At 38.9% G+C, this 144179-nt stretch overlaps 2 protein-coding genes across 2 annotated transcripts in view; one reads left to right on the top strand and one right to left on the bottom strand.

Moving 5' to 3' along the window:
- Nucleotides 1-1490, bottom strand: part of snx18a (sorting nexin 18a) — a 10826-nt gene extending 9336 nt beyond the window's left edge. Inside the window, exon 1 of the mRNA XM_041041799.1 lies at nucleotides 1-1490. This exon is cut by the window's left edge and continues 364 nt beyond it. Within this exon, the coding sequence (XP_040897733.1) occupies nucleotides 1-1170 (1170 nt within the window). The 5' untranslated portion in view covers nucleotides 1171-1490.
- A 4617-nt stretch (nucleotides 1491-6107) lies between these two features.
- LOC121184243 (ADP-ribosylation factor-like protein 15) lies at nucleotides 6108-104202 on the top strand. The gene is made up of 5 exons (XM_041041800.1): nucleotides 6108-6458; nucleotides 43936-44080; nucleotides 45552-45611; nucleotides 55553-55761; nucleotides 102160-104202. Exons 1-5 carry the CDS (start codon nucleotides 6447-6449, stop codon nucleotides 102310-102312), a joined length of 579 nt encoding a protein of 192 aa, XP_040897734.1. The 5' UTR covers nucleotides 6108-6446; the 3' UTR covers nucleotides 102313-104202.
- The last annotated feature ends 39977 nt before the right edge of the window (nucleotides 104203-144179 follow it).

A 144179-nucleotide genomic window follows, 5' to 3' on the forward strand; every position in this document is an offset into this window, starting at 1 on the left:
GAGCGGAGCCGCTGGAGTGCTGATAGTGAGGAAGAAGTTGGCTCCAACCATTTCGTCCTTCTCAGCCTTCCTCTTACCCTGCTTCCATGCCTTCTCATCTGTGCTGTTGCAAGTGAGGAAGTGCTGGAAAACATCACACCTGGCCAGGACAGGGTGACTGGTCATGTGGTTCATCCACCATATGAGGCCTTTCCTCCTCTTAGAGATGAAGTCCTCCTCAAAGCGACCTGTGGCCTGCTTCTCCGGGATGTGTGGCACTGAGATAACAGGAAATTTCTCCACCAGACGAGCATAGAGCCAGTCAAAGTGCTTATACCTCCTGTTCACCGGGTTTTGCGTGTGGGTGGGTGTGAGCTTGTAGGAGATGTAGCTTTTCATGCCCTTGAACTTGGTCTGTTTAGTGGGGTCATCAATTGCACAAGTGAATGGGTACGGGTTCTCCTGCCACTCGGGACCATACTGACCGATCACCACACAGATCTTATCCCCATCCTTCACAAAGCCTGATGCTTCCCCGAGCACAAACGCCTCTCCTCCTGACTTCACAAAGGTTGAAAACCTGTTCAGGTTTCTACTGACCGTGGCAGAGCTCTTTGCTTGCTGTGCATTGCCTCTCGCCATCGAGGATGTTGATACTCTGTAAGTGGATGGCCCGTTGCCTTCAAAGTCGTGATACCGCCCTCCTACAGTGCCTGGCTCATCTGCAACAGTAGAGCTGTCATCCCAATCATCGTCCCAGTCATCATCGCTCACTTGGCCGGTCGTCTGATAAGTATGCTGCTGCTGCTGCTGTGGATGCTGTCGTTGTAGTGGAGGGGCTGGGAACGCGGTCAAACCGGGAGCAGAGGGTTTAGAAAAGTTCTCTGTTTTATTCTGAGGCGTGTAAGAGCCGTCAAAACCTCCGGATGGGATGTTGGCATATCTGGAGTCCGGGTAAGTGTCCCCAGATGTGCTGCAGTTGTTGTTGTTGAACGTGGAGGCGGCGTCGTTCCTCAGGATCTCCACGTAGGACGCGGGGAACAGTCCCCTTTCTCCTTTGCTGTTCGTCCCTTCAAACCAGCCCTCAATGTCCTGTTCGCTGTACAAAGTTAGGATTTCATTCTCCTTCACCGACACCTCCCCGGGATTTTCAGAGTTGAAGTCGTACAGCGCTCTGGCTCTGAGCGCCATGATTCACCACAGCTGGAAGAAGAGCAGGACAGCGGACTAACTTATGGCAGGCTGGCCGGGGCAGGAGGGAAGCGCAGCGGGCTGCCAGGCTAGCTCAGTCAGCCCAGCCGAAACTGCTCCTGAAACTCCGCGTCCAAACTTCTCACAGTCTGAGCAAACCCTTTCTTCTGTCCCTTTCTGCGCGACCCTAACTCTCGATCACACCTGAGAGGAAACTGCGGTGCAGAGGCTGCAGTGTACGAAACTGGAGCGGAGGTATTTTCCGCCACAACAACACTAACCCGAGCTCCTCCAGCCTCGCTCCGATCCGAGCTGGACGCTTCTGCCTTCACGCGCTGCGCAGCAACCGCACGTCGACCAGGCTGGATAATCGAGGGCGGAGCTACAAGATGCTGCAATCCACCCAGGCAACACAAATCAACCGCCAGTGAGTGAGTGCGACAAGAAAGCTGGCCATGACTTGTTGAGTGCCTCATACCAAACACATACCCCAGACCAGCTTTTCCAGCCTGTGTCCCACAAGCAAAGAAATTATTAAAAAAAAGGACCAGCATTAAAACAGCATTGATGCAGAAATATACTGTACTAGGGCTGCAGCTGGTGATTATTTTCATTGTCGAATAATCTGATGACACTGATTAATTATTTGGTCAATTAAACATCAGAAAAAGTGGAAAATGCCCATCACAATTTCCCAGAGTTAAAGGTGACTTGGTCACTTGTTTTGTCCAAACAACAGTCCAAATCCAGATACCGTTTACGGTTACATAAAACAAAAAGCAGTTAATCATTTCAGAAGCTGGAATCAGCTAACAATTTGGATTTCTGCTGAAAATCAACTGTCGAAGTACATTTTCAGATCTTTCACCACTCAGTCTATTTTAGTAGTCATATGAGGCATCAGGTCATGGATCCAAGTCCCCTGAATGGAGTTTTCATATTTTATTTAAATTGGTTTCCTGAAAATGCCTGCTAGGCTGCTAAAAATCTGAGTATCTCAGTGTCTTGTGACTAATCTGTGCCTGCTTGGTGCAAATTTGAAGTCTGTAAAGTGCAGTATGGTAACCGAATTTTAGGCTTTGATGTTCTTATTTAACTGGGTGTTATACAATATGTACATCATGAATTGAAAAAACATCTCCTGGCAAATAAATAAATAAATGTGAGCTTTAAATCAAGAACTGTGGAATTTTCACAGTTTTAGGCATCACTTGAGCCCAACATGCTATTCAAAGTCATGAAGCCAGAAGCCACATCTGTCCTGTCAATTTAAGATGAGAATCCAACTGATGTTGATTAGATGTCAGGTTAATCTGGGATGTTGCCAACTTTTTATCGTCTTCCATCATCTGAAAGGAATGTCCTCTAAAAAACCCTGACATCATGCTGACTGGTTCACATACTCAACGCTCATATCATTCTTAGTTCAGGACTGAGTGGCAGAGTCCCTTACTGTATGTCTGTTTTTAAATCAGGTGTAATTTAATCAATGATTAATAATTCACTAATCTAAGAATACATGAATACATCAGTTGATCTAAACAGGCAGATATTTTGTCCTAGACATAAATGGCTAAATGTCTTCACCCTGCAATAATCCTCGATTGTGTGTGTGGTGGATGTGAGTTTGTTATACCTGGCAAATAATTACTTTTCAAAAGAATACGGTTCAGTTCAGATCTTGATTGTCCCCACAGGAGGAAATTCTTGGCACAGCAAGTCAGCATTTAAACATAAAACATGAGCACAATAAAAACACAATAAAACAGGAGAAGTGGCCTCGTCATCTGTTCTGGCTGGAATTGTCTATTGATGAGATACACTGAAGGTGCTGTTCAAATGTATAGCTTCAAAGAACATGAACTAGTGATTACAGAATGAAGGTGACTGTAACTTTGCCCAAGATCCTCTTACTGATAACATTTTATTTTATCACTCATATGGGACAGTTTAGACCTTAATTTTAATGATCTAATTGTGCAGTAAGGATGCAGCTTACTTCAACAGCTCCATGGCTTATAGTCTATAAAAACTGCAATGAAACCTACCTTATGGAGCTGCTAACTGACTCATAACTATTGCTTTAAATGAATAGTTTCAGCGTCTCACAGTCAATATGCTATTTCATGGGCTTTTACACCCTGTGCTTCTCAAAAATTTCCCAAGAAAGCTCTAAAACTGTTCTAATTTTTTTTTTTTTACTTTTAGTTGGTAATATTAAAATATATAGACTATCTGCATAAATTGTTGGCTTCCAATTACCTTAACTCTCTAGTGTCAAACTTGTTGTAATTCAAGAAACAAGAGTAACACTAACACTAATGCTAGACTGGATGTTTTATTTTTTTATTTTGATGTAGACTAAAAAAACCCAAATGTTACATTAACTGATTTTGTGCTTGTATATTATGATTTGAGGCCGTCGTTCTTTTTGTCTACACAGTGATAAATATGCACAACCTAACACTCACTGTGTGCTTTGTTGCCATTCTGTTACATAAGCAAACCATTTCCTTTTGTAAAGATGAATACTGGACACAACAAGGTCAACGCTGATTATGTGCCCTTTACTTTGGTAGATACTGCCCCCTTGTGGCTGTTTTTTTTTACTTTTTTCAGAGAGGTATGTGAATTCTTCACATTGGGTAAAAATAATGTTAATGATAAGAATAAAAGAACAGAGAAGAAGAGTTTACTTCAGATCGTCAGTGATAAAGCTAATCTAGTGTTTCTTAAAATAATCATATCTTTAAAAGTATGCATCTGATACTCTTATTGTTGTCAATTTTTTTACCCAAATTAAGCAATGACTTTTCACTCAGTGTGAAATGTGACCTCTAATATGCTAGTGTATTTCCTGATAATTATGCAAATCATTGAGGAGGTTTGAAGCTCAGGTGGTAGAACAGGTCAGGCATCAACAGTAGGGTTGGTGGTCTCAGGCTCCCCTTGTCCATATGTTGAAGTGTCCTTGAGCAGGACACTGAATCTTGTATTGCTCTAGATATGTGTAGGGGGGAAAAAACGTCAGCTGCTTTGGACAAAAGCCTCAACCAAATGAATGTAATATGTTGTGGCAACTCAAATACCATATTCTTACAGGCCACCAGAGGTCTCCCCTCTCATGTTTGATTGGGTTAGATCTTCTGACAAAGACAACAATTCTATATAATTAATTGTCACGTTTAAAATATTTTGCTTTTTAAATCAAATGCAGTTATGTATTTTTGAGTCTTCTCAACAGTCTCCACACCTGCCACCTGAGCAGAGGACATCCAGTTCACCTTCCACTTAACTATGTTCAGGGAGATTTTCTTTATAGCACAGCACATGAAATATTGAACAGGAGTGTGGTCTCCAGGGAACAGGAATTACTTCAGTATGCACCTTGCATCACATTAGCAGACTTGTGATTTATACTGTTACTCTAATCAGGTTGATATCACATAATTGCTTTGTCTCGGCTCAGTGTTTGCTCTCAATGAGATCATTTTTTCTCATTTTTGTTGCGTTAATTTGGTCCTGTCTGATATAACGGCTTTCCATTCCTAAATAGAGTTTTCTGTTCAGACTGTTTGGGAAGCTAACAGGAGAAATGAAAGTCAGATTGGCATTGTCATGAAGTCCTGCCATAGTTTTTAGCCATGCTGCAATATTTAAGTCTTTATTTAAGTCAGATTTCTTTTGCTTGGTTTTTCATGGTGAGCTTTCATGAATTTCCTGTAGATTTCTAAAAAAGCCTAAAAGACTGTATAACATGTACTGGATGTAAAATGTTACCAAACCTTGGATAACACAAATGCTGCTCTGATACGTGACACAGACTACCAAATCACAAGGTTTTCTATTCATCTGACACATGCACATCCTTTCCTTTATCCACCCTCTGTAACATCTGCGGTTAGGCCTACGTGCTTCGGAGGAACCAGTCTTTGAATTTGAACTGTTTGTACTTACTGTGTCATCCTCTTTCATTCATTATATATTGTGTAATGTATTACATCAGAGGCTGTTGCATTTTGAGCTGCTTCAAGCTTGATAATACTGCGGAAAACTGCAACTATATGAATGTATAGTCACAAGGTCAGATTCTTCAGTTTGGTGTTAGCTATTCAAAATGGAAAACAGAAGCAATTGTGACTCAAAACAGAGCCGCCTAGTGGTGCAATACATTATGGGATAACTAGATAACCCAGTTTTGGAAATCTAATGATTTTCTTGCTAATATCATAGTTTTTTTTTTCTTTTGGTAATATATAACTTGCAACTTTCTTCATATTGCTTCATATTTATTTTTCTTATTATTCCACTCTGTTGTATTGCATTTCAATGTTTATGCTTGCCACCCGTTAATTTGTTTTATACAATTTGATGAAAAGCAGTCACTGTATGCATGAGAGGTGCTGTAAGTTAAGTGCTGTGTCATATATTATACATGGGGACGTACATGTAAACAGTAAAGCGCTTAAGTTATTAATGAGAATAAATGTATATATTCTTAAATATATGAAAGTGTACCAGAAGGTCTGTGTTCTTCCCTTGAAAATCCCACTGCTACAGGTGAGACAGGCTTTTACGTTTTAACCCTATACATCTGTGCATTAGTGTTACATCATGGATAAGGGGACGTGCCAAAGTCCTCTGCTCCACAGGGCAATGTGAGAGGGACTATGTATTATTATTACATAAATAATAATAATAATAATAACTGTAGTGAAAACATCAGACCCACAAATTATCTCTGACATCCATATGTATACGTCAGCTGTCCGGGAATTCCGACTTAAAATGGAGAAAAGTTTATTTCAGCAGAAGACACCGTTTCAGCACCGATTCCACCTCAGAATGAAAATAGCCTCCATGTGTTTGGTCATGTGACCACGCTACGTCCGCAAAACGACGTGCGTGACGTAGCGTTGTAGGCTTCGCTAGTTTCCTCAACCAAACACTCAACTGATATTGTGTGATAAAAACTGGAAGTCAGCCGGTGGACGAGGTGCTGTTTATTCAGAAAAAAGCCCACGAACCGAGCGGCCCTCGTCGTTTTAAACAAACTCGGTCGCTGCTGTACCGAAACTTGTCCCACTAGCGAAGAAGACGGCGAAAATTCCTGCTAGTAAACCCTCCAAAGGCTGGTTTTTATTTTGCTGTGGCTGTCGAAAGGCGGGGAATACGAAGCGACGTGTGGTCAAATCTTACATTTTTGGACTCGCTGAAGCCAAAACGGGATTACTACAAAGACAGTTCGTGCTGCTGTGACTGGTCAGCGATAGTACATGGATTATCTGGTAAGTAAATGCATCGAAATTCAGTGGTGCTGCTTGTTGTACTCAAAAGACTGGTATCTTGCCAGTTGATCTCCTGATCAGATAGTGATGCCACACAGATGTGTGAGTGTCAACAGTGAAGTGTAGTACCCGTTGTTGTTATATACCTGTGTCAGCGTTAGCCTCTAACTTTTGCCTAGCTGTTCTGCGTGAGCTAGGTCTAACCGGTTAACCCAAACCCCGATCTGTTTACACGTGAAACAGATCGAATGTCTGATAACTAGCTAACTAGCTACACCCTTGAAGTCCTGCTAGCCGTGTAGTGTGACATGGAGCTGTTATTTTTTTCAGAAAACACACCGTTGTTGCTGAGGGTAAAGCTGCGATGTGAGTTTTGGTGAGGCTACTTGAAGTCATGATGTCACTGGACGTGAGACAGTCTGTGACAGCACTGGTTTGAAATATCAGTCCCTTGCATATTATTAATACCTGTAACCAGAAGAATGATTATAGTTCAGACCACTGCACCAGCTTTAGCCTGGGAGATTATGGTTTTTGGGCCTCTGCCCACATTGTAGGGATGGGATGGGTGCTGCTGAAACAGTTCAACAATAGCGGGGAGGAAGCTGTAACTGAAGGCTTTCCCTGGGAATTTATAAAGCCAGAGGAAAAAAGAGGACACAGACATTGTGCTGTCATCTCACAGGGGGGCAGAGTGACAGTGTGAAATGCGGAGGAACTTGCCCACCCAGTGTTATCAGCTTGTTTATAATGGGCCTCCCAAGATGTGGGACCTAAAAGGAACTTTGAACTTCTGCATCACTGTGACATTTCTTGAGTCAAGATTTCAAAGTCCTATCCGGCCACTGGCACCAGAACAATTATGCTAAAGTTAATACAAACTGATTAATGTCTAGCTTATCTGTGGCTTCTGGCCTTGGTGTGACACATCTTGTGGGAAACAAAAGTGGGACCAAAGTGGCACATTCATAGTTTACATGAGTTATTATGTAAACTTGGTTAGATCAGTGGAAAGTTGTTGGTACCAAAGGTAAACACAAGGGCTATTGTTGTCAAAAAAAAGAAAAACACCCTCGTGACATGAAATGAATGAAATTAGTTTCACCCTAAGCTCTCTTCTCTCTCTTCTTGATATGCTGCAAGAACAGGACAGCCTTTATTCACTTAAATACACGTCACATAATTTGAGACCAATTGTGGCAAAGTGCTATCAGCCACAGCCTCCAGCATGTTTTAGTCAGATTTGAAATATTAACATACCTAAAGCATACCTAAGCTCACCGAGCATACTGGGAGAAAAAAAAAATCTAGCTTACATGCTTGAATTTAACATTTTCTGTGACAAACAGTTTTCTGTGGAAGGCACAGCTGTAACACTGTGGACTGTTGGAGCAGAGTGCTTGGCTGTCCTCAGAGGTCAGGCACTCAATAGGCGCAGGGCCTCCTTTCCTGCTGTGCAACACTGGAGACCTGGCACAAAACCCAGGCCAAAACTATGTCGCGTTCTCTTTCCTATAAATCAATAGGACCTTGTTGCTAAAGCTTTGAGGAATGATGCTAGTCTTATTTCCTGCTCATGCTTTTGCAATAGGGTTTAGAGAAGAACTGGTCTATAAGGGTAGTGTGGATGAACATGAATGGAAGCACGTAATTATTGCACATTGCTGGGTAATAACTGTGGTTTGAGTCATGACTGTAGTACATGAGAAATCTGACCTGTGTTGGGTTCTGTTTCAACAGGGAGCTTGAGCATGTTGAAGGGCTGTACTCCTGCCTGGTCAGCGTAGTGTTAAAAAAGAACAAACAAAACGGCAGCACCGGCTGAGGAATTTGGTGCTAGCTGTTGCCATGAGACAGCCTTACCAAATTACAAGTGCACTGTGTGGCCAACTCTTGGACCCTAAGTTGTTGTAGACTTCAGCAGACAGAGCACATTTAACATGTTGCGAGTGACATCAAATAGAGAAGACCAAAGCATTGCTGTGTTTTTAATATTTTTTTCTTGTCACACTGTTATGAGTTCATGATCTTTCATGATCTTATGTATACTCACTTCATTGCATTATTTGTGCTCAGTTATAGCTGTTGGCAATCGCAGCATGTACGTTTTTTTAAGCACTCTTGCTTAGCATTTGCATTTCGGAGGAGCTAAATGGTCAAACGTCAGCAAGAAAGTACTGTGTAGGACAGACTGATCATTTATATAATTGTATAATTGTCCCTTTACTTCAATTCAACAGTTGCATTGAATATTTCATGCATTTCTGCTGACATGTTTTTGATTTGTGATTATGTAAAACTTAGATACATAATGCTTTGACTGCAATTTTTAATAGCACTTTGGAAAAAGCAGACTTGCTGCGCACATGACCAGCAGGCTAATAAAAGATGCTGAAACCTATACATACTCTTTCCATATTTCTGAAAAGAGAAAACATTTTAGACAGCAAGTGTACAGTAAGCATCTAGTGAGAACACAGTCATTCAGCTGTCAATATTATTAGTAGTTTTGTCACACCAAAATGACTGGCCAAACACCTGTTTTCAGTTCACCCATGCTGTCTGCCACCTGTTTACTCTGTCTCCTCTTTGTCTGTTTCCTTTTTGTGTAGTTGTATGTAGATTGACATATCATACAAACTTTATCATGGCCTGATTTCTCTGATTGGATGTTGAAAGTGTCTGGGCTGCATTTTTATACCGTAAAGCTCTTTTTTAAAAATACAATCTGAGCAAATATGATGCTTGTTAATAAACAGGTTTCATTTACCAATCTCCATCCACCAATCAACTCTGACGAGGTTCCTTGGAGAACCATAATTTTAAATGTGAGATCTTCTCTGATGATTGCTGTTATTATGCTGAAGCACTTTAGCACTAGTTTACAGGAGACATTTTTGTTGTTCCGCAGATTTTTTAAAGAAACGTATTAGAATACAACATACAATATGCAGCATTTTGGAATAAAACATTTAAAACTAATGCCTTTGTTTGTCCACGCTAGGATCACACCTTTATGAAAATAAATTGTTTTTGTGGAAGCCTGCGTGTGTTTTTGGCAGACCAGCTGTATTTCAGAGCAGATCTCCTGTCCAAGGGCACATAGCAGGCTATAGCAGATTGACATCTCACCACTGTAACACAGGAAATAGAGCTGATGGGAAGTTCTTGGCAGCATATGAATACAGCTTGTTAGACTATGGGATACGAGCCTGGTGTTACTTTTCCTCTCAATTTTGTCCCCTGTCTGACCGTGTTACACACCTCGCTGATCTGAGTAGAGGTCTCCGCCAAACTCTCTTCAGAGGCAAACAAAAATGACCCATTGTGTGAAGATAAGAGCACCAACACCACCACAATCTCACAAAATATTTCTACAAATATTAGGCTAATCATTTACTGGCTTCACTTTGAATGGATGTGAGTTGCTATTCACCTAAAGCTTGGTCAGTCAGTTCCTTAAACCTACTCTTTTATTTAAAGTGCATAGCCTCCAGTTGTTAAGTGAAATACCTTTCTGAGCACAACAGCATTCCTGAACTTCTGTTCCTGATTTTAACCTGCCAGCAGCATGTCAGCCAGGTTTTTGTCTGCTGGTTAGCTCATTGCAGTGATTCCCTTGTGTCTGTGGAGAGTGCTAGTGAGTTAGCATCTTGGGATGGAGCAACATCCATGTTGCTGCTGAAGATAAGGGAATATTTATGGGGTTTCATAATGCTATAATCATGATCAGGCACAGGCACTTTAAGTTCCTTTTATATTGCCATCCACATAAGTTGATGGACCGTTGCTCTAAAGAGGCATTAGTGAGCTGTTTTCATATTTTTATTGCATTTCATTTCCTTTACTTTCTCTCAGGCCATAACCACTCTCTGTGTTGGGCGTTACAAAGCTTTTCCTCACTAGAAAAACAAATATAAAGGACATGGATAGGTGGAGGGATTTGTTGTCCGTGGTTTATTATTGTGCTCTAAGAGTTGTGCGATGGGACCATAAAAGTCATAAACACATGCAGTTTGATCATCGGAGCTTTATCAGTAAGTCAAGCCTTTAAGAAAAGCATACCTTGCTGACCTGCAGGCAGACCTAATGAGATACTATGGAACTATTACTATAACTAACTATATACTTCCTTGTTACACGAGCCGTTGCCTCACAAAAGAATATATCTACAGTTTGTTGACATGCAAACAGTCATGCTGCAGTGTGTGGAATGTCTTCATGTTATTTAATGGAGGAAACTGAGATAGATCTATGTGAATAGACATGGGTGTAATAAAGACGCAGTGTAAAAAATACAAAGTGTAATAAACTAGTGGTTTTACTGCAACAATTTTTAATTTATTGATCTGTGATATGACCATATCAGAACCTATTCTTTAGCTGATGTTTTCCATCAGCTGTTGAATTTGGAGTTGTAAAAATCATATTTGGTGCTATCTGCACCAAAGACAGTATCATTGTTATAAGCTGTGCTTTTCTCATTTTTTAATTTCAAAGAATTACTACAATAGTACATTAAATGGAATCTGAATGTGAATCAGTTTCCTTTTAGACAAAGTTAAAATTTAACGTGTTGCAGGCAGTAGTTTGCAATTTGTTGTCACGTAGCCTGATTGCATAAAAGTTGAGCTTTGTATATTATAACTGCATTTTATCAGCAGGTGGTGGCAGCAACTATTACTAGACAACTGAGCTGACCAAAACAAGCTATTTAAACATGACTCACAGTTCTCTCTGAACAGACAGGCTCCTGACAAAGCGTCCCACAACAGTTATTGAAATCCCCATGACCGCTGTAAGCTCAAGTGGTCGATCCCTTCATCCTCCTCCATGCATAGAAAGCAGTGGTTTTCGTACTTCATGAAGCTTTGCGTACAGTATGGGAATAGTGTGTGGGTGTGTAATGGTGACTAATCCAATTTGCAGTCTTATTCTGTAGCCCTCGTTGTCACTGAGCCCTTAATCTCTGTGGAGAGAGAGATTCTCACAAACTAATCTCAAGCTTGTGTCTGTCCACTGATCCTCGTGGCAATAGTTTTATCTTTCTGTGAATGGATGCGGGGAGTAAACACAAGACAACCTTCAGTCCTGATCATCTACACCATTACAAACCCCCTTCTGTTGAGCTCAGACTTGAAACAAAATGGCTTGTGGATACGGGCTACAGACAGTGAGACGGTAAAGGGCTGGACTCATGTTGTTGACCTGACACCGTTGAGCTCAGCTACTCCTGATCCTCCTCCATCCATTCACTTACTCCAGAGGCTTGGCTTGTTTGTTGCCGGGGGTTACGCTTGTTGCTGAGCACAATGTCGGAGCACATGCAGCTGTCCCTTGCCTTGTGCAGGATTGGGCTTTACACGGTAAGAAAATGAATACATGTTGCTATCTGTTTGTTAGAGAACGGCAGGGATGTGCTGTGCTGTGTGCGTGTGTGTGTGTGTGTGCTGGACCGAATGCGGTTGGTTTCACCATGGTTTAATCTTTCCTTGTTATGTTTTGAAACAGATACTGGCCAAGCAACAGTGGCTGCTGTTTCACTGTTGCTTGGCCACTGAATGGAGAGTGCACTCCTTTGCATTCGAGTGGGTGTCAACATAATATTAAGGTGGAACAGGTGGATGTCAGTACTGTGATGTAAATTAAACCTACAGAGAATTAGCCGTCTTTGAGTAGAGGCTGTTTCTATGAGAATAGAAACAAAGATAGGTTATTGTGCTTTTTTGTCTGCAGCTCCATGTAACTGGCTTGGTCAGTGGGTGTAGTTCAGACAGTCTTAAGTGCAGTGCACTTATGAATTGATCCATGAATTTAATGCAAACATGGAGGATATATAGTTTATGTTGAATTTTTCTTGAAATTATAATTTGTGAGAGTTTAAATATCAATGTTAATTAACACTGTTGCATTTACCTGTTTATAATTATCTGAAATGTACGCTCACATTGATCAGTTTGCGTGTCAGCCACTGTAATAATTTTGAACAGGGAAAATGTATCTTTAAGGCAAATCATTGTCAGCGTGAGTTTCTGTAAAATGTTTTGAGCAGTTGTACTTTAACCATGGCTGATGACTCACGTTGCATATTGTCAGGTCCCCTGTTATTCCCTGACTAGCTGGTGAAGTATTTTTCATTGAAAATCAAAAGAAAGGGTTATTTTGAACGAGGAGTGTTCAACATTAAGCTTTTGCCTAATATGCACGATGCACATTTAACACTGTATCTCATCCATGACTCATCTTCTCAGCCACACATGTATCACATGAGTGGGAATACAGCAGATGGCTATTAGGTTTATTGGAACTGTAGGTAACAGAGGCTGGTCCCTCTATTTAAGTCTTCCGTGGTCTTTTTGTGGATCGTGTAGGCAGATGTATTAGACACTTTCCACAAGTGTATGTACACAGTTTCTGCACGTGGTGAGCGTAGCCTGACTTGTATTGAATAAGTTGAAAAAAAAAAGATAGATTGAATCTTTGTAGAATGACAATTCTCAAGATATTGAAGATTTTAAGGCTGATAATAATAACAAAAATTGTTGATAAGAACTGTTTCCAGTGGAAGTTTGACTAATCATTGTGGACCTGTTGTACTAATAGGACAGCTACCTACTGCACAGGTTGTACTATGGACTTTCTCACACAAGGCTCAAGTGAGGTTTTCTTCTGTGCTCAGCTATAATTACGTGCAGGCTCATCAACCAGGAGGCTGGTCTTCATTTTCATTTAATCTTGATTAATCATGTTTTAACCAATGTGAAACTTTGAAACCAGTGATTCACATGCATATGATAAAAAGACCAAAACCCACCTTTTTAGTTAGGTTTTCAGACCCTCACTAGCATATACTGTGGGATTACTGAGTGCTTAAAATGGGGATCAATACAAGTGTACAGCTACCATGGAGAAGTTCAAAGTCTTTATTGGCCTGTGGGCATTGAGATTCAAGCCCCTGCTGAGTCACCACAATATTCTATACAGCGCTGTGCGAAACCAAACCTCAACATGTGTGATGCTGTGAGAGAGGAATGCTGCAATGCACTCCCAGTGCTGTTACATGTGTGCAATACAAATTTATAACTTTGTTGTGATTAAATAAAAACTTCTGAGTCTAAGACTTTGACATTAAGTGATAGATGTTCGATCTGGTCAGTGGTAGTGATGCTGAAAGAGCTAAGCCACTAGGAAAATCAAGATTGTCCTCTATAAAGTCACCCACTCATACTGTGTACACCAAAAATAGCAGAAGAGACAGCACGTTAAAGTTTAGCCAATATTATACACTTCTTTTTTATCAGTCTCTGTAATTGCAGTGTCAGGAACGCCCATCAAAGTGTAGCAGAGGGCTGTGCAGCATTGTCAGTGCCAAGAACCTACAGAACATGCTGTATAGTATAGTCACTGTCCCATCACATAGCTGAAAACCTTAAAATTATATTCACAGGGGCCTGCTGGTGGCTCATCTGGTTAGGTGCATAACATTAACACGCTGTTCTTACAGCAGCAGCCCAGGTTCAAATCCATCCCAGGCCCTTTGTTGCATGTCATGCCCTCTCCGCTCCTTTCCTGTCTCTCTCCACTGACTGTCAAATAAAGTCTAAAATGCCATAAAAATAATAAAAAAAATAGAATTTCATTCACAACTTTAATTACTTAATTAATTGAAGGTTTTCCAGTGGTTTTGTATCATTTGGAACAATCCCAAAAAAATGCAGCTGACTTGCAGCAGTTGCAGTCTTTCTTACAAACATTTTTTTTTGCTCTTGTCATCTTTTTATTGCATTTCTATAACCTCAGAAGCAGAAGTGATGTGATTTTAATGATATTCCAATATACTGGCCCAACTCCTGTGCATCCCATAGGGTTTTAAAGTGGAGGCGACCCGCTTTGCCAGATGTAAAGAGCTTGTCTTCCAAGATCAGAAGAAGAAAATCAGTGAGGCAGCTTGTTTAAACTGTCATTTGCTAACTACGTTCATAATGAAATGAGATGTGTTCGGATCTGTCTGATTCAGTAGGTGTTTGATTGATCCATCGATCAGATCAGAGTAGCTCATTGTCATGTCGAGAAAGCTGGGAAAAGCAGAGACAAAAGCTGTATTTATACTTCTGCTGTATCTACAACAGCTAGGTTTGTAGGCCCTCTAAGCTATGCTGTAGGCAATACCCTAGCTGACATGTGTCTTCTCAAACTGTGACTAGCTGCTTGGGCTGCTTCAGTTTTCTGTAGAGATTGTTGTATAGTCATTAATCAAACACGGTGGACCCAGTGTTGTCTGTATCACAAAATAAATCAAACAGTCTAAACAAAGCTATTGTGGCTAATGCAATGGTGATTATGTACAATACACCCATTTAATGTTTTGGTGATGCTGCCAGTGTGTGAAATCCAACGCTGAGCTGTAAATCAAAATCCATGCAGTAGGTATCTATGTGGTACTGCTGTTCGCTCCTCACGTCAAGCTGAATGAATCCAGCTAAATAGTCCAGTCAGCCCCCAACCCTGACCAGAGTTAGTGCTGCATCTTCTTCATCTGTGTTTGTGGCCATATACTTTTTCACTTGAAGGCTGCACTTTGATTTGGTTTTAGTTTTTGGTAACAGCAGGTGCCATGGAACATTAGCATAACTTACCGTGTGCTGTGGGTACCATAGCTACTGCTCTTTGGACCCTGTCTTTGCAGGGTGCCTTAACCATTAAGGGTCTAAGTGAACGTATTAGGCACTCCGTGGTCACCTCATTATGTTATTAATGGAGTGGAAAATGGCTGCTCCACCGATTTGCTGGGTCCGACCCCCAGGCCCAGGCCCCATCATTCCGAACAAGAGTCTCAAGACTGGTTCATGCTTAATTTGAAAAGAAACCTGACAGAGTGTGCATGTTGAGAATGACCTAATTGAAGTTAAAATGCTCACTGGAGCCCTACATAACTGAATTAACATGTATGCTTCAGCAGCAGGACTGGTTAAACAAAGAGGAACTAGACTGACCTGTCAGTTCCAAAGAAATTCTTTTTATTGGACTAAGGAGAGCTGATCAAAGTGCTATAGTTTTTTGACAAATGCTATCTTTCTAAAAAGCATTAAATCGGTTTCATGATTTTGGATTTGATTAGACACGCAACTTGATTAGGCAACATAAACTAAGTTGCTTGTTTATTAGGTAAAAATTAAATTGAATAACTCTTTTTATGGACCGGATTATGGGTTTATAGGTCATAAAAACTGAAAAATAAACAACAGTGTATTCTGAAGTTTTGTGTTCTGTGCATCTTCCACCACAGTGGTAACACCTGCATCCTGTTTAACAGATGAAGATAAAATGTATTATAGTAGTGTGCCAATATTGCATAGTTATGTGTGATTCAGTTAATTTTTTTGGATTACATAACTGGAGCACATGTATTAACTAATTAACAATATGGACAAGTAATTGCACCAGCCCAAACATTTAAACATCACTGCAAGAAGACCATTGTTGTACAGTGCACTGCAACGCACTTGATCATTACAGTCCAAAGAAGAAGAGTCTGCTGTGCACATTATTTCTTTCAGATAGGGCAGAATACCATTGTCTCTATATCATTTTACTTGATCCATTTATCAGTCTCTGGCTGAAGGCTGTGTTTGACACCTGAGTAGTCAGAGAGTTGCGAGGGTGTTTTGTTCCGTCTTGTGGATGCTTTGTCTCCTGGGTTTCTGTGCTGTGTCACTGCTCTCTTTTCCTGTTACCATGGGCCTGATACATGTTTGTCTTCACTTACCAGTGAGTAGCCTCCTCCTCATGTCACCTTTTCACCCATATGATATTCGCTGAGAGTTGTGATTGTTATCATTCCCAGTCTCCTCCCCCGTTTTTTCTCTCTTTTAAGTCGGCCTTTAGGGTTGAGACAGGCCCACTGTGGTGTAACACAATCCTTTACTGTTCTCAGACAGTCAGTATGTCTTCCATGGTTCTGATCAGTATTTTTCTAATGGATCTGCCGCATGGTAGCAACAGTTGGCATTGCTTGTATTTTATTCCCTCTGTGTTAAAATAAATGTCTGTCAGTGATTCATGCAGAAGCGTGACGGCAAGGTTGAGTTGCTTTATAAATGTTTACATTAGAAGAATTAACAGCTGTTACACTTATTCTCAGCACATTTGTTTTTAAATCACATTAATCTACTTGACCTGGAGCTTTGACCTTTTCATCTTTGTTCAGAGTTATAACAGAATTGTACGACTCATCTCGCAACCTAATGACACAAGAGCTTTTTTAGCTGTGTTTTTATGTCTGCATGGTTTAGAATAGATAACTGCTTGACGTTGCCAAATGGCTTCAAAGTTCAAAAAGACCCCTCAGTGAGTGTACAACACAAAAAAACACAAATGATTGACCGTGGTGCTCTCTCAGCTGTGACGCTAAATTTCCGATGTGAACAGTGTCACTTGCAGCGCAACATCCATGCAAACTTTCAAAAACAAGGTTCACACTTCACTTTCTGTTTGAAATGGCAAATGAGTATTTGCATAGCAGTTTACTGTTTTGTACACTGTACTACCTCCTTTCAAATAGGTAGCGTGTCACCTTCGCTTGCCAAGGAAACCTCTGTAAATTCTAATAACTTGTAGAAATGTAATTTAAATAATTCCTTAAATGGAAATTGCCAAATAATATAATAATATCACTTACCTAATGCCCAGTTAATATGTCCACATGCTGAAGTGTCCTTGAGCAAGACAACAAATCCTAAGTGTATCCTAAATTGCTCCTGATGGACAGGCCAATGCTTTGCATGGCAGCTTTTTTGTGCGAGTGTGTGAGTTGTATTTTTTATGATCTAATAATCAGTGCTATGTGCAACGTTACTACATTCATACATTAACATATGTCACATTTACAGCTTATTTTATAGAAGGCCGTTTTTATTATAGTTTGACAAGTTGTTCCACTGCCTGACAGCTATTTCATTATCACTTTGTGGTGAAAAGGCAGGATTGCAGGTTGGCATATTGATTAGGGAGATAGCACCTCTTCTGGGAGGATCTTCATTGATGCCCCTGTCACTACGATATCCAACCTGCCAGAGAGGAAGACACTGTGTAACAGCAAGGACTCTGCTGTGTGATTAACCTGAACTTTGCCCACGCTGAAGAGAAGTGGAAGAAAGTGGAAAGGCAAATTTTTGATTTGTGGGAACAATAAGAGCGTCACAAAAATGGTTTGTGTATATTTTAGAGACAGTTTGCAGTCGTGCAGGGCTTTAGTTTGTTTTTAAACTGCAGAAGCTCTAAATGCACATTTTGTCATTTTCAGAGTTAGTTTGAAAAATAATACTTTAGATCACTTTTAAGAAGAAATTCCAATAGCAGTTTTTAGAGGGAATCCCGACACCTACCACTGAAACTATGTTTGTTGTTAGACACAAAGGCGTCCTGTTTTCAGGAAGAGGTATTTTTAGTCCTCTTATCTTGAGATACCTCAGGCGTTGGATGTAATCCATTCATCTTGTTAACACTTTATCTCACTGATTGTAACATAAACCTATAAAACCTGGAACTGTAAATGTTCTGTATGATTTCTTGTCTGTTCCATGTATGTTATTCATTGCATACAGTGTACAGTACAACAACAGTTCTTCTGAAATATTAAAATGGAGTTGTTGTTTTTTTTTTTCATTTTATTTCTTTGAAATTGTGTCCTAAAGCTTCTTTGAGCTCAGATAGACCTTTAGAGTTAAGTGCAATAATGAGCTTAAGTTATTTTTCAAGCTCATGGGACTCATAAATCTCAAAGAGTTATTGTTTTTGTCATGCCTGTTATGTCATAGAAAGGTTTTTGCACAGTAAATATACCTTTTTTCTCACAGCGTGTAAGCAGCGTACATTTCTGGCCTGCTTCCGTCCTTTTGAAAGGCAGGATGGGAGCAGCCATTGCCCCATCCTGGGCCATGAATATCCCACACTTCAAAATAACCACAGGACCTGGTGGGATGATGATTGAGAGATCACCAAGGGTCACCCCCCACCCACTATCGAGTAGTGTTTCCTTAAAACCTGGCTGCCAGTCTCTACCGGTATGTTTTGTTGCGTCAAGGACATTTTGTGAAGGAATTTGGCTCTGGTTGTTTGGGAGACAACAAAGAATAACTTCCTGTTGGAGATGTATTGGCTGACAGAGCAGGGCGACGCCACGTTTGGCCTTTGTGTACCATGTATACCAGGAACTTGGAGCAGATTTGTTTCAGGACCATATCCTTTCTAGTTGCATGTATTATGCAGTAAGTCATGCCCATCAAGTTGCAGTACATTTTGAGGACTTTATGAATAACTGTTTTCAGAGATGTCCTTGCAGCAGCAGCCACATATTAGCAGTCAGAATAAGGGTTGGATTGTCCATAGGACATGACCAAAGCAGTGAAACAGTAAGTACTGTAGCAGAGCAGGTTCAGGGTTAAACAAATGTTGGGATGTTAAATTGAGAAATTAAAACTGAGTTCTATAGGGAAAACTGTTAAAACTCCAACAAAGGAGGAAGCCAGCGAAAACAAAGTACAGTTACACGAGTGTGGTGGTGGAGCAGCAAGTTTAACAGTGCCAGCTAGTCACGGAAACAGGATAGAAACATGGAGAGCAACTAAGGTGTGTCTAAAAAAAAAGCATTTTTATAGTCCTAAAGTAAATATGTGGAGCGTTTTTTTCCTCAGTTCTGTCTGTTTGGGCATATGGAAAGGATGGCATGTAAACTGGGGCGTACCAAACAAATGCTTCAGTGATGGAAGCGGTGGACCTGTTAGTTGGGTGTGAAAACTTAATATTGTCAACCACAGGAAATAACACACAACAAAGCTTGTGGCTGTAGGATGTGGTTTATTGGGTTAGGTGGCAGAAGTGGCCAAGATCAGATTTGAAATTGGATTTGTTTAGATTCACCCAGGCTCAATGGCAGCTAAAATCTAATCTAAATTCCTAGTTCCTCTAATCTTGCTTTTAAGTTCAGTTTACTTTCTATAAGTTATCATGTGTTAGTAATTCGACAGTGAACATGAACAAAACATTAACAGTGCATATACAGTTTTCATACTTTTGTGTCAAGTGCTGCAGCTTGGAGCATGGCACCGTGGTTACCACAACACTGTGATAATTTGAAAAGACCAGTACCCTTTGGGATCAACATAATATCCTGAATATCATACGTGATGATTTTATGCCAGTGAAACTCTTTGTTTTGGTCTATTAAACCAGGCAGAAAGAGAAACAGGAAAAATCAATTACCTTCGTATCACTGCTTCAGAGAAGCAGATTAGCTATAGCTTAGACATCCTCCCCAGACATCTTTTATGACAGATAAAAATGCTCTGCTTTGAATAATAATTTGTGTCTGATATGGTGTTTCCATAAATTAGCTAAGTTACCTGATTAAAGGTTTTAAAAATACATCTGCTCCTTTTCCCCCATTGACAAATCCAGAATCTATAAATATGTTAATGTTTTTCAGTTCAAAACTTTAATTGCCAGACACACACTGAAAACTTCATTCTCAGCGTATGATCACTGGTGGTTTTAAGTTTCCAGATTAGTAACACTTGTCTAATTTGCATTTTGGACCGCAAGTGGTCAGACTAGTTGTGATGCCACAAAATCATCTTAAGCTCAGATTTAAGGTGAACACAGAGATACGTCTCTCCTTGAGCAGGTAAATATGAAAACAGCCTTCAACTGTCAAACACAGCACATACATACATCCCTCCTCACAGTGAAGGTTGAACAACCAAATGAATAAATCAAACACATTTTTCAGCGGAGGGAGGCTTCAAAAATATATTCAGTTACAATTTAAATGCAGCTCCAATACAAAATTTGAATTTGTTACACCTTTATGGCACATAATCATTTATCCGTTTATACATGCACAAATCTGTTCTGTTGGCCTATATTTTGAGAGGCCTCCCTTACAATGCCCTTGAATCTGAAATCTCTCTCTGCAGGCTTTTGTTGTGAGGCGCCTTAAAGCGTCTTTCTGTTCTACAATTTCTTTGTCCCCATGACATGACAAGGACCCATCCTCACACTAAGCTAGGGCCTGAAACACATATTGTAATATGCTTATCCACAAGACATTGTAATACATGAGTGGGCTGTAAATTCCTTTAGTAATCCAAGCTGGAGGGACTCTTTCTTTTTTACTAACTGTCTTTTTGGCTACCAGTAATTGTTAGTCCCCAAACAGGAACTGGTCTTTATATCCTGTTCCTGTCACAAATTTTTCCAGATTTCATTCATTCAACGATTAGGTTGAACCACAGGTTATGATCCGTTTTGTGTGCTGGTAACAGTGATCTATTACACTAGTGCTGGTTGATAATAATTAATAACATAATATTGCTATTGTGATGGATGATACTAAATATGGTCTGGGAGGGGAGTTTGGTTATTGTAATAAGAACTGAAACAATAAATTGTGTAACTGATTTGTCAACTAACAAATAAAGTTTTAATAAAAATGGCAAACATTGGTTGCAGCTTTTCAGTTGTGTGAATTTGCTGGTTTTCTGTGTCTTTTAAATATTCACTGGACAAAACAAAATATCTGAAAACATCCTGGTGCTACAGAGCTGTGGACTGGCATCAGAAAAATAGTGAAAATAATCAAGAAAAATTGTAATACTGTATTCTAATTGTAATACTGTATTCTAATTGTAATACTGTATTCTACGAGTGTAAATGTGTGTTTAATGGTCTTAAAGTGCGCATTTATGGATAAAAGACACAAATCTCTGAGCTTATTCGACAGTTTTGTCTGGAAGAAAATCACTGCTAATGCTGTTTGGTCATCAAATCCACATTCTGATTTTTATTTTCAGAGCCTATTTGTCTACAAATATTTCCTGAAATCACAGTCATCAAGGAGCTTTCAAGAGTAATATGATTGACAGCTCTAACCTTCACAGTCATTACACAACCATCACATTATGTCTGACTGTCATTGTGTCTTTCCACTGTTTCCGTTTCTTTTTTGGTAAAGATCTTGACCTGGTTAGAGTTCAACAGCAATTTAATGTTACTGCATGTTGGTTCACTGTCACACAGTATGTTGGCGTGACATGAAGTTATCCTTCTTATATATCTGTGCGCTCAGTGTTGTCAGTGGCAGTTTGCAGCAAATGACACATCTAAAAATTTTTTTCTTATCCCTCTGAAAACAGCTTGACTTGTCATTTGAAATAATCATAAAAGAAAAAGCACTGTGAGTGAATATCCCTACCGTGAACCTGCCTAATTTCTGTTAATGTTTCTCAGCCATGAAAATCATTTGTAGCCTTGACAAGTCTTCCATACTTGACATCTTTAAACTCCCAGACAGGGACAGTAAAAGAATCATAGTTCTTTTCCGCTTCATAACTTTTGGCATCCACGTTTGTCTTTGTCAGTCTTCAAGTTAGCAGCAGGTTTCAGTTGTATGTGATTAAATGTTGGAAAAGACATCTTTATCTGTTTGTGTTCGATTGTCATTTTATCTAACAACTTGCAGCTGGCTCATGTGAGCCATATTTACTGTTGTCATAGCTTTTTTCCAAAGGGGTATTTGATTTACTGCACATTTTTATCTTGGAACTGTTCCACAGAAATGGATATTGATTCAAAGTGAGATTTTTTTTTTCCCCCCAGTGCTTGGGGTCTGTTTTCCAGGGACTGTCACTGCAGGTTGAATACTTGTCATTTGTGTCTGTAGCTGCAGTTGTTAGTATTTCTTTTTGTGACATGAAGCACATTTGAGCTAACCGTAAAATGTAATTTAGAAAACTTGTCTGGTTTCTTCCTCTATGTTGTGAGCGTGTAAAAAAGTGTCTAACTTATTTTTGAAATGTTTCTTGATGTTTGTCTGGCATTTCTATCTCTCTTAGGTTAAATATTTGAAATGATAGTGACTTTTCCAGCCGTTATGCTGAATATTTCATGCTTAGCGTCTCAGAGTCTCCGGGTCCATAATGCATCATGTTATGCCTGTCACTAAGGATCCATGAGACCAAAGGGTGACAGTTTCTCACTGCAGTTTATTGCAGGTCTTGCATTTACTGTGTTTTATTCTTTCAGTTCTGTTGTTCACATTCTGTCCATCATACCAGAGAGTGTGTGTGTGAAATAAGAGGGAAGAGGATGTTGGTTCATAGCAGTTTTGTCAAGCCCATTTCACACTGATTTGTGATCCAGACAACATTCACTACACTGAGGGTGTATTCTGAATAAAATCATGTAAAAGATTTGATTAAATTGTTCTGTTCAGACAGAAATTCCATTCCTTCTTTTAAATCAGCCAAAGGACAGAAAATGTCATGTACAGTAAATGTTCTTTCTGATTACTTTCTATTTTTGGAATATCTGAAAGCCTCTGCATATGCTCACCCACACACAGTTAAATCTCAGATCCCTTTGAAAGACACTATATGTTTCTTTTATTTTGGAGATTTAGGAGGTGTATATTGATCCACTGGCAGGGGTGATGCATGGTGTAGGAAACATCTTGGGTATTGGAATGAAACGACAAATCTCTGAGCAACAAAACCTGATATCTGACAAAGCTCCATACAGCACATTGACACTCATTTGTAATCAGTTGAAAAACATAGATCTGTGGCTTTAGGATAGGGTAACATCTCCTGGAGGAAGATCTGGGAAGATTGGTCCTGCTTAGTGCAACACGTAGAATAAATATAAATTCACCTGTGATGACAGCAAAAATGGAGAGCACATGTTCTTTAGTTGGCTCAAGAAACTTGGACACTCAAAGGAGTTACAGCATGACAAAGCTACATGAAGTGGTTTGTTTGGGGAAAAGGATATCTACAAATGCTCGGTGTGCTCAGTAGCAGTCATTCTAATAGAGACTTAAGGTGGATATTTCCAGGCACGGTTCTCCACCTACTGTTTCACAGTGCCTATCAGCAGCACAGTCTGTGCAATCTCTGAGGGACTCTTAATTATGACAGGGGAGCTGGTGCAAATCATACTCCAATTACTATTTCTGACAGCTCTATTTTATAGCTGCATAAAATAGGCATCCCTCCTTGTTCAACACAAGTAATTAAATAAGTCACTGCTATGCCACAAGATGAAAATCAGGGCATATGAACTTTTTAAACAGTACTTTTTGTAGGTTTGTGAACCCCACAAGTGTAGCGCATGTGCTTCTAAATCTGTTAACTGTCTGTCCAGTTAGACGAAGATAATAGGCAATGTTAGGTTTCCACACTAATGCTGTGCCTGTTCCATCCCCAGATGTTATCCTCTTTGATTTGAATGATTAGAGAGAGACCGAATTCCATATAGAGGGGTTTCCTCTTCCAGTTAGAGATATTTTTGTCCTCATGTGGAGGAAGTGTGACAGAAATTGATGTGGGCTTCGTCATAGATATCTGCGTGGACATGCCCAGAGACATACACCCACATTTAATCATTTACTTTTTTATTTTTCTTGTAGTGAGTAGTGCCTCTTTCAGACATTTAAGAAAACAAATAAAGGAGCATGATGGATTAATAACATGCAAAATTCAGTACACTGTGAGGTTTGTAGATAATAGCAGGACATAATGCTTTCAATTGGATTTTTTGTGTGTAATTCTCATTTTAGCTATGTGGAAACATTAAAGCAACTTTGCTGGAAGTCAAAGGAAATAAATGTGCAGGGAAGGTGTCTAAGCCTTAAGACATGGAGTTGTGGGTCTCCAGCTTCCATAGAGGTACCACTCCTTTATTACTGGAGAAGCCCATTGACTGTGGTGGAGCCATATGAGAGTGTCACAACAGGTTAGCTGAGCTCAGATCGTGACTCTTATACATACCTTTTATGGATATGTGCTTGTGAGATAACGCAGCGGATCCAGGATCAGTTTTCAGGTCACAAACCCTCCAAACTGGTTCCATCCAAGATCAGCACAGATTCACAGGATCAGCATTGATTTCCTAACATACTTGAGATATTGAGCAGTGTTGAGGATTTGAGGAACAGGCTGTGTCTGGACATGCTTGGTATGTTTGAGTGAGCAGCTGATTTGAGGAAAGGGTGATGGCGCCCTCTGTTGTTGCTGAACAGCAACAGACACGGAGACAATCAAGGCAACTGCTGAACTTGCTGAGCTTTTACTCATCTGCGTCATGTATTTTTTACTTCATATGCCTCCAGACTGGTGAATGCCAGGACTGGTTTAACTAAAAGTTCAGCTCCAGCTGCCTGTACCTTTAAACTCAACACAGGAATTTAGTGGTGTTTGTTTGATACTCCATACTTCTAGGCACAGGCAAATACTGGCACCACCACATGACAAAGGACTTAATTTTAATTACTTTATTGAACCCTCCTAGGGAAATTACTCTCTGCATTTTACCCACACCAAGTGAACGAAACACACACACAAGCATGCACATGCACTAGAGACTCTGGGGCAGGGGGCTGCCCAGTGAGGCGCCCGGGGAGCTGGGGTGGATTGGTGCCTTGTTCAGGGGCACCACAGCCATGGTCGCAGAGCCAGGGGAGGCGCGTCTCCTTCACCACCACCGTATCCGTTTTTTGCGCTTGGTCGAGGGATCTTTGTTGTAACTAGTCCACAGTTACAAAGCAATAACACAGACAAGTCATAATTAATACCTTAGAACATTGTTTTTCAGTGTTAAGACATCTGACAGTCATCGCTTTTATGTGTGAGTTTTCATAGGACCACAAGGCGTTTAAGATTTAAAAGACATAAAATGATTTAAACCTAAATCACTTCATTTTTAGAGACAAACAGTCCAAAGTTGTTTGTCATTGCTAGGTGGTTTACAAAGTTAACACAGCATTTTACAGTGATATAATGAAACAGCACACAAAACTGTTGAAGACCAACTACAAGAACACAACATTAAAACACCAGAAACAGTTACTTAAAAACAAGCCTATAAAGTGTATCTTGAAGTGATTAAAATTGAAGCTGTGCTGTTTTCTGTTAGAAAACACAAAGCAAACTTGTCTTTCCACAGAAGAAGAGTGGTTGCAACTCACCTCACTGGAATTCAAGACTTGTTCAGATGCACATTGAAAAGGATGGTTGCTAAACACTGAATAATATGTTATTATCAGAAAGTTACCACAAAAGTTTATTAACTGTGACATAAAGCTAACAAAAGAGCTTAAAGCCAGTAGAGCACTTGTTGTCTGCAACATTTGTCTTGCACGCCTTCAAAAATCACTGTATCTACTGTTCACATAGCTTTTATGGGATTTAGTTTAGCACAGATTGTACATTTGGTTTCTGAATCCCCCTCATCTGTCAAAAAGCTTGAAATCTTTCTTCTTGAAGAACAGTTTTAATATCTCAGGAGACACAGCTAAGAAGATGAATGACGGTATCCCAGTGCAGACTGAAGAACTAGTCTTCAGCTCATTGCATCACAGCTTGTGGTCCTTCTTCTAACAGTTGTTTTTCAGGTATATAAAAACTGGCCGCTGAAACGCTGGGTTTTTAAGCAAGTATCATTTCCATCACAAACTGATACAGACAATAAAAAAACAAGGTGTGTATGTTTGCTGTGGCACAACTTTCTGTCCTTAAAATTCACTCGTGCGTCCTCTGGGTGGAGCCATGCAGTCACTGATCGGCTCATCAGCTCAGCTGAAAATTTACTATACGAGTTTGTTACACAAGTTTCCCCTGAAACAAGCAGTATCTTCTGTGAGTAGTGTGTCATATACGTGACATTAAATACACTGCAGTCTACCTTTGTAACTAACATCACATGCATGATTTAAGCTCTGTGAGAATGGACTTTCGAAAGTCTCATTGGTATTAGATGAACTTAGACCACTGAATACAAGACTTAATATGTACCATGCAAAGCTGATCATAAGCCATTGAATTCAAGGCGGCAGTTGAGGTTACTTAACCCGGTAAAGGAAATTCCTTTAGTGTTTTGATAAATATTTTATATCATACGCTTAACTGTGGTTTGTTTTAAGAGGCATTAACAGTCGTGGTCAGAAGAGGATGTATGGAAAACCTCCGGGTGGTCAAGGGCAAAATGAAAGTGTCGATTTTTTTGTGGTAGTTGAGGCAATAAGTAATAGCATGCAAAAGCCACATCAAAGAAGTGCACAATTTAAAGGGTTTTGTGTGAAGGTCTTTTGTTCTAGCTTGTTTATTGTTTGCAATCATTTTTACTCTTTTATAACTAAAGTGAAAGGAGCCAAAAACATATGAAATGTTTCAAAAACCCTCTGCGTCATCGATGATTGCATGCTGGAAGTATTTGTCCCGACTCCATTTAAACCATTAACCTTTAGGTATTTTACTGTGCCCTTTCTTCTTCTGTTCTTGATACCTCTCATAAAATCAATTTCCTTAGCCAGATTAACTTTACATGGGGATTTCACAAAGCAGAGTACTTCAAGAGAGACCAGACCTTAATAATAAGCTTTTTTCCTCCAAATAACATCTTCAAGGCTCAGCTCCAGTTAAAGATTACTTAGGCTCTGCAGCCTGAAATTCCAGCATTTTTCCAAATTAGAAACACCTTGAATCTACCCCATCTTTTCATGGCAGGTTAACATCAGGTGCTTTCTTTCAAGTCAGTTTCCCTAGATCTCTGTAGTACTTTCTGAAATGCGGATATTTTCCCAGTCCTCTATCGTACACAGTCATCCACAATAGGTAGGCTAGATGTTCTCCCTCTGGAGAGGCAGGCCTCAGGAAGGGCTTAGACTACCTCTGAGTCAGGTTGCACTGTACTGTGTCTTAGGTAGGCCTGTGATGGATCATGGCACAGTTGGCCTCTGTCTGTTCTTTCCTGTCTTTGACTAAGTAAACGTTTCCCTCTGTGCTCAGTCGTTTATGAAAGCTCCTTTGCGCAATACTGCCATACGCACAACATCTGTCCATCAGCCTTGGCTCTTACTCTCTCTGTGTGTGTGCGTGCGTGTGCCTTTCTCCTATTTGTCTGGTGTCCATCTCTTCTTCCAGTAAAGTATGATTTTGTTAGTAATGTGGAATCCTCGTTTCATGTTCTTTCTGGAACACAGTAGGCTTTTGCACAGTCTCACATGGCGTTAATCTTCTCTCTCTTTTATGTAATTATTTATTTAGTAATTTACAAGGGGCAGTTCCATAATAATTGTTTGCATGATCATGTTATAATGAGCACCATTCATCCATCAACTACGGCAGCCCTTGCATATTGTTTATTTGTGACTCTGTCGACTGTATGTTACTAGAATCTCAATTTAGGGCAGTGTGGTCAGCAGATCGACAGAGTAGCTGTGATTGACACTCTGCAATGTGGTTTTTCTCGATATTGCTTTGATAATTATTTCAGTGAGACACCAAAAATGTTTGGCCATCCAGCAGGTGTCAGGATAATGCAGTGCAAACATGCACTGAAGATGGACTTAGTGGAGAAATGATTACATACAGAAGACCCTGAATGATACTGAGTTAACTCCTGGTCTTTTCACATGCTTTTGATACCCTACAGTTTACACTTCAAGTTTATCTCTGTACTTTATTGTAGAAAATGTAGCTGTAGCTGTTGTGTGAGTCAGTTAAATAGTTAGTTGAGTTAAAGTAGTATCATATATTGACTTCTATGCCTGTCCCTGTAAATAAAGAGGATGGGTTTTGTATGATGTGATACGTTTTTTGTCCTCTTTGAAGTAGGAAAGACATGTGGAGTTCATTGGCTTTAGTCAAACGCTCCCTGTGTGGGATTTAGTCGTACAGTTTGTATAGTGGTAGCCTACACACACGTTTTCCTGATTCACTCCGTGGCCTTTTCTATCTTCACCATCTTTCACACACATGTACGCTGCAGTCGGAAAGTATTAGGACAGTGACACATGTTCTGTGGTGTTGGCTTTGTACTCAAGCACAGTGGATTTGAAATAAAACAATGGCTATGAGGTTAAAGTGCTGATTTTCAGCTTTAGGTTTGTGTTGAAAGACACATTAGTGTATGAATCATACCCCTTTTCATACATACCATCCCAATTCTAGGGGACATAAAATAAGGACAAGTTTACAGAAGCATTAAGTTTTCAATATTTATTCAGTTGTCAATATTCATTTAATATTTGGTTACAGATCTTGTGTAGACACTTATCTTCTCTGGTGATGATCTGCCAGGCCTGTTTTGCAAACCTCTTCACTTTGGTCTTGTTGTCAGATCTTTTTACTGTGTGATCAGTTTCTTCAGCAAGTCAGTAAGTGGAAAGGCAACTGACTGTCCGATCACTTTGGACGCCTTGTTTGATGTTTGGGATCAGTGTCTTGGCGCATTGTCCTAAATTTTTTTTGGACTATGTAATAAAAAATGGCCACAAGTTTTACACTACAGCACTCCGTATGTTCATAGTTGCTGTTTAATTTGAAATCCAGTGTGCTGGAGTATCCAGCCAGAAATGATGACAAACATGTCATTGTCCTAAAACCTTCTGACTGGACTGCATACAAACATACAGGTCAGTTAGGTGCAGCTGAACCACACTGACCCTTTCTCTTGGCCAAAGCTCAGTTCTCTCCGCATGCCGGTTGCATATGCATATGCCGTATATAACACCTGGATATTTGACCAAGCACATATTTAGCATTTATTTTGGAATCGGCTGTGTAAGCATGTCACTGGATGATCCAAATGAAAAAGCAGGCATCATCACTTACAGAATCTGCCATACCATGATTCAGGAATAGACCGCTGCGGGGAGATGGATTCGCTGCAAGAGGTTCTTGCCTGTATCAAAAGAAAATATGACACCTGTGTCACATGGTGAAGGAATAGAGCCCTGCTTCCAGAGTTTCACTTGGGTGGGTTTGCACCCATGGAGGCCACAATCTGGTTCTGATTTACTATTGCATAAGAGCTTTGAGACTGTTGTTTTTGAGAAGTTTGCTTTGTAGGGGAAAAAACTAAGGAAAATAAAATAACAAACAAGGGAGCGGTTCAAAAGCAAATGCGGTATGTAAACTGTTCTCGGGGTGGTGTTTGATTGGTTTTCACTCGCAACGGTGGCCATTTTATCTTGCCACCACTCAAACCCCCATCAACCCTGGCTCTCCACAATTAGCGAGAGGTGAATGGGTTTATATGGAAAGTTGAGGGGGAACTGGGTAAAAGTGACGCCCATAACAGACTCCCTACAATGGAGAAGACCCCTTTATATGGTGGCTAAGCAGTGTACCTGAACCAAATTGCAGGCCATGATAGAGGTATTTGCCATGGAATTGGACACTAACTAGCAACGATAGGGTGAGAAAGGGTAGGTGAAAGTGGATTTGAGGTTTTTGAGGCTGGCCCTACAAAGAATCCGCCAGTCACAACTGAGGGGCCCAAAGCGTGTGATTATTAATTACCGATGGCTTCCCAGCCTTTGAAAATCAGGGGGCCGCAGACATCAGATGTGTGGAAGAGGCAGAGGAGCGAAAGGCCTGTCATTACCATCACAGAAACAATGCTCGAATTTGGCTGTCATGCATTTTTGCCTAATTGACTGTTATGATGCAGGTTTTTTTTCCTCTATTTTGTTTTTGAGGGGGCACCGATGCCCCCCACTCCCCGGTCTTGATGAGGAGAACTTGGTGGGCTTTCAGCTTCACCCAGCAAGAACCTTCCGGAGGTTCTTTGATGGCAAGAAAAGCCACTGGAGACCTCAGGGGCCTCATTGGCCTCCATTTATGTATCGGCACCGTAACACTCCATTTTTGATTCCTGACAAGAAATGAGTGAGGAGGAAAAGTAATGTATGAAAGGCATACAGTCTGTGTAAGTGAATGTATGTGCTATATGGAGTGTGTGTGTGTCTGTAGGGTGGTACTTTTTTGTGTGTGTGAGGCTGCAATGAAAGGGGGAGGCCAGGGACCCACAAACCACATGAGGGGTCTCCTAATTTGCATAATTAACTGTTGACACTAACTGTGCTTAATGAAGGCCTATTGAAGTCATTGACCCTTTTACACAGCCAGCCCCTGGGAATGAGACAGAGGCTCCTCCGGCAAAGGTTAAAACAATGTGTCTGGTTAACTTCCGACAAACGCGCCGAAACGCCCCAAAGTCTCTAAGATTCATGCTCAATGGAAGAGGTTATGGCACAGAACGACCTGTGATTTCCCAGAGCTGAAATACCACCAGATGTTTGGCTTTGGTGTCTCATCCCTCATTATGAGTTTGTGTTCTACAGAATTTGCCCAGTCACTGGCTTTTCTCTGTGATACTAAGTCTGAAATGTGATAGTAAATCTGATAATAGAGTTGTGTGTGTGTGTGTGCACACAGTGTTTTCTATTTTGTGTTTATGAAATAGATTCTTAGAAATGGCGATTTCTGTCACAGACCATAATCTGTTTTCCGAAAAACATCACTCATGCAGAAAGTTTCAGTAAGAATGTTTTTGACCTCCCATTGATGTTGCCTAATTATCTCCTTGTTTCCTTTGTGTGTGTTTTTAAGACTAAAAGCACACAGCATGGGATAGCAGTATTTAATGTATTATTATGTACCAATGTACAACATTACTAGTGTCATATTCTACTGTGAGTGTTTTCTTTATACAGCATTTATTTCCTTATACAGCATTTATTTCTTTATACAGCATTTATTTCCTTATACAGCATTTATTTCTTTATACAGCATTTATAAAGTACATGTGGGTCAAGTACCCTCCACCATGTTGTAAATTTAGACCTATAGCATTTAGTGTAAAACCAAATAAAACAGGGCATAGATAGTTTTGTCTGTGGGGAGCAAGTTGTATTTGGGTAACATGTAAGTCTAGTATTAGAGGTGGGTGGCAGCAGCCACTTTTTGGCCATTGAAACACCAGAAATGAAGGGAACGCCATCACTGTGTAAACTGGAGGTGTGTGGCTGGTGATTCTGTTGTGAAAAACACACTTACACACTAACAGACCACTTAGCATGTGGCTGTGATCCCTTTATACAGGCTTGTAAATAGGTTCATTCGCTGCTTAGTGGTAAAAAATGTTGTAAAATCTACAGGAACTCCAGTTTTCTTTTACATTTCAAGAATGTCAAGGATGATTAATTGAAATAGTCTTTTTGTTTTTGAGATAAAATAAATCTATTTTATAAATTTCAGGAATAAAATTAGCAACTTTATTGAAAACCAAATAGCAATAGTCCTCATTGTAAATATTATGTATTCCATTTTTCTACTTAGGTCCTGTTGATACACCAGGGAGAGTTAAAATTGTTCAGTTTTTATTAACATTTACCCACAAATATTCAATAATACAAGGTATACTATCACTATATTACTCTGACCTCACACCAGATTTTCTGCGGTGGTCAGCGAAGAATGTAATTGCACAGTATAGTGTAAATACACAAATGTTTCTGACTACACTGATGAACATCCTAGTCAAATGTTTGGGAGTATAACTCATCAAGACCTCCCAAACCTAATCAGATTCAAAGGAGATGTGCTGGCAGATAGCTAAAGCCAGGGCATGTTACCAAAAGTCTTTCCAGCTGCATATTGCCGTATGCAGAAGCGTTTTGCTGTTTAGTAACGGTCACCGTTGTTTGCCATAGATAAAAGGCAATCTGCTTACAAGTGGTCACTCTGATGCATTTTAGACGCATTCTGGTGCCAGGTGTGAAGTGGAATCTGTCTCAGTTGGACACAGAGACACAGTCCATCTGGATACAAGTTTTCCTGACCTGGAAGGACATGCTGTAGCAGTTGCAGACGTGTTGCGTTTCACCTTATGGAAAAATTAAAAAAGAGTAGCCAATATGTTGTAACAGTTGCTTGGGGCAAGATTTTAAGACACCAGCAGACTTTGGGTTGCAATGAGGAGACAAAAGCCATCTGTTATAAGAAGTTGTCAAACATCACAGCACTGTAATTGTCAGCTCCAGTCGTCTTTAATGTGTTATGACTAATTTCTTTTTATGCTGCTGAAACCACTTGGTGCTCCCTTAATGTCTGTCAATACTCAAGGGTCATGACACTTCTCTTCCTGAAAATGTCCCTCTGTTCTCCCCTTGGCGTCACTGTTAGTAGTTCACTCCTATTAATGGTTTTTCCATTTTGTTGGTCTTAAAAGCCTCCAGAGACCTATCTACCATCCCTGTTCAGGGCTTGTAGAACTGAGGGATTCTCTCTCCATGTCTATAGTTTGTCATAGACCTCCAAAGAAAGCTTTTCTCGTCTCCTCCCTCTCATTCCACACACTTTGACATTCAGACAGGTCATTGGGGATGTTATGAATGATTATTGTGGCCCAGCCTTGTTTGTATGATGTGATGTGAAGAATAGTTCACACTATTAAAGAATCACATTTCCCATATCCTGTGAGAAGTTGTTTGCATTGAAAAGGCTTTTCCAGTCCCGCCTCCCACCCCACCAACTCATCAACCTAATTCTCGGCTACTGCACAATGTATAAAAACAGATTTATTGTTCGGTTGGTCCCCATCAGGTTTTTTTTGTGTCTCAAAGGGGCCTGGAAATAGTTGATGGGAAGGGGTCTTTCACATTTAATGACAATGTCCTTAAGCTTGAAACTTTCCCACACTTGTTTCAGGAAGAGTGGGGGCCCTAAGATTTGTTTTTATCAAAAATTGAGTTTGTCGTCGATAGATAGATGCTGTATGAATATGTGCTATAACTGATGTAAGTGGGACAAGTACCCTCCCCATCCACCCACCCACCCTTTTTATGTCTATGAGATGGGGCGCCCCCCACCCCCCTTGGTTCTTGCACACTGGTTTCAGGGCCTTCAAAAGGGGGCCCCTCAAGCTTTGATCCTCTATATGGGTGCGGAAAAACATCTTTTTGCCCTACACTGTGCCCAGGAAACCAAAGTTTTCGCCGCCGCCGTATGCTAATGCAGCCAAGCTAATCACCCTTCCCAATTACAAGATTTATATACCGTAATGGCATCCAGTGGAACCCCTTCAACCCCTCAGTTCTGTGGCCCCCCTATCTACCCTCCGGATGTCCCATGGAGCAAAGGTGTCTTCTGTCTGTGAATGCAGCTGCCTTGCCACCACCTCAGCCTCTTGCTTTCTTTTACAAAAAGAGGGTAACATGAAAACAGTCCTGTGGGTGGGCCCCTTAATGCTGTCCCTCTCATTCTCTACCTAATGTACTTTTCCAGTAAATGTCGTGCAACACACAGAAGCTCCAAGGTAGGCTCCAGACAGATAAATGTGTCGGCCGGGTAAAAAGCTGCGGCCCCTTAGTCCCCTCAGCATGTCTAGTGGACCTGCTGCTTGGATTATCAATACCGTACCCATCAAATCTATTTCATCCTCTACCTATCATCTTAATGACCTCCCTCAGCGCGACTGATTTCATACTTTGAAAACACATCCTTATTTATCCTTCCTTCTTTTGCTTACTTTATTGCCTTTTGGGCTGTTAAAATTTCAGTTTTAATAGTTTGTGTGTGTTGATGGAAGAGCCGCAAAGATTCTGAACTTTTTTGAAGAGGGGACATTTGTACATTTGTAAGAAACAAAGTGTACGTGATAAGCGATAGGGAAACACTGTTCAACCCCAGTCTGCACTGTGGCCCACTCCTGGCCCCTCTGAATGGGACAAGCATGGAACCCGTGAAGTTCTGGCTGAACCCGCCAGAGCTCTTGGATCTGTCCCAGGTTCTCCTCAGGTGAACTCTTGTGCTGCTTTTTGAGAGGGGGAATGTGTTCTTTCCAATAAACGGGAAGTAAATCAAAAGAAAATCTATTTTTGTTCTATTAAACATGAGGTGTGTGCCTTAACTGTTTTTACTTTTAGAAAATTAATGTGAAAAATTAAGACAAACACTGTCTCGGGTATCAGACTAAAAAATCGTCTGCATACTTAAATCTGGGAAACAGAAATTTTGGATTTGAACAGACATTATTCTTAATATAAGCTTCAGAGAGAGAGAGTGAGTTATGGATAATTCAAAACATTCAAAAGGGCAAGTTCAGGTGGTGCACTTTTGTTTGGGGATATAATTGCTTTTCTTACAAATTACAGTCTTTGTGAGAAGCTGGCCTTTTACGCATTAGTCTGTCCCTGCGGTAATTGGCATGACTCACTACATGTCCTCTCAGGCACAGTTTCAAGAGTATAGATTCTGTAGGTTTGCTTTGATCTGAGAAATGGCATTGTTTTTACAAAATTGACAGACATCATGCCTTACAATAAGTTAAAGCTAATAAAACTAAGAAATGTTAAAAAAAAAATGTGGCAGTGGAAACCTTTATTCCCCTGTTTGAATCAAGGTGTATCAGTAATTTGTCTGGTCTAAATTTTAAAAACAGTCTCTGTGCTCACCTATGAACTTGATACAGGAGACAGAGAAGGCTCACTTACATATGCATGGCAGAGATGTCAGTGAATTGTCAATCAAGCCTTGTAAATTGCATTTGCAATAGTAAAACCACTGAAAATGTTTAATGGCCTTAGGACGCCATGAAGTACTTTTTAACCCTTTGGCATCCTCAATCTGTGCACTAATGATTTCAGAAACTATTGTTTTGTTCGACTTCTACATTCTACTGTGCTATTCAAATATAATCTGCTGCACATTGTATTATAGAGCCTGACCAGTTTATCGGTAGTCCGATTTTATACTGGCTTATCACAGATACAGTGCATTGGCATGTATGTAGACCGATATGCGCTGATATGAAAACTTTTATTTATTATTTATTTTGTAATTTAGAAATTGTGTCACAGTTTATCCAACAGTGTGCACTCTGGCTCTGGTGTGACTGTCAGCACTGTCTGCAACACGTCGAGCGGTGTCGTCATGATAAGTTGCTAATTAGCTTATCAAATACATTTCTTGAAAGTTTTCCCTGAGCTTATATAGCAGATCCACTGTTCACTCTTCCCGCTCACTGGCATCAAACCATGAGAGACCGTTTGTGACATTTATACATATTAACAGCCCATACATACATACATATGTAGAATATTGTTAAACAGGACTTTTGAGGCGTTGGACCCAAAAATCCAGTTTAACAGTTTCATGTTACCTCTGCGTTGTTTCTAGGTTTTCATTGTAGAGGAATTTTGATCATAGCACTTTGAGATTTCATAGGTAACCTGTTGTTCTAGGATTTGCTTGGAGTGATTCAGAAATATACTGCCACTCCTTTGAAATAAAAATTCATGTTATTGTTCAGACAATGCAAAGGTCAAGGCCTTTGCGATGGTACTTTGTATACTTTGTATTTGTGTGCTTGTACGTGTGTGTATGAGAACCATAGCAGCGGGCACTTACTGCCACATCCAGATGGTGTTGGAAACAAACAGAGCTACGCTGTAGGACCCCTCAATAGGACCGTCTAGACTGGTCCCTGACCAGACAGATACAGCCTCCCATCAAATTAGCGTTTGTCAGATTTATGGTAATGGTCCGCAACAGTCTTCCTGTCAGTGACATCAAGATTTACAGCACTGACACCCACCCACCAGCCCCCCTGCCACACACATACACATATATACCATCCTCATCCTGAGCACTCCCTTTATCCCACTCACTCATACAAATGCACCCTCCCCTGCCGCAGCCTCTTTCTCTCTCCATCCTTCTTTTCGTAGACCCTGCTCATTGCTACTGAACAACTGTTGCCCGCCACCAGGCCCTGTCTATGCAACTGGGAGGAGAAGTTGTGGAAGTGATTGTGTGTGTACGTCAGGGAGGTTAGTATGAAGGCTGAGGCCATCAAGTTCCCCGGTCTCCTTCTCTAAAAGCATCACAACCCCAGCGGCAAAACCACCCAAGCCCCCTCTGCCCCCTTAACAATGGGTTGTGTCAGGGTTTCCTGTTAATCCTCTGTGACGAAGCTTGAGTGTTTTTGGGGTGAAGGGTTTGGGAGGAGGGTGGGGTGGTGGTGCAAAGAAGCTTGCGGGGTGTAGTTTGGGGGTGACACAGAGATACTGAGTGCTCAAGAGTTTAGAGGGTGAGGAGCTGAGGGGAAGAAGGGATACATTATTGGTAGTGGTGGTGGAGTGCGAGTGAAGGACAGACAGAGAGCCCCATGTATGCGGATTAGCGTCGCCCCCTCTTTCATGTCGGCGTTTTTGGGTGGTAACCCGATCCCTGGGCCCTAGCACTAGTGAGCCCAGTGGGAAAGGCTTCCTGACAGATATCCCGTCCATTCTCAGCCCAAATGTTTTTCCAAGGCTGCTCCTCTGCCTTTGATCTGGCCTCCTCCTCAACCACGCAGGGTCACAAGCTACCATGTCAGGCCAGATAGAAGAAGCCCAGCACTGGAGCTGCTTACTGAAAAGGGGAAGAGAAGGGGTGAGGAGGAAGCAGAGGGGGTCGCTCTCGTCTGTTGTTCAGAAATCTTGCCCCACAATCTAGACCCGTCTTGGTTGTCTTTAAAAGTGGACTTTACGTTCCAGACAGTCACTTGGTCACATCTTCGCATTCAGTCAGATGAAACTCCACCTTGCACCTCTGCTCCTGAATAGCAGGCGGTACTCATCTCTTTTCCTGTTTGTTTTCGGAACACTGTGTTCACTATGACGAAACTGATTCCTGTGGGAACTTTCTGGTATTTTAGGCAGACTAGATGTGTTCCTTCCTCAGTCCTGTGTTTCATTTATTAATTATCACTCAAGAAAAACACAGGACTGACATACAGGAAATGTAATGTTACTGTTTTAGCGCTGTTTGACTTGCTGTATTTTATCTCTATCTTTTTTTTTTTTTTTAACTTGGATATTAGAATTAAGCCTATTCAGTCACCATAATGAGTTACAGTAATGCATTGCTTCTCTCCTTGCAGTGCAATAGATGCAGTGTGTTCCAGAAGAAAGCTGGGGGGCGCTCTAACTTCACACTATGGATTTCTGTGTCTATGTGTGTGTGTGTGTGTGTTCCAGCTTGTCTCCTTGTCCAGACACCTTAGCGTCAGGGCAATAGTGTTCGAGCTCTGAAACGAGGGCCAGACAGACAGAAGTGGGATGAATGAATTGGGTAGCGGGGGTGATAGGGGAGAGAGAGGGAGAGAGAGAGACAGAGGGAGAGTGGATGTTGCTTCAGAATAGGCGGATGATGTGCCTGCAAAACAGTGACAAGCAAATCAGCTTTAAAACAGGGCCTCCCCTACACACACACACACACAAGCATAATGGGTTGTGGGTTGTTTTGTCGACTTAAGTAAGACACGGTCTACTTCACCAGACGGGATGTTTAGCTGGTGCAGACAGGGTCATCTTATTATTGCTGTATGTCTGTCATTTCAGTCCAGGACGTCTCTTTGATATTGTGTTTTAAGCTGTTGAAGTCAACAGTAAACATATTCATCATTCACTGCATCAAAAACATTCCACACAACTGGATGTGCATTGTCGAGACATGGAATGGGAGCGACGCGTATCCCCCAAATGTTCTAGTGTACTGTTCAGTGTGTGTGTCTGTCTGTGTCTGTGTGTGTTTATATGTGTGTGTGTGTGTGTGTGTGTGTGTAGGTGTCTGTGTTTGTACAGGGATCTATTTCTGATGCGGGGGGTAATGAATGGCACCTGTTTAGTGTCCTTAGTTGGCCATCATTTTTGAAGTGCAGTAAATCTTGTATTTCATCACCCGCGGCTACAGTTGAAAGCATGTCACATTTCTCACTGCCAAATCCACGTTTTGTTTGTTTTATCTTGCAATTAAGGTTTTAAGAAACCAGTCAATCATGCCTGTAGTGACAAGCATCGTGCCTCTGGTATCATCTTGCCTGCACCCTCAGGGAAGAAAATGTGCTGCCATGAGACGCGAGTGGTGGCAACGGTGGTAGTTAGAGGGCTGGTTGAGGTGGTGTTCTCAAAACATCAGGAGGATTTGAGTAACCAAACATCTTGATCTGAAATATGTGTTATGTTATGAGGCAGAATAAAGGATGGTGGGTGGTTTGGTGAGGTGTGGCAGGGGATCCAGCCCTGAAGCTGTCTGTGGTTGGCGCGGAAACAGCTAAGCATGGGAAGGGTCCTGTGAGCAGCCTTGTGTGTCTAGCATGTCTCTCTCACCCCTTAACGAGAATGGCATGCAGTGCGCCCCACACACCCCCTTCCCTCACTGTACTGAACCACACTGTGTCCCACCGTGCACCCCCCATACAGCTTCAAAGCGGCAAATAACAACAACAACTGAAGGGGGGGAGAAGATGAATGAGGATGAATGAATGTGCCCCTTCCATCCCCCCTTTGCCCACACACCCCTCCGCCTCCCCTGCTCCCCTCTATCCCTGACTGACTGCCTTCCTGCATGCCCTTCTCTGCTCACGCCCTCCGCTTACCCCTGATTTTGCAGGCCTGTGTTATGACTGTGGCCGGTGTGTATTACACACATATCTGTTAGCGCCGCTCCTCCGTCGGGACGCCCATATAAAGGACTGTCATTTCCAAAGGTCAGGCGTGAGCTCTGCACACAAGTGTTGTCCCGACACTTGGTCTGGAAAAATAAAAACGGCTTGCTTGCCCGTCCGTGTCCTGTGTCCGTCTACAGTGGCTGTGACTCCCAGAGAGCAGCGTCTCGGATGTCCTTTCCCTTTTCTCCTCCCTCCTCTTCTTTCCTTTGCTAACTCCACTGTTGTCGGGAAATCGAGATACCCAGCCTATGTAAATTGGCAGCCAAGGAGGAAGTCATTGCTGGCTTTATGGTGTGCCTATCTATTGGAAATGCCTGGAGATAAATGTGATACCGCAGTTTTTAATAGGTATTATTACACTCATTAGCACCATCACTGGGCCAAATTGTTCATGCATATCAGTTGATGTGTAACCTACCTTTCAAGAGGAAGTGTGCTGCACCACAGGCGTGATGAGCAAGGACATGACCCACTGCTTTGGTTTTTATTCTAAGTGCACATGGCCTGTGTGCCTGAGGCTCATGCTAGACAAAGTGTACTTATGAATGAGGCTGCGAGTGGATTGCCAGCATATCTACATCTACACTCTGGCCATTCATTGTCATAGTTTCCACAGTACAAAAAGTGGGAAAGATATGAGCCCTGTTCAGGTGACTCAGTCAACAGGCACTTACTCCCACTAAACCAGAGCACTCTCTTTTTTTTTTTTTTCATGCCGCCTTTCAGGAATTTTTGGTGAACTCCCAGAGTGGGTTGTTTTCAACAAGATGATGATCTGATGCATGATTTCCACCCACTGAACACTCTGCAACTTATGTGTATGCCTTATGTGCCAGTCTGTTTTCCAATTGGTAATAATGATGCCAGTGAGAGAGGTCAGTCATTGACTATCACTGATAAACAATGTTCTCAATATTTCAATATTTTTTTTCTTTAAAGTACCTTTGCAGGTCAACATTTTTCCCACACTTTGTGACATACAACACATTCAGCATGCTTCCTCCAGCACTTCAGACTATTTCATAGTGTTTTGTATGGCTGCACCATTAGTTCAAATGGAAAAATTCTGCCTTCATCAGCATTGTTAATAGGTTTCTCTATGCTTCAGCCTGACATATTTGGTATTTTTGGAAACAAATTTGCAATAACTCACCCGCTGAAGTGTCCATGGAGTCAATTGTAAGCACCTTCTTACTGGATTTCTGCGTAATGTTATTGTTGTATCTAAACTCATGTACCAAAGATGTTGTGTATGATAAGTGTGGAATTTGTTACATTTGGATAATGTTGGCCAAACATCTGGATAAACACAATACTATGTAATGATCCTGAAAGACTGCTAACCTTTTCTGGGCAAGGCAGCGGATTAATTATGTGGTTGTCCTGTGTGTTCCAGTAACAGCATTATTTGATGCTGCACACCTGTTCAGATGTTAGCACTGTGAAGAAACAGTACTGGTGTTCTGTTACTATTAGCATTTAGGTATGTTCCTAAGCAGAAAATCAGAACTCAGCTACACGTAGCATGTTGTTCTTGCAGATTAGGCAGAGAATATCAAAGCTTTTGTTTGCCATACTCTGCATGTGTCCTTTGATGACCCCAGTGTTTAGTCCTTATTTCAGAACTGGAACAAGGAGAAAACCAGTCCAAGGAAACTGGAAGCTTGTTGGGGTGCCTCAATTTGGAACGTGCTGTCATGTCACTGCCCGTTTTCCTGTCCTGTGGTCTCTTGACAGTAGCCAGAGAGTACGAGAGTGAAACATGAACTTGTCTGCTGCAGTGGTAGCGGCTCCCTCTAACCCACATTTATTACCTCTAAAAATACAAAGTGGTTTTCTAAAAAGAGCCTGGCTCCTGTTCTGTCCAACTACGTCAGGTGAATTTGCAACACCATGGGTTATGACTCACTGACAAAACAGTTTTCCTCTGAATATTTCAACTCCAACTGAACCCCTCAGTTTGTAGTGGCTGAACCCTGTGCCTTCATCTCTTTCCATATATGTACTGGCCAAACATCCATGGATCTGTGATGTGTTAGCAGTATGCAAATCAAATGGCGGTCACTTGAGGTCAGCAGGCTCCTTGGTGGTGTTGGTTAGGCTGCATGCAATAGCATGTGGCATGACTTTGACCACTGGTCTGAAAAAAAGGAACTGCGGTCATTATTTTCTTTTCATGCCACTGATGTCTTTGAATGTTGCCCCCTGCATAATTTACACAAGGTTAAATGCTATTAAGTTCAGCATCTGTAGAGTTGCTGAAGAGGAGCTGCCCTTACCTATCCTTACACAACCACTGGTAAGACCAACAGTGGTGTTTCAGCTTCTGTTTTGTTGTGTGCTTGAGTTCTGGTCTGCTGCCATGAAGCCCAGTTATGTCACCCATTAAATGTCTTGACATCTTTTTCATATTGGAGGCTGGGGGGCTGTTTTTTCCTTCTTTCTGTCATGTATCTTTTAAGGAGACGTTTAATCTGAAAAAATGCAGCCTGGCTATGTCTTTAGTGATATTTATATTCAGCAGTGTTTCTCATTTACATAAAGCCTAGCTAATCAGCTTTCACAACAACAGTGAGGTAATGTCTCGGCAGGTCTTTCAGTGAAGCACAATTAAAACATGTCCAATCCTATAAGAGGCAACCAATCGATAAAGTCTAGGAATGGCAGAACTTTTATGGAGAGTGTTTTGGCAAGGACTGGCAACTTTTTATTTGTTTTTTTTTAAAGATTGCCCTTTTTAAATGCACAGCTGGCCTCATAGTAGTAGTTTAATGGTAACCTTAATAATGGAGGAAGTGAAGCTGATAAGCCTCCACAGGCACATGTTTCTCTGTGCGGCAGTACATGTGAGAATACTTTTATAGCTCAGTCACTTCCATGTTGTGTGAACGTACTGTAAATCACTCAAACCACATTTTGGGAACTGTTGACTGTGTATGTTCAATTCAATTTCCAGTTTTAATCTCAGCTGTTCGTCTGGATGCCTTGGAGATTTATGGAGGTAGTCATCGTAGGACAGTCTCATTTGAGCCCTTAGTCTCAGTGACACAGCACACTAACTCTCAGATCATCGAGTGTGTGGTTGACAGGGGAGGGGCATGTCTCGAGGTAAGCAAAGGCCCTTGGACGTATTTATTTTTCTCCTGTGAGCCTTTTGACCAAACTCTTCTCGTCAATCTTGTGCTGTCAAAGAGGGCCAGAGGTGGGAGCTTCCATCTCTCTCTCTCACAGGGGCCACTGTGTGCATGGGGACCCCAGGGTCAGGCCCTGGATGCTCCTTTGGTTAGTGTTGTGAAATCTCCACTGTACATGGAGGGAGAGGTGGTGGGAGTTGTCATGTCTGTCTACTCCCACAATGCCAAAGAGACAGCAGTCTTCTTTATTGCCTTCTTAGTCATGTACACCTGGTCTTGTAATAATTTTATAAGGGGGTGAATAAATAACGATCATCCAACTCATAGCAGCTTCATCGGTACTCCAGTTCTTCCACCTTTCACTGAAAGATCAGTTGACAGCATGGAGGATTGACAGCTGAAGGGCAGATTTCACCTTCTACAAAAATCTTTACATGTAGCTTCAGGGAAGGTGGGTGTGGGGTGGAGGCAGCAAGAGATGAAGAGAGCAAGAGAGAGAATAGAATGACCTCATCAAACCAGGTTTTTACATGTGTTCCCCCATCTGACACGCGTGTGTTTCTGATCTTACCGTTTTTCTGGGAGAGGAGAATGTTTCCTGTTTGAGCAGACTGGCGGGTTCACCAAGGAGTCGGGGGGGTCGGGTTGCTCAGCCAACGTCTGGTTCTGTTGAAGCAGATTCCCCACATCTCCATCAAACAGCAGCTCTGTTTTGGCACGGCTCTGAAAATTGACCCTGGTGGTCACTTATGTCTGGGGGTGTGCGGAAGAATTGAGGCCGAAACGCTCTCTGCTGCTCTCTTGTTCGCCTTCAGTTTGAAAAAAAGAAAAAAGGTAATGGTTGTATCTCAGAGCAATCAGCGCTAGTCTGAGGTAAATGCTTGTTCATTTTGCTTCAGATAAAATCAAATTTTCAATAGGGATATTTGTAGCGTTGAATGAAGCCAAAATATTGGACTTTTGCCAGATCATCTTCAGTGTTAATATATGTTTATTCTCTCATTTGTTTGTATCTGCTTCTCCCCACTGAGGTATACTTTTTAATGGCATGCCCAAGCACACCTGGAGAATGTATGCACAGATGTGCAACAGTTCATGTACACTCGTGCGTGTGTTTTCTTTCCTGTCAGAGTCTTTGATTGAACAGAGTAGCAGTATGTTGAACAGGGTCATCCCCTGACATGAGCAGTAAGCAATCTTGTGTTGATGTTCTTCCACCTGAAATGTGATATAGTAGATGGGAGAAAGTGAGTGTGTCTGTGTGTCTGCCCTGCCTTGTCCAGACTGGTTCCTGTCTTGCTAATAAAAGAGATCTCTTTTTAGTTTTGGATACTGATCTCTCCACACAAGTTTAAAGATCTCATTCACGGTTCACACTGCATTTGCCCCTTAATGTCTCACAGCAGGCCCTCAGTCCCAGGCTGTGATTCATGGAGTGACAGGTCTGCCTCTGGCCGCCATAAGGGCCCAATCAGACAGGGTCCACACACACACAGACGCTGCAGACAAAAACATGTTACACCGGTGCTTAGATACATACATCTCACACTCCTGTTTTCCTCCACATCTTTTTCTTCAAGTAGACATGAAAGCTCCATATGACATGATTACATTAAATCACACAAATCCAGCGTCCTGTGGTCTCAATTCTTTGTCGATGCCCATTCCTTTTTTACTTTTTGGTGGAACGTGGTTAAACATTTTGTTCCTCTCATATCAACTGACAATCTGGAAGTGTTTCATAAACCAGACCTGTTTGTGACATGTAGTGGGGTTTAATGCTTCATCAAATGAAGACAGCTGTAATGCCCATGAGACTTTTCCTGCAGAGTTAGAAAGACACAAGCGTTTATTCCAAGAGTATTCATTTTAAGGTTGGCAGAACGTGCTGTGATTCCAAATGCAGAATCGTAATCCTCGCCCCATCTTCCCCATCCGCATTAGTTTTTTTTTTTTTTTTTTTTTTTTTTTTTTTAAATTGATTAATTGTATTGTTTGTTTTGCTTTAGTGTTTCCGGGCACTGTGCTGTAAAGGACCCCCACCGCCAAGACCGGAGTATGATGTGGTGTGCATTGGCCTGACAGGTGCTGGAAAGACCAGCCTGCTCTCACGCCTCTGTAGTGAGGGCAGTGACGGCATCGTTCCTACAACAGGTACGTGCACAAAACATATGGATCAAAAGAGAAAGAGGGTATTTTTTTAGACTAAAAATAAGTGTCCTTAAGTAGAAGCACGTACCCTCCACAGATATACACATCTCTCTTCCCTCTCATTTGTTCTTCCAAGTGTTCCAAGCTTCTGAAATGCTTTCATGTTTCAAGAACAAGTTGTCCTCCAGATTAGAATAGATTATAGATAATATTATCCAGGTATTACTGCTCACCAATAGGGGGAAGCATGTCTTCAGCATGTCTTTGAAACTCCCAGTGCTCATGCCAGAAACATTGCTGTATCTCACTAGCCAATACTCAGCTTCTTTCTACTAGTCAAGTGGGAGGCTGGTGTTAAGTATGTCCAGAAGAGGAGGCTTTAGGATCAGTATATCATTCTCCTGGTAGTCAACGCCGTGCTTTCCATATACGCAATACAATCCCTGCAGGACATTGACATTCCTCCTTCTTCCCCTGGCTTTGTCAGCAGTCAGCTTTGAGCTGTTGCAGAAATCCCATTTTAGGTTCGGTCATTGTGCGCTTTCACCAGTAGAAGCTAAATATAAAATGATTCCCAAATGTGCTGCCTGTGACCATTAATGTGTATGTCTCTGTGGCAGGCTGAAGTGGTTCAAGGGAGTGAACACCTGTCTGCGCCTGCTGCTGAGTAGACCTTGATAGAAAAACTGTGTTGATTGCTTACCTTAGCAGAGAATTATTTTAGTGAACTTCTCAGAAATAAGATTTAGCTGTCAGCACTTTCTGCATCTGCCAACATCTACAGAGGGAAGATCATGAAGAACAATGCGGGGGAAGTCTCTTGTGGGCCCCTCCCCCACTTCTTACTTCATGATTTTGCACTGTTGTAATGTGCTTAAAACTCACATTCAACAGTTAATTCAGATGTTAAGAAAATGTAAAGAAAATCAGAATCTGTTGTGTCCCCCATTTCTCTTTCCAGGAAAGGAATTTCTATCAAGACAATTTTGCATAATTTGAGCAACATTAAATCTCTTCCTTGAGTGGGTTTCTTTACAATTTTCCTCTGTATGCAACCGCAGAAACAAACCACATAATTCATGGTAGCGCTTTAGACATTAGTTCAGTCCTCCCCTAACTCCAGCATAGAACAAAACACTTTTCTGTTTAGCTTTTCTTGTTTGTCTGTTTTGCTGACCCGGACCACACAAAGCGTTATTTTCTTTCGTTTTTACAACACAAATATGTTAACAGTTCTCTTTGCGTTCACCAGCTGGTAGTTTGGAAAAGGTATACCAAATACCCTTGGGAGACTAAGTGGACTTTTAAGCCAGATTTTTTTTTTTTTGCCATTTTCTCACTATTAAAAAGCAATTCAGCCAACATTCCTTAAAGCTGACTCTTTCTCCCAACATGTGCCGTCCACAAATAGACACACACACACTCAATTTCTTCATGTCATTACAATGATGGATTTTCATTTTTCTCCTCTCAGGTTTCAGCATCAAAGCAGTGCCATTTCCAAATGCCATCTTGAATGTAAAAGAACTCGGAGGTAAGAAATACGTGTCCGGCCTCAATAAAGCTTTCATTTGATTTGACAACTTCCTCTTTTACCACGTGAATCTGTCCCAGGTGAAATAAAGTGGTGCATCAATGACACTTTCTTGTGGGCCAGCACAAGTGTTAACAGATTCATTTGTTGCATCCACACTTCAGCTTCAGTGGGTATGTGAATGTGGTTTTGGATTGGAAAACTGCATTAAAAACAGTGCAAAAAACCACCTTTTTAAATTTGCAGTGGACAATTTATTTGAAAGCAGTTGCAGTTAGAGAATACTGAGTAGCTGTTTCTTTGCAGCTTAGCATATTAGGATTCATATGTTAAAAAAAAAAAAAAGTTATAGTGGTTTAAATTATTTCTGCACATCATTTGTGAATTCGCTGCCTCCAATTTTCACCACCAAATCATTCTTTCTCCAAGATGTGGGGTGTTTTGCTCCTCGATTAACAAGGCAGCTGCTTGGCTCAAAATCACAAATGTGCAGATTTGCACTGTTGAAAAACATCTTTAATGTTTTTTTCTTACCATGTCTTTTCCTTTCCTCAAAACTTGTTCTGATATTATCTTGTCTCTCAACATTAACTGTTTACACAAATAGCTATGTACGCTAAGGATGCAAAAGCATGTTTGTTTTCACCTGCTTTTTGAAGTGGCTGTACAATCTGCACCCTGTTATTCCTGGAAATCTACAGCACTCGAGGAAGCCATTTAATAAGCACAGATGAGGGATCTTGAGGTGGAGATGCGTAAACAGACCAAATGCAGTGGAAGGCCTGCAGTTCTCAAAGGGAGCCTTAAGAGAGGGATAAATCAGTGCTATCCCTTCACCTACAAGCAACTTAGTGACACAAGAAAATTTATTGTTTTGTTGAGAGTTAAAATAATTTATGTTGTTTTTTCTGCACACTATGGGGACATGACAGGTGCAGTGCATATTTCGAAGGCTCACCCAACCTAGCCTCCTGAAAAGATGAAAAACATACACACACACTCTAACACACACACAAAGAGGCACCGGGGGACCACCAACGAGGGTGCTACCAAATTTGGACAGAGCACATTAAGGGGTTTTCAAAAGAGGTTTTTCTGGATTGGGTCAAAGCCAGTCTGATGGGACATCATTGTGGTTGGAAAAACACTGGTCCCACGGATGACACGTTTGATTTAGAGAAGTTAGTATAGGCTGCCACCACAGCAAAGGATGATGAAATCTGTTCTCTTTTTCTCTTTGCCCCCCTGCCTGGACCCTTACTACCCCGCTCCTTTTCTTGTAAATACGCAGAGCACAAGAATTTGAACGATTTATGGTGCCATCCGTTCTGGATGAGTTGGAGAGGGCGAAAACAAGCACATGATGTTTTGACGCCTTTAGTGACTACTTTTTATGTGGAGTGCAGTATCAAATTTAGGTTTCTGTCTGAGGTGAGTTGTTGACATGCAGCCCTTTTGTTTGGCTGAGTGAAGGCATACGCTTCTTGTTCCAAATGTAAATGACGTAAATGTGGAGTCGAGAGAGTTGGTTCGCTTGCATAATGTTCCATTGGTCAGTTTTCATAACATGCATTTTCTGATTAAAACCCCCCTTTCCCCCTTGCCCCTTTCCGCACAGTTTGTAGCTTACTCAACACTTCCCATTTCTGTCACTTTTCTTTTTTTCTCCAATTTCCCTATGGTTTTAAAACAAGCAAACATGCCTGGTTTAGTTTTATGTTATTTTGCACTGCATCAATGATGCAGAAAAATGATACAAGATGTGACGCACAGACATCAGTATTCCTGACCCCAAAAACCTTGTTTTACACAATACCTTTGTGGCTTGTTCTCTTCACTCAGCCTTGACTAAGGCAAGGGAAGAAGCTTGTTGAGGAGCATGAAGAAGTGAAGCACTTCCCCTGTATTTCCTTCCTCTCCCACCGGAAAGTCCACAGAATGTCAGTGAGGTATTTTCCCTTTACAGCATGAAATGTAAAGCAAGTCTTATGCAGGTGACCTTAAGTTCCGGAGGTTGTAAAGGACATTTAAAGTACAAACGAGTGACCCTTACATGGCTCTTGGACTTGGTTTAGTAGCCAGTTCTGTCATTAAAATGTTGTGGGCTATGAACCCATGTAAGTGCAGTTGACTCACAACTCTAACTTGTATTGTTGCTAAGCGGGGTAATGCATTTTTAACTCGCTCTGCCTTGAGTGCACTGGGCCAGATTGTTGTAAGTGCAAGCAGTCCTTTAAACCAGAGGCACAAAACAGCTTATGTGCAGGCAACCCTGATGTATGATGCCTGTAACGATTCAGACTGGGCTATAGGTTTGTCTCACTCATGCATTTGTCATTGAGGTCCCTGCCATCTTGTTTTCATTTGTTCTCTTTCCCATCCTCAGCTCTGGTTTCTGTCTCTGTTTTCTTCCTTCCCATCCCTTTTTCTCTTTACCATTGCTTCTGGATTTTGCCGTTAGGTAATGCATCTTTGTCTTTCTTTTCCTCTCTTTCAGTCTCCACTCCCTCCCTAACAGACAGGACTTTCTTGTCTTGTCATTTAGAGTGTTTACGTGCATGTAAATAACTTAATTATTGTAAGCAAGGAAACCATTAATGGGAGTAAAGCATTAAGAAAAACCTGGGCAATACAGCTAGATTTTTCCTGGAGAAACCTGATTTCTTGGTCATGTTTATGGATAACAGATTTTCTAACTAGGTTTTTACACATGTGCATGATATTTTTTCAAACAGGGAAAGCAATACTGTGACAGCTGTGACATAATTAAATCCAAAGTCTGACTGAATCTTTAACTGAAATAAATAAGTTTAAATAAGCTGGTTTCTACAGCTGAACAGCAGACTATTTGTAACATTCAAACACGTGCACCCTTAAAGACAAACTGTGTGGTCTCCCTACAGAGTCTGTCTTCCCTCAGAGAGAGAAAAAAAACTGAGGCTACAGCATCATATAAGACTAATGCACTTAAAATATGTCATCCTTGGAAAATCATCTTGTGTTCAGTCATTGCCACTTATCAAAAATACTGACACAGTGATGCGGTGTCACTTGTGTGGCACCTTGTATTACCTTCTCAAGAGTAATTTGAGAAAAACCCAGAGAAAATTGTGCATTTCCATTCTAAGATGCCCAGCATGAAGAGTTAAATACCTGCCATTTAATCAGTGGGCAGTAACACTTGAGCAAAACCTGTAGCATTGTAAAACGAAAGCTCTTTGTACTCATTCGAATAAAATGTAATAAAGCCTTTCATTAGGTTGACATTGAGAATTTTTGCATCTGGTGATCTTTAGTCTGGTACCAGGTATGAGGATTGGGTGGGAAGGGCACCTCCGGGGACACAAGGAGGAATCTATTAAGTGTGTGTGCAAGTGTGTGAATGTGTGCGTATATGTCTGGACAGTGACATGACGTCAAGTCTAGACGGGCCATTTCACAGTGTGCATTCATGCCACGCAATGACAGCTGATGAAGAAGTGGTCCTAATAATCACCACTCGTTCCTGTTGTTCTTTAGTGTTGTGGCTGTGGTAAAGAGTCGAGGCATTTGATTTGAAGTAGAGTGGTAGATATTTGCACATGCAGTGTTCTGGTTTAAACACAACTTGTGACCAGGTTTTCCTATACTTTCCTATATCCAGTGTACCGGAAATTAGACAATTGATAGTAAAAAAAATGTTTGCCTCAGTGTGTCAATTTAAAGGATCACATGGTTTTATTTGTAGATGAGCATGTTAACATACGTGTGACACATCTGCCAAGTGTGATAGATTTGTGTGAATTTGAACTTGTCACTGCATCTTATCATCTCTTATTAGTCCATCAAGTACACATACAGAGAGCGTGAGGGAAGACCAGCAAAATGCAAGAACATCACAGACCGTTTACCCATTGTCTGTGACCACCAACAGACAAAGGAAGTATGCGAGTACATCTCAGAGCAAAACCACTACATTTTAGTCATCACAAACCAATGTGGTTCTTATTTCTGTCAACCAAGACCACAGTGTGTGTTACTTTGCCCAGCAGGGAAGCTTTTCCTTTGCACAGGAAAAGACGTGACCAAAACTGAAATAATTTGTAAATTGTCATTTAGGTTTAAAGCAGATGCTGGCAGTCGCAGACTGTTTTGATTTCGGAGTTCTGAGGACGGTAGTGTAACTGATCTCTATTTGAGGCCTCATTCAAGGATATTACTCTGTTTGATGTTGGGTTTTTTTGTTGATGCTGGTTGAATGGTGTGTTACAGACACCATAAGGGAAAGCCCATTAATATCTTGAAAGTGCCAGACCAACTCCAACTAACATTCTGTTTTGATGTTGCATTTGCAATGTGCAAGGTCAAGTGTGCAAGAACAAGGAAGAAATATCCATGTGCACTTGATATTTTTGTTCATATAGGGCCATACACATGGCTATATTCTGGGTAAAGTGTAATATAAATAGCAAGGGTGTGGTGATTAATTATTACTCTTTAAACCAGGCACATTGCTTGTCTATTACTATAAACAGCTGTGCCAGTCACAGTGTTGCATGATGAAAATTGCTCACCCAATGAAGAGGAGGGGTCCAAACTGGCAACACACACACATATAGTATACAGTCAAATTATTTACATATAGTAACATAAATTATTTTTTCCAAATATTCAGATGTGCTGGATTTCTGGAAACCAGCTTTGCCAACCGTGTGCATAAATGAGAGTGGACTTGTGTGTGTTTCGGGCTAGGCCTCACAGAGGAACTGTTTACTTAAAAACAGACACTGCTAAGACTGCAGGTGGATGGGTGTATCAACAGCTGAAGTGTTTTCCACCTCACTCAAGCTCCAGTCCCAGCTCATTCCTCAATGAAGTAAGCAAACTTTATTACTAGAGGCCTCCCTCACTGGTCCCAGCTCTCCCTCCCATCACTGTATTGTAGCTGTTTTGTTCAGGGAAAGAACAGTCTGCTTTTCGTTAGGGAGACTTCAAAGAGGGTTGCTTTCAGTGCTTCAACTTTCAAGAGTGAAAAAAGACCTGATTAGCAGCAACATGTTTGTATTTTGCTCAAGGTAAGAGCTGGCAAAAGTGTGAGCTATAGTAGAAAGAAGTAGAAAAAATATAAGAAAATATAAGAAAGAGGTGTTCAAGCTGACTATGAATCTGAAAAAGTACCTGCATCAATACCCAACAAGAAACAGAACAAGTTTCAACAGTAGCCTAATTTAGACCAAATAGAAATATAGGGTAATAGATTTCAACTATGTTGACTCACTTCTGAAATGTAGACCATCACAAACTGTTTGAATTAGCAGATGAATTCAGAAACACCAGCCATCAAACACAACTGAAAGTGAATCTGAATTCAACTACAAGGCTATCTGCTTTTTTTTTTTTTTTTTGCTAATTTTTGCTGTGTAAATGTTTACCGGCATTTTCCTCTGAGTTTGATTTATTAACTCAGTTACACTTTGGTGACAAAAAAAAAAAAGTAACATGATCACTGGAACGTTGTTGCCCCTTGTGTTTGTGTAGCAGTGTGTGCAGATGTCTGCTTTTCCCATTCTCTTCTCTACATGCATTTTTGGCAACATGACTTCCACTGAAACTTAAAATGTGCTGTTCTCCATATTTTCATTACATGCTTAATTTCTTTTCTCAGATAGTGTCCCTGAACCCTAAATTGTCAATCCCTCAAATAAATCAAACTTCGCCTAAACAGATGTAATCCAATACACCACAACAGGAGAGTGTCACTTTTTAATATTGTGAGTTGAAACATAATACTTCTTATTCTTATTCTTTTCTTATCATGAAGTAAATGAGTTTCAGTATGTACTGCTGTTCTTGTATTTCATCATTTTAGGAACATTCAACTATTAGGGCAGCAGTCCGTAGTGATTGTTTTCATTATTGACTAATCTTTCGATCAGTTCTTTTTTTTTGTGATGGATTAACTATGGTAATCATAATCATCCTAAGGTGGCACCTTAAAATAACTTGTTTTAAGAGGCCACCTTCATCTTAAGTTGCTTGTTTTTTCCAAGCAATCATCCAAAACCCAAAAATGACAAAGAAAATCACAGAATCCTTAGAAGTGAAAACCCGTTTGTCATTTTTGATTGAATAATAACTTTAACAATTAATCGATTATTGAAATAGTAGCCACCTCATTTTCTGTTGATCTGTTACTTTACTAATTGTTTGTTACAGCTTCAAGCTTTACTTAACATGAATTCGAATCACAAAGTATTTGAAATTTCACTGTCAGTGATTGACTTCACTGACAACAGAAAAAGAATCATAAGAAATGTTTTATGAACAGGGAGAGTTGGCTGCATCTGTAATGAGTGGTACCCTAGTAAGCGTTTCACGTAACAGTGGCCTGTAGCAGTTGGCTGTGCCTATGCAATGAATCATCAAATGTCTACGAAGCATAGTGCATCTACATACAATACAGTCATTAACATTCATGTCTCCCAGACCTCAAACCAGGCAGAAATACATTCATATATTTTATGCTGTACATTGAATAAGTAATTACATCTGTTTCAGCCTCATCTGCTACTTAAGGTTGAAAACTCTTGCTTGGTTGAATGTGAGTAGGAGGGAAGGGTTGGCTGGGCAAGTTATTTACCTCAGATCAGATTTCTGTTTGATCCCAGGGTGAGTTATTTTGATGTAACAGACTGACATCACATACTTTTTGAAATGATAGCATGGATCAATATTTTCTTAAATAGAGGACATAAAACAAAACATTTATAGCTACAAAAAATATGTTTTGCAGCGTTCAAGTCACACTTGAACACACACTGCTTTACCTACACGTTAAACCAGCAGCTAAATGTATCAAGTCCAGGCAAGTAAAGAGGATGCTGAAAGCTATTCTGGGAAGTGCAAGTTGTAACTTAAGTTCGAAGCAGACACGAGACGATTAGGGAACATGAATACATTTAAACTGTGTGATTGCAAATCTTGAAAGTATCCAGTGTTCTTCCCTCAGATGAGAAGATCGGACTATACTGTATGATATTTTACAGGACAAGGAGTTAATTCATACTTCTCTGTTTATTTGTTCACATAATTTCCCAACCTTAGTTCAGTGAGGTAGTTCATTATGCTTGAGCCATTTATTATTTCATTCATATAGTCAAAACCAATACAGTGAATGAATGAAGCAGTACGTCTTCCAACCGATGAGTTAGGGTCAGTAAAGAGACATGACTTTCACTGACATGCCTTCTTACCTTGTACCTTTTTTCATTACAAGCTATAGAGGATACAAATGTATAAAACAGAGAAGACAAGTAGAAAGGAAGAGAGGGGGAAAAAAGCAAAGGAATGGTACACCTATTTGATTAATGATGTGTAGTAGGACTGCCAGCATCCCCCAAGAATCATGACATCATGTTTGGAAATCCTCCTGTTAGACCAATAGATGGCAGAAGTTGCCAACAAGATCCAATGAGACGTGACGGACATTCCACCATTTCCAGGCAAAGATGAGAGAAACTTCCTAGTCAATCTCTCAAGTGCCACTTTGTCTGATAGCTTTCCACTCCAGTGAGAGGTGTGAGTAGAAAGAGTGGGGGAGGAAAGAAGAAAGGGAGGGAGAGCAAGAGGGAAGGAAGGTAAATGTCACTGAGAGCACTTCGTGATGTTTAAACATTTGCCAGCCTTACAGTTCGTCACTTCTTGGCAAATACCTTACTATGAGCAACAATAACAAAACAACAGTTCACAAGATTGCAAAGGAAGTAACCTCACCAGACGGAGGAGGATAATTTTAACCAGAGAAAGTACATCCTCTAAAATAAAATGCATGTACTTGCGTATGCAGTGTTATAGGACCCTTTGTAGTTGTGTGTATACAGTGTTGACAAGTTTGGTGAGCATGTAGAACAAACACTTAAAACAATTTAATGGAAAACATGTTGTGAAAAGGAAAGCATGAATCAGAGTTAATGAAATGTGATCAAAGTGTAAGAGCAGAGGACAAGAGAAGTGTTGTTTTTTAACTTTAGCAAATATAAATCTGAAATTACAACACCCTATATTTTAGTGTATTTGAGAAATGAAAGGGACTTTTTGCGGTAACATTCAGATCTACTGCAGGAATTACAAAAAGCACCTTGCATTAAATGGCTGGAATTGTAACTAATTTTACTATATATTGTGAAACTGTGTCACTACCTCTGTACAGAAAGTGACAGCCCACTTTAAATCTGTCTTTGGAGTTTCAAAACTCACATCCTGTTGGCTTGCCAGTTTGTAGTTTCCCTATAAAGCGAGATCAGTGACCATGGTGAACTTGTGTTCAGTCAGTTACATTCAATCAATTTCGATTGTTACAAGATGTCCCAATGCTAAAGGAGCATGAGTAACATAGAGGATATGACTAGCATCTCATGGTTTGGGGTGTTGAGTGAGTATGTCAGCATCAATGAAGGGAGGGCGACAGCAGCAGCTGTCATCGGGCAGTCATTCCTGACCTTTTTTTTTTTTTTTTTAATCTTTTTAAAATTAATTTCTCTAATTTTTCCATGGACTGAAAAGCAGTGTAATGAAAATTTGCCATAGATGCTCTCTGCTGGGTAAGACGAAAGCTTGTAAATATCCTTATAATAATGTGAGCATTTCTAGATTCTGAGTACTGCAGGTGTCCAGTGTGCAGACAAGACATTAAGCCAGAGTTCATGTTGCAGCTCCATTACATAAGACTGATTCTTTTTCATGAGTTTGGGATTGAGAGGATTGTTTTTTGAGGGACTCATGTTTACTCATGTAAGATTGTAAAGGGAATTTATTGTTCTGAAATTAGCCTGTCGGGAAAGGTCCCAGTCAGTGAACTAGACCCATTAAGCTCTAGTAATCACTTGATAATGTTTTAGTGGTTGGTGCTGGGTCAGCACCAACCACTACAAAGTAGGTGCCCTTACAATCGAGACAGTGTATAGGAATAATAATAGAATAGGATGTTTTTAAACACTTCACTATAGTTTTTTTTCCCTCTTCAAAAGCATCACTTACACTGTCATAAAGGGAAAGTATGGATCGGTAGTTGAAGCAGAGGGAGGTAGTGGTCAAAGGGATATGACTGACTCATTTTGTGAGCATGTAGGTCTCTTCCTCAAATTACTTACACTAACAAATAAAGTTGCTGTGAATAAACCATTGTGAGCACACATTCTTGCTCCAAATGAGCACACAAAAAAGGAACCATATGTTGTTCACAGTGAACTCAGTGTCAGGGTAGCCTTGAAAATAAGCCCCGACTCCATTTGAATAATCCACTGAGTATGTGTATTTACTTTAAAATTACTCCTGTGTCTTAACAATGAGTCGAGGAGCTGCTGAGAAATGTGCCATGAAAAGCAGTGGTTTGAACTTCATACCGCAAAACCAACAAGGGGGAATTACTGTGTGACTACTGACTTTTAAAATTGAATGTAACATGGTTATATTTCTTCAAATATATTTCCAAACATTACAGCGCTGTTAGCTTGGATTTTTTTTTTCAATATCTGCTTACCTGGAAAATATCTGGATGATCTTGGTAGCTGAAAATCAGATTCAAGGGACTGTGATGTGACACCAAACTTCAATGTGTTAATTTCTCAAGGTACAATAGACATGAAGAAAAAGAGAAAAGGCTTCTCTCTACATAAAATTGTGCTTAATTGGTTGGGATTATGCTTTTTAATGTAATTACTTCACATACTTTGCTTAAAATAGTCCAGAATGGAATGGAATTTTATTTATGCAGTTTCTAATATATAATAGTGTATTCTGAACCCTGATTTATTGCTAAAAACATTCTTCTAGTCAACATTCTTCTACAGGAGCTATTGGCATTTCTGTTTTCAAACGGTTTTCATATGACAGCATCAACATCAGTTCTGACAGTGACTCCTCCTAGATGTTGACAGCTTGAATGGCATCACATCTGTCTACAGGTGCTGACAACATCAAGAAATATTGGAGTCGTTACTACCAGGGGTCACAGGGTGTAGTCTTTGTATTGGACAGCGCGTCGGCTGATGAGGACCTCGAAGCAGCTCGGAACGAGCTCCATTCGGCCCTGCAGCACCCACAGCTCTGCACACTGCCTTTCCTCATCCTTGCCAACCACCAGGACAAGCCTGCTGCAAGGACGCCAAACCAGGTAATGTAGCCTGTTTACTGTGCTATTGTTCCTTTATTACATCCTATGCATCACTAACTTCAATTAAGTTAATTAGTTTTGCATTTATCACTTGTACAGACACATACCAGTAGATTGTAAGTATATACATACATATGTGTAAGTATACACATACATATGGGTCATTCATTGTTTGAGAGTCTAAGCAGGTGGTTTCAGAGCTGCCTCTAACTACTGTGTGCATCATAATGACTTTTAGAATTTTGTCAGTGTCTTAATTTAAAAGCTAATTTAATTCTACCTGTCTAATAAATTCACTACTTTCTAGTGGTGGGTGGCATGTATGCCTCTGTGAACCTGGGAACGGTGTTGTTGGAGGTGGTGCCTCAGGTCACGTCTCCCAAGGCAAATTGGTCCCTGATGAGGGGCCATACTAAGAGCGATCAAAAGATCTCGATAAATTGGTGTTTAGGGAAAAGAGAAACCTTATCCAAAAAAAGGAAACCGAGGCCTCCTCCTGCAGCCAGGCCTTGAACAAGAGCTGGCAGGCAAGTCCCAACTGGGCGTAGGAAGGCTCTGCTCCAATGAATAACATGGGGCTAATGCCATGTGGGTCAACCCTTCAAAGGTCAGGTGTAGGAGTCGAGTGCTTTGCCAGCTGGAGGATGGGCCAAGGCATGCTGGGCACTGGTTGGAGACGCTATAGTTTTGCACAGCGATTTCAAGATTCTCTTGGGTGATAATGGAGAAGCCATGCGAGGGCTGACTGGGCAGAATGCCCCTTCTAATGTGAACCTCAGAGCAACCTCAATAGCCCACGACTAGCACACAAGTGCTAGTCGTGGGCTATTGAACACTGTATTTGAGCATAAGGTACTAAGTGCTGTTTATTGAACAACAGCTGTTGGTGACTTGGCTCAAGTGACGGTAAAAGCCATTGGTTTTGCAGAAGTTACTAAATTCAAATGAGAGTGTGAACTAGGAATGTCTTAAATCCCCAACTCTTACCTTTGGTAGTATTATTTTAGCATCTCAGTGGATGTTGGGGGACGTGATATCCAAGTGTTCCATGGTCAAAGCCTCCATTGCTGATATGTCTTCTTTGTGTTTTGGCCGAAGGGCTTTTAGTGCCTGTCATGGCAGTTGTCTGATAACCTGCTAGTGGACACCATCGTTGAAAGACAAGTAACTTTTTCAGGCTTGGTTTTCCCTAGGGAATTTTGAATCTGGAGTTCATAAGGATTGTAGCTTCTGTTGCTGTAGAGGCAAAAACCTGAGTCTGGAAGGAGTTTGGAGAGTTCATGGAGAGAGACTTTTGGTTGGCCTCTACAAGGTTCTGGCAAACCGTCTGATGACTGATGAGGAATAGGGGCTTCTCAGCAGGGGAGGAGGACTGCTTACCTCGACTGGGGATATCACTGGGCAGTGTGGGAGGAACATGTTGAGAAACTTATGATCTCGACTTTTCAAGCCCTCTGTGGAGTGTGCAGAGTTTTAAGTCAAAGGGCTCTAAATGTTGTTGGGCTGTCTTGGTTGAAACATCTCTTCAGTGTTGCGAAACACTTCAGTTATTGAGATATTACACTGCTTATCCTCTTGTGGAAATTTTAAGCCAAGATGCTGGAAACAAGGCTTCAACCAAATGCTGAACATTGAATAATAGATACAAGAGTATTAATGCAAATTCCACCCTGATTGTGAAACAGTGCACCAGTTTTTTACACTTCACTGAGGAAAGAATGAGGTGGAAGAAGTGCACTTCTCTTGCAGGGTGTCTTGGCTCACCTTCAGGGAGACGATTAAGAAGGTTAAACATCCAGAGGGCACTTGCAGGAACCATTGCTCCTTCAAACTGTAAGGAGTGCATTAAGCTGGATTGGGGATCTCAGTAGGATGCCCTCTGTGTAGACCTCGACCTGAGAGAAGACTCAATAGGCAAGCCTATGCCAGAGGAATTTCATATTCCACCTGACCTGGAAACACCTCAGGACCTGGATGACATTATGGGCTGCTGCCATGTTGTCCCAACATAATTGTTTAATTCTTTTGTAATCAAATATTTGCCACAGTATTATCAACAAGCAATTTTAGCAACAGTGAAAATGTGAATATTTGATAAAAAAATATCTGACATCATCTGGCCATCATCAATGAGAATTCTGATTTTTTTTTTTTTTTTTTAATATAGCTCACTTTTTAGCAAGTCATTCATCTGTTTCCAAGATGCTTGCTTTTTATCCTTGTCAGTAAATGGTCCATGAAACGGCTTGTGGGCTCTGGAACACAGAGTCTGCCTGTATGTTTTTTCCCCTTATTAAACACATAGATTCTATTGTTATTTGCTCTTTGGCAGGTCAGGGTTTGGTATTTAATTTCTCAAGAGCTTAAAATGTAATTTATTGTTATTTGTCAGTTATCCTTTATGCCCCTAGATTATCTTATCTGAGTTCAGTTCTCACTCTTGTCCATATTTTTGGCTGCGTTGTCTTGTTGTTCTTCTAATCATCTCTGTATATTGACAGAGTAGGAGCTAATGTACTGGCCAGCAATGGCCAACCCAGAACCCCATGAGTACAAAAATTTTGTTCTTGTGTTTTTTTGGGGTTTTTTTTAAATAAGAGTTTGCCACTTCACAAACAAGCAGGCTGTAATAGTTAGAAGATAGTAGAAATGTCATGTAGTAGTCATGGAGTAGTAGGTCATGTCACCACCTCCCCTCAGGACAGAATTAATCACTGCTTGTGGAGGCAGGGATAAAATACAGCACAACTAGGGTTGTCTGTCTGTTCCACCTCTCTCTTTCTGTGTTTCCCTCTCTCTCTCTGTTTTCCTCCTTGCTGGCCATGCTCTACCACTACAACATCGCTCACAGAGGGAGTCTCTTGTAGTAGGATGTTATGGCTAGCATTCCCTGTGCAGTACTCACTCACGTTTCAAAAACATGGAACCTCACTTTCCTGCGTACTCACAAAATCACCCACAAGCATTCATCATCTTCAGAGGTCTCTTTAATTTTTCTCAAGTGTAACTAAGATGCATCTCTGCAGAAAGGACCATCTGCAGTTAGGGATGAGAATTAACAAGATTTGACTGATAACAATGTCATCAATTCTGAATATCGGTCTGATTCTTTATCAAGTCCCTTAATGATTCCTGATCAATTTTCTGTGTGGGAAAAAAAGAAGGTCCACACATGTTTTCAGCGTCAGTGCAACTGTTATATTATCTCTGAGTCTGAACATAGGCTGTGGGCTGAGAGCTAGCCATGGTAACAGTGTGGCTTATTCTAAAATGGATGAAATGAGAGAATATTTATACAGCATTCATTTTCATCTAGGTTTTCTTAGTCAAAGAAAAAATCTGGTAAGCCTGCCAGGTGTGGCGCTAATGTGTTTTTTTGAAATTATAACATAGGATATCTACCCTTGATGTTCTGCTTGGTTGGGAAGCAGTGTTACTCGTGCATAAAGTGTTAAATATATGGCTTTCCTGGAATTTAAGCCCATATTGCGTAGAAAAATGTTTCAGTATATTGCTGTTGTTTCCACCCTTAGTTGATATTGCATGGTTTCCCACAGTATGAAAATTTGCTTGCGGTGGTGGGTGGCACAGCATGTGGGCAATCCTACCTGGGCGGGCTGCACAAGTGGAGCCTGGGAATGGGAAACGCTTCATCTTTCGTTCTGAAATGAACCCTTATTTTGAACTGTTTCATCCTCTCCACCTTGTATTCTTCTTGTTGCAAGTTTCCAGAAGAAGAGACACAGGAGTTTGACATTATTTTTTCGTTATTTACGAAAACATGGCAGCATTGATAAAAAAGAATTGATAAGCTTGGAGGCATACGATTCAGATGGTCTGGACAGTTTGGAACTAGTTCTCGATTCCCATCCCTATCCCTATCCCTGGCCTAGACAGGTGGTGTCGCTACTCTTCAGTGATGTGAACTCTGCAGTGGGAAATGATAGAGAGACACATTCTATACCTATAGTGTGTTCTGGCCCAAACTGAACGCATCTGATGCAACCTATGACTCCACCTGAATCAGTTTAACTTAGTTTAGCTAATTAGTATGGATTGGTTGAACTTGAACACAAGGCGCTATAGTCATGGAAACCCACTAATCTTATTGATATTTTAAATGGCAGCTTCTGGCTTTAAGCCCGACAACACTGGTCTCTTTGTTGGCCCTCATAACGTAGCCAATTAATCCAGTCTGTGAACTGCCCACACTTTTCTACTGGTCTTAGCGTGATGTGTCCTCTGCCATATTTGACCCATCATTGCATCAGTCTCTGAAAGTATCGACTTTTCTGAACTGTTTGCAAACACTGAGGACACGTGAGACTGGCTTATGGGGACAGAGGGATGAGATGGACATCGCCTAAAGGCCTTTTTTGCAACGTGTTGGGAGGGCACTTTAGTTCACAATGAATGAGTTAATTAGGGTGGCTGAGGAAACTGATGTTATTATTGATGCAGTTGTTTTCATACTGTGTCGACTTCTATCAGCTAAACAGAAGTGAGCATATGGAAAGTTATGTCCCTGTCAGTGTTTTGTATTAATTTGTCTGCACTGTTACAGTCTTTCTGCCTCAGTCATACATGCACTTACATTAAACAGATTGTGGTAGTTTCTTATTTCCAGTTGTTATGGAGCTGAGATCACTTTCTTCATCATGACAGAAAAGGGTAAAACCCACATTTATACATCCTGTTTAGTCTATTTATGATGAGCTTGTGAACACTTTGAAATCTGCTGTCAGGGATGAAAACATTTTAGATTAATAAATTTCACTGACAGTCTATTAAGACCCTGCCGCTGTCATATCCCTGAACTGAATTGCGGTTACAAAAGACATACTCTTATTTGGCATGGTGTGTGTATCTGAGTGTGTGTATTTTTGCAGTACGTTTGTGTGTTTGAAATTTCATGGTCATTATGAGTGTTACCATGCCCGTGTGTGCATATTATCATCTGACTCATGGTTGTGTCACTGAAGGAGCTTAGTGTTAAGTGACTCATGAGTAATCTTTGCTAAGATGAAACAAAATTTTAAGACCAACTATGAAAGAAATCATCGACTCCACCTCTTCTCTTACACTTTGTTTCTTTAACTCTGTACCATATATCAAATAATATCCCTTTCTTGTTCTGATTAATGACAGTCTAGCTTCAGGTAATAAAAAAAATAAAATAGGAAAAGAGGAGGAAATAGTAAGCCCACTCAACCACTGGAGAGTGCAAGAGGGCAAACCCTCTACATGTTAACCAAACATTTGCTCAACATCTGTGGGGGTCTCTTCCTGGAGTTTATTTTCAGTTCTCCCCAGGTTCCCATGCTATTGCTTTTACTTCACTTTAGGGGAGCTTTCACCTCAGTTATGGGACTTTGCATCTTGGAAACATACTGTACATTATAAATAAATTAAGCTATATGTCCCTGTGATAAAACATTGTCTATACAGCATACTGATGCAAATGTAAAACATGTATAGACATCATCATTGAAAGTGATGCTAAAAGGCTCGAAGTGGCTTTGTGTGTTACCACAGAGTACTGTGATGATGGTATATCTAAATGGTCGCAGAGAGCACCCTGTGAATATTTCAAATAATCAGGAAGAAAATTTTAATTTCTAAACTTTTTGTTACTCCAGTACACATTAAACCCCTAACTTCACTATGGTTTGTCTCCAGGAAGTTTGGGAATATTTATGTCTTCATATTACTTATTGATAAAGGTTGTCAAAATGCTCTACTGTAGAGCTGAGTTGCTTAATATTAAATGAAAGTTACACTAAAAGTACCAAGGTACATGTCAGTAACAGGTGGCAAACCACTCTTAGCACTGGCTTGGCCGGTCCGGTATAAGTGCAGTGTGTCTCCCCAGCTGAGGATAAAAGCACAATTAAAGATATGCCACTTCCTATTTCTAAAACCTCATCATCCTCAGCAGCAGGGCGGTTGGAAGCACTGGAGCAAGGACTCAAAGTGAACCCTAAAATGTGTCAGGCTGTGTACAGTGTGTCCAGCTGCACTTCTGAAAACACTTAACACTTACAGTATCACTCATTTATGTAGGTTATCTGGAGCATGTGGGATTCCACTGTGAATTACCTCTCTGATTGCATAGCTGCTCTAGCTGATTTCCTGGGGTTAGGGTAAATTATATGAGATGTATATATGGGATATTTTATGTTGTCGAGTTTTCAGTGTTGTCATCAGAGTCAGAATCAGGTCATATATACAATGCAGTTAGTATTAAAAATGTTAAGACATGCAATGAAGCAAAAGTAATGTTTTTTCTATTCAAGAAACATGTTTTGAAATTAAATGTAAAGGAAAGCAGGGTAACATAGTTAGTGTTTTCTGTTGCTCTAAATAGTCATTTTAGCTTGTCAAAACCTTAAAGCATCTGTCCTCCAAGGAGTCTTTCCTAGCTCCCACAGCAATACAAAAAAAGTGGCTACATCAGACATAGAGCCTGTCTTTTTTCACAAGACCCAAATAATTTCACGTTTCCTTTAAAGGTCTCGTATAAGACACCATATATACCCAGTATGTTATGTGTGTTTTCATTATTTATTAGAATTTCCATTAGCTTTTTCCTAAGTAAAGAGGTCTACTAAGGGTCAGTGCACATTGCTTTGAGATGTTTTGGGCCAGTGGAGCTACTTCACTGAAACTTTTGCTTCACAGAAGCTTTGCACTGTTCATTAGGTCATCACTAGGTTAGGAGAGTAACAGTGTACAAACAGTGTGCATTTTAGAGAAGGTGAATGGTTTTTTTTTCTTTACCATCATGAGTTTGAACTGTAATAAATGGTAAATTAATGTGGTAGGTAATAATTTTAGCAATATTACATTGTGAAGTGGAAACAATCCTCTCGTAATGTTCTTGCCTTTGTGTTGTACGGGTGCCAATTCATCTGATAAGTAAATTGTTTAAATAGCTAACTACAGTAGAGTAGAGAAATGCAGGAAATCAAAATAATCACATTTATTTTCCTCAGTAAAGGTTGTAATAAAGTTCAGGGTTACTGTAATCTGTAACACCTTGAAAATAACCTTTTCAACAAGAGTCATAACCTTTGATCCACCATAACAATTTGCTCTGGAAAACTCAGCCTGGTTAGATCCTTAGTAATCCCTTTGAAATGTTTAAATGATTTAAGCATGTCTAAATGTTTATTCAACAGGTCACTCTAAATTAAAACAAGAAGTCATACATAAGGTTTTGTATATAGCAGCATATGTGATGCATGGACATGAGGCAGCAGGTCTTGCCATAGTTTTCCCCTTCAGTGGTTTGAAGGGGGTTTTACAGGGACTCTGTTACATTTGGGGCTGTCTTCATTCTCTTTGTTTTCTAGAAGCATATTGGGGCAAAATTGGACTAATCCAATTGTCCTTAAACTAAACATTTGCAGTGTGACCCTTTCAATGCCCATTTCAAAAATTCATTATGTTTAAGACGCCTTGTAGCTGAAGTATTATGGCCATCTCATTGCACTTACGAGAAATCCCTGCTAACAAAGATTTAATTGCTTGAGTCAAAAGCAAAAAATCATCCATAAACATTAATCTAAGCACCTTGTAAACACACATAAACATAATGGTAGATCTCCATTAATTTGGAATTATCAGTGTCTGAAATAATCCAGGATGAGATTTAAAATAAAGAGATTTAAAATAAAGATAAAATTTAAATAAAATAAGGTAATATATAAAAAAATAACAATAATGTACAAATATTTTTATATATAGCTATGTTATTGAGGTTTTCCGCTGTAACTGAAATAGAAAATCATCAACATCATCAGTGTATAATACTGTTTAAAAAAAGAAAAATTAAAGGGCTTAATCTTCTCAACAAAGCTACCACTTTGGTAAAAATTGTATCACTAGGGCCATAGTAATAATAGCAAAAATTTTTTTATTTTTCTCTAGGCAGGAATACTCTAAGGCACATTAAATTCATTTTACCTCTGTTTCCTAATTTGTTTTGATATTTTTGTCATCACAAAGGCCTCAAGCCTCAGTTGCCAATGACATACTTTGAAGTTCTCTTCTGCAAATTATGTAAAACGTCCCATATGAAATTTTAAAGGATCCTGTATTTAATATGAAAGTGCACATTATCTTGAACGATCATAATATGGTGTATAATGTTACAGCCACGGATGGAAGCCTGTAGAGGAAGCAATGTAGTGCGTCTGTCTCTCAAGGTCTGTACGTGATCCAGATTGCAAAATTAGATTAGGCCCACAGTTAAATGAAATTATGTATTGATGCAGAGTTTTATTGGAACATGTATTGGATTTTGCACATGTCCCACTGCAGACCCCTAACTCCTTTAACAGTTTTCCATTTAAACTCTGTAAACCTCCAAAGACAGCAGCTGCATTGCAGGTTCTTGCTTCGAATGTTTGACAAGCACCACCTATGAAACAAGCCCAAATTTTGTTGGTCCGAATTCTATTGGCAGCTCCACTGGCGATGACACTATACACAAATGACGTCTCCATGTTGGCTTTCTTCTCACAGCAACCACTCTGTTGACAGAACAAGGTGGCTCATTTCCTTAACACACACACACACATACTTGCAATTGCAAGTGCTGTTTTCTGGGGCAGTCCTTGTTTACGGTGACACATTGACTAAAGGTGTTTCTGGCACTGCTGGAGCGAGGGGTGAGAGAAGGTGGCAGTGGGGTAATGCAGCTCAGCGGGCCTGTTAAGGCCTCACTGGGGCCCTCTGTGCTGGTGCAAGTGTTTTTCAAAATCAGGGTGGGTCTGGAGGAGGTAGAAGGAAACGTGGGACAAAATTCCTTGTTGACATCAATCTCCTGCCGTTGGGGGGCCCAAGGAAGCTGGGGAGGAGTGGAGGGGAGGTCACCCTGTTGATATAACACCTCAACAAAGCAGGTCTGTTTGGATGGCTGGGCCTAATGGACTGCGTCCACGAGGGGCTCTTGTTTTAGAAAAAGCTGTCAGTGTTGTGGACAGAGGTAGAGGTCTTTTTGGTTCTGTTGGTGCTTGTGTTATCAGAGGAAGAGATAGAAGACAGAAAGAAACTGATGATACACTGCGTGAAGAGTGGAAAAACAATGGAGCCCAGGAGTGAGTCACAGAGAGGGGGAGAAAGAAAAGGGGGTAGAGCTGGCTTATGTGGAAACGGGGAGAGAATACCGAAAAGAAGGAGATAACAGAAAAATACTGTGAACAGGAAGAAGGGGGAGGCTGCAATATCTAACCTTGAGAACCATGACGCGGCTCCCCTCCAAAATTGAAGACAGAAGCACTAAAACGTTGTGGTTGAAGTCCCCAGATGACTGAACGGGAAAAGCACCCCCTCACACTCTCTGTTTCTGTTTCTTTTTCTTCCTCTTCTCCTTCACACTCTCAGTCCCTCACTCATTCGCACAAACACTCAAACTCAAGTCAATCCAGCTCAAGCAGTCCCTCTGTGCGTTAGTCCACTGTGAGGGAAACAATGCCTGGTATGAATTGGAGCACATCTGTTTTCAGTGTACCAAAGCTAAATCTGATGTGGCTTATGCATTGTGACAAAGTTATACCGCACAGAGAAGCAGCCACTCAAATGCGTCAAACACTTGGGGGGGCATTTTCTGTGTCACACCAGTGACAACAATAAAGTGAATTACTGAATGTTGGTGTTAATTTTTAAAATTGTGTTTTTAAACGTTTTTTTTTTTTCTACTTTCTAACTATTTTTGCCTCAGTTTCCGGAAAATCAAGACAACAGTACCAAGAAGCAGAGTGGAGACAGTGACAAATTTTCACCTCCTCACCAACCAGCATGCAAACAATCATTAATCATCAATTTGCCATGTTTTGACAGAAACAGACAGGCAGACACTCATACACTCAGACACACGCGGGCACATTGACGCAGACATTGTTTGTTTCATATATGCCATGTTTTCGGCCTTCAGCTGATCCTTGATGGAAAAATTTTCCTCACAAAAAAAATATTCTCTCTTGGCTGCTGTTGACACGCTGTTGACACAATCACAAGCCAAGCTGAGAACATCTCCTCATTTGTTGTCAAGGCCTGCATAAACAAGACTTTTTTTTTTCTACAGTGGGTCAAGGGAAAAGCCTCTCAGAGGTTGAGTTCTGCTGTAAACCACTGTGCTTGCCCACACACTTTCCCCACCACACCAGTTTTCAGAACACAGGTGTTAAACTCTAAATTATCAATATACATTCATTGTTGGTCTTTTTTTTTTTTTTTTAATAAAAATACCAGTGCTTTTAACTTAGATTTCTATATCTTATCTTGATATAATCGTTTAAGTGCAGTTGGCGAATGAGCAGATGAATTTTGGGTTATTGTAATGGAGCACTGAGTAGAATCCTGCTCTTGAGCACTGCTGTCGCCAGGTGCTGTGGCCTTTCGCATTCACTTAAACGTGTCTGTATCTATATTCTCTGTTGTAACACTTACATACTGTGTATGTATGAATGTGTCAGAGACACCCTTACACACACTGAGAGGGGGTGATAGACAGTGAAAGAAAGCATTACACATATCCTGAAATGCCATCTGATGTGTGGTGAAGTGAGACTTTGCATCTGCACTGCATAGATGAAGTCACTGTTGGCCAGTCGCCTTAAACTTAACCCTTCGTTTACATGTTCACGTTCGTTTAACGTTGGAAGGTGTTTTCTAATTTAAACTCCTCCTGCAATGCGCTGCACATCCTGTATTACCTCTACCACTGGTTGGTTTGTTTGTTCGTTTGTTTCTTTATTTGTCAGCAGGATTATGCAAAAATGACCAGTTTGCACCAAAATTGATGGAAGGATAGGGCATGGGCCTGGGAGTAAACCGTTACATTTTGGTGCAGATCTGTTTAAAGGGAAAGATCCAGGAATGTTTTTATCTCTTTCCTTAACATTTTTCACCTTGGTGGAGGAATGCGCTCTACACTCCAGATTCTTCTTAACGTTTTTGTCACATTTTTCTTTCCTTCAAAGGCTGTAGAGCAGAGGTGTCCAAACTGTTCCACAAAGGGCCGTGAGGCTGCAGGTTTTTGTTCCAACCAAGCAGCAGCACACCAGACATAACTCATTTAGTCAACTGATCTCAGTCTTCAGACAGTTGATTGGTTCAGACTCTTTGATTGGTTGGAACAGTTTGGACACCCCTGCTGTAGAGGAATTCCAGGTATTAAAGAAAAAAAATTGGATCTTTAGCCTTTTTAAGGTCACAGTGTAAAGTTGTGTTGTGACTATTGTGTTTTTATCTTCTTAAAACTGGAGCTGTGGAAAAGAGGGCATGCCAGTTTCTTCATAAATGTACACTTTCTTTTCCCAGAACTACAGTGTCAGAATACTATCGCTTCCATTGATAAAACACTAGAGACAGGAAGTTTCAAGGCCCTGGCCTCTTTCACTTTCACCACTCCCTTTTCTTGCTCTTTTTTTTAGCACTCATTCAACTGCGTTCATTCATCTGCCTGGCCATTCTTACCCCAAAACTTGACACACATCCCGTGTCAGAACATTGTGGTGAAATACTGGCTATAAACTCTAACAGTTGCTTGACTTTGAGAAATTTCTGTCAGAAATGCATAGCCTTAGTGATAAATGGTACAACTCTGTACCTTGTTTTCGTACAGTACTGTATACATAGCTTTATGTAATACATGCACCCACAGGGTAATTCCTTTATGGTCTGGCAAACCTTGTGTCATTTATTCTTTGATCTCTTTCCATGTCCTCCTTTCTCTTTGCACACCTTTAAACTCTCAGTAAAAGTATGCTAGCATTTACCTCTAAAAATGTTGAACCCACCCCAGCGTATGAAAACCTATAACTCACTTGTAAGGCGTGTTTTCTGGAGGGAGCCACTTCACCAACCCCACAGCTCTGCAGCCAGTTTCTGTTCTCCTGTGATCCACAGGAATGTGGCTCATACAGTGATGGAAAACCCACAACCGACAAATTGTTCTTCCTATGTAAGAGGACTCATTTGACCAGTGCCTGTGTGTCCCTTCTGGATTCACACAATAGAAATCAGAGTAGAGGTGAAATTGATTACTGTGTGACAGGTGAGATTGTATGTTTATGCCAGTTTCTATTATTAAGGGGACCCACTGTGAAGGCTGAAGTGTGGTACTTTCACTTCATTTTTTATTTTGCTTCAGTATCCTGCACTCCTCTAGCAAATTCAAATTGTGTGGTTCAATGTTGTGATAACACGTCATAAAATATAAGTACTGCATTTTGCAGACAATATTTTATATATTGTCAGACCATATCCTTTCAGTGTCATTGGTAGTTTTGTGAACACAGTCCGACCAGAGTAAACTCGTATTTAATCTCTTATTTCTGAGATTCACACCCAGTTAATGGAGATGTTCTGATCACTGATTGGTGGAATTGTCAGTGACAGCCATAGGTGAGGCCACCGCCAGAGATTAAGAGGGTGGTTGGGTCATGGTGTAGGGAAGTAATTGTTAGCCAGCCTTTTTGTCTCTATTATCAAGCTTCCTGAAATAAAGTGGGTGGAGTGGAGGCATGGGGGCTGGGCCTGGTGTTCTGTTTGATCATTGATCTCCATGACCCCATTTGAAGGGTCTTAATCTCTCAGTTGACCTCCTCAAGGATTTTTTTTGAGGAAGGGTGACAGGGGTGGATGTTTACTGGGAACTATCAAGAGAGTGAGGATGCTGTGGGGAAAGTGATGGGGGTGTTTTTCCACTTGAGTGGATATATAGTGGTGTAATGAACCTGGAAGGTGTGAGGACAGACATGTGTGCACATGCACAAGTGTATGCAAAGTGTAAGCAAATCTGCTATATGGAATTTAGATCAGATCAGCTGCTTTAATTTTTCTTCCTGCTTAAACACGGATACTCACACCCCAGTAAATTTCACCATCAAAGTTTACATAGGACTGTCTCACCCATGTTCCAGAAGGTGTTTTTCTAGCACAAGCATGCCTGTTCTGCACTTTTCTGTTCTGAGTTTTTGTTGTGCAATTCCTGGTGTAGCCTGATCTGCATCGTGTTGTTTATACAAGTATGGCTCCTCTCCTACTTTCCCCTTTCTCCTTCCTTCCTCTCAAAGGCACTTTGAGCTGTAAAAATTATTATTATTATACCTGATAAAACAAAAAGGCACAAAAATATGTAGCAGTGAATTCATTGATGAACCACTGGCATAAAGGTGATTTTCTGTCCTAACCCCACTGGCTGAACATGAAGCCTTCCTCTGAGGATGTTCTTCCATCATGCAAATGTCTAACTCTATCCCCAAAGAAGATTTAAGGCTAACTTTCCTGCAGCCTTTGTGCCTCTAGTCTCTCAGGCACTACTCTCCATGACAATAAGAGGATAACGCTGTCTCTGTCTTCAAGGCTCAAACTGAATGTTGTGACAAGACAACCAGACTGCACCCTTTCACATATATCTGCACTACAATTGGACCATTCCATACACTAAACCATCTGCATTGCCCATATCCTCATGATGCTGTTAATTAGCAATGGACAGTGTGGAATATTGCTGTAATATTTTTTTGTTGTATATTTACTTATCCATGAAAATTATTTATTTATAAATGTTGACAATGATGCTCCATTTCATCTATTCTTGTCAAAGATCTAAAGCTTCTTAAAGCACAGTTTGACTAACAGATCTATGTGGATGAATATTACTAATATTAATACAACTTTGAGAGAAGGACAATCAGGTACTGGGGATGAAGAGCAAGTGGTACACTGTGTGTAATTTAAACACACACTTTTCTCCACCAGCCACTGAATGAGGTCACTGTTTGTGAATAAGTCTCCTTAGTTTAAAATTATTTCAGCAGATTAACATCTAAAACACCCAAGGGTTGGAGCAGCTGACTGATTCAGGTGGTCCATTTGATTTGATTACAGGGAATAACTCGCACAAAGTTGTTTTGAAACCAGATTTGTGCATAATGACTTCTGAGAAAAGATGGAATTTGTAGCCTCCTTTCTTTGATTGTTGTTTCACTGACATAAATCACAGTGTTGCAATACAGTTTACTGAGGTCACTGTGTTTTCCTTTATTTGTAACTGCTCCTTCTCAGTGCAATTAACAACTGATGATAAGGTGTTTGGTGCCCTTCTTATTTTGAGGCTTTCATGTGGATTGCAAACATTTATCAGGTTGTGAGGAGAAGAAACACCATGACAGGAAGAGCGAAGAGAAGACGAGATGGGAATGTTTTCATTTGAGCGTCTTTGGTATTCAGGCCAGATAATTAAGTTGCTCTTTTAACTTGTCTCTTCTGCAAGACCTCCAGATGCGCCCGAGTGTTGTCAGACAAGGTGTGTCGCTCCAACACGCCCATTGATGAGCAGCTGTGCGGATGTGCTCATTTATTCATGCATGCGCGCACCCGTGGAAATCAAACAGTTGTGTTTTACATCAACAAACCTTTCCGCCATAATCTCCCTTCCTCGTTGTGTCACACTCCCCCACGCATCATGGTGTTATGTGGTCAATTCACTGCTCACCCTCAAGAATGCAGCTGCAGTCCGACTACACCACACACACACAAACACACACATACACAGATGCTGTGGTCTCCCTCTCCTTTACTGTCCTCAGCTGGAAAGGTTTAAAAGGCAAACTTACCCAAAATCCCTGGGAAGGAAACCATAAAGAATGGATCTGATGTGAAGAGGAAAACCACAGTGCTGGGTGAATTGTGATAATGACAGACGGAACACTTCCTGGCTTCTTGTTTTGAGGGGAGATACTAATCTCGAGCAGTGTTACCTTAGATACTCAGCGTAGCCAGGCACAGAGATTACACTGACGAGGCTGAAGAAAAGTGAGGAAACACAAAGCGGCAAATGAGAACAGTATTGTGGCTCAACGTCAGTGCCCCAGACCTCCCCTTCTGCTTATCTCTCTGCCCATCGTCTGGGCCCCTTTTATCAGCGCACCAATTGTATCCAGGCCACGGGCATTGCCTATGTTTTTATATGTAGCTCTACATATACATAAAGTGTCTTGTTTTCTTTTAGACATTGGAAGCAGTGATCACCAAATATGCTGGATGTGAGCTGATTATCTATCTATGCTAACCCTCCTCAAACATGCCATCTCGTTCTTGTACATCCTTCACATTTATGGTTGTCATTCACTGGAGCATTTCTGGTGGTCTGTCTCCCTTTGCAGATCTTTACTTGGAACTCAGATTCAGGATTCAGCATCCTCTCTTTATAGAGTGAAGCACCATTGAGGATGATGGTTCTTTAGCTCTTGTCTTGCATGATTTCCTGTCAGTTGTTCACAGAGATCTAGAACATTTTGAATGCCATTCTGATCTTGTATTAATGCTTTTTTGTTAAGACACTAAGATTTTCTTCAGCTGGAATGGGCCCTGATCATAAATAAACACACTGACTGGTCTATCAGAGTTGGTGCTGCTTAATGCAGGTAGTACAGCTGTATGTGTTGGCCTCCTGCAGTATAATGGTGTTGATGTATTTTTTTCCCCAAGCTAATTTCCCATATATATAGTATGCAAATACAGTAAACGCATTCGCAATTATATAATGATGCTCTGCACTCTGTCCAAAGCCTCTGTGTTTTAGCGTCTGCATTCCTTCATGGCACAACCACCTCCAGATGTTTTCCTCCTAAACTGTACCCATGTACAATTCTTTTTTGAAAAGGCAGGGAAGCCTTGCTTGGGTTGGATTTCCCCCCATAAAGCCACTTTATTTGCAAATGTTTTTCATCTCTTCAAAAGACTTTGACAGGGAGCCCCTCAAAAGAGCGTTCTGGATAAAACATTAAGGGATCCAGGCCTCACAAACAAACTTTCTCCCTGACTTAAAAAGACAAATGACAACTTAAGATATATGACTGTGTAGTTCTATAAACACTAAGAGAAAAACTTCACAGGTCCATCGCATAACCTATACCTCTTCAAGACATTCTGTTACCTGAACTGTAATGACTGCAGTGTCTTTCTCTGAGCTTATTAGACCATCTGCTTGTGCTTTGGTCTCACACTCAGTGTGTGTCGTACTTTTCTCAGTGGCCCTTCATTACTAACTAATATTCATTCAGGAATGGCACACTGTTCTACTGCTGCATGGTGGACTTTAAAACTATTCTTCAGCACTCCCTTAACATTTCACAAAATGTTGTTTTGTGTGTGTTTTCTGTGTTAGTGACCTGTATAGGTACATGCAGATGTATATCTGCATTTTATTCCAGAGCTTTATCTTCATTTTCCTGTCCATCCTGCAGCGAACTTACCCCCTGTGATGGCAGACATGACTGATCTGTGGGCTTGTCAGGTACCATCAGTGCAAAGCTGGTGCCATGTGACGCCCCCGGCGGCTTGCCAAAAGCTAATTGTGCTAATTGGCGAGCGCCAATCCTGTAACAAGGCTTTGAGGGGCAACCCACCGACACAGATGAAAGCTCTCAGATTTGTCTTGTGTCAAGGACTTGCGGGTAATCGGCGCGTCCGCTGACCTGCAGGCCAGGAGGGCAAGACCACAGTGCTGTATCCAGTGTGTGTGTGGAGAGGGAAGGGGAAGAGGGACAAAACTGAAATAATCCACCCACTGGGTCTTCCCTGACATCAGAAAATGGACAATATAAATTACATCATTATAGCTATAGGTAATATTTTCCCCCTGAATCTCCATACATAAAACTTTATACATAAAATACAGAAAAGTTTGAATGGACCTTTTTTTTTTTGCCGGTTTCACATTCATTTGGACATAACTTCTCCTTTTGTTAGTTATTAATGTTGATTTTTTTTGTGGCAACATTAACTCAGGAATATATGTGCACAAACATCTAAAAAAACCTGACCTGGCCAAAGACCACCCCTTGTGTGCATCTTAAGCCAATCCTATGCTTTGGTCTGTGGAAAACAGTGGAGTATATATAATCCAGTCTCAGGATTGATAGATGAGCCCAGAAACCAGACAGAAACTCTCCCAAGGGCTTTAACAGTCACCAGGTCATTTTACTTTTGCAGCTTTACTTGTCTGATAGCCTTAGCTTGTGGTGAAGGGTGGGTGGGGGGTGTTTGGTGTTAGCTGTCTTCGTTGGAGAATCGGTTTAAAAAACTGATGAACATATGCCTTAAAGCATAAAACAAGTCTGACCAAAGACATTCAGCTGGCTGTAAACAGTGTAAACATAATAGGGAAATGTTGTCTGACAAACTGACACACTGTGAGAGCCTGGCAAACTTTGACAGCCTTTAGATGTTTAAAGGATAAAACGTCTTCACATTTTAGTCTGTCAAATAAATTACACAGAGGAGAAATGTAATTTGAAATTTTAGCGCATTTTAGAGCATTCACCTTTATGTTGCTTGATCCTGCAAACACACTCTAAAAAATAAATGAAGACCAAAATATTAATATAAGATTTCTGATCTTGGTCATAACTGATATGTGATCCACAAGGTCCATGTGCATGCATACTGGTCAACATCCAGCCACCCTATTATGACTTGGCATATTTTCCAAACTAAATGAAACTTTAGCCATAAATATTACGGATGCCTGAAATTCAAGTATCAATGGTTTCATGATCCAGAGCTTGTTGCTAAGTCCAACTTGATGTCAGTTGAGTTGGGACTGTTTTTTAGGTCCTGTTGGGCAAGATGATTGGCAGTCAAACACATTATGCGCTGGCACAACACTTAACTTTCTGTTTGTCTCATCAGTTCTCTGCAGCCCTAGAGATATACAGGAACAGATTAGCCTTGACTTTTCCGACAGGGGGCAGCCCAGAACTCAAATAGTAAGTTAGTCCACTGAGTTGGGAGGACTCGCATGGAAATCAATGGAGTCTGGGTGTTGCTTTTGTTGTTGGAGTTGTAAATGAACTCTATAATGACTGGCCTCTCCCCAGTCAATGAGCAGTTAAGCAGTCTGCTCTTGAATGTGTTTTTAGTTTATCTCATGCATTAATTTAACAGCTTTTGCAATGTAGGTGGTATTATTCTCTGACTTACTGTAATATACTGGCACTTAGCCAGAGGTTTGTGCAGTCTTAAACAATAATGATGTGGCTTGCCGGAATTTACTGTATTTGATTGAAAACATGTTAAATTTTATTACAGATTAAAAAAACCTCAACTGTCAGTGATCTTAAGTTTTTGGCTTGTATCTTAAAAGATTTAATTAAATGTTGAATCTAAGTGATTGAAATGTATTTTACTCATTTCCTTTGTACTGTAATCAAGTGTGAAATACAATATTACCTAATTACAGCAGATTTTTTTCTGCATACCTGGGTTGAATAATGTCTGGAACTTGATACATCTCCTTAGCCCATATCCATTCAGTACAGTCACTGCCGCTGAGCGCTAAAGTGAAATATTTTCACTCAACTCAAATGGCAATAAATAGATATTAAAATGCAACAAAGCAGAAGACTCAACAATCAGTCGAGAGCGTTGTGTTTGGTTGCCATACTCTGAGAACTGAGAGAAAGATCGAACACATCTCCCTCTTTGACTCTGTTACACCTGTGACAGCTCATGTTGGAGGGGTTAAACTGTGTGTGCCAGAAATTAAATGAATGCACAGAATACTTGGCAAGTCACTCTTCCCCAGTGCAATGTAGCTACATGAACATGTAAACTGTCTGAGTTTTGCAGACATTGCTGCAGGGCAGAGGGAATTACACTGTCACACAGAGGATATGGAGCTGCCGTGATATCCTCTTGGCACATAGTTGAAGACCATCCAGGTGGAAATTGGTATGCTCTGCCAAGAGGGAGGTTGGGAGTGAGGTAGTTGCGTGGGAGGTGCTCATCTGCATGGGCAAGCAGGTAAAGCAGCTGTATATGGCTTTACCTGTTGTAGCTGTCAGGGGGACAAGAGGTGGTTTGTGATGTTGTATGTGGAGGCAAGCAGATGTTAAGGCTGGCGTGCAGGTGTGTTAGGTTGTGCACACCTGTACATTTTTGAGATTCATACAATTGTGATCATATCTGTCAGTACTGTAATCATACCAAACAGGGACACGTAATTTCCACTGTTGTACTTCTCAGTGAAAAAAAGAAACATTTCTCTGATTAAACAAATGAATGTGCTCTGAATACATTTTAAAATGCCCATAGACTCACTGATGGTGGGATTTTGTATTTTTGAATGAACTAAAGCTACACAAGCTCTTACATATGTAGTCACTCAGAACCTATTCAGCAGTTAAGCTCAGTGGTATTTTAGTATCTCTGTTTTAGAAGATAGTCTGAAGTGTGTATTTGTATTTTGAATCATTTTTTTCTGAAGCTGTTTTAACTCAAAATAAAGCCAGTACCTTTTCCATATTAGGTGAAGGTTATTAAAAAGAAAACAAAATAGAATATAAAAATAGCTCTTTGTCAAAGCTGATTCTGCACTTACTGAGCTCCAATACACTGCATCATGTGTTACAATTTGTTATAAACAATGAGTCGATAAGAGAATAATGGGAAATACAGAGCATTACGCTTCTACTTTGTTACACTGCTAGCAACTCCAACCTTCGAGTTTGAGGCCTGACATTGAAAAAGTTTGCAAATTAATTTTTGTTGACAGTTTTGGCTGGAGAGTTTCTAATGCTAGAAACTAAATCTGTTACAATTCAGACATGCCTCGCTTAGTCCAAGTGACTGTGGTTCGGATTTCATGTTTGTCTTTCTTGAAGATTTTCTGCTTTTCAACCCTGTCAAAGGAAAAGCTTAATCAAGTGGCTATAAATAATGTTTATCAACTACAGTATCTTAAGAATATGCAAGATGAGTATTACTGGCAGCTCCTAAAACACCAGTTAATTTAACCATCCTGAAGCTTTTAAACAGGAGCCTAAAAAGACGATAGAGCAGATAAATCACTGCCTGTTTTTTATTTTCTCTGAAATTTGCTAATAAGCACCCATTCACATTCCTGCACTTTTTGACTTCAAAGATGGTCATCATTTATACATCTGCACGTTAAAGGCAGAAGCAATATGGAACTGGCACAATACTGTATTAATACAGCAGCATAAAATGTGATGCAGAAGCTAATTTTTGCACCAAATATCACTGGGATTTCTGATGAATTTCAGTCTTATGCCCAAAACAGCATTCTTTCAGTCTCAGGCCTCAGCCAAAGCTGGTAAACAGCCATGGGCACCCTGTCGGCAGACACACGGCAAGGCACACTTAATGGCTCTAAAAAATGTCTACCAAAAATGGAGATGTGACCAACAGGATTTGGAAGCCAGGTGTCTTGAGCACCACAAGCCTGCCTGGGTATGATTAAAGCCGCAGCATTATCTCAAACATTCTTCAAGTGAGATAACATATCATGCTAAAGGAGTTACTGAACCGTACTGACTGCTTCTTTCTACTTACTGAGTGTGTGTGCCATTAAGCAGTTCTCTCATCATTTCCAGTTGGTGAATAGGTTGGATAGCGCTGCGTCACCTTGGTTTCGATTACAAATAATTAGAAACGTTCCTATATTTAGAAAGAATTTCAGTGTGGTCTACTTGCATGTGTTTTTTGTTTTCATCTGGCCAGTACACATAGAGCCCACACACCCTTGGGACTAAAATGTGATCTGTGTCTGGATATGGTATTTGTACAATCATTAATCCAAGCACACCACGTGTGTTTACACATGTTATTTGTGTTGTGTTGTCTGCTTTCTATCCACATTGTGACCGTGTCTCAGTTTTCACGCAGGCCATTGAAAAAACGTTAAGCAGGGACATGGTGGTGTGAACAAGATTAGACTAGGCAGATTTTCTTTTTTTCAGCTATTTGACCCTTACAGAAGGAAGGAGAATTAATTATTTTTTTGCCACAACAATGCTTATACTTGTTGTGGCGCCCCCTAACTAAAGTAAGGCAGACGGGGTATGTGAGCAGTGCTTCTTGGAGTGAGAAAAAGGAAAGAACAAGAACAACAAGTAAACCAACCATAAAAATGACATTGATATCATTTGGTAATCATTTCAAAATTATCAGGACCACAGCAGAAAAAGAAAATAAAATCCTCAGCATATCAGCAGCACTTTGGGTACTTTCCCATTTGTAGCGTTTTCAGTGGAGTTAATACGGCACTCACAAAACTTTAAACGGCAAAAAACACAATGTTGGGATATTGCCTGTAAAATTTACATCTCAAACAAAGCAGATGTATTTGAATTCACTGTTTGTTCTAATTTGTCTTGTTCTAATTCTTGAGATGTGAACTCCAAAAAAAAACTTTCTAAAAAAAACTTTTAATTACTGACTTAATGACTGAGTTTAGTTCCTGAAACTATTTTAGCCAAAAGGATCTGAGCTGCTGACAAGGAAGGGTGACCTTCAACCTCAGCAGACTTCTTCCCTCCTAACCTGCTACTTTAAGTCAGCCAGCATCGATCTTTTTCTCCCAAGTCACTCCCACACACATCTCAAGACCTAACCATCACTGCTGGTCTGTTTGTAGTGCCTGCTACACTGGGCAGTTTCACTGTTCCACTGCGATTTGCGTCTTAATCGTGCTGGATGACAGACGAGTCCCCTGGGCTGTCTGGGCCACATGAGACGCTCTTCCTTACTTCTTGTGATCTGGATTACCCTCCCCAAGTGCTTGAAAGCAGATTCAAAAGAAGACAGAAAAATAATATGGCAGTATACTCTAACAGACAAATTAAGGTTAAATAGTGTCTAAATTTCACCACATCTTTAACTCAATTTATTCACCAGATAAAGCTTCACAGTCACTTTCATTCAGAAAAAGATCTTTGATGTTACAGCAGCAGCTATACAGGTTAAAAGCCTACAGAGAGCAACACGTCATGACGTGTCCTAACATCATATCTGTACTTCATTCAGTTCAGTTTTAGACTCCACAATTTTTTGCAGATTATTTGCCAGATATACAGAACACCATATTTTGTATTTAAGTTGTGACTTCCACCAAGTGTGCCCTTTTTTTCTCTCCACAAACTTTCCCCTCTGGGAACAGTTCGATGCTGTTTGTTGGAGCTGATGTGGGTGGTGTGAGCCACGCAACCCTGCCACCCTGCTCCAGTGTCCTCGTCTGTCCCTGTCTGGCCTGCCCACCCCTCCACCTCCCTCCCGCAGTGTCCTTTCTGAGGGCCAGCTCCTCTGAACCCAAACAACAGTTCCATTTGTTCTGCCAGGGCTGGGAATGCACTCAGCCATCTTTAGCTGTGTTTCTGCCAGCCCCACTGGATGCCAAACCTGTGGACCTTACTCATATGCCAGCTCTTCTCTTTCTTTTGCTTTCTTTCACTCTGTCTGCCTGAGTTTGTGACAGTGCCAATGTCTAAGTCAGTGGTGAAGGGTCCTGAGAAGGCACCATCTGTGTGGCTACGTGATCTTGAAGCTACGGCACAGTATCTGCCACAGTCAGAGTCAATGCTACTGAAAGATATAGACTGCATGTGAATGCATTCCAATGCAGTGAATGAAAGACGAGAAGTATGTATGCATATCATAAATACCACAATACTTTGTAGAACATGATTATATTTTGAGTTTGCTATATAACATTTGTTCTAGTAAAACTGAGGAGCGTTACAGAAACATTACTTATGTATATTGTATCTGTGGTTTATCATTTTGTAATTTTCCCATTTTCCAAATCAAGAAAACACTGTTCAGCTCTTTTCCTCTTGTGACGTGTTTGCTCAGAATACATCCACTGATAGAAAGTGAAGGTAAAATGCATATTTCCTATTTCATTTTCACCTGGTTTTTAGACTCTATATATTAAAAATGCATGCATACGGTATACGCATAAATTCCAAGAAATTTTTGCAGAGTGGTAATTCTGACTTAAGACTGTCGAGAAACAAGTAATGAATATATTTTTTCAGCTATTTTCATTTGAGCAGCCACTGCTCATTGGAGACAAATAGGCCATGGATTAGACGTGAATGCCTCATTGCCCAACACTCCTCCATCACCGTTGTGTGCGAGATGGATGAGTGAGTGTATGTAAACACAGCATAGGCTCCCAGCACTGATCTCAGGGCAGAACCAACGTGGAACTCTTCAGATTGCTCTTGAAGGACTTAAGAAAACACAAGTCGCTGATGGCAATCACTCAGTCTCAGAGATCTGGTTGTAACCACTACTTCAAAGAATGCCTGATGCCGAATTGTTCACTCAGCGGAACAGTGGGCAGAAGTTATGAGAAAAGAACAAATGAACAGATTATGCTCTCGGAAAATCAGTTCTATCCTGTTTAATTTGTGCAAGGTTTATCGCTGCCATTTTTTTTAAACAATGGGCTGCATCGACTTGCATTGACCTGCTTCCTGAACCACAAGGTACGTGTACTACTATATTTAAATAACAAGGGCCTCAGGTAAAACTATGATTGATCCCAGGGTAAAGTAGTTTAAGAACCTATGTTCTTCACATTTATTTGACATTTTGTGACTAAAATACCACAATAGTACCAAAATTCTTTTCTTGATGTGGATGTGTGTCAGATTTTAACTGTCCAAATTCAGGCACTCTAGTGTCATCTCTGTCAACTTGACAAACAGGGCAACAGAGAAAGTGGGCGAAAAGGCATGGGCAGGGAGAGCTTCCTCGGCTGAGCGGAGAGAATGAAGAAAGGGGAGTAATCTGCTCTGTCTGGTACATTACCCATGAATGAGGCCTGAGCACGTCAGGGGACTCATAGAGGATGCACTCTGGCCTTAGGACACAAAGAGGGGGCATGGCCAGTCACTTTGTAGCACTTAAATCCACCACTCCTGCTTCCACACATCATTCACTTCAGTCATTTCTTTGGGGTTTTTTTTTTTTTTTTTGGGACTTCCCTAACAAGTGTGTGACTCTTGTACGTTGCAATACTAGTGCTTGTGATTATTTAAGTAAAAATGAGGCTGGAGATGTATTTCAACAATCAAAGACACATCTGTGATTTATTTCTTACTGTGACTTCAACAACACCCTAATTTTTATTTTTTACATCTCAGCAGTCTTTGCGTCCAGGCGTGTCATTTTTAATCAACCCAGAAATAAAATAAACAAACGTGCAGAGGAATGCGGTTTTAAAAATGAGCCTCATTCTTGTTTCTTTTTTTCTTCTCCCCTTTTTTTGTCATCTTGTCTTTTTTCTTCTCCCAGTCCTAGTGTGAGAGCAAAACCAAGCACCTGCTTTCCTGCCTGTGCAGTTCTTATCTATGTCAGTGGGCAAACACCTTGTAAACAACTGGCCATTTGATCCCCATGCCCCATCTCTCTCCACTTTTAGAACCAAGTGGCCCCTTAATGGGGATGTCCTGGCTGGCATGGATGTGTCCAGACTTGTCGTACAGCCACCCCTCGAAACTACAGGGGCCCTCACTGTGAATCATGGAGATGTCTTACAAGGGATATGCTCATCTTTCAAGTAAATTGGGCAGTGTTATTCTCCGGACCTTATTCTTGACAACAGTTACCATGTAGGAGATCTGATTATAGACCCGTACTAGGTGTTCATGGCTTATTCTGTGGTTATGATGTCACGAACACAGGAGATGTCCATGACCTCAGTGCAACATGTTTATGTGCCTGGTTTAATCCACGGCACCAGCAGGGAGGGCAGGGTCTGCATTCCTCCATATGTGCATTATGATCTCATCACATGTAGGAGGACTATATTCACATTGATTTAAGTTTCCTTGATCTGTCTCTGAAGTGTATCATTACAGGTGATAAAAATGGCCCAGACTACTGTACATCAGAAAAAAGAGACAGACAGTAGTGAGGATTAAAAGTACCAAAATGGAATAATGGTAGTGGTGAAAGATCAGTTATGACGACAGAGTTTGAAAACAATCCATGAACTACTTTGATATCTTTCCCTTTGCAGACTAATGAGCAAATGTGATGCCACAGTTCAACTAAATGATAGATAATAGTATGGTACGTCATAGTCAAAATGGCTTTGGTTCTGCACATTAGCATACTACACAAGTGTAATTACTGTAATAATGTGACATTAAGGTTGCAAATCAGTGCTTTATACTGTATTTGTACTTTTTATGTCTGAAAATCTATTTGTATGCACAGCTGTGATCACTCACTGTTTTTTTTTGTAATAGATAAGGAGACGTTCCGCTGCTCTTTTGTTGTGGGGTGAATGTTGCTTTCGTCATTTCAATTGTTTTCATGACATAGACAGTAGAAAAGATGTGAGTTACAGTTCGGGGGTGGGGGGGGCACAAGAGGTAACTCAGATAGGGTTCATTTTCAGGCCAGTCTGAATCCACAGGTAATTCCAGATGTAAGGGTCTCAACAACGTCACAGTCTCTGGGCAAAATTAATATTTTTGCAAGGAAGATATTAAGTAACACGTCAGGTGGTGATGAGTTTTTGGCATTCAGATAAGCAGCTTTGGACTCTTTCGGTAGATTTGATCTGCCTTAAGAAGACGCACCCAGACGTTTTAAGGTATTTTGTTCTGCAGTGCAATACAACTGCAACACAGACATTCACTGCAGACAGTATTGTGTGGGACTTGGCAGACACCCCCTGAAGCGTCTTTTGAAAAAGGTTACCTTGTTTGCCCCTTGAGCTATTTTCGCTCTGCCTCTCTGTCTGGACTCGCCAGTCTGTGAAAATACTCCTCACTAACCTTACCTCCTCCTCTCTCCCTCCCATCTCATGTCTGTCATGACATCACCAACACCAGGTATCCAAAGCAGACAGCAGTAAATGGGCGTTTGTTTAATAAGCATTATTAACACACCTGCTTTGCAGCACATTCCTGATTACATGGTCTAATGGGACGGGCACTTCAAGTAGGATTACTCGAGCCTCGGGGGCCTACACCTGAACCTCTGTCCAACTCTTATATGCAAACATTTTCTAACTCAAACAAAAAAGGCTGCGGAAAAGTCTATTGTAATCCAGCTCTGACAGTGTTTGATCCATCTGTTTACCCATACACACAAACACTATGATCCACCCTGTTTATCTGGTAGTTGTTTTTAAATTATAGGAGCAAAATTATTACCTGAAAGACTAATTCATCCAGAAACCAAAATCTTGTCTGTATGTACTGGAAACATTGTAGTTAGTACCTCTATAACACGCAGCATGTTTGTGTGGTTCCATATGTGTTTCATATTTTTGAAACAGAATAGAAGTAAAGTGGAGTTTGCTGATGGTGAAAAATGAATGGTCTTTTGTTAAATAACTGTAAGTACTGTAAGTAAAATAGTTTAAACACTTTAAACCAAGTGATCTGGAGCCAAGTGCATTGTCCCAAAGATGCATAAAAACTCATTTTGATTTCATCTTGAGTTTTGATTATTGAGATTCTGGCCCCAGCTTACTTCGGGTGTTTTGGAGAGGACTGACGCGGAACTACACGTGACAGTAAACTTGCTGAGGGTGTGCAGATCTCACCACTGTTGCATGTGCATGGGCGTTTCAAATATTAAGCATCATTTTCAGGTGAACTTTGTTTTTTAAATATTTGCCCCTCACCCAGAATGTGATCAAAGTATTGCTGAGCCAGTGTAATGTACATCAGAGTCAAAATCCTAATGATGTGTGTGTTTTTGGTAGCACATGTTTGGTCATGCCCAATATGGTATTTGTCCTGCTGCTAAATGCAAATATAAAAGCAAATCTGTCTCGTTCCCACACAGAACATTATTCTTTCCAGTCCCCAAGTGGGTGGTGGTAATTGTCAATTTTGCCTCTTAAACTGTGGGCATAGCACATGATTGTCTCTGTACCGCCGGCATGTACCAGATTTGCAAACCACCTTTTCATCTTTTTTTTATCGTTGTGGATACGTGAGCACCGATTTAAAGCATTTCCCCCGGTGTGCCATGTTGTATTATACCATGAAGGAATTGTGGGCTGGTAGTATGGCTTGTTTTTGGTGTTGGTTGGCAGAGTGGAGGAAATTTTGGAAGCAGGCGCATATAAGTGTTAACTTTATTATATTTGAATTTTAAAAAATGGGTAATTCCCACTATCTTTTTATGTAACATGAAATTACAAAAGCAGTTTACGTTAGATCAGTGAAGCTGTATCCTGCATGCATTCTCCTTGCACGTGGCGTGTTATGTCACTTTTGAAGTCTAGTCACCATCCCTCAGGTTTAACCGGTGATTGCGGGGGAGTGAATGAAATGGCTAGGGATGTGACTAAGCCTGCTAAGACCTAATGGGGGCTAATGGTGAAATGTTAAAGGTCCCTGATGTGAGATGACCAGAATGACCCTACGTGGGTTAGCGTGCTTGGAGTCTAATGTCTACACCCTGTGGCATGATCGGTCCTCAGAGCTGATATCCTCTCAGAACACTGCATTTCCGCTGATTCGTTTCGGGCACTTACTGTCTGGAAGTGAATCAAATGATTTTGGGTGTTTTGAGAAGCAGCTGTGTCATAGCCTCCAGATGAACGCTGCAGTAGCACTGCTTTCTAAGGATGTGGATGCAGATACACAAAGACGATGCATGTCCTTTACTTTTATTCTGGGAAAAGGCCAGAAATCTTTTATTTTATAATATATGGATCCAGACGTTAAAATCTTTTTACCTCCTTCCTGCTCTATTAAGATTACTCCTTTAGTGTCTGTTATGCAGAAGGGGCTTTCCGCTTTACAAAATTGATGATATTGTTTCCTCTGTTCTTTGGTAATCCTAGCCTGTGGAAAGATAGACTCTGTTTTTCACCTGTGGGAACGAACTGCCAGTCACTGACAATGGAGAGAATGGCATTCCAACGCTCACAATTACTGCTGAAAACTGTATACATCCGTACAATGGCATGTTTAACGGAAACGTTTATGTGTAATAATCTCTTGTAATTGAGGCCTTTTGAAGAAATGCATGGGTGTTGAGGGCCGTTATTGTTTACTTGACATGCACACCAAACAGGCAGACTCACACCTCACTTCACCACAAAGCATCTGGTTGAACCGTATATATTTTCAGCAGTGTTTGTTAACTGTTAAAAAGATGCAGGTCATACCCCTGTAGTACGTCTGTGCAGCCCGACCGGTCTGAACAGACAAACGCAAAGGGTCTCAGTAACGTAAGATGAAAGCATTGGAAATGCAGCCAGATAATGAAAATGAACAGCTCTTTGCGCAACTAAACAAGCCACTGCCAAGTTTTGGAACAGGTCCAACTACCACAACAATGCTCACTCAGCAAACTATGCCTGATCCGCTTTGCTTTGATTTGATTTGACTTTAATTTGGTAATTTATGTTCATTGGAGTCCCTTCCAAAATGTACTCATTCACTTAATTACTTGAAGATAATTTGTTGATATCACAAGAGAGAAACTCTTTCTCAAGACTGTCACCTCCGCTCCCAATTAGGTATTAGGTATTGTAAATGTTACACAACACACAATATATACAATTACCTGCAACTGATAACCTCTGCTCTCAGAGGCATTTCATTACCTTCATGAATGCCTTCTTAATCTGATGAAAGTCATTTGATAGAACTGTTGTACATTTAATGAATTGACTGTTGGTGTGAACAGCATGTGCAGAGAAAATGTGAAACCATCCAGCTGTATGGTTAAAGGTGGGGTTTGTTTTTGTAAACTGGTTGAAAATAAGGAAACAAATAGTACAGTCTTATTTTAATATGTCAAAGACAGCTTCCCTGCTTTCTTTTGTTTAATACACATTCAGGACGTTTGTTTAAACAAGTTTCCAAGATCCCGTAGGATTAGTGATAATGATTTTGAGCTTCCCAGCATAGCTCTGACAGTCAACGACAGCTTGTGTTTCTAACGGAAATCTCGATGAGGTGACAGTATAATTATCTCTTTTAGTTTAGACATTTGTTTGACTCACTCATTCATTAAAAGAGGAGAATACAGCAGTGGAGATTTTACTCGCTGTCATCATGCGCTCTTCCTCTGCCCCCATCATATGTATTTCATGATGCAATTTCAGCATGAAATTAAAAATGATAGTGATACCCTTTTTAAAATTAGTGTCACCATCATTCAGGAATTATTATTAGAGACCTCAGATTGCTATGGAATTGTTCAAGGTAACTGTAGTGGGCTCTGCGTACAAGTACAGAACATTTTCACATACTAACATTGCTCAGGTATCTGGATTGTCTTAATACTCGCACCTGGTTCGTGTTTGTTCTTGCCATCTGCAAGCTCTATACAAAATTTGCCGCCCATGCTTTTCACATATTTGTGGTGATAAAGAAACAACTACATGAAAATTCATTGTTTTAGGGGTATCAAAATTCCCAAACTACAAGAGAACACAGCTATCAGATCAAACTCCGCCATATTTGTTTCTAGCTACATGAACCAAACTCAGCTAAGCATGTTAATAAAAGGTTTTACAATCAGGTGTGGTTATAGCTTCTTATAGTTTCTTAGAAATTGAGACTGAGAAAATCAGAGCTGTTTATGTTGAAGGTTAGCGGTGTGATGATTCATAGTTCTGAAGAAGCGCACTGGGCTACATTCAATACTGCATTCAAGCTGTTCCAGCAGCTTGTATTGAATGTATTAGGCTTCGGTGTTATTAACCAGAAATTCTAACATCTAATGATAATCGCCGTTGTTCCTGCTTTCATGGTGATTCTTCCATGTTTTATTCATAATAATTTCCCTGAGTGGACTCTGTTTGTCCTTCTCTCTCTCTGCCTGTCTGCGAGTGTGACAGCACACACACACGTCTCATGTCCCTCTCCACCCTCACTCAAAGAAAACACAGACTTGGCTGTGTTCACTCGCTGCTTGTGTGCCAGCCAGAAGAGTTTGAGCACTGTAAGATATATTCTCAACACACGGTGCACTTTGCTTTGTCTCAGACTTTGTGATTTGTCCTTTTACCTAAAAATTAAATAAATAAATAAAATAACTTGACATACAGCAGCAATTTCACTCACTGTAAAAAAAAATCAGTTGATACTACATGCCTCGTGCTTTGGTTCGTAACTTACATGTTGTAGCGCTAGAAATAAGTTAAATTACTATTATATGAAGTTTATATGTAGATTTCTATGAAGACATATAGACATTTCAATTTGGGTTTTTGAATTATGAACAGCAGGATGTCTTAAAGATAAATACTTTGTTTTTCTCACATTATTCTGCCTGTGGAAAGGCACTGTTCTTAAACAGTGCCTGATTTTTATGTCTAATTGAAAAGTCCCAAGATTTTTAAAACTCTCCCTGTTCTTTTATCAGTGGGGGCAGATCCATACTTTCATTTTGTGTTTCCTCTTATAAGCAGTTTCAAAACTTAAGTGTTACTAGACCTGCAGTCAAGCTTTGCATCACATCGTAACAAAATACACCCAGCTACATCCTGTCAAGGCAGAAATCCATAAATGGAGATAATGACTAAAACTCTAGACAGACGTAGACAATTGATGATACCAGGGTCAATAGATTCATAGATGGATAATAAATCATTTGGTAGCTTAATAGGTGTGTTGATGGTGGTCGATTGATTAGAAATGACTTGTAACTATTGTAGTAATGGTCAAAGTTAGTAAAATTAACTGTGACTTTTGTTTGAAATGTGACGCATCTCTTTCCTAGCCAAACAGTGTTCTTACTCACCCTCGACAGGTGGTAGACATCCAGATGGCTATTTGAATGTTACATCCGATAGACCACTTGCTCTTAGCCATGAATTAGTTCAGAAGTTGTCAGCATGTATCATGTAGGTAGTTACGCTGCCAAGTAAGTGTTGCGTTGTAGCGTGTCCTACCCTGCACAACATATGGAGCTCAGTACAGGCTGAATCTTGCCTGCCCTCTTTCTACTTAATATATAGTGCATTAATGTGGTCCAAGTGTGAGCAGGGTCCTAATAGTTGATTGCACATGATCTGGCAATTATGATCAAAACATTTTAATTTGAATTCTACTTTAATCTGCTGTTATCCACTTAAATAGACGTAGCGTTTCATAAGATGACTTAGAATTTCATTAATACATAAACATTTAGCAACCGTTCAGTTTTTATTTTTTCAAATGCCACAGCCGCTCAGAGAAATTAAGCAAAATTGTCTATGCAAAAAAAAAAAGAATAATTTTGTTTGTTGTGCTCAGAATAGCAGCGTTGCTGTTGCTGTGTTAAGCTGTTTAAGACCCCTACTAGCCCAAAAAAATCCCATAGGTTTTGGATACCTCATGTGGCTGGGACAGTAATTCTATTTTCAGTGTCCACTTCCGTTGCTTGACATTGCAGAAAGTGCAATGATAACTTTTGATCAAACTGCGTTGGGAATAATCCAAGACGGAAGTGGCTAGTCAACCACTGTCCTCTGTCACATTTTGCACATGGTGAACTTGCAGGTCTTGGCACACATTGGGTGGTGGCTGTGCTCAATGACTCATGTGGTGCCCAGTGTCTGAAACTTTCGTCAAACGTCTGGCACATGGTGTGTGTGTCATTGTGGCCTGTGACGCTGGTGGCTCTAAATTCCCCAGTGGCTGCTGATTGGTTGTGCAGAAGATGAGGCACAGGTAAGGGCCAATCAATGAAACTTAAGAAGGAAACAACAGTGTGAGCAACTCTGTTACCAAATGGCTCTAACTAACTTGTTAAGATCACCCTTACAATACCTTACACTTGCGTCATTACTGAGTGGAAATGTCTAATTATTGCCAGCTCATTTAGAATAATCAACAGGATGAAAGTTTAACATGAGTCACCAATAAATGGTAAGTGATATTTAGTTTTTGAAGTATTTTTTTTTACAAATCCTCCCTTCTGTTAATTGCAGTTTACAAATGTTGCCAGAAGCAGCTTCCTTTGACGTTTTATTTTCTTTTTGGAGGTTTAGTTCAAAATGTCCAAAAAGCAGCCTGTTACTGGCAAAAACAAAAAGGAGAAGGTTTTTATTATAGCCATTACTAAAGTAGGAAATCTAATTGACATCATGATCTCTATTGCTGGAGTGACCTGAGTACAGCAGAGGAAATAAGAACTGAGATAAGACACACAACAGAACACATCCAGTCTCACATAACCACATGCAAACACAATCAGAGCACATCTTTAAAAAGGTCCAAAATTGAAAGTTTATATTGCTGTGGGCTTGACTGCAGAATGCTGTCATGTTCTGTTAAACTGCGTACTCTTTGCAGTGAAGGATCACATTTAATTTGAAGTCTTTTCTGCTTATTTCTGAGAGGGGATAGGGTTAAACAAAATAAGATAATGAAACAGAAAGGCGAAGAAGACGTGGCGTGAACAGAGAGCAAAAGTACATCTCTGTCAGTCTTTCACCAGAATTGTTATTTTCACACAACTCTGACAGCTGCCTATGAAGTGACACCCACACGACCCTTTGAAAAGGAAAATTTTGATCTCGTCACAAGTGTGTGGTGCTATTGTGTATGATATAATGTCAGATGTCTGCTCACTGACTGTCTTTATTACACAAGTCGTGATGAGACCTGACGGGTATGTTCTGTCCTCCCTCAGCAGCTTGTTCTAGATTTATTTTTTTTTTTTTTTTTAAGAAAAGGAAGGGCTGGTGATATTAAAAGGCTTGGAGGGGGCCTGTTTGCTCACCTCAGCTAGTCCATGAACACTGATGCTCACGACAAAAGTGATGCTATGCTTAACTCTGCACAGCATGTCACTGTTGCGTTGGCCTGCCCTTTGTTTTTTTCACATACCTCATCGCTGGAAAAAGCTCCAGTCAGTGCTTAATCATCATAAGGGCGGTCTGTGAGCTACAACCTCTCTTAGTCTTTTCATCTAGATTTAATAATCAGTAGTAAAGCATTCAGACCCACCAGACAATCAGTAACGGATTGCTGCAGCCCCTGCAAATGATTCAGCAGATGTCAGAATCCTTCAGTGGGTTGCTTTTGCCTTAAGAGAGTTAAGTAATGTTGCAAAATTAGAAGTGAGCCAATTTCATCTTTCTTCTTCTCTCTGCAGAATAATAATTAAGAGAACTTCCAAAAGGGCCCGTTGCCAGTCTTGTAAAGATGAGATCATTGTGCAATGTCAAATATTTTTTGTCAGCTAGACTGCCAAAGATTGGGACTAATGAAAACTGCAAATCGAGTGCAGTCAGCATTTCAAACGACATTCTTTTTGAATTCAGCTAATTTCCCATTAAAACCTTTCTTCAAGATGCCAAATGAAGATGAATGTGCCCTAAACCTTAAAGTTCCAGCTTCGGCATCAATCTCTCTGGTGCAGAGTTTTGACACCGCATCAGCAGAGGGACTAACATAGTGTTTTCATAGATCTGAAGAATTGAACTGAATCTATTTTACAAGAGGGAGAGAAGCATTCAGATGTTGAACAACATCATATGCAGCTGGGTGGTTCTTTTAACTATTTTTGCTCATGCTGTAATCTATCTATCAAATTACATGAAGAGAGAAATTGTAAAATAGTTTTTGTATGATGACAATGAGAATATTTGTGCAATCACTGAGATCAGATTGTCTCACTGTGTATGCTGAGTGAGCAGACGAGACTGATGGAGGTACTGAGGGGGGAGGACAGGGGATGAACAGCAGGAAAGCAGACAGGCAGAGTGGGAGGGGGGTCAGGTGGCGTGACTTTTTACTCCGTGGCTCGCTGACCTTGACAATGGAGCCACAGCCACGACTCGGATGGCTCTCTCCGATAGCGTCTCTGACTCTCACTCTCTCTCTCTCTCTCTCTCTCTCTCTCTCTCTCTCTCCCCCTGCCTCGTTGTCTGTCTCCCTTTCTATCTTCCTCTCTTTCCCTTTTTCTATCACCCGCTCTCTCGCTGCTTGCTCGTAGCGAGTGTAGCCTGCTGGCTGTGGCAGCCAAAATGCACCACCACCTCTGTGCTGCAGCTCACCCCCCCCCCCCCCCCCCCCCACCCCCCTTACCTCACGTCTGCTCTTTTTCCAGACAAGCGGGTTTAAAAAGTCAACTGCGTATTGAGCCGTCTAGACTGAAGCCGGTCAGCAACCAACCCTCCCCACCCCCAACTCCCCTCCCCAACCCCCGACTTGTGAGTTGCTGGCTACAGTGGAAAAACGGATGAGGAGCAGGTGACCTTGCTGGGCTCTGTCCCTCATTTAGCCAAGTACAAAACTGCTCTATGGCCACATTATATAAACATATTGACCACAATGTACCAATGTACTGGAAAGCCAAGCTCAAGCTAACCCTGGACATGTCGACAGCATGAAAAAGAAAGTCTGGGAAATATTCACTAACATAATGAGTGTTCGCTATAATGATATGCAGTACATAACACCATTCCTTTTTCTGTTTAGCCCCTTAATATTTTAACCACATTAATACAAAATGTATGACAGTGATCTACTGTCTACTACACATATAATCACCATAACTCTGTCCAGTGCCTCTTTTTCTTTACAAGGTGTTGGCCTGTTAAATGAGGGCGCATTCTCTCCAGATAAATAAAATACAAGTGCCAGTGCCAGAGTGAACTTCCCACTCTGCTGCCTGTTACTCTTTTGATGTTCAGTTTTATGAGTAATTTTTAACTTCCTGTTTTGGACGCCAGTAGCAACTAGCTGATTTACTGTACGCATGTTTGTCATCATTGTGGTTTACGTTATTTTACGTTGCACAAACAAATTTGGTTAGGAATCCTACAGTACGATCCGCTGACAGAAATTTAGAAAGTACAGTTCCTGGCATTGTATGGCTCTCAGGTTTTAGTAACACTGGGAAAAACACCAGATTATTCTTGCCAGTGTATTATTTCATGTTACTGTTAACAGTGGATATGAACTTGTATATCTCCTACATCACACTAAATGAAGGATTTCATTTTACACAGACTTGTTTGCGAACAATTTCTGCAAACCGTGGAAGATCCAGTACAGTCTGTGAGTGTGTTTTCTGTTGATGAGGTGTACTGTATGGCACCCCAAAGTGTCACATTCCCTGTAAAGCAGCACGCGATAGTTTTTTAAGAGGTGTCTCCAGCCAGCCAGTGGCCAAGCCATGTGCACTTAGATGACTCTGGTAAAAACACATCACTGACAGCTTTTCCAACATTAGCTGTTACAATTAAGCTATCTTTAAATGCCAGAGTGTGCCTTTCAGTCTTGTGGTACACCTTACTCGTCATTGCTCTTCATTCTGTGATTTAATCACTTAACAACGTAATGCAGAGATGTTTGAAAGACATTTCAACCCAACAAATCCTGTCAGGTCTGTAGTTCTTGAGTGTTTCCACAGCCTCGGGGTAATGCAAGCGATGCCACAGGTATAATCACTATTTCTTGTTGGTGTGAAGTTAATGAAAAGGGATTGTTGCAACAAAGCTCACATAATCGGTCTCCCATCCCACAAAGTCTGTGATCTCTGTGGAACGCTTTCTATTTCTGTGGAAAGCGGGACAACAGAAAATTGCCTCAGTGGTGGCTGGGGAGCGAGCAGCACCTTTGCATTTTGCATGTGGAACAAAATGCCTAACTCCTGTCGGGTTATCGTATCCTCTTACAATTTGTGGTAATAGCAAAATGGTTGCCACTCCTGCTGATGATGACCAGAGAGTCCTTGTCCGTCACCAATTATCAAATTTAAAAAACAGAACAAAGTCAGAGTGTGGGGCAACATATTCAACTGGGAAAATGTATAATCATATTTCCATGCAAACTTTCTAGGTGGCCGTGATGTCAAGCTACACTCCTCAGGAGGTTGTTTTGAGTCCAGATGTTTTAGCTAGTAAGTGTATCTGACTCTTTCATAAATGGTGGGCCACTCTGGATGTTCTGTAGCAAAGATTTCCAAGCACCTATTAACCTCTGTTTGCATGTGTTGTGTGTGGGTGTGAGTGAACACACAAAAAAAAGACTGCAGGCCCTCAGTGCCAGGAGAAATTTCACAGACGTGTACCCGATGTTTCATCCATCCCACCTTGGGAGATGAGGGTTGAAAAACCAGTCAAGCTGCACATATTGATTACCCTCTAGAGAATGTGTGCTAGACCTTCGAAGGGCAATATGTGAAGCTACTTAGAAACTTCTCGTTTCTTTGATGGTTTATCTCTCTCACATCTTTGTCCATCCTGCTAGTGCAGCCCTCCCGCCCACCTTCATCTCACGCTTTCTTTCCATTTCCCACCCATACAGCCTTTCTCATCCTGTCATTCCTGGGCTGGTGGTCCGTCCCTTTGGGAGGTTAAGGGGCATCGTGGGTGAGAGGGCAGTCGGCAGGTTGTGCGGGCACCGTGCTCGCCTTTTCCCACAGCCCACGTCAAATTATGCTGAACCCTGACCCCAGTGGGTCCTCACTCTCAAAATCGGTGTGGAACGCAATTCACCCAGCCAGACCCTATTCAGGACCGGACTTTCCATTGGAGGAGAAAAGAATCCCCCCCATCCCAATTGTAGTCAGTGCCCTCCCTTTGTCTGCTGGTCAAGCAGGGTCGGACGACCGGCCGCCACTAGCCAGGACAAGACTTCCGAAAAGCCTATTCAGCATGTGATTTGACCCCCAGGTTCCATTGCTGACTCACAGGGATCAAACGCTGGGAATCTCTGGGGGTTCTCTTCCATGGAGTTTTTCATCCATTGAAACTTACCCTTTTGACGAAACTCAAAATGACTAATGTTTCTTTTTTCTTAGTTTCCTTGATGGCATGGCAATGTTTGACAAAAGTTTCATCCAGGCTCTACAGAGGTGATAGGGAAGACTTCTGCTTCAGTCTCCTTTGTTTTTCCCTTCTTAAATACCTGTTGATGGATGTTATTGAGTTTGTGCGTGATTAACTGAAAAAGAAAGAGCACATGGGACAGTGTTCATCCTTGACAGTTGCGGTATGAATGTTTTTGCCAGTGCTGTGACTGGGGCAGCTGTTGCTTGGGCTGGGCCACAGCATTGACTGTACACTCCTGATTCCCTGGTAATGATTAAAACCAGTCAGAAGCAGTTTTGTAACAGAGGGAATTAATAGTACATAAAAATAAACACATTTCCTAAAGTACATCAAACCTCATTTTTGATGCTGAGCCCAGGGAGCACTGTAACTACACATATACTGTACACAAAAAAGCTACTGCTTTGTGGATTTAATAAATTTCACTTTCGTAGAGTGATTTAAGTAACAGCCAGAGACAGACTTGAAACAGCTGGAAAAGGTACATGTAATGCATGTTTTATGTTCCGACCAAACGAGCCGCGGTTTCATTATATTTTTTGTTTTCTGATTAGTTTCTTTGTTTTCTGACTAGTTTCTTTGTTTTCTGATTAGTATTTTGTCTCGTTTGTCTGCTCTGTTGCCATCTACTGTAACAAACCTCTCTGTAATTAATTTACAGAACACGCACAAACAGCGTGGTCATGATCACGAATAGGAGAAGGTACTCCAGGCAGAAAAGAACATGCAGGACCCTTGAATTTCAAATATGATGGTCCCATGGCTTTTGAGAGTGTGTGTCTCTGTTTGTCTTTGTGAGAGTGTGTGAATGTGTGTGCAGAATCCAACTTGACGCATGGTTTAAATCTTTTGCAGAGGGGGAGCACTTTGATTGTAATGCCGCGTGCTGTGTGCTAAAGCGGGGGCCTGCTGCAGCTTTCAAGCTGGTGAACTGTCAGGACTGGAGCGTGAAAGGGGGGCCTCAGAGTGAAAGGGGTGGAGGGTCCCACTAGGGGGGTCTTGGAGGAGGAGGGGTGGCTTGTGACGGACCTCCTGGGCTTTGAGGGCCCTCTGTGTGGGCTGCTTCAGCAAGGCGGACCTCTTCACAAGAGGACGTGAGGGAGGGCAGGCTCAAGGGAAGGTGCTGGCACATCAGCCCCTGCAGCAGGGAGCGTGGGCAGGATGCCAGCTCACCCGTTCAAGTCCCACAGACCAGATGTTCCTCGTCAGAGAGCTCTTGGCCTTTAATAAATTGAGTTACTGTAAATCTGTAAGAAGTCAAGGCAAACATGGGTACCTCACCCTCCCACTACACCCCCATCCCTCACAGACTTTTTTAGCGCCCTACAGGTCAACCCCTGGTGAAGGGGGCATGTCCCAGCTACTGAACCTGCCAGTTATTTTCCAACCTACACAAGAGGACGGATGTTTTCCTTTCCCTTTGCCCCCAGCCCGTAGTCTAACTATAGAAAATGTGATTCATGCTTCTAGACTGTAACTTCATCAGGTTTCTGACCTTCAGTCCTTGATCTCTTTCAGGGACTTAACCCGAAGTGAAATGTATTTTGAGATGTTAAGGTATAACAGAAACTCATGGCGCTGGGTTTAATAATCACCTTTGGGCAAATTGCTTGTTTTATGTGCCAAATTCTGAGGGTCCATTTGCTCTTATTTTCTTTTAACTATTCCAATAATTGATCCAGTCCCCAGTAGAGCTGGGGAATATGGTTGAAATCCTTGTCACAGTACTGATAAGGATGTTTGCTAATATCAAATAAAATAATCAAACTGATGTTCACACAGTGGGATAATACAATGCAGTCATATCATCACAAAATAATTCTGCTGACATTGGATAAACATTATTGAGTTATCACCCAGCTCCGATCCCCCACTGTTTAAGTATGTTTGAATGTGTGTTCTGCTAATACAGACTGCATCTGCTGTTGTCACTACCAGACTTGTGGCATGGGTCATTTACCCAGGTAACAGCCGCCAGTGTTTTTGGAAGTCATTTGATCTGCTGCAAGAAAAATAAAAATAAATGCCTCTGCTTGTAAAAACAAAGCAAAAAAGATCAATCTGCTCATTGTCCAAATGGGAATCTTGTCAGGCACATCTTTTAGATATATTTTCAGAGTTGCTGCCTATATGGAAAGGACATTATCACTGTGTAGGCTCTTAAGTGTACTAGCATTGTTCCAAGGAGCACACTGAAAGGATCGGCAAGAATGTCCCCTGTGCAGTCTTTCTTAGATTTACAGCACCTTTGAGGATGGCTCTGATCTGGCAGTGGTCAGTTGGCTTTGAAGAGAATTGTACTGCAAGTGAATCACTTTGAACCTGCACTGAGCTGAGCCTTGGGGAGACCCATGGTCCCACATGAGTGGAACAGGACAGTAAATCTAAAAGCAGCTCACTTTTTGCACTGTGACATGGGGACTTAAGTCTTAATTTGTTGCCTGCCGAATCCCCTGGTCCAACAGTTCTGCAGCTATGGCTTGGTTCCAGGGTGGCCTCAATGCTTTTATGTGCTTGCTAGGCCTGGAACGTTTCCACAGCAAATGAAAGGACTAAACTGAAAGTCCATATCTTTCTTTCTTTCTCCTGCTCCCTCTCTCCATGCGCGGAATTTTCTTTCATAGTCCTTGTATTACTTTTTTGTCACCATGGTTTCTTTTAAATTTGAATACGCTTTCTTTCCTGAATTTTCTTCTAATCCCTGCTTCACGGTTATGCATGGGTCTTTGCACTCTTGCGTGCACCCGCAAACCACCACAATTATGTAATTGTGGCTAGTGCCGCAATTACAAAATTTAAAACACTGAGGTCAGCAACTGTGCAAACTGTGCACCACTCCTGACCGATGATTGGCTCGTTGGTCTTTGGTACCCTTGGGCCGATTGCTTCCTCTTCTGCCTCCCTCAAAAATGCACCAGCCACCAGACAGTCAATCTATTCTATTAGACATTAAGAGTAAGGAAGCAAGTAGAAAACAACACCACATGCCGTACATTGGCGACATGCAACCACTGTGAGACTTTTAGAGATGGCATGTTCAGCTTTTCCTGCTTTTGCTGACTTCATGAGCAACTCTCCTGTGTGGTTGCTGCAGATTTTGCAATGACAGCTCCCTCAAGGATGAGACTGCGAGTACATACATGCATTGTTACTGACATGAGATGGGGCAGCATTTGGCATGGGGACCACACAGGGCCCTTTATATTTGCCTCTCTGTGCTGTGCCACCTGCTAGCGACATCAAAATTCAGAGGGGTGTCCTAAAGTCATGCAATTTGGAAACAATGATGGTAGTGTCATGTGCCCCACCTGCAGCTAATTTTTTCACTTAACAGGTGATCAGGTTGATATCCACCTTCGGTAAGGCTTGAGGACTGCAATCCCCACAGATGCAAAACCGTGGATCCATTGCCCAAGGTGTTATAGCCTTTTTTTTAAAGAGGTTTTAGGTTTTACTTACTGGCCAGTGGGCTGTTTCATTTGACACCTCCCACAGTTTGTGGTGCAATGTTTGTTTTTTCACAGGCTTCCCAAGCGCTCCCCTCTTGGGGACCTCCGGGCTCTCTCATGTCTTTAAGGCTCTTTAGGTAAGCCGGAAAAGCAAACAGAGGCATATCTATTATATGGTAAGTGGATCTCACATTACCCTCCCATTTCAATGCAGTCGCCAGTGTGGGCCACTTTTCAAGTGACTGATATCTTCACAGGGGCCAACATGTCATGGGATGGTGTAATTGATTGTCTTGGATATTTGAGTATGCCACTTTCCCTAGTTCAGAGACCCAAAGACCCCCCCGCTTCACACATTGAAAAAAATTAAAAAATTGCCCCCTACAATACCTAATACTTAAACATATACGTAGTGTTTTGTGTTTTGGCCACTTTCCTGCCTTTCCCCATCGGTCACTTTATGCACACATGCTTTTGATCCAAATGAAAACCTCAAGGCTGAAATTATTAGTTCTCCAATGAGTTTATTGAGTAAAGCTCTCCTTGCTCCACAGAGAAGTTTTGATAGTTGCCTGCAGGTAGGCAGTGAATTTGAAGGATAACTTATCGGTTTGAGCAGTTCTTTTTATCAGTGTCTCTTTATGTTTTGGCATTTTTAAACATGGCTAAAAGGCAAAATCTTCTCAAGTGAACATTTCCTGTTCTTCTTTTTCTGATCTTATTACTTAAACAGGAAGAGATTATTACCATTATTTGATATCATTGAATTTAGTTTCAATATTTTTCTCAGACTTTTGGAACCTGAGGCAACTGCAAGAGCCAGACCCGACAGAAAAACTTGCCCTAGATGAGAAATTGAGAGTTGACAGCACAGGTCATTTAACTTTCTTTTACGATACTGATCTACTGTAGGAGTATATCCAGCAAACCTGCGTCTGTTCCATCTGGCTTTGCTGTTAACCTCTGTAAGAAAGCTAAAACTGACTTTAAATTTCCCAAATACGTGTACATAGCGCAAGACCGTTGAACCACAGCAAGTCTTTTTATCAGAAAGATCCTGAACATGGCATGTTAACTAAGTGTACTCTGTTGCTTTGGACCTCTGCCATTACACCCTTGAGAAAGGCATGAAACCTGGCAAAAAGTGGTTTTAAGAAACATACAGGATATAGACAAAATAATGAGTATGTTCCATAAAAAATGACTTCATTTTAAAGTCATTTTGAAGTTAGTAAATCACCATTGCAAGCAATTCATCAAAGGTGGGTCGTATAAGGCTGTACACCAGTTTATTTATTTTATTAACCTATTATTTTATTCAGGGATAGGCTGGCTGAGCATGCATCCTCTTTTACAGCAAAACCCCCTGAACAGTAAACAATGTAACAAAGATGTACAGACATGCTAACAAAACAAAAATAAGTCAGCATACAACAAAGGTAGCCAACATAGTGTCTGCGAGCTCCTGGTCGGCCAGAGACATCACCGAAATAACGACTCACCTGAATGTTATAAAAATAGCATGAGTCACCAGCAGAGCTCGGCCTAAAAATAGCCCTAAATTTTCCCTTTTTTTTCTTCTTTTTTTAATAACACTTCCATTAATTGTATTAATTGTATTAATATAGAAAAAACTTGTTTAACATAGCACAAAACATTTTAAAAACGCCATTTTATTATTTATAACTTGTACCATTGACCCCATCTGGGGTCACAGAGTCAGTCTGGATTGAACTGCCTATTGGTGTGAATGTGAGCATGAGTAAGCTTGTTTGATTTTGTCTGTGTGCTATCCCTGCGTGAGACAGGAGACCTGTTGCGCAGTGCATGCTGGGATGGGATGCAGCTCTAGCTATGAGCCTTGATAGCAGTAAAATAAGCAGGTTGAGAAAAAACTGAAAAATGAGGGAATTGTAATGACTGACTGAAAAACTGAGTTGAAAAAAAAATTGGCTTTTAATTTTTACAATACCACCTGGCCTCTAGTTTGAATCTTCAAATTTATTTTTCATCTGAACAACGCAACAGAGGATATATATTTGTGATGGTTATAAACTTGTCAGTGGGTGTTCTCACATAAATTCGCAGCAGAAAACATCATGCACCTCCATGAGTAGAACTTGGCCTCAGGCATCTTTCTCTTCTCTCTAGTCCAGCCAGTTTTTTGTTTTTTTTTTAGCCTCTGTGTGTTTAGTTGGTCAGGAGGCCAGAGCAGGGCTGCTGGTGGCAGGAGACAGCCGCCAAAGCTGTTTTCATTCTGTCAGGATGTCCTCTTGATTTGACATGATGCCAACAGTGACCATCACATGTAGTAATCTAGCATAGGTCAGGGAGCAGCTGTGTGCACGTGCCATGCATGCCCATCCGCTGCCTTAAGGAGCCTGAAGTAGTGCCAGGGTTGGAGCTTAACCTGAGCTGACTAGCTGTGCAGACACTAGGTCACAAATTGTCGAACCTAATGATATATCTGTAATGAAAAGATATTTCCTCCAGTAATTGTTGAATTGTCTCCTTTAATCAACATGTGAACTTTAAGACAAAAAAAATCAGTCTATTGGAAGCTTATAGTCTTGTTGGCCAAGTGTGTTTTAGTTTCTGTCCCATAAATAGCCTAGATACTGATTTCCAATGGCAATTAAAGACATGAAAGGCATTTGTCTTGCCATTAGAATTTCCCACCACTGACGCACAGGAGTTCACATAGTAAAATTGCATTGCTACCATAGCAGCTCTCTTTGTAACACTGGGCTTTGCAGCGGCCTTGCGTTCACTGATAGCATTACTGTTAGCTTAGAAGACTTCAACTTGTAAAACAGATCTCATCTTTTCACATTCAAGGAGGAGAAACTGGCTGCAATGTATTGAATGGCATGTATTGAACCTCACTTGATAAAAAATGGATTACATGATTTTTATGGGTTGGCATATATAGTATAAACCATGCATTTGCACTGTTTGTTTTTTTTAATCTATTTTGGAAAGAAAGATGGAAAGATGTGTATATTTATATACACATATTTTATATGTGTGTGTATATATACATATTACATATCTATAGACACATATAAAGTCCAGCCTTTGCAGGTTCTTGTTCATTGCACTCTACACTCAGAAGTCACTCTAACTATTCAGGCCTGTTGCCAAAGAGTTCTGTTTTCCTGAGTTTTATGTTCTCCTCACAACAGTAGACCCGGTTGCTAACATAGCTGGATTCCAGCAGCGGGAATACAGTTGACACAGACACAGGTGATTAAAGATTTTTTGACACCCTTATGCATGTGTAAGCCGCTTTCTCCCATGCACAAGGCAAGGCCCCTGGTCTGTATGACCTAGAAGAAGCTAGACTGGATGACCCAGTGGTCATCCTAGGAGCCATCTGGCAACCCACGTCTTGTGTGGCTTACCCTTCCCACTGCCTCACGCAATTCCTTAAGCAAGCATAAGTGTGCTTAGGAGGACTTAATCTCAGAGAAACTGGTTTGGGCCACACTGTTGACTGCCAATGTGGATGAACCCAACTGTTAGGTCATGGGGTTCCTTCAGTCATGTAACACTGAGACTGTGTTTTTGGCCACGTATCCTGTCCGCCTGTTGTGTGATTAAAATCTCTGGGTTGGATGTGCCCTGTCAGTGAAATGTGGCCCGTATGAAGGTGTTCATACCAACTAGGTATTAAATATATGGGGGATTCTTTAATATCTCAGACTGCTTGTGTTCTGATGAGGGCACAACTGTAAAGCTGCTCTGAAAACTTAATAAGTCATCTGGTGTCGCTGGTAAGATCAGTTGTCTGCTGCATAGTACTAAAGAAGGCATCTGCCGCACTGTGAGATGCCCCTGGGTGTGTTCTGTTGGCCTGCAAGGCAAGGAGGGGAAGTGAGAGAAGCTTGAGCCTGTCTGCACTTGCACAGAGGTCACTGCTGGCCTTTTGACTGTCTGCCAGTGCAGGGGCCAGAGTCTTCCAGAAGAGGGCCTTGGCTACAGGCAGACAAGTGATCCAGCCAGCCAGACAGGCAGCCAGCCGCATCGTCTGCAGTCTAGGTCTGGGGCTAGAGCCTGGACTAGGGCAGCTCAAGTTACCCAGACAGATTTGTTAACACTGTTTGGGTCCGCTCGGCTTTCTAGCCAGGCCTCTGAGCCAAACGCGGCTGAGGTGACTTAATCTGTCATTAAACTCACATTACACCCGGACAGAGACTCGGCTCAGGGGGGCAGAGACAGCGCTCACTCTCCCACTCACTGGCATGGCTGGCTGGATTTGAGCAGACACAAAGAATACCCCCCCTCATCCTCCTCCTTCTCCCCATCCTCTTCATGCCACACACCATGGCACAGCTAGACAGCCCAGCACGGTCTAGACAAAAGCAATTTCACTTGAAGTTGAAAAGTCATTTGACTGTGTGACGGGCACCCGTGTGGATTCGGTGGTGTTTACAGGGTGCACGAATCTGTTTGTCTTCTTGTATTGGAAAAGACCGATTCAGAATACTGAGGTTATCGGCTGTTTTGATTTCAAGAATTTGTTCAATAATCAGTCTTTGTTTCAAAATCACAAAAACATGGACAAATACTATGTGAGCGCTAAACAGACTGTGATCAAAATCGTAATTGCTTCAGTCATGTAATGTTTACAGTGGCTTCACAGCACTGGTATTTCTGTAGTAATTGATTAGTTTCCCCTTTCCAGCCTGAACACTCAATGTGAAAACCAGATTACAATAATTAGTTCAGAAAAGCAAGGACAAAAAATTCTTTTCTTCAAGATAAATGAAGAAATCTGTCCCTTTAGATTTTAATGATTTCTATCACCTTATAAAAAAAAAGCACTAACAAATGCATTATCCTGATAATTCCAGCATTTGTAAATGTTGTTATTTGATCAGTGTGATAGACACATTCCTTTACAAACACAGAAATGTCAATCTGTATGTGAAACTGGCTGAATAGGTAAACATGGTGGAAAATTGTGGCTTTATTGCATCAGTGACATTAGTAGCGTTTAATGTTTTGGGTTTTTTTTTTTTGTTTTTTTTTCTCAGAGCTGCTGACAGAACACATTTGTCTTTGTACATTCTTCACTCCCTATCATGGCTGAACTTCGTTCACATCGGGCAAACGAAATTGCTTCCATTACTCTCAGCTTGAAAATGTCAGAAACCCTAACAACCTGCAGTACCTTCAGTGGAGGTCTAAGACATTGTTTCTCTCTGTTGAGATTTGTTTTTACGTAACAGCTGGTTCTGGTTCTCCCCCCAACCTCGCCGCACCCCCACTGTCATGAGCTGCCAAAAGCCAACATATGAACTTTATAATCAACTGTTACAAAGAACAGTGCCAAGCCAACAAGCCACATATTTCTCAGATAAGAAGACTGTTTTATTTCTTGTCGATTTATTCTATTTCGCTTTTCATATGTTTTGTTTTCTGGTGCAGCTCTGTGGATAGCTTCATGGCTGTGCCTCCATGTATTTGTGAGTGATTATGTGAAGAAACACATTGTGGATGGAAAACTACTTGAAGTGTGGATAGAGATGATACACAAGGACCTTCCTTTTTTCCCCCCTTTTTAACCCTGTGAGACCTGAACTATGAAAGAATGGTCAGAAAATTCTAATTTTTCAAATATGAACTCTTTATTTGTCCCTTTGACAAAATGTAAAAAAAAAAAATTAAAAAAAAAAAATTCTAAGTATATTTTTTGTTTGTATCACACGTCAAAACATTTAGAAAAGTGAGGAGTGTCTACCAGGAGTCAGTATACGAGCATAAGAGTTCATCTAAAAGGGTTAAATGCAAAGTTTATGCTTGATGGTGATGCAATGAGTCCCAGAAATGTGGGTATCATATATGATACGTACGGGCTCACAGGGTTAATGTTCTTGGCCTCAGAGTACAAAGAGTGTGGTCTGAAAACTGTAAAGCAACAGTAAAACCAGGGCTTTTCATCCACTTTGGCCAAGATAGAATTGCCAAATGATAGACCTGCTCTTGATTCCCAGTTGGCTGAATTGTGAAATGATTCAGGTTTTCAACCATACTCATTACTAAAGCACAAGGTAAAATATGGCCACTGAAATCAGCTGGTGTGATGTCTGTTTGAGACAAAAATGTGCAGACTATTTGCCTTCAGTAGCATGTGGTTTGAGACCAAATGCTGTTGCTTTTCATTTAAAAAAAAAAAATACCATTTGAATAAAGGAAAAAAGATGTTCTGCCGCTGTTGAAATAATTTTTTGTCTGTGTACATGTACTGAAAACAGCAGCCGTTATTCTCACTTTATTACTTAATGTGATCGTTTCTGAGTGTCCGGAGGGACACTGAATGTTTTAACGGACCACATTCTCTGTTTTTGCCAACAGATCAAGAAGTACTTTGAGCTGGAGCCGCTGGCTCGAGGGAAGCGCTGGATCTTGGAGGGCAGCACCACTGACAACATGGAAGCAGTGAAGGAGAGCTTTGGTCAGTTCATTAGCCTGTTGGAGGACAAAGACACAGAGCCTGCAAGGATATGATGCTAACGCTGCTAATGCAGAGACATTAGCGGGTAACGACAAAGAAGCACCACATCCTGCTGGTGCCCATGGTCACACACTCATGCACAGACATAAACATGTACACACAAGAAAATACAGCAGATGTTGGCCTCTCTCTTCGAGATGTGTATTGTATGTAATCCTCCCTTCACTGCGGTCTCATTTTTCAAATTGGAAGAGTGTGCACAAGCAACGGTCAGCCACTACAACCTGACAGAGGAACCCACCCAGTGTAAAGCAGTTTGTTTGTCAAGAAAAATCATTGAACTTTGCCAGAAATGGAAATCTTGTTTACTACTGTCTGTGCCATTGTGATTAAACCAGTGGCATTTGGGACGTATGGCATTCCTTTAGTCATCATTGGACACTAACGCACACATTCTCACTCTTGCACACAGAGAGAGAGAGAGACACACACACACACACACACACACTGTCACACACAAACTGGAGCCCAGGTTGTCTGTAGATATGTTTAACATCTCCACTAATTACTTTACAGGATGTTTGGGTGGGATCGGTTGATATTCTTTCCACAGAGGAGTACTGTATGGCTATCAAGTGTGCTTCTCCTTTTGACTCAGTAACAACGAATGTCGTTGTGTGATCGGAGTGCATAGTCCAAAGCCTTGTGTTATGTACGCTAGTTACATATCGGTGTGTCACACCGCGTCTGAATATCTAATCTGAATAGTGTAGTCTGAGTATCTCATGGAGTATTATGTACATGCAAACAAGCATATTGCTGTGTACCCTCCTGTGCTGCCATACACAAGTACTACTTATCATGTGACTAAGTACTAGGTGACCTAATGGAGATGTGAGTCCATTTGGAGAAAGTGAGAACAAGTCTGAGTGCTTTTTATAAATGTGCAACTTAGGATATATTTTCTAGCTCTGTATGTTAACCTCGTAGAGCAACATTCAGATTTTTTATATATCATACCACACTTATGAATTCTTTCAAATCAAAGACCAAAATAGGAAAAAAAAGAAAAAAAAAAATGAAAAAAAAAAACAGCGATGATTGACTGAGATGGGCGTAGCCACAAGGTAGAGAAATGTGATGGATTTTGTTTCACTAAAGTGTTCAGTGCAAATGTCAGGTTTGTTTTTGTTTTTCTACATTTTTACAGTATTCTTTTTTCCTTTTGAATTTGACATAATCCCCCTCAGCACTGGCCAGCGACTCCAGTCTCCCATCAGGGTGGAATACAAACTCTATCAATCAGCCACAGCAACAGCTGCATCTGACAAGTCCCTGTCCGACACCCTAATGCCTTCCAACTGTCTGTGAAGACCCCTCCCTGTCTGCTGTTTATCGTGGACCCCCGCCCCACCTCATCCCAACCCGTTCCAACCAACACTGCCCCTCCACTCCAGCTCCGCTCCTTGTCCCCATTACTGCTCGGTGGGGTTTTTATCCCAGTTGCCATCTTTCAACCCAGCTGCCCTCGTGTGGACTCCAAACTTCTAAAATGAGTCGTGTTCATTGTGCCACAGGTGTGTGGTTGTTCCCAGGATGTGCTTCAGTTATGGATAACGTTCACACCTCTTCCCTGCGTGTGCTTTGTATTTTTGTTGTTGTTGTTTTGTTCAGTATTTTGGCAGGTTTTTAGAGATTTAATCGCTTTTTGTAGCTGACATGAGATCTACTACGGTCTGGATGGATCAGTGCATTCGGTTGCTTGAATGCAAAATAAATCTGTCGACTAGGGATTATAACAATGTCGGACTTTGCATATCATCTGCTGACACATTAAACATTCGCTGCACTCTGTGTTTTTGTTTTTTGTTGTTCTTTTTTTTGGGGTGGGGTGGGGTTTATTTTTGTTTGTTTTTGTTTTTTCAATCATGTGTTTTGTCTGAAATGGCAATTAAAGTTTTAAAAGTTAAGAAACTGGCTTAGTCTTTTTTTACATTCTGGTGATTTTTGCCTAATAATGTCACACTTTCTAGATTTGTTGAACAGTATAAACCTTTTCTGGATTATAACTTCACAGAATAACTGATGAGCAGCTCGGTCCATGTTTCATCTGTTTGTGGGAATAGAAATTCTTTTAAATCAGGTATGGATTTAAAGTCTGTTTTAAGTAAATATTCATCCTTTGTAAAATTCATACTTCATGTATCTGTATGAAATGTGTGATGAGTTGAAAGTTTGCCAAAGTTTCTGGAAACATTTTCTTCACAATGTCTCTGATTTGTGATTTTAGGTGACCTGTGGAAATCTGAGACGCTGGAAGATAATCGGGGAAACGCAGATGAACCAGTGGAGGTCGAGCCAAAGTTTAAAAAAAAAAACAAAAAGGACTCAAAGTCAAAGAGGAGTAGCTGAAGAAAGTTTCGAGTGCAAAGTTAACTGAGTGAGACAGGAGTTCCTGATAAATATACTCTACTCCGTGCTACCTCTGCCTCCCCTTTTCTTCTCTTTTTGCCCTTCTTCCCTCTCTTTCAAATTAACCGTGTGGCTTTAATACAATGTGTGTCATGCAGGTTGCCCTGGCGACTCTTTGATCCTGTTTTCCAGTCTCTGCCTCTGGGGCAAACGTGCTTCTCTTCAGTCTGCTGCACACCAGCTCTGGAAGCTGCTGCAGCCCAGAGACAAACCATGGGCTGCTGCGCTTGTCTCGCTCCCCTTTTTTTCTTCCTGTCGCTCTCACTTTCTCTCTGTTTTCTATCTCTCTCTCTCTCCTTACTGTTTTTTTTTCCCTCTCGGGTTCTCTCCACTTCTCTGTCTCTCTCTTACTCGCTCTGCTTCCCTTTGGTCACGCCAAAGCAGCCCTCCCTCAGCATGGGCATCTAGGGTGCCCAGGGGAAGGGAAGAGGCCAGGACCTCAGCGAAGCAGCCCTCCCGGGAGAAAAAAAAGGGAGAGACAGGGGACCTCTCTCTCTTTTCCTCTCCTCCTCACTCTGTCTTTCTGTCTGTACAGTTGATTTTATTCCCCTGAAAAAGATGCAGCCAGTCTTCTCCTCCTACACTGAACCTGTACCTGCTCTACCTGTATAATTGCTGGTGTCTGGCTGCAGTGTTCAGGAAGTTTTTTCTTTTGTCCTTGTTGGTGACAGACCCTCAGTGTGGCTTACAGATAAGAAAGCTGTTTATATATTGATGTTGTGTACTAGCACAGTCCAGACTGTTCTAATCAGTCTGTGCTCACGGTTGCATTACCTAGAAACTATAATGTATACGTGATGTTTACTGTGATGGATACAGTATCTCGAGAAACCAGTCAAGTCTGTGCAAGTTGATTTTTGTAATGCTCTTGAATGGTAATTAATGGCTGCCTGGAAGGAAGGAACAACACTTAAAGATTTATTAAAAAAAACTGTGACAAACCTAATTGTTGGCAGGAGTACAAAGTGAAGATGTGATTTGTAACAAAAGGATGAAACATGCAGAAATGCAATTTAGAGAATGACTGAGCAAGACCCAGCACAAAAGCAGACTGAACTTACAGTACTCAGTCGAGTGCACACCTGCCAACCACAAACAATTATTCAACACGCAAAGCTACAGCCTCCATCACTGTTTATCATTTGTCTTTTTGGTTTTGATTTCCCGACATCAGGAGCGCTGCGTTCACGTCATTATGGGTCGTCTTTGAATTTACGACTCGGTTGCAGCGTGTTTGTTACGCACGCATCACAGGCAATGAGAAAACAGGAAATCTACCATTTTAGGACTGAAAAGCAACATGATTGATGAATGATGAGTGATTGTACAGTGCAGGAATCAAACTGGCTACAGAAAGAAAGAAGACGTGGGTTTTTAAAATAATACTATCGTCACATTTTACCTTTTTCGGCACAACTTCAGCATGATTGAACCTCAGCTGTTTGATGTACATACAGTGTTTGATAAATGCACACACAGCGTGCCTGCCAAAAGCAATAGATGTCAGATAAAAACAAGAAAAGAATTGGCAGAATCAAATTAAATATGTTATATGACAGATTTTTGGATGCATCTCCAAAGTAAACAGTAGTACCTTCAGACAGCTGCAGTTTTAGCTGAACAGACTGCAAATAAGTAAAATCACATGTGATTGAATTTTTTTTTTTCTGCATTTTTTTGATTTGATGGATGGAAAGCGTTAATCTGAAGGCAATTCATCTGCTTTTTCATATTTTGGCATGGATATCACAGAAGATAATTAGAAGGACAAGTGTGCCACAGACGGTATAACGACCCACCGGAAGTACAAACAAATGTGATCACACATAACGAAATGACCCCTATGAGCTTTGTGAAATGCAAATGTGCGACCCGACAGGGAACCTAACTTTCGTTTACAAGACAAACAAAAGCAGGCATGTTTTCTTAAACTCTGCAAAGAATGCCCATTTCTCTCTGTCTTCTCCCATCCAGTGTGTGTGGCAGCATTTCTGCTGATAAGACCCCGCTAGGAGGTGGAACAGATGTTGCCCTGATATCCATCTGGGCCTTGTACCCCTGCTCTGCCTCCCACAGCCGGTGCTTCACGCAGGACACCCCACATTCCCGGCCCCTCACAGCGAGGGGCTGCTCCCACAAAAAAAAAAAAAAAAAAAAACATCTCCTCCTCAGGATCCCAGAGCAGTGACACAGCACAGAAATCAGCCTTGATGCTGCTTTCACTCGTGTTACATGTGTGTATGTGTGAGAGAGAGATAGCAACCAGTTATCAGACAGGATCTCTGAGTTCATTCGAGGTGTTTCCTCTTTGTTTCAACACTCTGCTTCCTTCATGACTCTTACACACACCCCTTTGAAAAACAAACACAAGTGACGGAAATGCTTCGATATGATGTAAGCTAGTGAGGAAATGTTCCCTGGACCAAATAATCAGTTCCAGATATGAGAGACGATTGTTCCAAAGAGTCACAAAATGTGCAGACATTCTGACTGGTGTCACTCGTCACACGTTTTGATTTATTTCAATTCAATGCAAATTTTATTTTAGCCACAAATTTAATGGAATAATAGATATTTTTTAGTGGCCAAAAAATAATAATGTGAAACAACAATGGCAGTAATTTCAGATTTTCTACACTCTGTAGACCACCATATGGTTCGGACCTTCCACTTAACCCTAAATGGCGAGTTCAGATTATTTTAGATTGATTATGAATCTACTTTTGTAAACTATAGAGATTATTAGGCAGTCATACTCATTAAAAACACGCACAAAGCCCATAATACAGTGCGGTAGAAACAAAGCAAAAAATTTCTAGTAAAATATTTGTGAAATTTGGTTAAGCCTTGTTTGACAGGGTTTTTTTTTTTCTCAACAAAACAAACAAAATTGTTTCACTTTTTGTTTTGCTTGTGTAAATATTAATTCATGAACAGTCATGTTATTGGAAATATTCAGTGATTTAGCAGTAACTTACGGGTGTTTTTTTTCTTTTTTTTAAATCTGTTTTGTGTTTTCAGATGTGCAGCAGGAGATTCCTCAGAGCTGACATCCCTCATGCTGTATAAGGCAGTGGAATCCCTCCTGTCGTGCTTATGATCCTACAGGTTTGTGGTCAAACTGTAAAACTAACGAACAGCTCAAACCTGATAGAATCTTAATGAGTTACATCCCTACCAAGCACTGAATGAGTGCACCTTGCAGCAGCATTATTACCACTAATTAATGCTGAAGTTTTGTTTTTTTTTTTTCTTTTGAACTTGAGTTTAACCCTTAATGAAATTTAGGTTCACGTAAGGTTAAACTTGACATAACCTGTGATTTTTATTTGTCTCTCCAGACTTAAAGTTTCATTATATCTGATATAAAGATCATGATACACAACCACATTTGAGTATATTAAATTAGTCTGGATTTATTTAAGTAATTTAATCAGAAGTGGAAATTGAAGATATTGGGCTCTGAACCAGCTGTCATTTCTTTCCAATCAATCCTAATTGAACAAGGAAGGCTTTAGTCTAGGATGGCTGGTAGCTCAGACTTTCTCATCATCACTAAACATTTATTTTTCTTGAACGAAAGAATGCAGAAACCCTCACAAATGCATCTGTTCCAGGAACAGATTTGACCTGCTGAAACTTGCGAGCTCTGCCTTTCCAAACTTCATCCACTGTCCTCGGATTTATGAACCCAGACCTTCACAGATTCAAGTCTGAAAAACTCCTTGCAGCTGATCCACAGCAGGTAAATCTCGGTGAAAGTGAAGTTTCACAGGCGACGGTGAACCGAGTTGTAGAGTCTCTGTCTTTCTGGATTTCTCTTTTTTTTATTAAATGAGAATTCATCATTTACCACATGTGGTAGCTGTAAACATATGCTGGATTTCTACCTTTAAACAGTGGTGGAACAAGCATTCAAATATTTTGCTGAAGTAAAAATCCTGCATTGAAAATCTTACGCAGAAGTACAGAAATAAAAGCAGTAAATGTACTTGCAGTATCATGCATAAACGTTCTTAAGCAGCAGAATGACCCTTGGTGTGAGATTATTTTGTTTGATAATTACTATGGATGCAATTTTACGTTGTAGCGAGTTTATGTGAACCAAATTTAACTATTTAATATGCTGTTTGGGTAGTTCAGTCTTCAACAATGCATCTTATTTTGTGAGGTAATATATTTTGCATATATTTTGTATGTAAAATCTTGATATTAATAATATGATCCTTGTGAGGATCCTGCGTATGTTCAGATATTAAACGCTCAAACTTTCGTCCTTGAAAAGTTGAGGAAACCATGCCGTGCAATTCTACTCTGGCCCTTTGTGGCCACCTAAACGCCTCTTGTTGTTTCTGTGTTTGAATGCCTCGTCTGTTGGGTGACTTCCGTGGGATTCCAGCAGGCTTGTCACTCAGATTGTTTGTCCTGGGGACAAGATCTGTGTGAGTCCTGTTTCTCTTCCTCTTTCCTCGGCCCGAGTGCTGATGGAGACCCGCATCCCAGGTGGCCCACACATCAAAACAAGAGGGATCGCAGCTCTTGGTTTTCAGACAAACATCACTCACTTTCTTTGTTGTCTGAGGGACAGGGGGCATGGTGGTTTATCTCCAGAGGATCTCCCCCGCTATCGCCTTCCACCATCCTACCGCCCCATCCCACAGGAGCCGCTAAAAGCAAATGTCAGTCAAGGAGAAGGCGTTGCATTCCTTCAAAAGGTCAATTAGTGGTGGCCACTGAAGGATCTGTTGCACGTTTAAGTCAAAATACGGGGGACTATTTCAGAATCTTCTTTTCAAGATCCTCCAATCCCGTTACAGATTTATTTCAACTGCGGGTAATTTTTCTTCTCTACTTGAAATCCTTCTACATGATGACACCTCTGTCACGTTGCAGTCCATGTTTTGAAGAGAGCTGCCCTGCCCTTTTTACCTACCTACCACACACACACAGTCCAGTTTAGTCTACTGTGAGTTATTTGACGCTGAGCCTGATTCACGATGTACCGCATATGAAACCTATTGCTCTCGCAGGCCATGTGATGGGGGCCCAGTAGCAGCTCGCAGTGTAGCAGCTCCTGACCCATCTGTGCAGGTGATTCCTGCTCCGGCTCTTCCCCTTCAGGCCAATAAGGAGCACCATGTCTAGAGGACTTTTATGAGTGTGACCTTAACATGCCCGTCTCGAGTGGTCTAGACTCAGCGCTCCATTTACTAGAGTCCCCATCCCACTGATGGCTATCAGGCTTCGCTTTTTACTAGTGACTCTCTCTTGTCATAAGTCTTTGAAGACGGACAGACATGACGCTTTGACCATCCTTTTTGTGGACTTTGTAGAATTTTCTGTCACAGCTCAGAAAAGCAGGGATTACCAAAGAGGAGGGCTCTGACATGCCCTGCCTCTCTCTGCAGATGAACGTGCAGAGTACAGCTGTGGTTTGGCTGCGCTCTGAGAAGGTGGTCAGGCGTTCATGTAGTGCATGTAGCACAAGCATCAGGAAGGACAGACCTGGGTGAAAAGATGTTCGAGGGAATGTTTTCTGAGACAAACTGAAACCAAATTTAAAGCATTGCCCCAAGTGACATTGTTTTATACTAACACAACACAAATGACATTTACCTCATTTGCCATTTTTGATCGTAGTTTTTATGAGCCTTGGCCTCTGATAACTCCTATAAAGAGCCGACGCAGTGAATGTTTCATAAGGTTTCACAGGTGAATAATCAGTCACTAATATGCAGTAAATATTTAATTGTTGCCTATAAATTTGGCTTTTTTTTTTTAATATATTATGGTCTGTTTGGTGTGCTGCGTGGCACTGAGCCAAACACTGTAGGTGGATTAGCTCATTGAATCCAAACAGTTTACGGGGAAAGCAGCTCCAGTGACGACACTATGTGGGCAGCTTGCAGCTCTCAAAATACAAACGTTCCGTGTGAAAGCGAAAAAGGAGAAAAAGTGAGTCTTTCACAGGGACAATCTAGTAAACACGGTCGCTGCGCAGAGTGAGAACACCTGTGTTTTTACCAAAGTTCTGGCACGGAGCGGTTCAATCACTACCGGGACCATATTTGGGCGAGTGCAATTTTAATGCTGCCCTTACAGTGATGATGAAACGCACCCTGACTCAAGCAGGAAACTGCAAAGTCAGTCACAATTAAGGTCTGAGTGAAAAATCAAAACAGGAGAAGGTGAACAGCATGGTGCTGAGATGATTCAGCTCTGCGGGAGTAGCAGGCTGCAGACACAAACATGGGTTAGATAGCAGGAATAAGCTGCAGCCAGAAATAGTGTTGAGGATTAGGGTTAAATGTCAGAAAGGTCAAGTAAGAGACCAGTTTAGATTGGCTTAGCTGGAAGGAGCTTGCCGAACAATTGGTCAAGTTGTGAGTGTTGACGTTCTGAGTCTTTCTGTACGGTAACCAGTCGTATACTACCAGTCGTTTGTGTATTTATTGACAAATCTCTTATTTGAACGAATCTCTTATTTGAATGAGGTTATTTCCTAATAAACTGCAACATAGTTTTTGCAAAAAATTTTAGAGACAATTATTTTGTCTGAAATTTTGACTTCATGCTTTTCTGAAACATAGGTTAGCACTGATGAAGTGCAAGTGTAAATAAAACCATGGCTTCAAAGAAACAGTCTCCACATGAAGTCAGTGCTTAAGTGTTTTTCTATAATTTTGAGAATTACTGTATGTGTCTAGTCCAGTGTTTTGGGATCCCATGGCAGCGCTTCTTCTCTGTTTACTGTCTCTCTGAGGACTGAGCCTAAACATCCTCTAACAGGATTAGCCAACAGGAGAAAACCAGAAGAAGCAAATATGTTCACTCACTTAACCTGCCAGAGGGTGACTCACTGACCAACAACTGTGTAGTCATAACAAATATACACCAAAGAGCTAATTAGCCTCTTCTCAAAATATAGTTTCTAAGAACTATTAAAATTCCTTATTTAAGCAGAATGATAATCCGTCCTTACGTGTATAAATTTTAACTGTATTTAATATTTTTAAAAAATAGTTTTGCTCTGATGCTGATTGTTCTCTCAATACAGAATCACTGTTGCAGTTAACGATTTAGACTTAACCCAATAACATAGTTGTATCAGATCTACATCAGACGCAGTGTACACGTTTGTACTCAGTAGTTTGGTGGCAGAGTCGTGAGCACTGACCAGGCAGGCCCCTAACATCCATTTTCCTTTAAAGCCCCTGAAAACCTCAAATCTTAATTATCTCTCTAAAACACTGATGATTCATATGTAAATAAGCAACAATCCAAATGTAAACAAAACATCATGAAGCATGTTTCATTAGAAGTTTAGTGACCAAACAACCAACCACCTGTCATCAGAATACTGATAAATCATGACATCACCTTTTTTTCTCTTAATCCCTCCTGTTTCAAACCAGTGAAAAGGGCAAAGAGAAAAAAAAATGCAGAAATCACCTGTGAAATAACCAAATACTCTTCTAACTTTGTCAGAAAATGTTTGTGTCCATGTTGAACCTCATTCCTCGTAGTAAGAAGCTAAGTGAAAAGTGTTGTGAAACAACAAGTTAACAAGTTTACTCTGTACACTACCTCCCCCCCCTGCCCCCCGCCCCTGGACTCCAACTCTGCTGACCCCCACCCCCCACCCCCACTGCCACCTGGACTTTGTAACTAAGACAATCTTTTGGCCAACTTGCACATAACCATTTGCACTATTCAGCAATCTGCAATTTTCATATTCATATTTATATGTATACACACATATATATATATATATATATATATATATATATATATATATATATATATATATATATATATATATATATATATATATATATATATATTTGTTTTCCATATATTTGTTTTCCATATATTTCTTTACTATATATTTATATTGTAGTGAAAGTTTGTTTATTTAGCTGGTTTTATTTAAATTGTTTATTTATATTGTAAAACACACATTGTTGAGAGAAGAAACAACATTTCGATTCCCCTGTATGTCTGACATATGGTGAATTGACAATAAAAGCCTTTGAATCCTTTGAATCCTTATCAAGGTCAGTAATTTCCCCTTTAAGTAGCATTAAGTTTGGAAAAATCATCTTATTCCACACTGTCGGATACCATCGCATGTATATCTTCTGTATTCAGCTCTTCATTTCAGCTATAGTATATGATGTTTACACTTATTTTATAGCTGCATTACTCCATCACATAATATTCTGGATGCCATGTGAATCAGTTTATACACAATTTTCCCAAAACTGACTGTAATGCTTGGATGAAATAGATTACAAAGAGACTTGTGCTTTAGTATTTCCATGAGCTTATCGAAGTACCATGAGCTTATAAAATATGATTCATTGTTATTTAATAAACTAACAAATAGTCTGTAATGTAGTTAAAGTTAGTTTCACCTTGACCAGGTCCAACAGTAAAATTTTACTTTCACATCAAGGCATCAGTAAGAATAATAATAATCTGATCCATGAGCGATTGTGGAGAAAATCAAAATACAGACAGATTCCTCATTTTATAGTTAGATAAAAGTTCCGAATATTTTCTCCGCCACTGATTGAATGCAAGTAAAATGGTTACTTTGCAACATACATTATATTTTAGTCACTGCAAAGTGATAAATATCTGCCCTAATTTCTCCATATGTTCTCACAGGTTACTTATGAATCGAAATTAAGAAATTGAATTTAATACTTCGTTTTATTTATTTATTTTTTTACCTGGACCAAAAAAAAAAAAAAAAGAGCAGCTGAAAGTTGAAGGAGTGACATTCTCGCACTCTCCTCAGTCTGTCTCTCCTGTTGCTGCCTGGCGGACAACCCCCCCCCTCACCCCACTCCCCACCACCCCCCAACCCCTCTGAATCAGCCTGGTTCACATACACAAGATTAAGTAGCAAAAGTGACATCCAAGACCAATCGGGCCACCCAAGAGAACCGCAACCAGCGGAAAGGCTGTCAGAGCCCCCTTTTGCAACATTAATCTTCAAGCCTCTCCTGCACTGCCAACTCACATCTCCTTCAAACAGGACAGGGAGGTAGAAAAGTGAACTTTTCCCTCCCTGAAGGTTTTCTCCTCTCCATCAATTAACTCTTTGGGGGACAATTCATCGTCACCCACCATGTGCCAGACAACTTCAAACACTGGCAAAAGGAATTACTTTTCCAGACATTTTGAAAACTTGCCTTTAATTTGGCAGGAAGGAGATTAGTGTGGACATTTGTTTAATTTGTAATCGGCCTAAATGTCATTACAAAGACATGTGAGGCAGAAATTTCTCAAAAAATGATGCTTTAATGTGATTTATGCCTGAAAAAACTACATTTAACTTGTCTGTTGAGGACTGTTGAGACATTTCTATGGCCTGTTCCAGCCATTAATACGATGTTAACATTCAGCAGTGGAATTTGTCTTAAACGTCAGAGGGCTGTTAAAGTAGACATTGAGGGATCAGGACGAGCACAGGACAGAGCTACTAACCACCTCAGCTAAGCCTTTTGTCTTCTTTGCTGACCAATAGCATCTTTGATCTCTTTCAGGAGGATAACTATGTTGTGTGTGTTTGTGTGTGTGGTGGGGGTTATCCTGACCTTCTGAGGGGGTGGTGTCACATCCAACCTGATAGCGGTGTGAATGGGAAAACAGAAAAGATGAATACAGCAATTGATAAATAGCGGAACATGAGTGTGTTATGCTGTGGATGCCTTCAGTCCCAGGAGAGGGCCTTCCTAACCCCAACCTTTCTTCTGCCAGAGACCTGAGAAGCAAAGGGGGACGTCGCGCCATCTAACAGTGTTCCTTTGAAGAGAGCGACGTTGAAATCAAGCAGCATGCCTCAAATACCTTCTGCCAGTGTTTGGTGAGACTCTATTCACATGGCTGGAAACCTTGTCTATTAGAGCGTATTGACTAGCGTATTCCTCTGTGCCATAGACCTCCACTGTTGTCCAAAAACTACTAAAAACACATCAGTGAGCCACACTGTGACATGTTCCATCATCATGATGAACATGGGCACTGTAGTTTGTTTTATTTTTATCCCACATACGCGATCCTGGTGCCGTAAATACTCAGAGCACAAAGTGTCCCCCAACTGATGTACTGTTTACTCCTGTTTGAGTAATGTTTGCTAAAAACCAGTACCCAGTCATTTTATTTAGCCCAGACAATTATTTAGTTTTTTTTTTTTTTTGTGATTCTTAAGTAGTATTAAGAGACAGACATTGTTGGTTTTGAAAAATATAGACTATCGTCAGCCTTAACCTTTAATATAACATTTGTTCATCCTAATTATTTTCTGATTAGCTCTTCTGATATGTAGCCACACAGATTGATTTGGTTTTATTTGTCCAGGATCTAATATCTGTCTCTGAGATTGTCACTCCAGCACAGTGGAGGTTAAAGAAATTTGTTTGTGGTGCCCAGACAATCAAAGAAAAAAAATTCAATTTCCATTTTTTAGAACTATCCACAAATGTTGCGGGACTGTTTCCACTGAAACCAGTCTGTTATTAAAGCTGTCGTCATTTCTGGGGAGACATCTCGCTGTTGATTTTTATTTTACATATCATCATAAATATATATATCATAAAGGCAATGTAGTATATTATCGTACCTTATAAATGATCATAGATTTGCCTTTTATGTGTCATTTAGGTGAACTGACCCTTTAATAAAGTCTGACAGATTTTTGTAATTAATTTGGAAATAACCTCAGTCTAAAAAAAAATTAAAATAAACAAAACCCATATATATCAAAATGTGAAGGGATAATATGGCATAGCTGTTTTTGTTGTCTCACTGTAAGGAACATTATAAATCATGCAAGAATGATAAACAGCACTCTTTAGGTAAACAGGTTCTTTTTTCAGTGTTGCTGTGAGCTTTTGTTTGGATAACTGGACGTCATCATCAATCTGTGATCTGTGCCCTTCAAAACAAGCTCCAGTCCACACACAGCACTGAAACCCCTCTCACACACACACACACACACACACACACCCACCCACACACACACACACACACAGGGAAACAGGTCTTTGGCTGAGCATGGTTGCGTGCCTCATCGCCTGGGTTGGGGAGTTCACAGTAGTGAGCGACCGCAGACAGCAGTGATCATTAGGTCATCGTGGGCCAGGAAGCAGTTTGCGTGAGTGAAGGTGTGTGTGTGTGTGTGTGTGTTATTTAGAGAAGACCTATTAACACAAAGTTTTGGCACGTGTTCAAGCTAAAACTTTCACATCAGGTCTTCTATCCAGCTGCTGAGTCGAAGCAGGATGCAGGGCTCGATAATGGCCTGTATGCTTTCCAGGAGACTTTTTTTTTTTAACAACTGGAGGCTGAACTCACTTTATAACAGAAAATAAAAACAGTTCATGGTGGATTAAGATTTCCATCCCAATGGAAAGCACCATTTGTAGATATAGAACTCCAACAGGAATTCTTTCAATTCTTTCATTTTTTTTTTTTTTTTAAGAAAGTAAGAGATTTTTTTTTGCAAAAACATTGTGTGTCTGGGAGCCACATTTCCCTTGTAGCACAATAAAATTTGAATGCATGATTGAATGTAGTGTAACACAGATTGCGGTTTGTGTCAGCATGACCCGCTGCAAAGTTTTTTTTTTATTGCATCTTCCAGCTGGTGAGTCCAATTATTACTTAACCCATAAAATAATAAAACATTATGACACTGTTAGTGACTGAAAACACTATAAAAACTGTAATAATGAGCAGGTGCTACACTGTATGCTGCACATAGCAGTCATGGCAAATCCTGTAGGGTCTCCAAATCTACTCAATACATATCCAATCTATGTGCTTTGTGTAAATGTATATATATATATATATATATAAAAGGCGTATACAGCATAGAAGTACATAATGCGTTTTAGAATCACTGTCCCAGCTTTCACACCCAAAGACTGAATTCGTCACTGCGCAGAACGAGCCCATGATTTCCCGTGAAAAGAGCACCAGGTTGTGTGGTAAAAGTTTGGGTTAGTTCGGGTTACGGGGTTGCATGAAGTTGTTTCATAGCAAGCTTGGCATTAGCATCTGGGGGAATATAGGCTGCAGTGATAATGGTGAAACTCCAGTGGCAGAGAAAAAGGTCTACACCATGAGAAAGTCCAGGTTAGCTGAGCAGTGTCTTCCAGTGAAGACAGAGTTTGTACACCAAGCTTTGTTTACATAAATGCACAGTCCTCCGCCTCAGTTCTATGGACAGAATGTACAGTTAAATAGGTATTATGAACGTACTATACAGATGAATTCTATACACAGGAGCAGGCTGGGGTTGAAATTCAGGCCAGGACCTTGGTTTGGAGAGGCCTTTTACCCGATCGCACAATGGACGCAAGTGGAACTGTGATTTTAAGATGAATACTTTATTTACAATATAAAAACAATCTAATGATATACATGATATACAGTCTGTAGAGTGTACTAAAGTAAGCTACATATTCTCACACTTTATGCATACTCAAACACTGTTTATTTAAAAATTAAAACTACTGTGTGTGTGTGTGTGTGTGTGTGTGTGTGTGTGAGAACAGAGACAAGAAGAATGGCAAAATTTTGTTCAATTTTTGCTTTATTTGGTAGCATGAAAACATGGAAAAGAAGATGCTTTGTGTGTTGTTTACATGTGGTTTTGCTCAAATAAAAGCAATTAAGTGTATGTGTGTGTGTGTTTGTGGCTTCTTTCTTAATTTACCCCGCTCGTCTTTCTTGTCTTCTTTTGACAGTTTGATGACCGACTGAGCGGCTGAGCCAATCATATTTCATAGACTGTATAAAACACAGACGTAGCACCCGTGACGTCACTCATTGGTTTCGGGGAGTCGGTTTTGTGACCAAACCATGGGCATTTGAGCTGCGCCATCTTGGATTTTAGTGGGAGTGTACTTTCCATATTTGGCAGAGAGGCGGTTACTCTACAGGTCAGCCGGCCAAGAACCCGGCCACTTAGATAGGAGCAACCGAGTGAGCGCAATGCTAATCAGCTAGGCTAACAAGCTAAGCGGCAGCTACACACAGCTACATCCACCACAGGACAGTCCCAGATTAATTGAAATAATAATCTTTTATTGAGGTCATACTACATAAGAAATAAAGCCAAAAAAATCCACCAAAACTCATCTTAAAAGTTAACGTTAACGTTACAGCTCTTTGAAATTACTATCTAAAATGATGTTAAGAATTTTTTTCAAGAACTTTAATATTTGTTACAAGAAGTGGTGGATGACTGTTTCAGATAGAGAGGTTTTAGGTGGAGCTGCACGGTTTGGTGGAGTTGTGGGAGGAAATTTATTTCTAGCCTATTAACTGAAGCAATCATTATTATTATTATTATTATTATTATTATTGTTCTTATTATTATTACTATTATTGTTAATAATAATAATAATAATAATAATAATAATAATAATAATAATATATTATTATTAAGGCATCAAAATGTCATGAAAAACGTAAAAGTATAGTAAGTCGTCAAAATCGGCCAAAAAAAGTAAAAAAAAATTTTGTCCTCGAAATGTCACAAAAAACATCATAGTATAATAAGGCGTTTTTTTCGGCCAAAAAAAGTAAAAAAAAATTTTGAGCTCAAAATATCATAAAAAACGTCATAGTATAGTAAGGCGTTTTTTTCGGCCAAAAAAAGTAAAAAAAAAATTTCAACTCAAAATGTCATAAAAAACGTCATAGTATAGTAAGGCGTCAAAATCGGCCAAAAAAAGTCAAAATTATTTTTGACCTCAAAATGTCATAAAAAACATCATAGTATAGTAAGGCGTCAAAATCGGCCAAAAAAAGTCAAAAATTTTTTTGACCTCAAAATGTCATAAAAAACGTCATAGTATAGTAAGGCGTCAAAATCGGCGAAGAAAAGTCAAAAATTTTTTTGACCTCAAAATGTCATAAATAACGTCATACGGCCGTAGGGCGTCAAAATCGGCCAAAAAAAGTCAAAAAATTTTTTCGACCTCAAAATGTCATAAAAAACGTCATAGTGTAGTAAGGCGTCAAAATCGGACCAAAAAAGTCAAAATTTTTTTCGACCTTAAAAAGTCATAAAAAATGTCATAGTATAGTATGGCGTTTTTTTCGGGCAAAAAAAGTCAAAATTTATTTTGACCTCCAAAAGTTATAAAAAACATCATAGTATAGTAAGGCGTTTTTTTCGGGCAAAAAAAAGTCAAAAATTTTTTTGACCTCAAAATGTCATAGAAAACGTCATAGTATAGTAAGGCATCAAAATCGGACAAAAAAAGTCAAAACATTTTTTGACCTAAAAATGTCATAAAAAACGTCATAGTATAGTAAGGCGTCAAAATCGGCCAAAAAAAGTCAAAAATTTTTTGACCTCAAAATGTCATAAAAAACGTCATAGTATAGTAAGGCGTCAAAATCGGCCTAAAAAAGTCAAAAAAATTTTTGACCTCAAAATGTCATAAAAAACGTCATAGTATAGTAAGGCGTCAAAGTCGGCCAAAAAAAGTCAAAAAAAATTTTCAGCTCAAAATATCATAAAAAACGTCATAGTATAGTAAGGCGTCAAAATCGGCCAAAAAAAGTCAAAATTATTTTTGACCTCAAAATGTCATAAAAAACGTCATAGTATAGTAGGGCGTCAAAATCGGCCAAAAAAAGTCAAAATTTTTTTTGACCTCAAAATGTCATAAAAAACGTCATAGTATAGTAAGGCGTCAAAATCGGCCAAAAAAAGTCAAAAAATTTTTTGACCTCAAAATGTCATAAAAAACGTCATAGTATAGTAAGGCGTCAAAATCGGACAAAAAAAGTCAAAATTTTTTTCGACCTCAAAAAGTCATAAAAAACGTCATAGTATAGTATGGCGTTTTTTTCGGGCAAAAAAAGTCAAAAAAATTTTCGACCTCAAAATGTCATAAAAAATGTCATAGTATAGTAAGGCGTCAAAATCGGACCAAAAAAGTCAAAAAATTTTTCGACCTCAAAAAGTCATAAAAAACGTCATAGTATAGTAAGGCGTCAAAATCGGACAAAAAAAGTCAAAAAAATTTTTGACCTCCAAAAGTCATAAAAAACGTCATAGTATAGTATGGCGTTTTTTTCGGACAAAAAAAGTCAAAATTTTTTTCGACCTCAAAAAGTCATAAAAAACGTCATACTATAGTAAGGCGTCAAAATCGGACCAAAAAAGTCAAAAATTTTTTCGACCTCAAAAAGTCATAAAAAACGTCATAGTATAGTATGGCGTTTTTTTCGGGCAAAAAAAGTCAAAAATTTTTTCGACCTCAAAATTTCATAAAAAACGTCATAGTATAGTAAGGCGTCAAAATCGGACCAAAAAAGTCAAAATTTTTTTCGACCTAAAAAAGTCATAAAAAACGTCATACTATAGTATGGCGTTTTTTTCGGGCAAAAAAAGTCAAAAAATTTTTCGACCTCAAAATGTCATAAAAAAGTCATAGTATAGTAAGGCGTCAAAATCGGCCAAAAAAAGTCAAAATTATTTTTGACCTCAAAATGTCATAAAAAACATCATAGTATAGTAAGGCGTCAAAATTGGACAAAAAAAGTCAAAAAAAATTTTGACCTCCAAAAGTCATAAAAAACGTCATAGTATAGTAAGGCGTTTTTTTCGGGCAAAAAAAGTCAAAATTTTTTTCGACCTCAAAATTTCATAAAAAAAGTCATAGTATAAGTAAGGCGTCAAAATCAGACCAAAAAAGTCAAAAATTTTTTCGACCTCAAAAAGTCATAAAAAACGTCATACTATAGTAAGGCGTTTTTTTCGGGCAAAAAAAGTGACAATTTTTTTCGACCTCAAAATTTCATAAAAAACGTCATAGTATAGTCAGGCGTCAAAATCGGACAAAAAAAGTCAAAAATTTTTTTGACCTCCATAAGTCATAAAAAACGTCATAGTATAGTAAGGCGTCAAAATCGGACAAAAAAAGTCAAAAAATTTTTCGACCTCCAAAAGTCATAAAAAACGTCATAGTATAGTATGGCGTTTTTTTCTGACAAAAATAGTCAAAAAATTTTTCGACCTCAAAAAGTCATAAAAAACGTCATACTATAGTAAGGCGTTTTTTTCGGGCAAAAAAAGTCAAAATTTGTTTCGACCTCAAAATTTCATAAAAAACGTCATAGTATAGTCAGGCGTCAAAATCGGACAAAAAAAGTCAAAAATTTTTTTGACCTCCAAAAGTCATAAAAAACGTCATAGTATAGTAAGGCGTCAAAATCGGACAAAAAAAGTCAAAAAAATTTTCGACCTCCAAAAGTCATAAAAAACGTCATAGTATAGTATGGCGTTTTTTTCTGACAAAAAAAGTCAACATTTTTTTCGACCTCAAAAAGTCATAAAAAACGTCATACTATAGTAAGGCGTCAAAATCGGACAAAAAAAGTCAAATTTTTTTTCGACCTCAAAAAGTCATAAAAAACGTCATAGTATAGTATGGTGTTTTTTTCGGGCAAAAAAAGTCAAAATTTTTTTCGACCTCAAAATTTCATAAAAAACGTCATAGTATTGTAAGGCGTCAAAATCGGACAAAAAAAGTCAAAAAAATTTTCGACCTCCAAAAGTCATCAAAAACGTCATAGTATAGTATGGCGTTTTTTTCGGACAAAAAAAAGTCAAAAATTTTTTCGACCTCAAAATGTCATAAAAAACGTCATAGTATAGTAAGGCGTCAAAATCGGACCAAAAAAGTCTAAATTTTTTTCGACCTCAAAAAGTCATAAAAAACGTCATAGTATAGTATGGCGTTTTTTTCGGGCAAAAAAAGTCAAAACATTTTTCGACCTCAACATGTCATAAAAAAGTCATAGTATAGTAAGGGGTTTTTTTCGGGCAAAAAAAGTCAAAAATTTTTTCGACCTCAAAAAGTCATAAAAAATGTCATACTATAGTAAGGCGTCAAAATCGGACCAAAAAAGTCAAATTTTTTTTCGACCTCAAAAAGTCATAAAAAAGACATACTATAGTAAGGCGTTTTTTTCGGGCAAAAAAAGTCAAAATTTTTTTCGACCTCAAAAAGTCATAAAAAAGTCATACTATAGTAAGGCGTTTTTTTCGGGCAAAAAAAGTCAAAATTTTTTTCGACCTCAAAATGTCATAAAAAACGTCATAGTATAGTATGGCGTTTTTTTCGGACAAAAAAAGTCAAAATTTTTTTCGACCTCAAAATATTAAAAACGTCATAGTATAGCATGGCGTTTTTTTCGAGCAAAAAAAGTCAAAAAATTTTTTGACCTCCAAAAGTCATAAAAAACGTCATAGTATAGTATGGCGTTTTTTTCGGGCAAAAAAAGTGACAATTTTTTTCGACCTCAAAATTTCATAAAAAACGTCATACTATAGTAAGGCGTCAAAATCGGACCAAAAAAGTCAAAAATTTTTTCGACCTCAAAAAGTCATAAAAAACGTCATACTATAGTAAGGCGTTTTTTTCGGGCAAAAAAAGTCAAAATTTTTTTCGACCTCAAAAAGTCATAAAAAAACGTCATACTATAGTAAGGCGTTTTTTTCGGGCAAAAAAAGTCAAAATTTTTTTCGACCTCAAAATATAAAAAACGTCATAGTATAGTATGGCGTTTTTTTCGGGCAAAAAAAGTCAAAAATTTTTTCGACCTCAAAATGTCATAAAAAACGTCATAGTATAGTAAGGCGTCAAAATCTGAACAAAAACGTCAATTTTTTTTCGACCTCAAAAAGTCATAAAAAACGTCATAGTATAGTAAGGCGTTTTTTTGGGTAAAAAAAGTCAAAATTTTTTTCGACCTCAAAAAGTCATAAAAAACGTCATACTATAGTAAGGCGTTTTTTTCGGGCAAAAAAAGTCAACATTTTTTTCGACCTCAAAAAGTCATAAAAAACGTCATAGTATAGTAAGGCGTCAAAATCGGACCAAAAAAGTCAAAAATTTTTTCGACCTCAAAAAGTCATAAAAAACGTCATACTATAGTAAGGCGTTTTTTTGGGCAAAAAAAGTCAAAATTTTTTTCGACCTCAAAAAGTCATAAAAAACATCATAGTATAGTATGGCGTTTTTTTTCGGGCAAAAAAAGTCACAATTTTTTTCGACCTCAAAATTTCATAAAAAACGTCATAGTATAGTAAGGCATTTTTTTCGGGCAAAAAAAGTCAAAATTTTTTTCGACCTCAAAATATAAAAAACGTCATAGTATAGTATGGCGTTTTTTTCGGGCAAAAAAAGTCAAAAATTTTTTCGACCTCAAAATGTCATAAAAAACGTCATAGTATAGTAAGGCGTCAAAATCTGAACAAAAACGTCAATTTTTTTTCGACCTCAAAAAGTCATAAAAAACGTCATAGTATAGTAAGGCGTTTTTTTGGGTAAAAAAAGTCAAAATTTTTTTCGACCTCAAAAAGTCATAAAAAACGTCATACTATAGTAAGGCGTTTTTTTCGGGCAAAAAAAGTCAACATTTTTTTCGACCTCAAAAAGTCATAAAAAACGTCATAGTATAGTAAGGCGTCAAAATCGGACCAAAAAAGTCAAAAAATTTTTCGACCTCAAAAAGTCATAAAAAACGTCATACTATAGTAAGGCGTTTTTTTGGGCAAAAAAAGTCAAAATTTTTTTCGACCTCAAAAAGTCATAAAAAACATCATAGTATAGTATGGCGTTTTTTTTCGGGCAAAAAAAGTCACAATTTTTTTCGACCTCAAAATTTCATAAAAAACGTCATAGTATAGTAAGGCATTTTTTTCGGGCAAAAAAAGTCAAAAATTTTTTCGACCTCAAAATGTCATAAAAAACGTCATAGTATAGTAAGGCGTCAAAATCGGACCAAAAAAGTCAAAATTTTTTTCGACCTCCAAAAGTCATAAAAAACGTCATAGTATAGTAAGGCGTCAAAATCGGACCAAAAAAGTCAAATTTTTTTTCGACCTCAAAAAGTCATAAAAAACGTCATAGTATAGTATGGCGTTTTTTTCGGGCAAAAAAAGTCAAAATTTTTTTCGACCTCAAAATTTCATAAAAAACGTCATAGTATAGTATGGCGTGTTTTTCGGACAAAAAAAGTCAAAAATTTTTTCGACCTCAAAATATCATAAAAAACGTCATAGTATAGTATGGCGTTTTTTTCGAGCAAAAAAGGTCCAAAATTTTTTCGACCTCCAAAAGTCATAAAAAACGTCATAGTATAGTATGGCGTTTTTTTCGGGCAAAAAAAGTCAAAAATTTTTTCGACCTCAAAATGTCATAAAAAACGTTATAGTATAGTAAGGCGTCAAAATCGGACCAAAAAAGTCAAAATTTTTTCCGACCTCAAAAAGTCATAAAAAACGTCATAGTATAGTATGCCGTTTTTTTCGGGCAAAAAAAGTCAAAAAATTTTTCGACCTCAAAATGTCATAAAAAAGTCATAGTATAGTAAGGCGTCAAAATCGGACAAAAAAAGTCAAAATTATTTTTGACCTCAAAATGTCATAAAAAACATCATAGTATAGTAAGGCGTCAAAATCGGACAAAAAAAGTCAAATTTTTTTTTACCTCTAAAAGTCATAAAAAACGTCATAGTATAGTAAGGCGTCAAAATCGGACAAAAAAAGTCAAAAAAATTTTTGACCTCCAAAAGTCCTAAAAAACGTCATAGTATAGTAAGGCGTTTTTTTCGGGCAAAAAAAGTCAAAAATTTTTTCGACCTCAAAATTTCATAAAAAAAGTCATAGTATAAGTAAGGCGTCCAAATCAGACCAAAAAAGTCAAAATTTTTTTCGACCTCAAAAAGTCATAAAAAACGTCATACTATAGTAAGGCGTTTTTTTCGGGCAAAAAAAGTCACGATTTTTTTCGACCTCAAAAAGTCATAAAAAACGTCATAGTATAGTATGGCGTTTTTTTCGGACAAAAAAAGTCAACATTTTTTTCGACCTCAAAAAGTCATAAAAAACGTCATACTATAGTAAGGCGTCAAAATCGGACCAAAAAAGTCAAAAAAATTTTTCGACCTCAAAAAGTCATAAAAAACGTCATAGTATAGTATGGTGTTTTTTTCGGACAAAAAAAGTCACAATTTTTTTCGACCTCAAAAAGTCATAAAAAACGTCATACTATAGTAAGGCGTTTTTTTCGGGCAAAAAAAGTCAAAATTTTTTTCGACCTCAAAATTTCATAAAAAACGTCATAGTATTGTAAGGCGTCAAAATCGGACAAAAAAAGTCAAAAAAATTTTCGACCTCCAAAAGTCATCAAAAACGTCATAGTATAGTATGGCGTTTTTTTCGGACAAAAAAAGTCAAAATTTTTTTCGACCTCATAAAGTCATAAAAAACGTCATACTATAGTAAGGCGTCAAAATCGGACCAAAAAAGTCAAATTTTTTTTCGACCTCAAAAAGTCATAAAAAACGTCATAGTATAGTATGGCGTTATTTTTGGGCAAAAAAAGTCACAATTTTTTTCGACCTCAAAATTTCATAAAAAACGTCATAGTATAGTATGGCGTTTTTTTCGGACAAAAGAAGTCAAAATTTTTTTCGACCTCAAAATATAAAAAACGTCATAGTATAGTATGGCGTTTTTTTCGAGCAAAAAAAGTCAAAAAAATTTTTGACCTCCAAAAGTCATAAAGAACATCATAGTATAGTAAGGCGTCAAAATCGGACCAAAAAAGTCAAAAATTTTTTCGACCTCAAAAAGTCATAAAAAACGTCATAGTATAGTATGGCGTTTTTTTCGGGCAAAAAAAGTCAAAACATTTTTCGACCTCAAAATGTCATAAAAAAGTCATAGTATAGTAAGGGGTTTTTTTCGGGCAAAAAAAGTCAAAAATTTTTTCGACCTCAAAAAGTCATAAAAAACGTGACAATTTTTTTCGACCTCAAAATTTCATAAAAAACGTCATACTATAGTAAGGCGTCAAAATCGGACCAAAAAAGTCAAAAATTTTTTCGACCTCAAAAAGTCATAAAAAACGTCATACTATAGTAAGGCGTTTTTTTCGGGCAAAAAAAGTCAAATTTTTTTTCGACCTCAAAAAGTCATAAAAAACGTCATAGTATAGTAAGGCGTCAAAATCGGACCAAGAAAGTCAAAAAATTTTTTGACCTCCAAAAGTCATAAAAAACGTCATAGTATAGTATGGCGTTTTTTTCGGGCAAAAAAAGTGACAATTTTTTTCGACCTCAAAATTTCATAAAAAACGTCATACTATAGTAAGGCGTCAAAATCGGACCAAAAAAGTCAAAATTTTTTTCGACCTCAAAAAGTCATAAAAAACGTCATACTATAGTAAGGCGTTTTTTTCGGGCAAAAAAAGTCAACATTTTTTTCGACCTCAAAAAGTCATAAAAAACGTCATAGTATAGTAAGGCGTCAAAATCGGACCAAAAAAGTCAAAAATTTTTTCGACCTCAAAAAGTCATAAAAAACGTCATACTATAGTAAGGCGTTTTTTTGGGCAAAAAAAGTCAAAATTTTTTTCGACCTCAAAAAGTCATAAAAAACATCATAGTATAGTATGGCGTTTTTTTTCGGGCAAAAAAAGTCACAATTTTTTTCGACCTCAAAATTTCATAAAAAACGTCATAGTATAGTAAGGCATTTTTTTCGGGCAAAAAAAGTCAAAAATTTTTTCGACCTCAAAATGTCATAAAAAACGTCATAGTATAGTAAGGCGTCAAAATCGGACCAAAAAAGTCAAAATTTTTTTCGACCTCCAAAAGTCATAAAAAACGTCATAGTATAGTAAGGCATCAAAATCGGACCAAAAAAGTCAAATTTTTTTTCGACCTCAAAAAGTCATAAAAAACGTCATAGTATAGTATGGCGTTTTTTTCGGGCAAAAAAAGTCAAAACATTTTTCGACCTCAACATGTCATAAAAAAGTCATAGTATAGTAAGGGGTTTTTTTCGGGCAAAAAAAGTCAAAAATTTTTTCGACCTCAAAAAGTCATAAAAAATGTCATACTATAGTAAGGCGTCAAAATCGGACCAAAAAAGTCAAATTTTTTTTCGACCTCAAAAAGTCATAAAAAAGACATACTATAGTAAGGCGTTTTTTTCGGACAAAAAAAGTCAAATTTTTTTTTACCTCTAAAAGTCATAAAAAACGTCATAGTATAGTAAGGCGTCAAAATCGGACAAAAAAAGTCAAAAAAATTTTTGACCTCCAAAAGTCCTAAAAAACGTCATAGTATAGTAAGGCGTTTTTTTCGGGCAAAAAAAGTCAAAAATTTTTTCGACCTCAAAATTTCATAAAAAAAGTCATAGTATAAGTAAGGCGTCCAAATCAGACCAAAAAAGTCAAAATTTTTTTCGACCTCAAAAAGTCATAAAAAACGTCATACTATAGTAAGGCGTTTTTTTCGGGCAAAAAAAGTCACGATTTTTTTCGACCTCAAAAAGTCATAAAAAACGTCATAGTATAGTATGGCGTTTTTTTCGGACAAAAAAAGTCAACATTTTTTTCGACCTCAAAAAGTCATAAAAAACGTCATACTATAGTAAGGCGTCAAAATCGGACCAAAAAAGTCAAAAAAATTTTTCGACCTCAAAAAGTCATAAAAAACGTCATAGTATAGTATGGTGTTTTTTTCGGACAAAAAAAGTCACAATTTTTTTCGACCTCAAAAAGTCATAAAAAACGTCATACTATAGTAAGGCGTTTTTTTCGGGCAAAAAAAGTCAAAATTTTTTTCGACCTCAAAATTTCATAAAAAACGTCATAGTATTGTAAGGCGTCAAAATCGGACAAAAAAAGTCAAAAAAATTTTCGACCTCCAAAAGTCATCAAAAACGTCATAGTATAGTATGGCGTTTTTTTCGGACAAAAAAAGTCAAAATTTTTTTCGACCTCATAAAGTCATAAAAAACGTCATACTATAGTAAGGCGTCAAAATCGGACCAAAAAAGTCAAATTTTTTTTCGACCTCAAAAAGTCATAAAAAACGTCATAGTATAGTATGGCGTTATTTTTGGGCAAAAAAAGTCACAATTTTTTTCGACCTCAAAATTTCATAAAAAACGTCATAGTATAGTATGGCGTTTTTTTCGGACAAAAGAAGTCAAAATTTTTTTCGACCTCAAAATATAAAAAACGTCATAGTATAGTATGGCGTTTTTTTCGAGCAAAAAAAGTCAAAAAAATTTTTGACCTCCAAAAGTCATAAAGAACATCATAGTATAGTAAGGCGTCAAAATCGGACCAAAAAAGTCAAAAATTTTTTCGACCTCAAAAAGTCATAAAAAACGTCATAGTATAGTATGGCGTTTTTTTCGGGCAAAAAAAGTCAAAACATTTTTCGACCTCAAAATGTCATAAAAAAGTCATAGTATAGTAAGGGGTTTTTTTCGGGCAAAAAAAGTCAAAAATTTTTTCGACCTCAAAAAGTCATAAAAAACGTGACAATTTTTTTCGACCTCAAAATTTCATAAAAAACGTCATACTATAGTAAGGCGTCAAAATCGGACCAAAAAAGTCAAAAATTTTTTCGACCTCAAAAAGTCATAAAAAACGTCATACTATAGTAAGGCGTTTTTTTCGGGCAAAAAAAGTCAAATTTTTTTTCGACCTCAAAAAGTCATAAAAAACGTCATAGTATAGTAAGGCGTCAAAATCGGACCAAGAAAGTCAAAAAATTTTTTGACCTCCAAAAGTCATAAAAAACGTCATAGTATAGTATGGCGTTTTTTTCGGGCAAAAAAAGTGACAATTTTTTTCGACCTCAAAATTTCATAAAAAACGTCATACTATAGTAAGGCGTCAAAATCGGACCAAAAAAGTCAAAATTTTTTTCGACCTCAAAAAGTCATAAAAAACGTCATACTATAGTAAGGCGTTTTTTTCGGGCAAAAAAAGTCAACATTTTTTTCGACCTCAAAAAGTCATAAAAAACGTCATAGTATAGTAAGGCGTCAAAATCGGACCAAAAAAGTCAAAAATTTTTTCGACCTCAAAAAGTCATAAAAAACGTCATACTATAGTAAGGCGTTTTTTTGGGCAAAAAAAGTCAAAATTTTTTTCGACCTCAAAAAGTCATAAAAAACATCATAGTATAGTATGGCGTTTTTTTTCGGGCAAAAAAAGTCACAATTTTTTTCGACCTCAAAATTTCATAAAAAACGTCATAGTATAGTAAGGCATTTTTTTCGGGCAAAAAAAGTCAAAAATTTTTTCGACCTCAAAATGTCATAAAAAACGTCATAGTATAGTAAGGCGTCAAAATCGGACCAAAAAAGTCAAAATTTTTTTCGACCTCCAAAAGTCATAAAAAACGTCATAGTATAGTAAGGCATCAAAATCGGACCAAAAAAGTCAAATTTTTTTTCGACCTCAAAAAGTCATAAAAAACGTCATAGTATAGTATGGCGTTTTTTTCGGGCAAAAAAAGTCAAAACATTTTTCGACCTCAACATGTCATAAAAAAGTCATAGTATAGTAAGGGGTTTTTTTCGGGCAAAAAAAGTCAAAAATTTTTTCGACCTCAAAAAGTCATAAAAAATGTCATACTATAGTAAGGCGTCAAAATCGGACCAAAAAAGTCAAATTTTTTTTCGACCTCAAAAAGTCATAAAAAAGACATACTATAGTAAGGCGTTTTTTTCGGGCAAAAAAAGTCAAAATTTTTTTCGACCTCAAAAAGTCATAAAAAAGTCATACTATAGTAAGGCGTTTTTTTCGGGCAAAAAAAGTCAAAATTTTTTTCGACCTCAAAATGTCATAAAAAACGTCATAGTATAGTATGGCGTTTTTTTCGGACAAAAAAAGTCAAAATTTTTTTCGACCTCAAAATATTAAAAACGTCATAGTATAGCATGGCGTTTTTTTCGAGCAAAAAAAGTCAAAAAATTTTTTGACCTCGAAAAGTCATAAAAAACGTCATAGTATAGTATGGCGTTTTTTTCGGGCAAAAAAAGTGACAATTTTTTTCGACCTCAAAATTTCATAAAAAACGTCATACTATAGTAAGGCGTCAAAATCGGACCAAAAAAGTCAAAAATTTTTTCGACCTCAAAAAGTCATAAAAAACGTCATACTATAGTAAGGCGTTTTTTTCGGGCAAAAAAAGTCAAAATTTTTTTCGACCTCAAAAAGTCATAAAAAAACGTCATACTATAGTAAGGCGTTTTTTTCGGGCAAAAAAAGTCAAAATTTTTTTCGACCTCAAAATATAAAAAACGTCATAGTATAGTATGGCGTTTTTTTCGGGCAAAAAAAGTCAAAAATTTTTTCGACCTCAAAATGTCATAAAAAACGTCATAGTATAGTAAGGCGTCAAAATCTGAACAAAAACGTCAATTTTTTTTCGACCTCAAAAAGTCATAAAAAACGTCATAGTATAGTAAGGCGTTTTTTTGGGTAAAAAAAGTCAAAATTTTTTTCGACCTCAAAAAGTCATAAAAAACGTCATACTATAGTAAGGCGTTTTTTTCGGGCAAAAAAAGTCAACATTTTTTTCGACCTCAAAAAGTCATAAAAAACGTCATAGTATAGTAAGGCGTCAAAATCGGACCAAAAAAGTCAAAAATTTTTTCGACCTCAAAAAGTCATAAAAAACGTCATACTATAGTAAGGCGTTTTTTTTGGGCAAAAAAAGTCAAAATTTTTTTCGACCTCAAAAAGTCATAAAAAACATCATAGTATAGTATGGCGTTTTTTTTCGGGCAAAAAAAGTCACAATTTTTTTCGACCTCAAAATTTCATAAAAAACGTCATAGTATAGTAAGGCATTTTTTTCGGGCAAAAAAAGTCAAAAATTTTTTCGACCTCAAAATGTCATAAAAAACGTCATAGTATAGTAAGGCGTCAAAATCGGACCAAAAAAGTCAAAATTTTTTTCGACCTCCAAAAGTCATAAAAAACGTCATAGTATAGTAAGGCATCAAAATCGGACCAAAAAAGTCAAATTTTTTTTCGACCTCAAAAAGTCATAAAAAACGTCATAGTATAGTATGGCGTTTTTTTCGGGCAAAAAAAGTCAAAATTTTTTTCGACCTCAAAATTTCATAAAAAACGTCATAGTATAGTATGGCGTGTTTTTCGGACAAAAAAAGTCAAAAATTTTTTCGACCTCAAAATATCATAAAAAACGTCATAGTATAGTATGGCGTTTTTTTCGAGCAAAAAAGGTCCAAAATTTTTTCGACCTCCAAAAGTCATAAAAAACGTCATAGTATAGTATGGCGTTTTTTTCGGGCAAAAAAAGTCAAAAATTTTTTCGACCTCAAAATGTCATAAAAAACGTTATAGTATAGTAAGGCGTCAAAATCGGACCAAAAAAGTCAAAATTTTTTCCGACCTCAAAAAGTCATAAAAAACGTCATAGTATAGTATGCCGTTTTTTTCGGGCAAAAAAAGTCAAAAAATTTTTCGACCTCAAAATGTCATAAAAAAGTCATAGTATAGTAAGGCGTCAAAATCGGACAAAAAAAGTCAAAATTATTTTTGACCTCAAAATGTCATAAAAAACATCATAGTATAGTAAGGCGTCAAAATCGGACAAAAAAAGTCAAATTTTTTTTTACCTCTAAAAGTCATAAAAAACGTCATAGTATAGTAAGGCGTCAAAATCGGACAAAAAAAGTCAAAAAAATTTTTGACCTCCAAAAGTCATAAAAAACGTCATAGTATAGTAAGGCGTTTTTTTCGGGCAAAAAAAGTCAAAAATTTTTTCGACCTCAAAATTTCATAAAAAAAGTCATAGTATAAGTAAGGCGTCCAAATCAGACCAAAAAAGTCAAAATTTTTTTCGACCTCAAAAAGTCATAAAAAACGTCATACTATAGTAAGGCATTTTTTTCGGGCAAAAAAAGTCACGATTTTTTTCGACCTCAAAAAGTCATAAAAAACGTCATAGTATAGTATGGCGTTTTTTTCGGACAAAAAAAGTCAACATTTTTTTCGACCTCAAAAAGTCATAAAAAACGTCATACTATAGTAAGGCGTCAAAATCGGACCAAAAAAGTCAAAAAAATTTTTCGACCTCAAAAAGTCATAAAAAACGTCATAGTATAGTATGGTGTTTTTTTCGGACAAAAAAAGTCACAATTTTTTTCGACCTCAAAAAGTCATAAAAAACGTCATACTATAGTAAGGCGTTTTTTTCGGGCAAAAAAAGTCAAAATTTTTTTCGACCTCAAAATTTCATAAAAAACGTCATAGTATTGTAAGGCGTCAAAATCGGACAAAAAAAGTCAAAAAAATTTTCGACCTCCAAAAGTCATCAAAAACGTCATAGTATAGTATGGCGTTTTTTTCGGACAAAAAAAGTCAAAATTTTTTTCGACCTCATAAAGTCATAAAAAACGTCATACTATAGTAAGGCGTCAAAATCGGACCAAAAAAGTCAAATTTTTTTTCGACCTCAAAAAGTCATAAAAAACGTCATAGTATAGTATGGCGTTATTTTCGGGCAAAAAAAGTCACAATTTTTTTCGACCTCAAAATTTCATAAAAAACGTCATAGTATAGTATGGCGTTTTTTTCGGACAAAAGAAGTCAAAATTTTTTTCGACCTCAAAATATAAAAAACGTCATAGTATAGTATGGCGTTTTTTTCGAGCAAAAAAAGTCAAAAAAATTTTTGACCTCCAAAAGTCATAAAGAACATCATAGTATAGTAAGGCGTCAAAATCGGACCAAAAAAGTCAAAAATTTTTTCGACCTCAAAAAGTCATAAAAAACGTCATAGTATAGTATGGCGTTTTTTTCGGGCAAAAAAAGTCAAAACATTTTTCGACCTCAAAATGTCATAAAAAAGTCATAGTATAGTAAGGGGTTTTTTTCGGGCAAAAAAAGTCAAAAATTTTTTCGACCTCAAAAAGTCATAAAAAACGTGACAATTTTTTTCGACCTCAAAATTTCATAAAAAACGTCATACTATAGTAAGGCGTCAAAATCGGACCAAAAAAGTCAAAAATTTTTTCGACCTCAAAAAGTCATAAAAAACGTCATACTATAGTAAGGCGTTTTTTTCGGGCAAAAAAAGTCAAATTTTTTTTCGACCTCAAAAAGTCATAAAAAACGTCATAGTATAGTAAGGCGTCAAAATCGGACCAAGAAAGTCAAAAAATTTTTTGACCTCCAAAAGTCATAAAAAACGTCATAGTATAGTATGGCGTTTTTTTCGGGCAAAAAAAGTGACAATTTTTTTCGACCTCAAAATTTCATAAAAAACGTCATACTATAGTAAGGCGTCAAAATCGGACCAAAAAAGTCAAAAATTTTTTCGACCTCAAAAAGTCATAAAAAACGTCATACTATAGTAAGGCGTTTTTTTCGGGCAAAAAAAGTCAAAATTTTTTTCGACCTCAAAAAGTCATAAAAAAACGTCATACTATAGTAAGGCGTTTTTTTCGGGCAAAAAAAGTCAAAATTTTTTTCGACCTCAAAATATAAAAAACGTCATAGTATAGTATGGCGTTTTTTTCGGGCAAAAAAAGTCAAAAATTTTTTCGACCTCAAAATGTCATAAAAAACGTCATAGTATAGTAAGGCGTCAAAATCTGAACAAAAACGTCAATTTTTTTTCGACCTCAAAAAGTCATAAAAAACGTCATAGTATAGTAAGGCGTTTTTTTGGGTAAAAAAAGTCAAAATTTTTTTCGACCTCAAAAAGTCATAAAAAACGTCATACTATAGTAAGGCGTTTTTTTCGGGCAAAAAAAGTCAACATTTTTTTCGACCTCAAAAAGTCATAAAAAACGTCATAGTATAGTAAGGCGTCAAAATCGGACCAAAAAAGTCAAAAATTTTTTCGACCTCAAAAAGTCATAAAAAACGTCATACTATAGTAAGGCGTTTTTTTGGGCAAAAAAAGTCAAAATTTTTTTCGACCTCAAAAAGTCATAAAAAACATCATAGTATAGTATGGCGTTTTTTTTCGGGCAAAAAAAGTCACAATTTTTTTCGACCTCAAAATTTCATAAAAAACGTCATAGTATAGTAAGGCATTTTTTTCGGGCAAAAAAAGTCAAAAATTTTTTCGACCTCAAAATGTCATAAAAAACGTCATAGTATAGTAAGGCGTCAAAATCGGACCAAAAAAGTCAAAATTTTTTTCGACCTCCAAAAGTCATAAAAAACGTCATAGTATAGTAAGGCATCAAAATCGGACCAAAAAAGTCAAATTTTTTTTCGACCTCAAAAAGTCATAAAAAACGTCATAGTATAGTATGGCGTTTTTTTCGGACAAAAAAAGTCAACATTTTTTTCGACCTCAAAAAGTCATAAAAAACGTCATACTATAGTAAGGCGTCAAAATCGGACCAAAAAAGTCAAAAAAATTTTTCGACCTCAAAAAGTCATAAAAAACGTCATAGTATAGTATGGTGTTTTTTTCGGACAAAAAAAGTCACAATTTTTTTCGACCTCAAAAAGTCATAAAAAACGTCATACTATAGTAAGGCGTTTTTTTCGGGCAAAAAAAGTCAAAATTTTTTTCGACCTCAAAATTTCATAAAAAACGTCATAGTATTGTAAGGCGTCAAAATCGGACAAAAAAAGTCAAAAAAATTTTCGACCTCCAAAAGTCATCAAAAACGTCATAGTATAGTATGGCGTTTTTTTCGGACAAAAAAAGTCAAAATTTTTTTCGACCTCATAAAGTCATAAAAAACGTCATACTATAGTAAGGCGTCAAAATCGGACCAAAAAAGTCAAATTTTTTTTCGACCTCAAAAAGTCATAAAAAACGTCATAGTATAGTATGGCGTTATTTTTGGGCAAAAAAAGTCACAATTTTTTTCGACCTCAAAATTTCATAAAAAACGTCATAGTATAGTATGGCGTTTTTTTCGGACAAAAGAAGTCAAAATTTTTTTCGACCTCAAAATATAAAAAACGTCATAGTATAGTATGGCGTTTTTTTCGAGCAAAAAAAGTCAAAAAAATTTTTGACCTCCAAAAGTCATAAAGAACATCATAGTATAGTAAGGCGTCAAAATCGGACCAAAAAAGTCAAAAATTTTTTCGACCTCAAAAAGTCATAAAAAACGTCATAGTATAGTATGGCGTTTTTTTCGGGCAAAAAAAGTCAAAACATTTTTCGACCTCAAAATGTCATAAAAAAGTCATAGTATAGTAAGGGGTTTTTTTCGGGCAAAAAAAGTCAAAAATTTTTTCGACCTCAAAAAGTCATAAAAAACGTGACAATTTTTTTCGACCTCAAAATTTCATAAAAAACGTCATACTATAGTAAGGCGTCAAAATCGGACCAAAAAAGTCAAAAATTTTTTCGACCTCAAAAAGTCATAAAAAACGTCATACTATAGTAAGGCGTTTTTTTCGGGCAAAAAAAGTCAAATTTTTTTTCGACCTCAAAAAGTCATAAAAAACGTCATAGTATAGTAAGGCGTCAAAATCGGACCAAGAAAGTCAAAAAATTTTTTGACCTCCAAAAGTCATAAAAAACGTCATAGTATAGTATGGCGTTTTTTTCGGGCAAAAAAAGTGACAATTTTTTTCGACCTCAAAATTTCATAAAAAACGTCATACTATAGTAAGGCGTCAAAATCGGACCAAAAAAGTCAAAAAATTTTTCGACCTCAAAAAGTCATAAAAAACGTCATACTATAGTAAGGCGTTTTTTTCGGGCAAAAAAAGTCAAAATTTTTTTCGACCTCAAAATATAAAAAACGTCATAGTATAGTATGGCGGTTTTTTCTGACAAAAAAAGTCAACATTTTTTTCGACCTCAAAAAGTCATAAAAAACGTCATACTATAGTAAGGCGTCAAAATCGGACCAAAAAAGTCAAATTTTTTTTCGACCTCAAAAAGTCATAAAAAACGTCATACTATAGTAAGGCGTTTTTTTCGGGCAAAAAAAGTCAAAATTTTTTTCGACCTCAAAATTTCATAAAAAACGTCATAGTATTGTAAGGCGTCAAAATCGGACAAAAAAAGTCAAAGAAATTTTCGACCTCCAAAAGTCATCAAAAACGTCATAGTATAGTATGGCGTTTTTTTCGGACAAAAAAAGTCAAAATTTTTTTCGACCTCATAAAGTCATAAAAAACGTCATACTATAGTAAGGCGTCAAAATCGGACCAAAAAAGTCAAATTTTTTTTCGACCTCAAAAAGTCATAAAAAACGTCATAGTATAGTATGGCGTTATTTTCGGGCAAAAAAAGTCACAATTTTTTTCGACCTCAAAATTTCATAAAAAACGTCATAGTATAGTATGGCGTTTTTTTCGAGCAAAAAAAGTCAAAAAAATTTTTGACCTCCAAAAGTCATAAAAAACGTCATAGTATAGTATGGCGTTTTTTTCGGGCAAAAAAAGTCAAAAATTTTTTCGATCTCAAAATGTCATAAAAAACGTCATAGTATAGTAAGGCGTCAAAATCGGACCAAAAAAGTCAAAATTTTTTTCGACCTCAAAAAGTCATAAAAAACGTCATAGTATAGTATGGCGTTTTTTTCGGGCAAAAAAAGTCAAAACATTTTTCGACCTCAAAATGTCATAAAAAAGTCATAGTATAGTAAGGGTTTTTTTTCGGGCAAAAAAAGTCAAAAATTTTTTCGACCTCAAAAAGTCATAAAAAACGTCATACTATAGTAAGGCGTCAAAATCGGACCAAAAAAGTCAAATTTTTTTTCGACCTCAAAAAGTCATAAAAAAGACATACTATAGTAAGGCGTTTTTTTCGGGCAAAAAAAGTCAAAATTTTTTTCGACCTCAAAAAGTCATAAAAAAGTCATAGTATAGTAAGGCGTTTTTTTCGGGCAAAAAAAGTCAAAATTTTTTTCGACCTCAAAATTTCATAAAAAACGTCATAGTATAGTATGGCGTTTTTTTCGGACAAAAAAAGTCAAAATTTTTTTCGACCTCAAAATATAAAAAACGTCATAGTATAGTATGGCGTTTTTTTCGAGCAAAAAAAGTCAAAAAATTTTTTGACCTCCAAAAGTCATAAAAAACGTCATAGTATAGTATGGCGTTTTTTTCGGGCAAAAAAAGTGACAATTTTTTTCGACCTCAAAATTTCATAAAAAACGTCATACTATAGTAAGGCGTCAAAATCGGACCAAAAAAGTCAAAAAATTTTTCGACCTCAAAAAGTCATAAAAAACGTCATACTATAGTAAAGCGTTTTTTTCGGGCAAAAAAAGTCAAAATTTTTTTCGACCTCAAAAAGTCATAAAAAAACGTCATACTATAGTAAGGCGTTTTTTTCGGGCAAAAAAAGTCAAAATTTTTTTCGACCTCAAAATATAAAAAACGTCATAGTATAGTATGGCGTTTTTTTCAGGCAAAAAAAGTCAAAAATTTTTTCGACCTCAAAAAGTCATAAAAAACGTCATAGTATAGTAAGGCGTCAAAATCGGACCAAAAAAGTCAAACATTTTTTCGACCTCAAAAAGTCATAAAAAACGTCATACTATAGTAAGGCGTTTTTTTGGGCAAAAAAAGTCAAAATTTTTTTCGACCTCAAAAAGTCATAAAAAACATCATAGTATAGTAAGGCGTTTTTTTCGGGCAAAAAAAGTCAAAAATTTTTTCGACCTCAAAATGTCATAAAAAACGTCATAGTATAGTAAGGCGTCAAAATCGGACCAAAAAAGTCAAAAATTTTTTCGACCTCAAAAAGTCATAAAAAACGTCATAGTATAGTATGGCGTTTTTTTCGGACAAAAAAAGTCAAAAAATTTTTCGACCTCAAAATGTCATAAAAAAGTCATAGTATAGTAAGGCGTCAAAATCGGACCAAAAAAGTCAAAATTTTTTTCGACCTCAAAAAGTCATAAAAAACGTCATACTATAGTAAGGCGTTTTTTTCGGGCAAAAAAAGTCAAAATTTTTTTCAACCTCAAAATTTGATAAAAAACGTCATAGTATAGTAAGGCGTCAAAATCGGACAAAAAAAGTCAAAATTTTTTTTTACCTCCAAAAGTCATAAAAAACGTCATAGTATAGTAAGGCATCAAAATCGGACCAAAAAAGTCAAATTTTTTTTCGACCTCAAAAAGTCATAAAAAACGTCATAGTATAGTATGGCGTTTTTTTCGGGCAAAAAAAGTCAAAATTTTTTTCGACCTCAAAATTTCATAAAAAACGTCATAGTATAGTATGGCGTGTTTTTCGGACAAAAAAAGTCAAAATTTTTTTCGACCTCAAAATATCATAAAAAACGTCATAGTATAGTATGGCGTTTTTTTTGAGCAAAAAAAGTCCAAAATTTTTTCGACCTCCAAAAGTCATAAAAAACGTCATAGTATAGTATGGCGTTTTTTTCGGGCAAAAAAAGTCAAAAATTTTTTCGACCTCAAAATGTCATAAAAAACGTCATAGTATAGTAAGGCGTCAAAATCGGACCAAAAAAAGTCAAAATTTTTTCCGACCTCAAAAAGTCATAAAAAACGTCATAGTATAGTATGCCGTTTTTTTCGGGCAAAAAAAGTCAACATTTTTTTCGACCTCAAAATTTCATAAAAAACGTCATAGTATAGTAAGGCGTCAAAATCGGACCAAAAAAGTCAAAAAATTTTTCGACCTCAAAAAGTCATAAAAAACGTCATACTATAGTATGGCGTTTTTTTCGGGCAAAAAAAGTCACAATTTTTTTCGACCTCAAAATTTCATAAAAAACGTCATAGTATAGTATGGCGTTTTTTTCGGGCAAAAAAAGTCAAAATTTTTTTCGACCTCAAAATTTCATAAAAAACGTCATAGTATAGTATGGCGTTTTTTTCGGACAAAAAAAGTCAAATTTTTTTTCGACCTCAAATAGTCATAAAAAACGTCATAGTATAGTATGGCGTTTTTTTCGGGCAAAAAAGTCAAAAAATTTTTCGACCTCAAAATGTCATAAAAAACGTCATAGTATAGTAAGGCGTCAAAATCGGACAAAAAAAGTCAAAATTTTTTTCGACCTCAAAAAGTCATAAAAAACGTCATAGTATAGTAAGGCGTCAAAATCGGACCAAAAAAGTCAAAATTTTTTTCAACCTCAAAATTTCATAAAAAACGTCATAGTATAGTAAGGCGTCAAAATCGGACAAAAAAAGTCAAAATTTTTTTTTACCTCCAAAAGTCATAAAAAACGTCATAGTATAGTAAGGCCTCAAAATCGGACCAAAAAAGTCAAATTTTTTTTCGACCTCAAAAAGTCATAAAAAACGTCATAGTATAGTATGGCGTTTTTTTCGGGCAAAAAAAGTCAAAATTTTTTTCGACCTCAAAATTTCATAAAAAACGTCATAGTATAGTAAGGCGTCAAAATCAGACCAAGAAAGTCAAAATTTTTTTCGACCTCAAAAAGTCATAAAAAACGTCATACTATAGTAAGGCGTTTTTTTCGGGCAAAAAAAGTCACGATTTTTTTCGACCTCAAAATTTCATAAAAAACGTCATAGTATAGTATGGCGTCAAAATCGGACAAATAAAGTCAAAAAATTTTTTTGACCTCCAAAAGTCATAAAAAACGTCATAGTATAGTATGGCGTTTTTTTCGGACAAAAAAAGCCAAAAATTTTTTCGACCTCAAAAAGTCATAAAAAATGTCATACTATAGTATGGCGTTTTTTTCGGGCAAAAAAAGTCAAAAAATTTTTCGACCTCAAAATGTCATAAAAAATGTCATAGTATAGTAAGGCGTCAAAATCGGACAAAAAAAGTCAAAACATTTTTTGACCTCCAAAAGTCATAAAAAACGTCATAGTATAGAATGGCGTTTTTTTCGGACAAAAAAAGTCAAAAATTTTTTGACCTCCAAAAGTCATAAAAAAACGTCATAGTATAGTATGGCGTTTTTTTCGGACAAAAAAAGTCAAAATTTTTTTCGACCTCAAAAAGTCATAAAAAACGTCATAGTAGAGTAAGGCGTCAAAATCGGACAAAAAAAGTCACAATTTTTTTTGACCTCCAAAAGTCATAAAAAACATCATAGTATCGTAAGGCGTCAAAATCGGACAAAAAAAGTCAAAAATATTTTTGATCTCCAAAAGTCATAAAAAACGTCATAGTATAGTATGGCGTTTTTTTCGGACAAAAAAAGTCAAAAAATTTTTCGACCTCAAAATGTCATAAAAAACGTCATAGTATAGTAAGGCGTCAAAATCGGACCAAGAAAGTCAAAATTTTTTTCGACCTCCAAAAGTCATAAAAAATGTCATAGTATAGTAAGGCGTCAAAATCGGACAAAAAAAGTCAAAAAATTTTTCGACCTCCAAAAGTCATAAAAAACGTCATAGTATAGTATGGCGTTTTTTTCGGACAAAAAAAGTCAAATTTTTTTTCGACCTCAAAAAGTCATAAACAACGTCATAGTATAGTAAGGCGTCAAAATCGGACAAAAAAAGTCAAAATTTTTTTTTACCTCCAAAAGTCATAAAAAACGTCATAGTATAGTAAGGCATCAAAATCGGACCAAAAAAGTCAAATTTTTTTTCGACCTCAAAAAGTCATAAAAAACGTCATAGTATAGTATGGCGTTTTTTTCGGGCAAAAAAAGTCCAAATTTTTTTCGACCTCAAAATTTCATAAAAAACGTCATAGTATAGTAAGGCGTCAAAATCAGACCAAGAAAGTCAAAATTTTTTTCGACCTCAAAAAGTCATAAAAAACGTCATACTATAGTAAGGCGTTTTTTTCGGGCAAAAAAAGTCACGATTTTTTTCGACCTCAAAATTTCATAAAAAACGTCATAGTATAGTATGGCGTCAAAATCGGACAAATAAAGTCAAAAAATTTTTTTGACCTCCAAAAGTCATAAAAAACGTCATAGTATAGTATGGCGTTTTTTTCGGACAAAAAAAGTCAAAAATTTTTTCGACCTCAAAAAGTCATAAAAAATGTCATACTATAGTAAGGCGTGTTTTTCGGGCAAAAAAAGTCAAAAAATTTTTCGACCTCAAAATGTCATAAAAAACGTCATAGTATAGTAAGGCGTCAAAATCGGACCAAGAAAGTCAAAATTTTTTTCGACCTCCAAAAGTCATAAAAAATGTCATAGTATAGTAAGGCGTCAAAATCGGACAAAAAAAGTCAAAACATTTTTTGACCTCCAAAAGTCATAAAAAAACGTCATAGTATAGTATGGCGTTTTTTTCGGACAAAAAAAGTCAAAATTTTTTTCGACCTCAAAAAGTCATAAAAAACGTCATAGTAGAGTAAGGCGTCAAAATCGGACAAAAAAGTCACAATTTTTTTTGACCTCCAAAAGTCATAAAAAACATCATAGTATCGTAAGGCGTCAAAATCGGACAAAAAAAGTCAAAAATATTTTTGACCTCCAAAAGTCATAAAAAACGTCATAGTATAGTATGGCGTTTTTTTCGGACAAAAAAAGTCAAATTTTTTTTCGACCTCAAAAAGTCATAAAAAACGTCATAGTTTAGTATGGCGTTTTTTTCGGGCAAAAAAAGTCAAAATTTTTTTCGACCTCAAAATTTCATAAAAAACGTCATAGTATAGTAAGGCGTTTTTTTCGGGAAAAAAAAGTCCAAAATTCTTTTGACCTCCAAAAGTCATAAAAAACGTCATAGTATAGTAAGGCGTCAAAATCGGACAAAAAAAGTCAAAATTTTTTCGACCTCAAAAAGGCATAAAAAACGTCATAGTATAGTAAGGCGTTTTTTTCGGGCAAAAAAAGTCAAAAAATTTTTCGACCTCAAAATGTCATAAAAAATGTCATAGTATAGTAAGGCGTCAAAATCGGACAAAAAAAGTCAAAACATTTTTTGACCTCCAAAAGTCATAAAAAACGTCATAGTATAGTATGGCGTTTTTTTCGGGCAAAAAAAGTCAAAAAATTTTTCGACCTCAAAATGTCATAAAAAACGTCATAGTATAGTAAGGCGTCAAAATCGGACCAAGAAAGTCAAAAATTTTTTCGACCTCCAAAAGTCATAAAAAATGTCATAGTATAGTAAGGCGTCAAAATCGGACAAAAAAAGTCAAAAAATTTTTTGACCTCCAAAAGTCATAAAAACCTCATAGTATAGTAAGGCGTCAAAATCGGACAAAAAAATTCAAAAAAATTTTTGACCTCCAAAAGTCATAAAAAACGTCATAGTATAGAATGGCATTTTTTTCGGACAAAAAAAGTCAAAAATTTTTTGACCTCCAAAAGTCATAAAAAAAAGTCATAGTATAGTATGGGATTTTTTTCGGACAAAAAAAGTCAAAATTTTTTTCGACCTCAAAAAGTCATAAAAAACGTCATAGTAGAGTAAGACGTCAAAATCGGACAAAAAAAGTCACAATTTTTTTTGACCTCCAAAAGTCATAAAAAACATCATAGTATAGTAAGGCGTCAAAATCGGACAAAAAAAGTCAAAAATATTTTTGACCTCCAAAAGTCATAAGAAACGTCATAGTATAATATGGTGTTTTTTTCGGACAAAAAAAGTCAAATTTTTTTTCGACCTCAAAAAGTCATAAAAAACGTCATAGTATAGTATGGCGTTTTTTTCGGGCAAAAAAAGTCACAATTTTTTTCAACCTCAAAATTTCATAAAAAACGTCATAGTATAGTAAGGCGTCAAAATTGGACCAAAAAAGTCAAAAAATTTTTCGACCTCAAAAAGTCATAAAAAACGTCATAGTATAGTAAGGCGTCAAAATCGGACAAAAAAATTCAAAAAAATTTTTGACCTCCAAAAGTCATAAAAAACGTCATAGTATAGAATGGCGTTTTTTTCGGACAAAAAAAGTCAAATTTTTTTTCGACCTCAAAAAGTCATAAAAAACGTCATAGTATAGTATGGCGTTTTTTTCGGGCAAAAAAAGTCAAAAAATTTTTCGACCTCAAAATGTCATAAAAAACGTCATAGTATAGTAAGGCGTCAAAATCGGACCAAGAAAGTCAAAATTTTTTTCGACCTCCAAAAGTCATAAAAAATGTCATAGTATAGTAAGGCGTCAAAATCGGACAAAAAAAGTCAAAAAATTTTTTGACCTCCAAAAGTCATAAAAAACGTCATAGTATAGTATGGCGTTTTTTTCGGACAAAAAAAGTCAAATTTTTTTTCGACCTCAAAAAGTCATAAAAAACGTCATAGTATAGTATGGCGTTTTTTTCGGGCAAAAAAAGTCAAAATTTTTTTCGACCTCAAAATTTCATAAAAAACGTCATAGTATAGTAAGGCGTTTTTTTCGGGCAAAAAAAAGTCCAAAATTTTTTTGACCTCCAAAAGTCATAAAAAACGTCATAGTATAGTAAGGCGTCAAAATCGGACAAAAAAAGTCAAAATTTTTTTGACCTCCAAAAGTCATAAAAAACGTCATAGTATAGTATGGCGTTTTTTTCGGGCAAAAAAAGTCAAAAAATTTTTTGACTTCCAAAAGTCATAAAAAACGTCATAGTATAGAATGGCGTCAGAATCGGACAAAAAAAGTCAAAAAATTTTTTGACCTCCAAAAGTCATAAAAAACGTCATAGTATAGAATGGCGTTTTTTTTGGGCAAAAAAATTCAAAAACTTTTTCGACCTCAAAATGTCATAAAAAACGTCATAGTATAGTAAGGCGTCAAAATTGGACAAAAAAAGTCAAAAATTTTTTTGACCTCCAAAAGTTATAAAAAACATCATAGTATAGTATGGCGTTTTTTTCGGGCAAAAAAAGTCAAAAAATTTTTCGACCTCAAAATGTCATAAAAAACGTCATAGTATAGTAAGGCGTCAAAATCGGACCAAAAAAGTCAAAAAAATTTTTGACCTCAAAAAAGTCATAAAAAACGTCATAGTATAGTAAGGCGTCAAAATCGGCCAAAAAAAGTCAAAAAAATTTTTCAGCTCAAAATGTCATAAAAAACGTCACAGTATAGTAAGGCGTCAAAATCGGCCAAAAAAAGTCATATTTTATTTATTTTTCTGGCTTATGACTTAATTGCCGATTTATGGTCGTTGCTGATACAGACAGAAGACCGCAGCAGCTTAATGTTAGGAACGCTGTTGCGGTGTGTTCCGTGCTCTCAGAGTCCGTTTATTGTGGGAATACCGACTCCCCTAAACCAATGGGTGAGGTCAAACGGTCAACAGAAAACAAGAAAGATGAGCGGGATAAATTAAGAAACAAGCCACAGACACACACACACACACACACACACACACACACACACACACACACTTAATTGCTTTTATTTGAGCAAAACAACATGCAAGGAACACACAGAGCATCTTCTTTTCCATGTTTTCATTCTACCAAATAAAGCAGAAATTGAACAGAATTTTGCCAGTCTTTTTGCCTCTGTTCTTCGCACGCGCACGCACACGCACGCACACGCACGCACGCACGCACGCACACACACATACACAGTTTGGGGAGTAATGGAATACTTGTAACGGCGTTACGTATTCAGAATACAAATTATGAGTAACTGTATTCCATTACAGTTAGTTTAAATAGACAGTATTCAGAATAGTTACATTGTTGAAATAAATGGATTACATGACGATACTTCTCTTTCACCAGTTTATATTTATTCTTAAATGAACGAAGGCAACCCGATGCATTTCC

The sequence above is a fragment of the Toxotes jaculatrix genome, chromosome 7 (genome assembly GCF_017976425.1).
Source record: "Toxotes jaculatrix isolate fToxJac2 chromosome 7, fToxJac2.pri, whole genome shotgun sequence".
In the NCBI taxonomy this organism is placed as follows: Eukaryota; Metazoa; Chordata; class Actinopteri; family Toxotidae; genus Toxotes; species Toxotes jaculatrix.

Coding starts and splice junctions, on each gene's coding strand:
- LOC121184243 (XM_041041800.1), top strand. Junction 44,081..45,551: donor CGGCATCGTTCCTACAACAG/GTACGTGCACAA, acceptor TTCTCCTCTCAG/GTTTCAGCATCAAAGCAGTG. Junction 55,762..102,159: donor CTGCAAGGACGCCAAACCAG/GTAATGTAGCCT, acceptor TTTTGCCAACAG/ATCAAGAAGTACTTTGAGCT.